We start from the raw sequence: 116552 nt of genomic DNA on the forward strand, positions 1-116552 counted from the left end.
TAATTGGTAAGTGGGTATACCATGATAAGACAGTGTGTCACGTGCTAATTTTGATGACCTTTGACCTTTTATGTAATGGTCAAAAATAGAATGTTTTGGATATTTTTGTTGTCCGGATAATAACTTGTCTTTAGACACAGCCCTTTAATATTTGGTATGTGGGTATATCATAATAAGACAGTGTGTCATGTGCCATTTTTGCTGACCTTGAACATTCATGTAAAGGTCAAATAATAGAATTTTTGGAGCATTTTTTTGGTGCAGACCATTTTTTTTTAATCTTTTGACATAGGCCTTTGATATTTGGTAAGTTGGCAAGTTTAAATTACTATCATATGTTCACAACACTGTTCCTTGTTTGAAGCTCATATGCATATAGGCAAATGTTAGGTACTACAAGTCTTAATTTTCCACTTTAAAGATGATCCCTAAATTTTTTTCTAAAAACTATTGAAAATAGATGGGGATCGAGACATCAGTTTTAGTGTGCTAAGACAAGTCTTCCTAGTTATTTATCAGATGATATCAAACGCGATTTACTGAATTAAATTACAAGGAATGAAAGTAATTTTTCCTCATTTTGTATGTTGGAACAGTTCACGCTATTTTATAGAAACACTTTGTGGTTTATGATACGTAAACTACCCCAGCTTACATCATATCGTAGAAAATGAGAAAAAATTACTACTGAAATATAGAAATGGAAATATAACTTGCATGTTTTATATATTTATACTAAATAGATGTACTCAAGTATTGGTCTATCGGGTTAAACGTTGGATTTTTAAACTCAGGTGACCTATTGCAATTGGTTATCGTCCGTCATCGTCCATTATGCGTTAACAATTAAACATTTTTAACTTCTTCATAATAACTACCAATCCAATTCTTTTCAAATTTGGTATGAAGCATCAATGGGTCAAGGGGGACATAAATTGTAAATTTCAGGACTCCAGCACCCCTGGGCCCCTATGGGCGGGGCAAAAACTGCCCAAAATTGACCAATTTTCAAAAATCTTCTCAAGAACCACACACATGTAAGAAAAACTAAATGCATAGTGATGTAGAGCAGGAAAGCCTCTACCAGAATTGTAAATTTCATGATCCCTGGGGTAGGGGTTCTGACCCCAGGGTGGGGCCAAACTTGGTATATAGTGGTTATGTGTAAAACACTGTAGATTAATCGATCCTCGTGTGATGTCATAGGTTTTTGCAAAAATCTTTATCAAATTAAACTTTGCGCATGATAGAAATATATCTTTCAGAGGAATTTTATTCACTGCATAAAATAAAAAAAATTGGTAAACTATTGATATTGAAAAAGTGTATATTTTCTATAGATAATCAATTCTTTATAATTAAAAATTTTTTGTCAAGGGCAATAACTCCTATGCTGGTATTTCTTCTGCTGCATACATGTCTATTATGCATGATTTCCCTAATATCCACAATAATTTATTAATTTATACATATTTATGATTTCAACAAGTTTTCATCTATTCTAATTATTCTGTACAACGAAAATGTGTGATTTTCTGATGTTAACATATACTTCCGTTTTTTATATGTCTGACATCTTTAAAAATGTGACAACATACACATTTTCTTTGGTTATTGATTAAATTTAACTATATTGAATGGAAATTAATACATTTTTTGCACTTTTAACCATTATTTTTGATAAGTCACATGAGGATCGATCCACCTTAAATAACATTTTCTTTAGTGTAGTTGATACTATATTGACACTAAATAGATATTTAGAAAGAGCAGGTAGTCCTTTACCAAAATTGTAAATTTTCAAAGAAGAGGGGCATATTGGTTTGCACCTGTTAGTCGGTCGGTTAGTAGACCACATGTCCGCTCAATATCTTGAGAACCATTCACTTGATGATAATGATATTTCATATGTGGGTTGGTTATGAGTAGAAGAGGACCCCTATTGTTTTTCAGGTCAAAAGGTCAAGGGTCAATCTAGTCTGGACATAGGAATATAATGTCCACTCAATATCTTGAGAACCCTTTGCTTGAAAGACATCAAACTTGGCACACTGGTACATCCTAAGGAGTAGATTACCCCTATTGATTTTTAGGTCACATGGTCAAAGGTCAAGGGTCAACCTGGACATTGGAATATACTGTCAGCTCAATATCTTGAGAACCCTTTGCTTGACAGACATCAAACTTAGTACAGTGGTGTATATTCAGGAGAAGATGACTCCCATTGATTTTGTGGTCACATGGTCGAAGGTCAAACTGGACATAGTAATATACTGTCCACTGAATATCCTGATAACCCTTTTGCTTGACAGACATCAAACTTAGTACACTGGTACATCTTCAGGAGAAGATGACCCCTATTGATTTTGAGGTCACATGGTCAAGGGTCAACCTGGACATTGGAATATACTGTCCGCTCAATATCTTGAGAACCCTTTGCTTGACAGACATCAAACTTAGTACAGTGGTGTATATTCAGGAGAAGATGACTCCTATTGATTTTGTGGTCACATGGTCAAAGGTCAAACTGGACATAGTAATATACTGTCCACTGAATATCCTGATAACCCTTTTGCTTGACAGACATCAAACTTAGTACACTGGTACATCTTCAGGAGAAGATGACCCATATTGATTTTGAGGTCAAAAGTCAATTGTTGAACTGGACATAGTAATATATTGTCTCCTATATTTTAAGAATTATTTGCTTGATTGACACCAAACTTGGTACACTGGTACAGCATAAGGAGTAGATGACCCCCATTGATTTTTAGGTCACATAGTCAATCCACTCTTGACATAGGAAGATATTGTCTGCTCAGTATTTTGAATTGATGATACTACTCTCAATTAAATGATGTGTGTGTATAACCCTTTTCAATTTTGCACCATAGGGGCGTATGTGTTTTACAAACATCTCTTGTTAACTTCTTGATAACTGTCATTCCAATTCTTTTCATATTTGGTATGAAGCATATTTGGAACAAGGGGGACATAAATTGTAAATTTCATGATCCCCGGGGTAGGGGTTCCGGTGGGGCCAAACTTGGTATATAGTGGTAAATGGATAGAGCAGGTAGTCTTTTACCAAACTTGTAAATTTGATTTATTTTCTCCAGAATAAGGGTTCTGACCCAGGGTGGGGCCAAACTTAGTACATGTATATAGTATGTATGTGTAAGTTTGCTGATACTGTATAAAATCTAAATGCATACTTAGGAATAGCAGAATTGGATGTACAAAAAAATGGTGAATTTCATAACCCAGGGTTATGACTTTAGGATGAGTCCAAATTAGTCGCATCTTTTGATGTTTTAATGTTAATACACCTATTATTTAAAGCCTTTTATCAGTGTATACACCTTTGAGGGCAGTGAAGTTTTTTAAAAGAACACATCTTGTTTATACTGTTTTCTAGATTTCATAATTCATGGAAGAAGTGATACTTTTTCACTAGTATTCAGTTGACCGATAAGGTCTGTGGGCCTCTTGTTTAAACTAATGGAACACTTGTCTTCTCTATCCTGTACAGAGTAAAAATATTGATTTACAATTAATCTAATTACAATGTACTAGTAATCATCCAATATCCACTATAATCAGTCCTACTAGGTGGAGAACCGGGAAAAGTCTCCAAAATAGAGAACATTTAAGGGGGAGGGGGTCATTGCATGTTACATTATCATTATATTATCTATAATGATGCATATTTACTAACCAAACTCATCCGTATACAGTGGCAAATTCAATTGGGGCATATAGCCCCCTCCCCCCCTAAAATGTTCAAAACCCTTAAAATTTGCGTCATTTTGTTAATTTCACCTTATTAAGAATGACAAAAAATAGTAAAAATTACTACATGCGAGACATACTTCAAGCCCTGTAAAATCCAGGGGCTGGGCCCCCATCAAAGCCCTGAACCCAAGAAGGCCACCAGACCCCCTGCCTCATAAAGTTGCGCACCCCTCCCCCTTAACCGGAATTCCTGGATCCGCCCCTGATTTATATTTACAATCACTGTATTGTTGGGGTTTTTTATTTGGTCGCCTAATTTCTATTGTAACCCACTGCTTGTCAAACTTTGAAAGCACGTTCTGTTTCAGTCTAGTTAGATCCGGTTTTAGTGCCGTCTGTCCGCGTGTGAATATGCACGTTCCACGACCTATTTCGCGGCATTGTTGAAATTGGTGGTAAATATATATATTCTTGTGTATTTGTAACATTTTATTTGAATATACATGTAGAATAAAAGAGACCACATACCAATATTACACGATGTTTTATTTCATGAGTTTATACTGGACTTGTTTTTCTTGGACTATTTATACCATCTTCCAAATATGGAAATCATTACCAAATATGGAAACAAATCAAGGTCGGATGATTTCCAACTGTTACGTTTTTAAAATATTGCAAAGATCGAATGGATACCGCGGTCATTATACTACGATGTACTCCCATACGTAATTTCTGAATGCGTAATTATTCAATCTAATTAAAATTAGATCCTATGATCCGCTCATCTACATCGCTACCTAGTGTAGCGATAGTAGATGAGCGGATCATAGGATCTAATTTTAATTAGATTGCGTAATTATTGTTTAGATAACCAGTTTTATTCATTGTAGTGGGAGAAACGCTCTCCTTTCCCCAACTGTTAATTTCTGTAATTTTGATCCCATTATGAAAAGTTTCTATGAATATAAAATGATGTAACGACGTTTAAAAGCTTGCAAATATCTCTGAAAAATTGCTTTGTTTAACAAGTTTTATTAACAATGTGTCATTAATATTTAAGATACATTCACATTTAGAATTCAAGGCTTATATTTTGCCATTTTAATGCCTGACCAATATGTGCAATTAATCAACATCACAAAAATTATCTTCATTGCGTGGAATGGAATATTTCACAGCTTGTGGAGCCAAGACCAGTCAGCATTTATAATTGTTTCATGGGATAAGAGCCTACTTTCAACCAATTTGCGTTACGAAAATCGAAAATGAAACTGTAACATCTGTCATCAATTATTGAACCATCTCCAAACCCAGTGTCCACGAGTGAATTAGCTTTGTTTCATATACCAGGCTAGACTTCATTAGCTGTAAGAGAAATTCTAATGTATATTGTATGTTATACATCACTTCACAAGCTTTTTTCAATCTTTTAAATTATTTATGTTCATAAGAATTGCAATATTGATTATTCAGCTGTAATCGGTTTACGTATAAAAGTGTGCTTTCACCTAGAGTATTACCTTCAGAAAACGTGATAATATGTCAGATTTATGAATATTTTTAGAATATTTTCAAGAAAGATCAAACCTGGTGCAACATCTTTGACCGCATCCAAATCGTTGCCAGGGTCGCGGTCCGGCCATGATTTAGCTTTCTTTCGATTCTTCTCGGATTTGGATCGCTTTCTTTCGATGGGTGGTAAGTTTTTCTTGTGTCTAGATTTGCTTCTTCTTTCAGGGGATTTCACTTCCGGTGTCTGACCATCTTGGCCATAGTTATCACGTGACGATAAGATCTCGTCTGCGAGATGTTTGGTGTGACCTCGCGGAGGTATACTGGCTTCACTGTATTTGTCGGGACTTGCTGGCAGTATATGTTTGTTCTTTATTTTAGCTCTTGATTTTCGGTGTATTGTGGTCCAATCATCTTGTGTTTGGTCAACTGAAAATTGAAATCAATGATAACAGATTGTAGATGACTGAAAATTTTATCAGATGAATGTCAATCATGTGTACATTGTATTTGAAATACTACATGTGAATAAAATTTGGAAAGAAAATAATACTAAAGCAATATATAATTATAACATATATAGAGAATTTAGTGAATAAATTAACAGCAATACCCTTTTATACTATCTAAAGCCATCTTTTATATTTAAAAAAAAATCAATTGCATATACATGTATAACACATGTATACATATAAAATAACAGGATGAAGACCCCCGAGAGACACCGAGGGTTCTTCCTATCTATAAACACTTCTATAGTACATGTACATGATTGAGATACATCGAGTTGTTGTTGTTGACCTTCCGTGTTGCTCAGTTACCTCGTTAATGGGATCGGACTATGGATAGACATTCGAACGGACACGGTTATCCTACAAAGCCTCACAAACTGATTCCTACAGAACCTCACAAACTGCCTAGGCTCTGTAGAAATCAGTTTGTGAGGCTCTGTAGAAATCAGTTTGTGAGGTTCTGTAGAAATCAGTTTGTGAGGCCTGTAGAAATCAATTTGTGAGGTTCTGTAGAAATCAGTTGTGAGGTTCTGTAGAAATCAGTTTGTGAGGTTCTGTTGAAATCAGTTTGTGAGGCTCTATAGAAATCAGTTTGTGAGGTTCTGTAGAAATCAGTTTGTGAGGCTCTGTAGAAATCAGTTTGTGAGGCTCTGTAGAAATCAGTTGTGAGGTTCTGTAGAAATCAGTTTGTGAGGTTCTGTTGAAATCAGTTTGTGAGGCTCTATAGAAATCAGTTTGTGAGGCTCTGTAGGAGTCATTTTTTTTTATCAGTTTGTGAGGCTCTAATCAATATGTGAGTTTCTGTACGTGTCAGTTTGTGAATCGTTTGTCGGTATCACAATGCAATAGAATACAACGGCATAGCTCCCCCTTGACTTCGCAATAATTTTGAATTCGTTATATGTGTATTTTACCGTAACGATTTTTTATGGGGAAGAGACAGAGAAACTTGATAATATCAGATAGTTTTTTGGTGAAGGGATTGAGGCACTAATGGATTCCTACCTAGATTGAGGCACTAATGGATACTTATCTGGATTGATGTACTAATGGATACCTACCTGGAGTACTCTCCTTGTCCGTGTCCTTTCTGAAGATATCCTGCTCCAGTCCGGAGTGCCCGAAGTCCCTCCAGAATTTATCCACATCCTCCTGAGTTTTTAGAACGCCTTTCCTCTTCAGATCATCCGAGAGTCGCACAACCTGTTATACGAACAAGTACTGCACATGTATTATGTATCATCATTATCATCATCATTATTATCACCATCATTATCATCATCATTATTATCATCATTATCTTCGTCATCATCGTCGTCTTCATCATCATCATTATAATTATATGCTGTGTACAATTTTTAATCATTTACATCGATGTTCCCAAGAAGGATTCCTAAAGTTTGAACAAGCCATCTCTAATACTCTAGAAAATGATTACATACTTACATACAGCCTAGTACCCGCAACATTATTCTAGACACGATAAGATAGTCTAACGATATAAACACAGTAGGATAGTCTAGAAGGATATAGACAAAATAGGATAGTCTAGAAGAATAAAGACAAAGTAAGATAGTCTAGCTGGATGTAGACAAAGTACGATAGTCTTGAGATATAGATAAAGTAGGGTAGTCTAGAAGGATAAAGACAAAATAGGATAGTCTAGAGATATAGACAAAGTAGGATAGTCTAGAGATATAGACAAAGTAGGATAGTGTAAAAGGATATAGACAAAGTTGGATAGTCTAGAAGGATAAAGACAAAGTAGGGCAGTCTAGAAGGATGTAGTCATTGTCACATAATAGGATGGTCTAAGGTTATAGGTAGAGTAGGATAGTCTAACAATATATGCACAATAAGATAGTCAAAAATATAAACATAGGAGAGTCCACAGAAATATACATGGTAAGTTTACATTATAGGATAATCTACATATATATGTGTGGTGGGATAATCTTAATATATACGTATAATAGAATAGTCTAAATATATACGTGTGGTAGGATAGTCTTAATATTTACGTGTGGTGGGATAGTCTAAATATATATGTATAATAGGATAGTCTAAATATATACGTGTGGTGGGATAGTCTTAATATTTACGTGTGGTGGGATAGTCTAAATAATACGTGTGGTGGGATAGTCTTAATATTTACGTGTTGTGAAATAGTCTAAATATATATGTATAATAGGATAGTCTAAATATATACGTGTGGTGGGATAGTCTTAAAATTTACGTATAATAGGATAGTCTAAATATATACGTGTGGTGGGATAGTCTTAATATATACGTGTGGTGGGATAGTCTTAATATATACGTATGATAGGATAGTCTAAATATATACGTGTGGTGGGATAGTCTTAATATTTACGTGTGGTGGGATAGTCTAAATATATACGTGTGGTGGGATAGTCTTAATATTTACGTGTGGTGGGATAGTCTAAATATATACGTGTGGTGGGATAGTCTTAATATTTACGTGTGGTGGGATAGTCTAAATATATACGTGTGGTGGGGTAGTCTTAATATTTACGTGTGGTGGGGTAGTCTTAATATATACGTGTGGTGGGATAGTCTTAATATATACGTGTGGTGGGATAGTCTAAATATATACGTGTGGTGGGGTAGTCTTAATATATACGTGTGGTGGAATAGTCTTAATATATACGTGTGGTGGGATAGTCTAAATATATACGTGTGGTGGGGTAGTCTTAATACTTACGTGTGGTGGGATAGTCTTAATATATACGTGTGGTGGGATAGTCTTAATATATACGTGTGGTGGGATAGTCTTAATATATACGTGTGGTGGGATAGTCTTAATATTTACGTGTGGTGGGATAGTCTAAAGAAAAATGTGATGGGGATTTTGTTTTTGATGAAAATTGTTTTAGCGAGGTTTATAGACCCACGATCTACAGCAAAAATAAACAGATTTACGATGTGTCAAACACCGTATCTCTCATCTTTCTTATATTGGACTCTATTTTTCAGTCTCACCTCCCTCATATCTTACCCTATATCTCACCTTTCTCATATCTTACCCTATATCTCACCTCTCTCATATCTTACCCTATATCTCACCTCTCTCATATCTTACCCTATATCTCACCTTTCTCATATCTTACCCTATATCTCACCTCTCTCATATCTTACCCTATATCTCACCTCTCTCATATCTTACCCTATATCTCACCTTTCTCATATCTTACCCTATATCTCACCTTTCTCATATCTTACGTATGTCTCACCTCTCTCATATCTTACGTATGTCTCACCTTTCTCATATCTTACCCTATATCTCACCTCTCTCATATCTTACCCTATATCTCACCTCTCTCATATCTTACCCTATATCTCACCTTTCTCATATCTTACCCTATATCTCACCTTTCTCATATCTTACCCTATATCTCACCTTTCTCATATCTTACCCTATATCTCACCTCTCTCATATCTTACGTATGTCTCACCTCTCTCATATCTTACCCTATATCTCACCTCTCTTATATCTTACGTATGTCTCACCTTTCTCATGTTGGACTTGGGAAGTTTTTTAACGTATGGTAAGTCATTGACAAACTCTTGCTTGGGGCGTTTCCGTATATTCGATTTTGATCGTTCCTTTAAAAAAAATAAAGAAAATTAAGAGTCTTAAAAGTATCAGTTTTTGTCTTTTTATGATATACATATGTATGTCAGGCACACACAACCAGGGAGGGGACAAAGAGTCTGCCCCCACCCCCTGATTTTGACAACATTTACTTTACGGTATTTTTACATGCAAAGTAAGATATATTGACTTATAGTATCGAGTGGTACTGTGAGATTGAACTGGACCCATGCAGTACAAGAGGAACGCCCTCTCCCATGATTTACAATACCGAAGTCAGGACAAAAGAACATGTTCCAGGTTTATTTCTTTAGTTTACTTCTATTTTATTTTCGCTTTTTAAGAATTTTGCACATTGTGAACTGAACTCCTCCTCCAGCTGAACCCCTCCCCACTTAGTAAAAACGATGCTACGTGCCTGTATTTGTCAAAACATGCCCGGCTATAATGGAAACTGATAAATAAAACACGAATGGCACGATCCTATACTCCGAAAAGAAACTGAGTGACTGACACGATAAAGAAAGACTTGCAATAAAACATAGATGTAGGACATTGGGAAAATCGGATTTAACATGACCTGCCCCTGGCGTTTTGTTGACCGTGAGATCCTCACCTCTTCCTCGCGGGCCTTCATCCGCCGGTTCAACTCTTCATCACTGATCTTTCTGTCCTCACGCTGTTTTTCAACCTTGTCCTGCAGCTTCTTGATGTATTTTTCGTACCTTTCCATCTGCTCCCGCGCCACAGCCTCGATCCGAATTGCTCGGTTCTGTAAAACAGTTTCAGAAATCTTGTTATTAAAGAATACAACGAACATAATTTTCAGTACACTTTATGAATAGAAATAATTATAGTACTTATGGTTTCCGTTTAATAAAGTGCAATATAGTACGTCCTATGTTCGATGAGCATACAGAGATAGATGGGGTCATTGTACCAAAACGAGATATATTCATTTGTGGAAAACAGGTCTGTGCTTTATTGATGGTTGTTTGTTTAATGTCCTTTCGAGAATTTTTCTCTCATATTGAGTCATCACCAGTCGTTGGTGAAGTACAACAAATTTAGACCTATGCTTAGCGCTTACATTATATATAATTTCGCATGTTTTATACTTTCTCAGTAATACCGTTAACTATATCTCTAAAATGTATCTCTATGAAAATACATGTATCTACATTCAAACTATCTGCAGCATACACTCTTCGATACTCAGATCTATATTTGTTGTACAAAGCCTGATTAACTTTCCATAATCTGTTTTCTAAAATCAAAACCAAAAACGTGAGGGGGGGAAACACTGCTATGGGGGAAGATCTACTATCTAGTAGACTTTCCCCCTAGGGGGAAAGGCTACTATATAGCCATTTTTCCGGGGGGGGGGTGTAAAGCTACTATGGGGGAAAGGCTGCTATACAACACCGGTATGCTTAGCGCTTGTAAACGTGTCAAAGCCAGGGCCGTAAATTAACCTTCAATTTGGAGGAGGCACACTGAACACGTTTCGTGCAAAATCCTTGATTCTAGGACCTTCTAAGATGTTACTTGACTAACTCATTCTAAAAGAAAGATTTGGAATGCTTTTTAAGGGAGGTATCATGTTCTTAGTTATTGGAAACAACATAAATTCTAATGAACTTTAAATTTTAATTTTTTTTGGCTCAAAAGTTGGAGGAGGCAGCTGCCTCCTCCGCCTCCATGTAATTTACGGCCCTGAAAGCCTGTCACGGCGCGGAACCTCCGTTAAGATGGTCATATCCGAAAGACCCGTGATACTTCGCCAAACCTCGGCATTTAGAAGTGAGAGTCACAGGTCTTTCGAGCATGACCTTGAAATCGGAGGTCACGTGTCTCGTGTCGCGGCAGGCATTAGCAAAATAAAGAACCCTCACTGCTACGGCTCTGGGCGCTAAGCATAGGTCTAAATTTGGAGTACTTCACTTACAGTTGATGACGTGTCAATGTGAGTGAATTTTTTTCGAGGGAACTTAAAACAAACAAAAGCGATATTCATGTAACTGTATTCATGTTAAACAATTTGACGGTTAATCCTACAGAAAGAATAGGGGCAGAGAATGAAAGTCCCCTTGCAGAGAGTGTTGGGTCATCCTAATCACAGTATTTAAAACAATGTCAAAATAACCCCTCCGCACAAATATCTGGGAACTTTCCTGGCGTCATTCATTACCAATACAGAGATAGAAGAGTTTCTCACCAGAAAATGGGAACCTCTTAAAATTGATGTTTCATTCACAACCAGGTAGTATAAAATATCCCAAACATACTGCACAGCATATATACATGTATAAATTATATATATGACACAATTACAATAATTGTCATTTCTGATAAATGAAATTAATTTTTGTTTTTCAGGAATGGGGAGTTGAAATAATTATTGAATATATGATATAAATATGTCCAAATAGTTGTGAATGACCAGTTTTGTTTGAATTATATTTTACGTGTATATATCAAAGAAATATATTATAAAAAGAAATTGAAACGAAATGACCAAATTTTAGATATAATCGCTATATTCAAACTGGAGAAAAAAGTACCGATCCCGATCAAAATTGATAGAAATTACTAAAATAATCATATTGTTGCTAATTGTATACACTGTTGATCATGAAATTAGTTTTCTTTATAAATTCGTTTAATTTGTAAACCATTTTACATCAAGGTAATGTAGTATTCTAATTACAATGTTCTCTATGGCTACTTTTTTGTTTTATAATTCCGATCGGGCTTGATTCAAATTAGAAAATTCATAATATAAATTTCTGAATATTTTTACCATTTCATTTCAATTTCTTTTAAAAATATATTTCTCTGATATATCGTTTTTCTAAATGACATGTTTTTTGAAGATTTTATCCGTAGATTTAAAAAATATTAGCAAAAAACGTTTTCAATTTTCATAAATATTTTTTTTATTTAAAAAATAGAATATAACTAACTGAGTCGTTTAGGCATGTTTTCTTAGATATTCATATTATGCATCAAATCATAGCGAAATTTGGACTCTAGAGTATCTTATTTGCAAACATAGTACCATTTTTATTATTCCGGGATAAATCACAAAAAATTTATATAAAATACTTTTGAGCTTGTATCACTTTTTTGATGGTGAAATCATGCTTCATAAGAGATGTTTTAACGAGGCATTAAATAAAAATTTGGTGTAATAAGCTGCCTTAAGAATGTTGTGTTATATCCCACGATTACCGTCATCGTATAAAACATGTCCTTTATGTGAGAAGTTTGGTGAAAAGGCCTACATAGAAAATGTGATAAAAAAATCCACTAGAACCTATAAATCAGGTGAACTTAATCCAAAATAGACGTATGCAAACTATATATATATATATATATATATATATACACACAAATGATTGGCATGTCAAAATAAATCTCAAGCTTATATAATTTGTGTTTATCCATAAAATATTCATAGACTTTGCAATATCAATTTTTCTTAAAATTTGCTGAAATTATTCCAGCGCATTTCCAACTTCATAACATACTACAAAGCATGATTATGAACAAATAGAACTTTAACAGGTTTAAAGTTTAAACGAATTTCAAAGGAAGATTTTTAGTTGGCCGTGTTTTCCAATATGCAATATCGTTATTCCGACAATTTATCTAAAAGATAATGCCATGGGTTTTCACAAATAATATCCAAGAGTAAATAGAGCTGCACTGTCATTTATCTGTAGGAGTTTGAATCTTTAAATTTGTTTCAATTCTCACGGCAAAATATTAAAAATGCTGTCACAATTTTTACAAAGTCATGGATCTATCTACATGTATATATTTGTATATTTAACCGAATGTCAACGATTAAATCATAATTGTTATATAGTGATCTCTCTTTGTTCTTAACAAATTATTTTCTTCTAAATTATATCTCTTTTTTTAATTAACCATGCCAGTTACATAGATTGAAAAAAGTGAACAGTATTCAGATAATATATATATATATATATATATATATATATATATATATATATATATATAATATATATAATATATATATATATATATATATATATATATATATATATATATATATATTCCTTGACAACGCCTTTAAACCACACGTGCTTATATATAATTCTACTGTTCTGTGAGTTTACAAACAGTCCCTCTCTATACACCACCACCAAAAGTCCATAATACACAGTCACCCCGCCCATACAGTCATCCTGCCCACATCCGGGTTACTTACCACATAGCCCTGTCTGTCCTGAGTCGGAGTAAAACCATCAGAGAGACGGTCGACGTTCCGGCGCTGCGGAACCATATACATGTGCATGACTAGTTACGTCAGGACAATCACGCTCAAGAGTCCTTTTCCATTAACATTGTCCTATATTTTAAATGTCTTTGTTCTAAATAAATGTTCAAATCATTTCTCCATATCAAAAACAATGGCGGTATTTCGGACGACAATCTAGCTTGACGGCGACAGTTTTACACCAATCTGCCAGCCTCCTCACTAAACCACACAATTTGAAGCTGACTGGAAAACACTGTTTGATATTCCAAATAATGAAAGACGAAATCAATGAAACCCTTTTCTGCAAATGTCCTCATAACAACAGGTCGTTTGTAATTTCTCTTTCATTATCACACATGATTTACAACCTATGTATAATTGAAAAAAGACCAACTGAATTTTGAGATAAGACAGGTCGGTAGAATTCATTTAAAGAGTATCCATTGTGTGGTAGGATTTTCGATAGACTCCAACACGCGATATAACGTCGTGTTATCACATATTTCCTATTTAAACAAACGACAACCACTCTCCCCGCCTCGGTGGTTCGTATATTATTTATTATGACGTATTTCGACGGGGGGTACAATTACAAGTGTTTGGTCTCTTGGGGGTAGGTCAACCGCAAAATATGCGAAAACATGACACCATGAGGTGCAGCATAGACCACATTGTTATCTTTTCATTTTTTTCTTTAAAGCCTTCATTGTTTTGGGGGTTTTTTCCCCCAGTTTATTTATGTATTTATTCATTTTATTTTTATTTATTTATTTTTGAAGATAAAAGAAGTATTTTCTAAAATTCAAAGATATCTAAAATTAACATTTGATCTATAATTAATGTAATAGTTCCATTTAATCATTGTTCTGGGATTTCGTAACATTTGATCTATAATTAATGGCATAGTTCCATTTAATCATTGTTCTGGGAATTCGTAACATTTGGACACTAGTTGAATAGGGCCCACATGTTTTATTCATTCCTTAAATAAAAAAAAAAGAATTGCTGATGTGCATGATGTACGAACAGGACTAAACACTAAATATTTTCTTCAATCTGCATCAATGTTTTTTTTACGTTCTGATATTGTGAATTTGATAGGAAGCATTGATTAATTGTACCGAGTGATTTTGGTATATACGTGTGGATGTATCGGATAAATTCATATAATATCGAGATGTCTTGGATAAAACTTAGTCCAAAATGTGAATACAATGACCTGTGTGGACGAGCCTGGGGCTGTAAGCAGGTTACACGTTTATTTATAGATAACCGCCCCACCTCTGTGTGGACGAGCCTGGGGCTGTAAGCAGGTTACACGTTTATGTATAGATAACCGCCCCACCTCTGTGGTTCTCCGGGACTCCGTGTTCAGGCTCTCCAGGGTGGCTCCTTTAGACCTAAGATTGCTGTCTGAGTATCGGATTCTGGTCCTCCTCTTCTTCTTTTTATCCTTCTTCTTTGGCTAAAAGAAAATGTCCCAATGAACATCAATATTCACAGTATAGTCAAGTGTAAAACACGGGGGAGGGGGGGGGGGGGGGAGTGGGGGAGGGGGGTGGGTTATTGTGACTCAAGATGAAAACACGGGGGGGGGGGGTTATTGTGAGTCAAGATTTTATTTTCTATCCAAAACGGGGTTGGATTGAGTTGCAGAACCCCCAATGGCAAATAATGCTGAAAGATTTCTATGAAAGAGGATGGGGAAGGTTAACCCAGCAACTTTCTAGAGATCCGCCACTGTGTTCATTACCATTAGTGTTTACATATATCCAATTTACACGTTAGACATTCCTCATTCGTAGTCTATTTCAGTTTAGATGCATGGTTAAGTGGTCTATCTAGACAGATACATAGATAGATAGATAGTCCAACAACAGTGTCGGATTCACAAAGCGGAAACAAAGTCAAATACGCATTAATTAAGATTAGGAAGGATACGAACAATTTAGATCTTCAAATTTCCAGGACGACCTGTCCCTTCCTTAGGTTTAAACATAAGTAAAATATGTACAAAAAACCTAGCACTAAATCCACAAACGTATATACACTGCAAATGACATATATGACATGAGAGAGAGAGAGAGAGAGAGAGAGAGAGAGAGAGAGAGAGAGAGAGAGAGAGAGAGATGATTTTCATTTTCATGGACTTTGTATGTCTCGTCTAGCGCAAATTAAGTTAATTGTTCTTTAAAAGTAAAAGCTGTAATCAGCCGCACGATTACTTCTGCTGTCTACTCACGGACTCCTCTTTAATTGGCTCCCTATAGAGACCGAGAATGCTGGGAAAACTGGACGAGGAGCGGATCTTGAAGCCGTACCGACTGAGGCGTGACATAGGAGTATCAGTGTTGGCCGTGTAATTGGAGTAAGTGTCCATCTGAGTGGACGTTGTGCTGAAGTTGTCGTCCGCATACTGCTCTTCTGAATCCGAATAAGGATTAGTCGTCGGTCCAGGAATCGCCTGCAATTAAAACAGGAAGTTAAACTTCAATATATCACAGGATATAAAACATTAATGGGAAGTGAAACATCAATGTAGCAGGATGCAAATGTTGTTGAACACAACAGGAAGTAAACACTAACTACAAGAGAAACAAGAAGTAAACACTAAATACAACAGAAAAAGGAAGTAAACACTAAATACAACAGAAACAGGAAGTAAACACTAAATACAACAGAAACAGAAAGTAAACATTAACTACAATAGAAACAGGAAGTAAACACTAACAACAGAAACAGAAAGTAAACACTAACTACCACAGAAACAGAAGGTAAACACTAAATACAACAGAAACAGGAAGTTAACACTAACTACCATGGAAACAAGAAGTAAACACTAACTACCACAGAAACAGGAAGTAAACACTAACTACAACAGAAACAGGAAGTAAACACTAACTACAACAGAAACAGGAAGTAAGCACTAAATACAACAGAAACAGGAAATAATCATCAAATACAACAGAATATGGAACCTTTCACAAAACAGGAATTAAAACATTAAGTACGGTAGGGTCCTAAACTAAATTACAGGATGTAAACATTATACACAATTTTCTGGCTTCATTCATGGGAGCCGCCATATTTTCATCACGTGCCCGTCCGCCATTATCGTCAGCTGACAGGGTTGGTAATGGTTAGTTGGTAATTTTATGTATAGAATATTTCACTCAAATGGAGACGTCACCATTGCCAGTGAAGGGCTGCAAAATGTTGGCCTATGCTAGGCGCTTACAGTCTTTGAGCAGGGAGGGATCTCTATCGTGCCACACCTGTTGTGATATGCATCGGGGTCTCGGTTCTTGCGGTCTCATCCGAAGGACCACCGGCCCATTTAGTTGACTCTTACGACAAGCGAGGGGTACTGAGGACCTATTCTAACCCGGATCCCTACAGACAGGGCAGGATACTTCTCTGTGCTAAGCATTGCCGCGTTCAAAATTTCTAATGTTTCTAAATAATGTTTTGTTACCATAATAAAGCTAATGAAGGAAATCAAGTAGATATGTGACGAGAAGCCTTAAGCCTTTGATTTCTTGTCATGTGGGTTTTTTGGGGGGAGGGGGGGGTGAATCATAAAACTCTGACTCGCACCACCTGCCAACCGAACTAATTTCTTCACAAAACAATGCAGATACATGTATATTAAAATCTAAAAACATGGATTTTCAGAGTATTCATAATTTCTGAGATAAAAAAAAAAAAAAAAAAAAAAAGGAAACGTATTCAAGGACAAAAGTAAATGTGTGTCCATGCATTGGGTCATTAATCTTATCAAAAATACTGACTATATCAACATTTGTTTATATTGAAATAGTTTTTGTTATTGAAATTTAAATATATGTTTTTAAGAAGTGAGTATTTCGTAAGTTTGTGAGTAGCTAGGGGTTAGGGTTAAGTTTTTATACAAGTAAAATAATTTAACGATCCTTGCACCATCTTTTAAAAATGTATTTTTGCAATTTTCACATGTTTCGTCGCCGAATTGCATCTAGTTAGAGTAGTACAGAATATAATATAAATAACAATACACATGTACGAAGGTATAGGTTATTCTATTTCCTGAGTTGATTTTTATGTCATAGATCAAATTTTCATCAATCTGTTTAGAACCAGAAGTTTGATCCGCTCTGATATTCTGGTGTCGCTAATATCTGTACATCGGAATATTGGAGAGGATCAAAGATCTTATTTTAATCAGATTGAATGTCAATCAAATCACAGATCATTTGGAAATAGTTTGTCTTGTCGGTATCGATTTTCAGTCCTTCATTTACCTATGTCGAAAACTTTAAGAAGCTTATTTTCGCAATAAAAAATCGGCGGTACATTTGTTGACAAATAGAAGTGGAAAAAATCACATTGCTTTTTATCATATATTGTATGATTTTGTGAGAGATAGCAATAGTGAAATCGATATAAGAGGTTTGGTATGAACAAGAGATATCGGTAATAAATAAAGCAGTCGGTCAAAAGTACGGAACAAAAGGAAACCTACATATTACAACGGGATTGATTTTACAATTTACAAACGATGTCAATTTTTTGAAATTCTTTGAGTTTCTAAAAACTCTAAATCTACTGCGGAAGTTGCGTTACTAAAGCCCCCCCCTCCAACACATACACACAACAATGTTACATGTAGTGATGTGATGGATAGTCGCCTTCATTGTATTCTTTGACTCCCCTTAGTCTGACGCATGAGAAAGCCTTCAGAATAAACAGGTGCCCCTGTCGTAGACAGTTTTCATGAATGACGATCAGTTTGAAAATGTATGAATAAATAAGAGGTCCACATGCCTCATCGGTCACCTGAGTATTAGTTAAAAGTATCACTAGTCCCACATGCCTCATCAATCACCTGAGTATTAGTTAAATGTATCATTGACCACAAGGGCTATGTAATCTATATCAATTTTCCTGTTCTGCATATATTTAAACTAAATTCTAATATTCAGAAGCAGTATTAAAGAAGATGTGTTCTTAATTAAAACACAAATGCCCCCTGAAAGCACCCATACATATGAAAGACTTTACATGATATATGTTAACACTATATGACTATTTGGAGCCACTCTAGATTCAAAATCCTGGGTTTGCGAAATCCATTTCTTTCTGCTCTTCCTTTTAAAATGTATTTAGATTTTATATAAATGAAGTATCAGCAAAATTAAAGAAAAAGTATTTCAAATGGTAAAGACATTAAATCACTTTGACCATTTTGGCCCCCTCCTCTAGGATCATGAAATTGGCAATTTTGGTAACCTTCTAGATATCCATTTCGTTTGAGGACAATCGTATGGATACAAGGACACATTGAAAGAATAGGGGGAGGAGGAGCATACAGCTGTACATTTGTTGTAAATAACTTAGCCGAGATTCGCATTGAAAAGTTAGGTATCAGGGGACAGTTTCGCACTATAGGCCCGGTCATTTGAAGTGATATTACATGTGTAAAAATGTATACAATAATTTTAGGATGCATGTCAAATGTAGCTGAGTGCTTAATAAAAATGTTGATATACAACATGTACGTGTCATCATGTTTCCTAGCACATAGATGGGTGCAAATACGAAACTAAGACACGTGGTTAGTTGCTGAAGAAATTCCGGTGAAAACATGCATGGTCCAGCAAAAGGTCTGTAGAGAGGGAAGGTGGATGGCCCCATATGAAAGGTAGGTTTTTGAGAAGGGCAGATAGGGTCCTTGATTGTGCACAGTGTCTAAATCCCCATGTTTGGTACTGTGATGGGGGGGGGGGGGGGGGGGGGGGGAGATTAACCCAAATGAGAGAAAATCAAAGCAAAAAAGGGGAACTTGCTCAGAGCATGTTTTGTGCACCAGCACCAGTGTTTATATATTATATGTAATTTAGGGTCATAATTTATTAACTACACCAATATGAAATACAGGTATTGACATAAAAGGGAAATATACGGAAGCCGGTAGGTGCCAGGGTATAGAATGAATATTTATTCAACTGGCGGCCGCCACTTAATTTATGTGGCGGCCGCCACTTATTATCTGTCGGTCGCCAGATAAATTAACTGGCGACCGCCACTTAATTTAAATCTTTTATATGGCTGTCGCCAATTATTCAGCTCCTCTCTCTTTATCTCTCTCTCTCATAAAATGAAAGGGGTGCAATTCCTCCCCAATGCTTAGTAATATGTATGTGATATATATACAATTTTAAGAGCATTGAATAAGTGTTTTTCGATTGTATTGTTAAATACGTAGAACCACGGGACTGACCCTCCATTTTATTTATTTATTTATTTTTTGACAACGCTCAATTTCTGTTATTTTCACATGCAAACTAAGTTATTTTCACATGTGAAATAAGATTAATTTGCGGATTGCCCCACTCCACCCCCCCCCACCCCCACCCCACTCTTTAGGTGGAAGTAATGAATGGTAAAAATGTAATAATGAATGAACTGATCAGTTGAAGGATGGACGCTCCGGAACCCCCTCCCTCCAATTTAGGAGTACGAAGTTTGGGCAAAAGAGACATTTTAGGTTCCTTTTCTGCTTGTCAACAATTGGAGAAGACCATTTTTCCTCCGACTGTCCCTATACACTTTGAAAAACGATGATGTGTGCTTTGCGTACTATTCTAAATCTTTCCAAAATAATCACTCAGCGATACGAATTACATTGTTTTTGCAATATGTCAGCTGCCATATATAAATTTTAAAGTGGCGGCCGCCATATAAAATAACTGGCGGCCGCCAGATAATAAGTGACGGCCGCCAGATAATAAGTGGCGGCCGCCAGTTAGATAAATATTAATTCTATACCCTGGCACCTATCGGTTTCCATACCTATCGGCTTCCGTAGAAATATGAATTTTCATTAGTCTGTCATAATCTGACTTTGATGTATGCCCCTATCCACATGTTTCAGAACCAAAGAAACTGTCCCCTGCCACCTTAGGACGATATGAAGTTGAAACTCTAATGATTTTTTTAACCGTGCAATCAAACTTCGCCGTTTTCAGATCATCGAGTCGCTATCGGATGTCTCTGTAACTTGTTGTTAGCTGAGTTAGTCTGAGTCGCTATCAGATGTCTCTGTAACCCTTTGTTAGCTGTTAGTCTGAGTCGCTATCAGATGTCTCTGTAACCCGTTGTTAGCTGAGTTAGTCTGAGTCGCTATCAGATGTCTCTGTAACCCGTTGTTAGCTGAGTTAGTCTGAGTCACTATCAGATGTCTCTGTAACCCGTTGTTAGCTGAGTTAGTCTGAGTCGCTATCAGATGTCTCTGTAACCCGTTGTTAGCTGAGTTAGATTTACATAACAACGTATCATTAAATTTAAAGCAGGTTAATCCGTACTTAGGGACGCAGTTTTAACCATTCTGTTTACAATGATCTGCTTGTACTTATGTACGGTGCAAGTTAAATAACAGTGTACAGCTAGATCATGCAGTGGACGATCCCCAACCGTCAACATAATCAAGAGTTGTTCAAAGAAATATTCTCTATATTCTTTCGTTAAATCTGTTTGTATTTTCCTATAGTATAGATTACCATTATTCTTGTTTCTCTGCTTAAAATAAGCATGAATGTTAATTTTATATGTAAAACAAAACCCTTTTTGCTTTACTGAAAGCCGCTGCCTATCAAAAGGGTCCAGCCGTCTGGTAAAGCCACTGGCTATCAAAAGGGCCCAGCCCTCTGGTAAAGCCACTGACTATCAAAAGGGCCCAGTCCTCTGGTAAAGCCACTGGCTATCAAAAGGACCCAGCCCTCTGGTAAAGCCACTGGCCATCAAAAGGGCCCAGTCCTCTGGTAAAGCCACTGGCTATCAAAAGGGCCCAGTCCTCTGGTAAAGCCACTGGCCATCAAAAGGGCCCAGTCCTCTGGTAAAGCCACTGGCTATCAAAAGGGCCCCGCCCTGATTGAGCTGAGTATGAACTTTAGTGATGTGATGTGGAGACTCAATACGGCAGCGCTGCATAAGTAAATCATGCGTACATGCTTATTTCACTAAAAGAATTCCACTATTGTATATTTCAAAGTTGACTTTGATTCAGCACGTTGAATACATTAACGTTGATCTACCGTTGAATAAGTTGTAGATAGACTTCGTTTGAAAAAGTTGAATATTACGATATCAAATATGATGGTAGTATTAATTGTTGTTTCAACAACAAATGTCGACGTTACATAGACATCAACTTGTTGATAGAAATTACTAAAATCTAAAGCAATCTGTATAGTTTGAAAGTCAGCAGTTCACACCCATGTCTGTGTGATAAGCTTTCTAAATAATTATAAAGTATATTCTAAATTAGAGTGTATATATCATAACTTTATTTACAGAAACAAGTGCATGTGGTCTGGGTAACGTTGACAGGAGCGGATCCGGAAAATTTTCGAAGGGAAAATGGGATGGGGTGGGGGAGGTTGCGATCCAAGTTTGTACATACCCCCCCCCCCCTTCCATCTAAAGAGGGATGCAGATAGGTTACCTTTGGTCAATATTTAATCATTAGTTAGACAATTGAACCAGCAGAATTTAAACAATGGCTAAACCACTGATGAATCTTAACCAAGGTTTGGAACAACCCAGAACTAGTGTTGTTAAAAATGTTCAAAGAAAGGGGTTACAACACCCATACCCCCTGGATCCGCCACTGCTTGATAATGTATGATAGAGATCTAGACAAAGCAAGGGTACGCAGACTTTCGGAGGACCTCTGTGATTTGAGTAGTACCCGAGAATGCCAGGCACCAGATAGGAACACGGGCACTTGTTTCTGTTAAGAAAGTTATGAAGTCTGCGAAATCTTCATAACTTTATTTACAAAAACAAGTGCGTGCAGATAAGAAGATGGAGAGTCCATTTGTTATAAGAGTGATCGTTTCTGTTAGTTTAATATGTACATATTGTGTACGATTATTTCAAAGATTTATAGATGACAACAAAAACTTTTAGGTTTACTTTTGAATGGAATATAAATTTTGTAAAATGGTAATACCGATTATTTTTTAAAAATAGAATTTGTAGATATTTCAACATTTACATTATGTTGAATTTTCAACTTGGTTTCAACGTGGAATAGAGTTCTGAATTCAGAGTGAAATAATGGGGATCTTCATGTTGTAAACTCGTTAACTGGGTTCAACACTGAAATGATTATGCGTCTTTGAACGCAAATTCAACAAGACAAAGCTTGCAAACGTTGAGATATACAAAATTTAATGATCTTTTGGTTTTTTTTCTTCTTTTTGTTAAACTCTCATCCCTTCCCCCACCCTACATATTGTAATATCATATATATATATATATATATATATATATATATATATATATAAAGAAGATAAAATGATAAACGGAAAACGAACGATGTGAAGAACCGTATAGAAGACTTACCGTACGCGCTACGGCAGTAGCCGACATCTTTGACGCAACACTTAATCAATATCCCAATCAAACTTTATACGGCTTCTTATCATCTTTATATCTGCCAAAGAATATTTTCAGCAGCATCGATACACATATATCAATATTTCTACCAACACACGCGCTGGAGATTATACCCAAAAGAGGGTTTGAATAGGAACTCTTTGTATAAAGATTACCCTTATGAACGAGGGAAATCGGTTTAAAGTGCCGAAACAACGGTGTAGTTTGTTTCGTTTGTGTTTTGTTCTAACCATGTTCAAGGGCTATGTTACTAGAATTATAAAGAAGGTTGTAAAGTATATCGATAATATTAAAACTCTTCACCAGCTGACTTTGTCATGCATTGGTTCAATGCTTTTAATTGTGAATAACAAGGTGTGTATTTCATGAAATCTATCAGATTTGATTAAATGTTTCTTTGTTTTATCGAATCTTAAAGGCCTCATCAGTGTTATAGGTGGGGGACTCGTCAAAGTCTTGTCAATTTTCTTGTTTTAAATGTCCACTTGTTTTGAGCAATTATAATTCTATTTATTCATATTGAAATTCACATGAACCATTCATTCAGTGCTGCCTTTAAGTTAGAAGCAAACATCTTTATTCTACAGGACACATGTTCAAAAGGTGTATGTATGGTGTATTAAAACTGATTATATATATATATATATATATAGAGAGAGAGAGAGAGAGAGAGAGAGAGAGAGAGAGACATCTTGACTCCTGCTAGACTCAAACCTGCTACCTACAGTTCAGCAGTCGGCTTGCTAACCTACTGAACTACTCGGCTAGGTATTTGAATTGAAAAGAAAAAGTCAAATATTACTGATATTGATGTTTTCATCCATGTTTTTAAAGGAAGTCAGTCATTATGACGATGTAGAGTACCTCCCTAACTAATCTTCTCTTGGAAGTGTTGGTAAACAAAAACAAAGCTACTTTCCGTATGTTTAAGTTTTGTTTTTCCACACTGGCGTAGAAAAGCAAAGAACTTCTAGACTTTTAAGCCTCCTCTTCCACTCACTCCTCTTATTGACAAGTTAACAGGAATTACAACTTTCATTGTTTCAATAAGATAATGTCAATGCTTAAATCAGTAAGTGAAATACATATTTCAATCATAGTAACTGTTGAGATAATAATTATTGAAATAGAAATACAAACTACTGTAACATTATACATCTGAGTACATACAAACTACACTGGCCTACTGTAACATCATGAGTACATATTCAACTCAACCTGAAACAAAACACTCTGCAGGGCCGTTCGACTTCCCACATGGAAGAAAAACAAACCCAGCAGGTAAAGCTGGGATAGCTGGGCTGGGCAGGGTCGTCACACCTGAAAGAAAGGTGAATTTTGAAGTAAATGTTGTATAGTTACAAACAGATGACACAAATTGTTTGTAATATACAGTACTGGATTTGCGTCAGAATCCAACATTTCTTGCTTGTACACTAAAATATGGGAATTTATAGGAATATAGGAATTTCACAGGAATATAGGAATTTCACAGGAATATAGGAATTTTTATGGAAGTATAGGAATTTATGGGAAACTTGACGCCCTGAAAACGTCAGCATGATCACAGAGTGGGGCGGCCCCAGGGTGATACTTTAATCTGTTGGAATTTAAATAAACGTGCGTATACAGCACGGATACTTGTTTCATACATTTATACCATTAGTTAGGAGGGGTGACCCAATTTATGAAACAAGCAGTGGCGGATTTAGAGGGGGCTAAAATTTTCAAATTTAAGGTAAATCGCGGTATCTTGTTTCGCAAAATATACTAAACGATAAAATTAAAAGAAGCAATAAGTTCTTCCACTCCCGGAGAAATAAATGACAAAATCTTTTGATTTCCTGAATTACTTTATTGGGAGAACTTAATTTTTTCCAAAAAACCCTTAAAATGTGGGTCATTTTATTAATTTCACCTTATTAAAATGATAGAAAATAGTACAAATGACTAAATAGGAGAAATATTTCAAGTCCCATAAAATCTGTAAAATCCAGGAGCTTCTTTGGGCGTCGCCCTCTGGACCCCCACCAGGACTTCGTCCTGGACCCACTGCCCCATAAAGTGGCGCCCCTGTAACCGCAATTCCTGGATCCGCCCCTGACAAGTGCCCGTAATATACAGCGGGTATTTTTTATAGGCCTATACAGGGACGGATTTAGGAATTGTGGTTATGGGGGGCGCCACTTTATGAGGCAGTGGGTGCAAAGCGAAGCCCTGGTGGGGGTCCAGAGGGCGAAGCTCCTGGATTTTACAGGTTTTATGGGGCTTGAAATAATTTTCCTATTAAGTCATTTGTACTATTTTCTATCATTATGATAAGGTGAAATTAATAAAATGACCCAAATTTTAAAGGGATTTTAGGAAAAAATTAAGTTCTCCCAATAAAGTAATTCAAGAAATCAAAGGATTTGTCATTTATTTCTCTGGGAGTGGAAGAAATTATTGATTCTTTTATCGTCTAGTACATTTTCCGAAACAAGATACCGCGATTTACCTTAAATTTGAAAATTTTAGGGGGGGGGGGGGGTCGCCGGCTGCGCCCCCCTCTAAATCCGCCACTGCTATACGTCGATGAATTAACAATGAAGAGTAATGTACAATAGTTTTGTAAGATTGACTTTTTATGAAGGAATAATTAGTTTACGTTGTCATAATGGCTGACTTCCTACAGAAACGTGAATGAAAATATAAACATCAGCAAAAACCTAAACACGTACGTACATGTATATCTATACATTCTTGTTAATTAAATCTAGCTGCGTCGCTCAGAAGTTGACGTGTCGACTGCTCATCTTTAACCAATTGGTTCGTGCGTTTTATGTATTCATTTTTATTTCAAAATTATACTTTCTACAAAAACTGCATTTTTTTTAAGTAGGCCTAAATGAGATAAATTTGATTTTTTCTCTAAGGGAATAGATATCTGAATATAATTTTTGGGGGTGGGGGTATGTCCTCATTCTGTCAGACGAGGAATTCAGTCCGATTCCGAATTAGGAAATGTGTTCCAATTCTGTTTGATTCATGGTTTTCTTTCCTTTCGTGTCTTTATGTCCCTGCTGCAAAATGGCCATGTAGTACCCCCCTATTCCTTTCTGTAGTTTACCAGACATGTTACTCAGTGGCGGATTTAAGGGGGGGGGGGGGGGGGGCAGGCGCCCCCCCCCCCCCCCCCCTAAAATTTTCAAATTTAAGGTAAATCATGCTATCTTGTTTAGAAAAATGTACTAAACGATAAAAGAAGCAATAATTTCTTCCACTCCCGGAGAGATAAATGACAAAATCTTTTGATTTCTTGAATTACTTTATTGGGAGAAGTTAATTTTTTTCGAAAAACCCTTAAAATTTGTTTCATTTTATTAATTTCACCTTATAAAAAATTTACTAAATAGGAGACATATTTCAAGCCCCATAAAATCTGTAAAATCCAGGAGCTTCCGGGGGCTTCGCCCCCTGGGCCCCCACCAGGGCTTCGCCTCAAGGCGGCCCCCTGCCTCATAAAGTGGCGCCCCCCGTAACTGCAATTCCTGGATCCGCCCCTGTTACTACCCTATTCCTTTCTGTAGTTTACCAGACATGTAGTACTACCCTATTCCTTTCTATAATTTACCAGAACAGATTATTTATCTATTCATGATTATTCATTTTCTAATTTTCAAATGTATATGATTTTATACGATGGATGACAAAAAAAGGGGGTGGGGTTCACTTAGATTGACATATACACATTCTTTAAGTATTTCATACGCGGGTCATTATCAAATTTCGCAGATTTTTCAGACTTAGAAGAGCTACAGTTCTGCAGCTATATTTTGGTCTGATGTTTAAAAAACTCAGTAATTCTATAATTTTAACTGACACAAAATGGTATATCTGAGACACTATTTTAAAAACCTTCCTCTCTTTTTAACATGATACCTGCATTATTACAAAATGACACAAAAATATTATTACAGGTTAAATAGATTCATTTAAATCTTATTTTAAGAAAAGTTTGATACTGATATATGACCATCTTTGTCTGCGATCAAGAAAATTGTTCATGTAACACCAATGACAAAATGTGTTTGACCACTGACAAGTAAATTACACCACTGACATAAAAAGAACAGAAGTGGACCCAAACACTTTAACAGTAAAGCTAAAAATGAATATCCTTTGAATAATTTCATACATTTACTTTAAATGAAAAAGAAATCGGACAAGAATATGTTTGCTTGTACGTACAAATGATGAAGGTGTGTGTTACACCACTTATATTGTCGTTACTCCACTGATCATAGTGTTTGGGTAAGTTACATATGCAATAATAAATTATGTCAAAGGTAATCACTAAAAGTGTCAACATACTTACACCAAATACAAATTTCAAATATATATCTTTATTAGGTCACCTGAGATACCAGGTGACCTATTGCTTTTGGTCTGTGTCTATTGTCATGCGTTGTACATTAACAATTGAACAATTTTAACTTCTTGATAACTACCATTCCAAATTCTGATGCATCCTTGGGACAAGGGGGAATAAATTGTAAATTTCAGGACACCTGCACCCCTGGGGCCTCAGGGGATGAGCAAAAATTGACCCAGTTTCAAAAATGTTCTTTAAAACCGCAAATCTGTAAGGAAAACTAAATTTCACGAAGAGCAGGAAGTCCTCTGCCACAATTGTACATTTCATGGTCCCTGGGGTATAAGACTAAGGTTCTGATTCAGTCAGACTCCATGGTGGGGAACAAACTTAGCATATATAGTGTGTATGTGTAAATCATTTAAGTAACATTTTCCTTAATGCTTAATTGGATACTTAAATTATAAGGAGCAGGTCTGTCTTTTACCAAAATTGGAAATGGGGTAAGGGTGTGGTATCAGGGTGGGGTCAAATGGTCATAGTGATTACATGTGTATGTTTAAGTGTGTCTTCTTTTCAATAACTACCTTTCCAATGGGATCCATTTTTCACATTGCAGCACGAGTTATCCCCCCAATACAGAGGGCGCACAGCACGTTGAGGTCACCAAGTGATTGCATCATTATAAGGAATATATAGAAAATTTACCATTTCTTATTGTAATTAAGTGCCAGTTGAGGAATTTTTATAGAAATTGTTTCCAGGTGTCTGTTATTATATTTTTACATATTACTCATGAAAGTTTTGGTATTAATTGTATCATAACTTGGACAGAATTAAACATCAAATACTGGAGATAGGTTTATAACCCTGGGCACCCCTTTCCCTTCTCTTCAATTTGATGAAAGGTATATTCTAAAAAGTGTTCTCTGTAAAATGAAGAAACTAGACCTTAATTATGATTTGTAATACCATTTTCTAATAAACTTCAAAACTTGTTATTTTGTCAATGGAAACACAATTTAATCATTGGTGTTACATAAAATATACAGCTAATTTCAATAGTCTAAGACAATTGTCAAATGGAATATGCATTGCAATGATCCCAAAAGTCGCAATTTCTATTAAAAACAAAAGAAAAATGTAGAAAGTTATAACATTAAGCATAAATCCATTGTCTTTTCTTGAGAAAATTGTAATGTCAATGGTATAACAAATTTAGTCAATAGTGTAACACTTGAAATATCTTATATCTAATATATTCATATGACGGCTTTAATTTGACCAAAATGACCTACCTGCAGATAATAATGTTAATTGTGACTAAGCTAAATCAATTGATTTATCATTGTTGGTTATTTAGAATTTTACCATATAATACAAACATGTCAGTGGTGTTACAATTTTCCTCAGTTGTGTAACATATTCTTTGTTACACAATTGACAATTACACCAATGATGTATTGAGGTTAAATATGTCGATGTAGCCTTAGGAGTTCATTAAATACAGATAGCAGCAAGCTACATCTGAATTAGATCTATAATGGGAACTATCGATGAACATCCCATGCTTCTATTTTGAAAATTATTTGTGAAATCAGTGTTACACCATTGACTTGTTTTAAACTGTACTCATTAAACCCAACTTACCAAATTTGAAAATATTTCACGATCACAAATCACACTGTTTCAAGCATTGTTTTTGGTGACAGGAAGTGATGTCACTAATGACAGGGGGTATTCACACTGTATTTTTAGATTTTACATCTCTGTTACACCACTTATCAGAAATTTTTGTACATGAGTATTTGACCTTCTCATGATATTTTGTCAAAACTTCAGAATCATAATTTCATGAAAAATTTCAAAAGAAAGTACACTATTACATGGTGCAAGTTTATTTTTAAAATGAAATATGAAATTTAATTATGGTTTTGTACCTGAAAGAGAAGATCGGGATTTATTGACAGCCTCAAAACGCCAATTTCCGTAGGTTGGGGTCAATTTTCTTCTTTAAATGTATGACAAAAATTAAAAATATGCATTGTAATATGACACCTTATTTATACTTGATTCGTGGATATTCATTTTTTTTTTCCATTTACATAGCTTATTAACAAGATTTTTTTAAAGTGACTGAAAAATCTGCGAAATTTGATAATGACCCACATGTATACATAACTCATAAGCAGTACTTGTTTCCTTACGGGTTCCAAGTGAAGTCGTTAAACTAGCACCCCACTGATTGGTGCTACAGACAACACACCAAATATCTAGCTTCCTAAATCAAAACATGGTAGAAAAAAGTCCGGAAAACAAAAAATGAGGAAGTTCATTCAACCATGATACTAAATCTTATAATTTTCGTCAGAATGGGTCAGCTGGAATAAAGGTGAAATACCTAGCAAATTTCACTTTCTTTATCAAAGCATGGCGACAAAAAGTCCGGAAAACTAATTAGTGACAGACAGACGGACAGCCAATCAATAGTCCCCCTTGACTACGTCGGTAGGGGCCTAATAGCAGTTTTCATGTTGGAAGTTACTTTTTAGATCGCATCACTTGATCTCTAGAAACGTAAAAATACCATCAATAATCGTATTGTCATTCATTTACAAAGATAAGAAGACGTGATATTTTGAGGAAAATTTCCTGTAGCTAACTTTATATATATTGATTCAAATGTCTGTTATGCATGAAATGAATAAGGTCAACATGTTGTAGACTTCAAACTAACCAGGTTTTGTTTTCAATATCTAGTTAATTTCCGTTCACATGAATCAAGGAATTCTAGGCTTGAATCTCATGTTGTACATAGTAGAGCTTGCCAGTCCTGATGCTGTACCTAGATGTTAGTTCTGTGTTCTTTGACGAACTCAGCGACCAATGATGTCCCAAATGTGCTTTTAAAATAAGGTTCAAATTTGGACTTAAAACTGAGCTATTGGTAAAAACGGTTCTAAGTATCCTTCCGCGTGCATTGTCCTCCCCAACAGGTCTGAACTGGTATATATCTACAGATAATTGAACGTCTCAATGACATATCTACATGTACTTCCATCATTCCAACTATCTATCACTGCTAATTTTTATATATATATATATATCTGTGTGTGTGTTGTAATCAAAGGTAGACTGAATTGCGATATATATACATACATGTGTGTGAGAGTGAGGGAAGTAGATCATTTTGACTTGTGAAGTTCTATTATCTTCAGTCTGCTACAGTAATCCCAGTTGCTGGGGTAGGCAACAGTTGGCGCGATGTTATGCCGGCTCTCCTGAGATTTCTGTCGTATCTTTCCAAACACGTCCTCCAGGATCTGTTCTACTGTGACCCGAGTTACGTTCTCTAGGACCTGTTCTACTGTGACCCGAGTTACATTCCCTAGGACCTGTTCTACTGTGACCCGAGTTACATCCTCCAGGACCTGTTCTACTGTGACCCGAGTTACGTTCCCTAGGATCTGCTTCACTGCAACCCGAGTTCTCTACGTTCTCTAGGACCTGTTCTACTGTGACCCGAGTTACGTTCCCTAGGACCTGTTCTACTGTGACCCGAGTTACGTTCCCTAGGACCTGTTCTACTGTGACCCGAGTTACGTTCCCTAGGATCTGTTCTACTGTGACCCGAGTTACGTTCCCTAGGACTTGTTCTACTGTGACCCGAGTTACATCCTCCAGGACCTGTTCTACTGTGACCCGAGTTACGTTCCCTAGGATCTGCTTCACTGCAACCCGAGTTCTCTAGGCACCTTACGTCGTTGATATATGTTCTACATATTGGGTCGTCAGCACAGAGGCGATCTCAAACTTAGCCAAAAACGAATCAAAAGGGGCTTTCGTCCTTTAATCTAGCTCCACTGATCATTGCCTTGTTTCAGTGGAGCTGTTGAAGGTCTGGCGCGTTTAGAGCACAGGGTCCCAGGCTGATGGAACACATGCCGGTGTAATAGGAAGGGAGAAAATGCAACGGACCAAGACCACCGGATCCCCTGAATCTCCAGTCAGGTGCCAACAGAGCTATCTGGCTTCTGACGATCGAACCCAGCTGACCGCTACATTCCTCCCTCCTTAAATGTCTTCACAATTAAAGACATCAATCCATAGGATCTTTATCCCCTGGCAGGCATTTTCACCTGTCAGTTCCAGGGGGCTTGTCTACGGCACCAAATGTGATAAGGGAGAAAATGCAACTGACCAGATCGGGATTCGAATCCAGCCCCCTGAATCTCTAGTCAGGTGCTCTACCAAATGACCTATCTATCGAACCCGGCTGACTGCTACACAGAGAATACTTTGCTATAGTAACTATTTTGGATTCAAATTCCAAATGTTTAGAATAAATCGTTAGTAATAATTTCTTTCAGGATGCACACGGGATCGATGGAGTTAGTCTGCCTTTAACTGTATCTTGTTCCCTTACATGAACGTATTCACAAAGTCCCTGCCATCCTGAGTACATCTCGGCTTTTTCAAAGCAACAACAATATAAATGAAGAAGTTCATTGATTTATTTACAAAATGTTGATGTTATTTTCAATATGTACAAATAAGACTAGTTTTTTTCTATGTTGACAGTAAATGAATAAATAATGAATATTAGAGTTGGGACAGAGTGATGCTAGTAATCAAACAAAAGAGATCAGTCATGTGACGTGAGTTAGAAAAATAAATATATTGCACATCTTACCTGTAAAAGTCTTGCAAAAATAAACTGACAATCTCTTAAAACCAAAAATAAACTGACCTGAGACACAAAGTGAAGATAAATACAATCAAAGGCAAGGTTTTGACCAAAAAAAAATAAAAATCGAAGAGGATAATACTTCATATGTTTGATCTTGAGCAGCCAACAAAAAAAATGTACAAGATTGTAAAAAATCTCATGCAACAAGAACACATATTCTGTCTAAAATAACATAGGAAATGCTACACAAATATCTCACTAGACAAACAACTTTGAACAACAGTTTAATATAACCTAGTCTTATTTCTTGCCATCTTTACTCTCAACAAAAACACAAGCATTCAGATTGTAAACTTTTTTCAACCAATCTATCTGAACATATTTCAAATGGACTTGGTGCTCTAAAAATGAAACTGCACCAGTGCTACCTCAGCAATGAAATAACTACACAACAATAAAAATCCCTGTATAGAAAATGCTTACCAGTCGAAAACAAAATGCAAGCAAAATTCCAAAAGGGATGTACATTCTAAAAATTCAAGAAACATTTTTTTAATCTAAAATTTATAAACCAGGGAAATAACATAGGCTTTGGTCGCCTTGTTAAAATTTTGTCTTTTAATAAAATCAAAATTTCAGTAACACAAATGCGTAAAAACACAAGAGGCTAAAAACATGAACAATAATTAAAAACAATAGAAAACAAAACATCTGTCACATATGAAAGCATCCTTTATTAAACAAATAATACTGTCCTATCCGCGATTTCTTTCTTAATTGGATGCAGAAAACACTAATCGCTGAACTCCGAACTCGAATGAAAACAAACATTTCTCGATTCAAAGATTCCGAGAAGGTTGGCACATCTTGAAGTTTCATATACACAGAAAACATACCCTTCCTTAACTTAGAGAAGATTTGAAGATCCCTCGATAGTTTTAGCAGTTCTTGGCCTGGATGTCTTGTTCAGGGAACATGATTCCTAAACAGAGTCGATGCTGTTTATTGCTGAAGGAGTTATCTTTCCTTGATGTCTCTACCATAGCCCCTCATATCAGCTCTCTACCACGGCCACTCCCGTGATGCTCGGGACATGGATTTGCTTCTTCTGACCCTGGTAATGACGATAGGGGAGGGTTTGTCTTCTACGAAAGGGAAGGTAAATTCTTCCGGTCTCTGCCAAAAGAAAAAAGAAAACATATGTCCTGAGAATGCTTATTAAAAATCTGTCAGTCTGTGTCTTTCTTGTTAAGCTGGCATCACAAAATTGATTGTCATAAACCTACCTCTCTGAGGACTGAGCGGGGCTTGATGGGCGTGTTTCTGGGGGAGTGTTGAGAGTGTCAGAGACTTACCTGTCTGAGGACTGAGCTAATAGACTTACCTGTCTAAGAACTGAGTGGGGCTTGATGGGCGTGTTTCTGGGGGAGTGTTGAGATAGTCGGAGACTTACCTGTCTATGGAGTGAGTGGGGCTTGATGGGCGTGTTTCTGGGGGAGTGGTGAGAGTTTCAAAGACTTACCTGTCTGAGGACTGAGCGGGGCTTGATGGGCGTGTTTCTGGGGGAGTGGTGATTAAGAGTGTCATCCTCCAGCTCGGGATTCCAGATGATACGACTAGCATGCTTTGGAGCTGAAACAAGATGAAAATATCTTACTGACAATTAAGAAATAAAATTTTCAAAAATACATGTGCACGATGGCATGAGCTATGATGCTTTATGGCAACACACAACGAGTATCCTGAAAAGTATGCTGGCATGAAGTGTTGAATGTATTTTCAAAATTGAAATTGACTTTTTATATTTAAATTTTACTTTCATTTCTGACAGAATATTCTCAGCCATCAAAATAGTCGTACTACATTTATCAGGATTCATAAGCACATTGTTCACATGCATGAGGAAATGACAAAGATATCAAAGGTAAAAACAATGGAAATGTCAATATTCAATCACATCAGCAGTCACGTAAACTTTACTTGTTACATTAAGAAATCACATCAGCAGTCACATAAACAAACCTTTACTTGTTACATTCAGAAATCACATCAGCAGGCCTGACACATAAACAAACCTTTACTTGTTACATTCAGAAATAAATAGAATTCGTTTGAAAATATATCCTTTCATTTCATGTTTTGTCAATCAGTATGGGTGTTTCTGCTTTGTTCTGTGAACCGTTATCTGAATATCATTCTCTGTTTTGTGCTTAATGTAGAGAAAATAAGAAATGTAAGTCACAGCACTTTTCAAGCAATTGCATGCATTAGAAACAAACTATCTGAAAACTTACGAGGAAAGTGAACCATGGGTGATTCGGACATGTTGAGGTACTGGACGATTCGCTGACCATTACAGATAGTGTGTAGCTTTGTTATAGTATCCACCTCTTGTTCGCTCTGGGAAAAAAAAGAAGAATCACAAACATGAGATACGGACTGTCATTAACCTTGGCTAAGATTCGGCTGGATATATCCCGTGAACAGTAGATATAGGCAGACTTTCACTAATCTCAGCTGTCCTTCCTAATTCATGTCTGGAAATTTGCATTCAGCTTCAGCCAGTTCTAGCCATTAATGTGCACTTTATAGGTGAAACTGCTGTTTGCTTCAAATAAGTCATTTGACTGTTAAACTTTCACTATTGATTTTGTAAGTCATTTGACTGTTAAACTTTCATTATTGATTTTGTAAGTCATTTGACTGTTAAACTTTCATTATTGATTTAGTAAGTCATTTGACTGTTAAACTTTCATTATTGATTTAGTAAGTCATTTGACTGTTAAACTTTCATTATTGATTTAGTAAGTCATTTGACTGTTAAACTTTCACTATTGATTTTGTAAGTCATTTGACTGTTAAACTTTCATTATTGATTTTGTAAGTGATTTCAATGTTAAACTTAACTCTTTCACTATTGATTTTGTAAGTGATTTCACTGTTAAACTAACTCTTTCACTATTGATTTTGTAAGTGATTTGACTGTTAAACTTAACTCTTTCACTATTGATTTTGTAAGTGATTTGACTGTTAAACTCAACTCTTTCACTATTGATTTTGTAAGTGATTTGACTGTTAAACTTAACTCTTTCACTATTGATTTTGTAAGTGATTTCACTGTTAAACTTAACTCTTTCACTATTGATTTTGTAAGTGATTTCACTGTTAAACTAACTCTTTCACTATTGATTTAGTAAGTGATTTCACTGTTAAACTTAACTCTTTCACTATTGATTTTGTATTAAAGTGATTTGACTGTTAAACTAACTCTTTCACTATTGATTTTGTAAGTGATTTGACTGTTAAACTTAACTCTTTCACTATTGATTTTGTAAGTGATTTGACTGTTAAACTTACCTCTTTCACTATTGATTTAGTAAGTGATTTCACTGTTAAACTTAACTCTTTCACTATTGATTTTGCATTGTTTACCTTCTACAGGTATGTATGAAAATCCCAAAATAGAAACAGACTCAATTTTCTGTTCAAATGAGGATTCCCTTGAAGGAATTGTTTATCTCCTCAAATTGAAGAGTTCCTATACTAGTTGTTTATTTTTTTATTATTATTAGTGACATGTAGTAACTGCCCATATCTGCTGTATATCATTAATGAAGAAAAACCAGGTATTAACAGGCACAAGAAAACACCAAACTTGCATCAGAAAAGTCACTTTAAAAGTGTTAGGTGCATAATCATAACAAAAAATTCGCACATTTCCTAAATTTTTCTTCTTCTATTTTTTCTAAATTGAACTAACATTTAGATTTTACCAAAATGACGTTTAAATTTTATCATTGAACTGATGTTTAAACTTGATCAAACTGCTGTTTAGATTTGACTACACTAATGACAGTATCCACGTATATCCACATCAATGTCAACTCACCAGTTTTGGGACTGGTCTGTCCTCACAGCATATCTTGACTCCACCATGGTTGGCCGCTTTACGACGCTCAGCTCGGGGCATCACAGTTTTTGTCTTGCTCACTTTGGCTGAAAAAAAAAGAGAAAAGAAGTTCAGTCAGTCTCACTACAGTCGATTTTATTTGAATAAAGTTCAAAAACAAATTTGCTGCAGTAATTCTTTGTATGGAATAGTTGATGGGATGATTTTAATGTTACACACGATCCCTGTCGCACGACAGACACAGCAGACCAAAAGCTATATAGCAAAAAAAAAAAATAATAATAAAAAACTTTAAACCCCTTTCTTCTTCAGTCGTGTTTATTAAGTGTGGCGACGTAATGCAAGACTGCAGTCATATGTTATGTCTAACATTATATTGCTATGCCAAATAAAAACAGCTGAAGACTGGCAATGCAGTTGAAATATTTAACAAAAGTGTTGTTTTTTTTCTTGTTTTACTGGTCCACTTTGTTTACTTTGTCTTTTTTCAGTTCTTGCTAAGAAACTTACAGTGTAAGAGTTCATTTTTACAGCTTGCTTAATGAGGAAACTTATCGTGTATGAGTTCATTTTTACAGAGCTTAATAAGGAATCTTACCATGTAAGAGTTGATTTAATAAGGAGTTGAATATTACCATGTACAAGTTGAGTCTTACCCGCTATACGGTATTGATTAGCAAGCCAAAAAACAAAATATACATGTAATTTGCAGTATCTATACACATGCATATATTTGTAGATTTAGTGCTAGTTTTTGGTTTTAAATCTAATTATTTGTGTCCTTGGTAAATGGTCACATACAATATAAGCACTTTATATAATTTTTGTATCTGACCTTGCATCCACTTTGTGGCTGTAACACTAGTGATGGGCAATCTGACCAAAAACCATAATCGATCATCATCGGAATCGTCATTTAAGTGGGTTTTTCTCAATATAGTTAACAGAATTATTAAACATATGGAAACCAAAATTTGAATTCTTCTTTGTTCCTTTTGTTCACAGGTAAATAAATCAGAATTTCAACATATCAAGTAATGGAATTTATCTATAATCACAATGTCTAAAACTTATAAGAGTCGGACTCCTCTATCTCATCTGAATATTGAATGTCGTTATTAATTCTCTTGCCATTTAGTTTGCTTGTTTTTTGATCGAGTTTGAAACACAGAAAAGGAAATCTGAACATTATTTTGGGGGTCAACGATGTCGGCGACTTTTATTTTGTAATTGATGTGTAGCACCATAGAGCTCTAAATGATCGACAATCGATCATTGGCGACAATCATTTCATCACTTTGCAACACTATTAGGCACTTTAGCTGATTTAACAAGTACTGATCAATTACTATATTATACTGATAAATTACTATAATATATATAATGATTATAGTTACAGGGGACATACCACTTGTTATTTTGCGGGTATGGGCCTCCGAAGCCTTGGCAGGGATGTATACAGCTGTTGAAAAGTCATCCAAGTTGGTTTCCAGGGTATGAGGAAGGCAAGTCGAGTCACCAGAGGATGATGATGAAGAGGAATCATGACCTTCAAAGGAGTTGTCGAGGCAGGAGGAGGAGAGGGAACTGTCACTATCCTCCTCACCAAAGTAGATCCCGATGATCTCCTGGCACAGTGCCTGTTTACTGACTTCAGGCTTGTCCTTCAGGAGAGGAGCACAGTCGTCTGGATCACTGTTGTACCGATTGTTGCTAACCCAGTAAGCTGTGTTCTGCATGGACAGCTGGACATCGGCCGGTGACTTAGAAGAATCTGAAGGGAGATCTGGAATCATACGGGCTGCGGCATTCTCCAGGACTTCTCGATTCAGACTCCGGTTTCGGACTTGAAGGATGGGACTGCGAAGTTTGGACCTGCTCTGTCTTTCACTCTCACTCCTGCGGAGTTTGGGAACAGGCTTTGGAACGACATCTGGCTCGCAGTATGAGATTCTGTTCCTTGGAAGAGAATCATTTGATGCAGTACTCCTACTGGAATTCAGAGAGTCCATGGAATCACTACCGGTGTGGAAAGATTTGAAAGCACCATCACGGTTTGAAGAAAAGTTAGATGATCCCACTTTAACTGTGGAATTTGGTTGGCCATGGCTCCTGGCATAGGTCGGCAAAGGAGTGACAAGCTGGCGATGAGGCGTTTTCCTGATGACACTCCCATTGGTCTTGATGCGGTTTCCCTTATTTACAGAATTTGTATATACAATTGGATTCCTGGACTTTAGAGAAGCAGCAGGAAGAAAGCACTTGTCCTGGGTAAAGAAACTAGAGCACTCATCAAGATCACTGTCGGAGTCTGTGGAGGTACTGCGTTGGGATGTTGGAGTAATTGTCCTGGATGTTGATTCCAAGTCTGAATCCGAACCAGAGGAATAATTTGCTTGCACACGATCTTCCAGCTCAGAATCACTGGAAGAACCATTACAGGAATCACAACTGCAGGAATCACTAAGTGTGTGGAAGGAGGACGCTGAATTGTCCTGTCTGGAGTTCTCACTTTCCACATCAGCAGAAGCCGCATTATCGTCTGCATTGCCACCTGGATCCTCCAACAGTGAGTCATCCTCCGGGGAAGCTATCGGGGCACGACCCCGGGACTCCTCCCGGATAACGTCTGGAATGTCCGACACTACTCGAGACATGAGACTGGATGATGAGGTGGTGGTGGAGCCTAGTCCACTGTCCAGAGAACTCAGGCTGCTACGAATGGATAGATTGTCTCCCTTGGAATCACCGCTGATCAGCGAATCGCTGTCACGGCCTGAGTCAGTGTCTTTAGGAACATCGCCAGGAGTTAGAGGAGTGCTGTCTTCTCGGAACAACTTGATGTTCTTCTTGCGGAAGCTGGGAATGAAAAGGAGGGTGCGGCGCTTGGTAAGTTTCTTCATCTTGCGCACCTCCTGTTCGGAGAAGGCTTCTGGGTCATTGGACTTCATTGGCTGGTACTCCTCCGTTGGCTGGTACTCCTCCGTGCTGAAACACAAAATCAGTAGAGCTTACTCATCCTGTTTACTGATTACCAAAGAATTTACATTTTTAACATTGTTATTGCAACAAGCCCTTGCTTGGTCTGTAAATCCAGATTAATTTTTTTTTTAAAAAGTTCTTAATTTGGCACTAGGTTTCATAACATGCAAAAAAAAATGTAAACATTGCACTTCACAAAACGCTGCACGTAACATGCAAAACTTTACATACATCTACACTAAACATGTTTTTCCAACAGACAATATGACTGTTCCTAAAACTTTCAAGTACAAGCTACTGTTATTTTAACATTTTATCAGTTTTAGAATCAACATCTAGATAAATTTAGTCCTGTAGACTATACTTAGCTTCAGGCTGGACATTGTAGTGGCCATACAAACTAATTAAGGGCCTGCTGCTATATATAGACAAACAAATGTTGCTAAACAACCCACACAATGAAGACAGGTTAATAACGTGTACAGGTTTCTTGTTATAACATTTATCATCATTTCCCTTTCCTCTGTCTGCTCATCTTAATAGTCACATAATCTCATGGACTAAAGTGGACATTTATCATGTTTATTGGGCGACATTCTATAAATTATAGACGAAATAGAAATCTGCAAGAATCATAATTTGTTTATCATTGTTCCAAGTCTGCAAACTTGAGCAACAGATTTTTCATGGTCGGTAGCTTCAGTTTCCTTTCTGTTTTTATACTCCCATGTACAATGTACTCTACTTGCTTTAATATCGAAATTTGAAAGAAATATATTCATCAGATTAAAGTTCCATCACTGCTTGTTTTGGTACCTCAATTATTCTCTCTCTCTTGTCCTGACTTGATGTCCTGAAAAACCTGCAGTATTCCCTTTTTACAACATCTCTACAAATACCCATTTGTTCAATGTACCTGCAAGGTTCTTCTTAACAAGCACTTGCACTTTGTCTATCAACAGTTTTTGCACCAAGTAAACCCCAGGGCAGTCAATACAACATGCAAAATCGTCTACATACAAACATAGCTCTACATGAAGTAAAAGTGAGTGTAACATTCTTAATTTCTACTTATCAAGGATCAGACAGAAAGAAATATATATATACTTGTACAATGTTCAAGCTTATTAATTCACTGATACATTTTCAATATCCATGCAATAATTATCAGATTAGAGGGTCATTTTTTCAATCTGATTAAAAATAGCTCTATAAGCTCCTTAGACAGGTCAGATGTTGTTAGAAGCATAGCGGATTAAAAACAGCTAATTAAAATTAGATTGTAATTTTTATAGATTATTTTGAGATTATTGTAAATTGATTTTAATGATCCATCATAAAAATGGATGAAAATAATTTTCACTATCATAAACTTAAGCTGAATAGCTGTAAGCAAATTACATGTAGTTCTAAGCTCTGCCTTATTGTCTTTATGTAAATTGAAAAGATCAAAGTAAATTAGAATAATAAACATACAAAACAAAGAGTGTAACCTACCCTATCAAAAAGTCATAAAACCATCAAAATGTATTTCCTATCTATAAAATATTCCAATCTATAAAAACAAGACTGCCCATAAAACAGTAAGCTTTCTCCTGGTCAAACCTCCACTTTTATCTATATCTGACATACTATGCTTAAGAAAATTGGAAACTGGTATGAATGACTCCCCCCATGGGTCTGTCATATTTCCCCACCCCCTGTGGAGAGAATCTGTATATTGGGGTGGGAACAGAAAAGATAAGATTTCCCCACCCCCTGTGGAGAGAATCTGTATATTGGGGTGGGAACAGAAAAGATCAGATTATTTTTGTATTTTTGTAAATCTTATTTATATGTTATGTATATATTTTGATATAGCATCTTAATGGGTTAAAATAGAATGAATTCATACTCTTATCTACACAAAGGGATAAATATTGTAATAACACTGGTTGATTTTAAGAGCCCCCTCCCCCTCCTCTATACTATACTATATAAAGTGCCTGTCATGACGAATTTTGTGTCTTCACTTCAATATTGAACCTACAGTGTCCTACAGATAAATTGTCCTGTTATAAACAACCTCATATAAGTACCAGTGCCATCAGTAGATCCTAATTTCAAACACTGTCACTCTCAACACTACAACCTTCCTGCAAATAATCTGACTTGAAATGAAATGGCAGCCGATCCCTTGTGGGTCTATGACAGTTCCCTATTGATACAGGGTCTGCAGGTATGAGGAGATTATGGGGTGTGAACAAAACCCTTGAGATCACAGCATTTTAAAAGTAAATTTTCAATGCCCTTAGAAAATAATTTGTCAAAGTCACAATTACTTTTAAAACTCCCAGGTTTTTACTTGAATTTTTCTGAAAACTGAAGGAGAGATACTTCTACATATATTTAATTTTGATAATATGAATGTTTTTAATCAATTATGGCATATGAATTATAAATTCTGTCTGAATCAATCCTAGACCTGTCTCAGTCACGTAACAACCAGTCAGAGCTGAAGTTCTTCATCAATTCTTTAAAGCAGGTATTGAGAAATATAAAGCCGATTTTGAAACCATCTGAGGATACCATTAACTTTTATATCCGATTCACTCTATTTTAAAATGAATTTGATCCTAAAAAGGAAGATGTTTCATCTTCTTAAAAGGCAAGTCAATTATTTGCGACATCTTCCATGTACAACTACACATAACCTTAATGGAAATTGACCTTTGACCACAATATATTGGGAAGCATGAATATTCAAAAACTCATTTTTCATGTATTCAAAAATGTTGATTTTTCCCACACCAATAGGTGAAAAATACTCATTTACTGTTCAAATAGACACATTAGTACAACACTGCTCTACATACAAAAACAGGGTACACATTACATATACATGTATAATCGTGGAAAGACTATCCTAAACTACATGTTAATATAATTATTTCATACAATGCCATGACACATGACACCCTGTTTCAGGACCATGACACAATGAAGCACATCCATCCATCTTAGCAGTTAATATATAAAATATAAAATAATAATTTTTACCTTAGGGAAGCCCCACCTTTCACCTCAGAAATAGCAATTTGCCCTTTCTCATGCTCACCCTCTCTCCTAGTTACTTTCCCTGTCATTAATCCCCCCTTCTTTTTCTGTTTGGACTTGTGGCCACTTGATTTTTTATCATCCATACTTTGTATGACTTTGTTGTAATGGCAGACTTCACATGTACACATTATATAAGAAGATCAATCTAAGTATTATTCAGAACTCAAAGAGTAATCATATAGGCACTAAATTAACATTTAATTAGTTAATGCAGTACTTACAAACACAGGGGGAGCCTGTCCAGTATAAACTTCATTATTAACAACCAATTAAAACACCATCCCACACTTTTTGACACTTTGAATATAATCAATTAGCAGTTAAAACTGATGTACAGGGGGACTGGTTGACACTTGAAAGGGGATTCATTTGGACCAACCAGAAGCTGTGATTTTGCTACTACCCCTCAGATAGACCAATCAGGGACTGTGTATCCCCATTTACCTGTACAGGGGAATGTTGTTTTAACAATTAGCAATCCAGAGCTCCCCATTAATACCCTAACTTCTGTATAGATTGATTGGAGGGGCCTACTGCCACAAGTATCCAGGTATACAGTTCCCCACAGGTAAAACAAGAATACTCCAGATATAAATTAATATTTTCAAATTCAATGACACAAATACTTGTGATGAATACATAAACTGCTTAATTATAGAATTAGGATGGTAGTTGTTAATGATATCAATAACAAATTTATAAAACTATGATGAAAGAGGACTGATTGGAGTATTGGTATCAAGTCATATTACACATGATATAATGGTTATAAGGCCAAGTAAAATTAATTAGTAGATTATCATTCAAACTTCACAAAAAAATGGTGGGAGATCTTATTTTTTATTATTTATTTTTCGCCATGGTATTCTTGACCTCGAAAATGCCTTCTCTCATTGAGAAAAGGCTTTATAAATCATAATTACATGTGTATTTGGGTTTCTAAAAGGCAAAGTGAAACAAAGTACGTTTACGATACCGAACCGGACATAAAAATATCCGGAAATCGTAATTTTGAAAAATAAAAAAAAATCGGGGCGGGGCGATTTTCGAGGGGCGGGCGGGAATGATAATCTACTAATTAATTTTACTTGGCCTAACCAATAATAATCTACACATTTCTATACTTTTAAATTTAATTGTGTTTTCATTGTATACATATTACTTATATGTACTAATTTATCATTTAATGTCTAAAGTTTGAATCTTTCAAATTTATAATTATAATTAATTAATTATATAATTAATGTAAACTATTTGTAGATGTGACTTGATATAAATAATAAGAGATCTTTATATTGGTAAACTGTTTGCTCTTTCTTACATAGATCTCTAGTTTACATATTATCCTAGTTATGGTGTACCTACAGAAGCCTGCCCCCCTGGGGATTAATGTACCTGTTTATTCCAGGTACACAGGGTGACACCTGTTCCATTAAGGTAAAATAGGTGTCAATCTTACACCTATTGACTACCTTACACATGTAATTAGAAATCTCTTATACTAACAATCAAATTGACATGTTGATTAGTGTTTAAACACAAAAATAACATGATCATGAATTAGAAAAATAGGAGTGACTAACATCATGCAAAACAGGTTCCCTTTATTCTGCTGCTCCAGACAGTATAATATTAGTCATCATTGATGGGGAATGAGGAACCAGTTTTCACTACCAGGTTCATTTGTTTAATATATCAGGTGGGGACAAGAAACATTGGTGCACGCACCAAAGTTATGGGCCGAACAAATTTCCAAGAGAGTATCATTGTTTCCATAAACTAAAACTGTCTCGTAAACATATTGATTGGACAAGTGTCCAAATTCGACCCATTAACATACAAAATGAACAGTAATCTTTTACTCCTTAAAGATCTGTGAACTACGTGTATGTCCAGTAGGCAAAGGTTCTCCAGTGGACTTTTTTAAAGAGCAGTCTGAACCTTAACCTTAAACCATTGTGACCTCAGAATAATGTGTTTATATGCTGCTTTACGTCTCATTCTCGAATTTTTCACTCTTATAGAGACGTCACCTTCGGGCGAATTGAGCAGTGAGGGTTCTTTATCGTGCTAACGCCTATCGTGACACAGGACCATGGCTTACAAGCCTCATCTGAATGACCTAAAAATAATAGATATGGGTTATTCTGCTCCTTGGATGTTATAAGTTTGATGAATATTTACAATGTTCATTATTGGAAAATATTGAGCTTTTATCACTTGAATATATTAAGCAAACATTTTCTAATGTGCAAAATAATTCAACCAATGACTGTTGCATGAATACTGCATTAATTTAATTTCACACTTTCCATATTAAAACTGTGACATTTAATTTGGGTTATCCAAATATCATAACCTTTCGCTATGAAATAAATCAGATTTATTCAAGATTGAAAATTTTATTGGCACAACCTGTGACAATATTTAACAAAATAGTATAATGCAATAATCAAAACATTCTTTAGCACCCTTGGAATTATGCATTTTTCAAAACAAAACAAAAATGACGCCACCTCTATAAATAGGTCAGCAGATAAGCGCACGTGACCTGTGTGTTACACAAAAAAAACAACAACAACAACAACAAAAAAACCAAAAAACAAATGTTTAAAAAACACCACCGAATTACTTTACATACAAAATGAAAACGTATCATGATAATCAGTAATCCAACTTAAAAAAAAAATACACACTCATCCCGCAGAAACTCATACGCTTCTCAAATTCTTATTTCATAGAATGGGCCGGCTTGTGCCGGCCCATAATGAAATTCTGGCAAGAAAAGTTCTCTGTTAAATTCTTATCAGGGGTCTATGAAAAAATTTGGCCCTTGTCAAAATAAAGATTATTTTTAAACATAATACTTTTCCTAAAGGCTTACATTTTGTGATTTTATTATCATATTGTATAAAATAGACTGTTTACGACGAAGGGGGGGGGGGGGGTATTGTACTATATCTTCATTGGGGATTATGTACTGCACTAGACACAAATAATATTGCACTATATCTTCATTGGACTAGATAGTAAGACTGAAACAATTCACAGAAATATTGATACTGTTCTCAATATAAACGTTCAATTTCAATGTTTTATTCATTCTGACTCAATTTTCTGTTCATCAGGCTCAGCCGTACTTATTATTTTTACCCGGATAGGGAACAAAATAGTGTCAAATAACGTTCAGACTGTTGTTTACCTTGAGTCTGATGAAAATAATAATGCACTTTATTGGTTTGAACTACAGAGCCAACACGTATCTTATCATTTGGCAGTTTGGAAACATTTTGCTTTTTGATAAGATTTTGAATGTGAATCTTGGTAATTAAATTTTTCTTCAATGTTAATATTGGTTTCTTCTGTAAATTGTATTGTATTGAGAGTATTGAATTGTGGCATTTAAGTATTACAATACGTATTGTATCATGAAGGAGGCGTATCGTTTCAGCCCTACTAGATGGAGATAATATAATTAATAAATGTGCACAGAAATTTATATCAATCATGCCTATAGATCACTCACTAACACATTTATTTAGCATACAACCTGATAGTGAAAGTTGATAACAAGTGTTTAATCAAGCAAAGAGAGCATTTCCTGCTTAAGCAGATTAGATGGGAGATTTCTGTAGTTGTCAACTCAGCATGCATTGTTATTATAACTTACAATTATAGACCTACAGGATTTAAATATTTTTTATGGATACAACTGTCACGAAATTGTCAAAGTTCATACAATATAAATACATCAGCAAGTTCTCCACAGAGGGAACAGCACCCCACCCCCCTTTTTTTTAATCTGGTGCCCAAAGCCCATTTAGCAATCCATTTGATGCTCTGCCCCCAACCAAGTTTCGCCTTGACATATCTGTGAAATAAAATGGTGATATGTCTGTGTTTCAGTATGGTGACCAGTTCTATAGATCTCTATTGTTTAATCAGTACTCCAGTGCACTGCTTCACCACACACCACTGGTCAACAGGAGAAAACAAAGTGGTCTTTCACAGGAACTGTTCATAAACAGCAATTATTTTGAAGAGTTTTTTTGTCCTTCTTCCAAGGTAAAATAACTGTCTATCAATTACCTTAATGGACAATTAAACTATCACAGAGAACATTTAATATGTAAACATGATTGCTGTAATCATCTCATGTTTGTTTTGGAATATTTTCTTTATAAACTGTGTCATTATGATGTATTTTATTGATGAGCTGTATAGCTTAAAGTTAATGAAGAATTGAGTATCTAAAAGACCCTAAAAAATATTCTATATTCTGTAAACATAAGAGATTTTCAAGTCTAATATATCGCCTTAGGCATATAATGTGCTGTGCATAGAAAAATCACAAGAGTGACCACTCTAGGTCTGTACATGTCATAATATAGAATGGAAATGAATTACAAATTCAAATCATTGAGACAAAATAAAAATCTTTTAAAGAGTGTAATTTTTAGTCTAAATCATTTTTTCCATTGATATGTATACATAATATAGGGATTAGTTAGCAGCTACAAATGTTCATCTCCAGAACTGTTCTGTGGATATTTTAGTAGACATTCACAATGTTCATCTCCAGAACTGTTCTGTGGATATTTTAACAGACATTCACAAATGTCTATATAATATTGTACATACTGTAGAAGATTTCCAATTTTTTTAACACTGTAAGTATATATGATAATGAATATTCAATAATTTTATAATAATGATGACTCAACAATATTGTACATGCTATTAGTCTTTATAGTATTATAGCTATTCAAAGAAGAAAAAGTAACCAACGTCAAGTGTGAATTTCTTGTATGATAATGAGAGGAAACGAATGTCTTTCCAAGATTAAATGGTTAAATTTCTTTTGATCATGTTAATGTAAATTAGACCACAGACATACTATTTGAAATAGGAAGGGGGTCTTTGGGAGTCATTACTTTTGTCTCGCGCCTTTACAAACGCTACTGATGATAATCATAATGGCTGTGTTAAAAATAATTCCGAGATTTTCATTAAACATTGATAAATGTAATGACTAAATTAGCCTATTTGACGCATCTTTTCACTGTCTCAACCAAAATATAAAAGATCATAAAAATCATAATTTTCGGTTAGATTCTATACATTGCAAACAGCAGCCCTAGATTTACAAATCAGTAACCCCCAGTAGCTAGGTGGTAGTGAATGTCGCACAGTAGCCCGAGTAGGCTAGACGATTGTTACAATCAACAATGTACATCACATCACACATACAGCACTAATATTTATATTGTGTATACTTTATATAAATAAAACAACATGTGGAAATACTTCATAAAACATATTTTCAATTTATTTATCTTTTACTGCAGTGCATATATCGCATCATCAGCTCGCTAAAGCATCATGTAGTTGAACCCTTTGTTTTACCACGTGCTAACATTCCCGATTTAATGTGTATGACCTTGATACAAATGAAAATATATGAAGTAATGATAAAAAAGGATGGTATATCTAAGTAAAATTATGTTCTTACCGTATAAATTCATTCTGGAAGTCCGCGGTTTTCTTTCGAGAAATGTTTGTTTTCTTTCGGAGCCATTCAAATTTCGCGTCCATACCCACAATGCATCAGCACTAATCTACGGGCGGTAACCGTGCCTTTGTTCGCATGTATAATTTTAAGATAATCTCGCTGATCAAATAAATGATTGCACAATCAATTGTCGAACACAGTACTTTTGATGTTCTTTTACATGAATGACTTATCACTACGCACTGGGGGAAAAACAACAACTTTGATTTCAATGGTGTTTTTCTAGTCACTGCTAACGTCAGGGCCGTAAATTACATGGAGGCGGAGGAGGCAGCTGCCTCCTCCAACTTTTGAGCCAAAAAAAATTAAAATTTAAAGTTCATTTGAATTTATGTTGTTTCCAATAACTAAGAACATGATACCTCCCTTAAAAAGCATTCCAAATCTTTCTTTTAGAATGAGTTAGTCAAGTAACATCTTAGAAGGCCCTAGAATCAAGGATTTTGCACGAAACGTGTTCAGTGTGCACAAAATGTGCTCAGCGTCTGGGGGCCTGGGCGGCCCCCAGACCCCCGCCTAATTTCCTGCCTCCTCCAAATTGAAGGTTAATTTACGGCCCTGAACGTCGAATTAAAACAAACACCTAGGCTAGTAATTAAATGCAGTAAGAAATTCAATAAATGAATACTAATATAAAGCTGGTACATGTGCCTTTAAAAAACTTTAAAAATTAAAGAAATTCGATTATCTTCGTGAAAAAATTCATTGGACATGTAGGCTACATCAAAATCTGCTTTACGTCTATGCTCAAAATGTCAGTATATTACAATTAGTTACTGTCACCATTTGATCATTTTCTTTCTTTCTTTTCTTTTTTGTCCCCCCCCCCCTACTTGTCGCCACTGATTCGTTAGACTAGAAATTTTAACTTTATACCGCAAGAGTTTTAAACTATTTCTTTTGTATCGATAAATGTCAAAATATTGAACAGGTTCGTTACTGCCAATTAAATATATGAAAAAATATACGCATCCATTGTTTGAAATCCTCTACGAATATATGAGCCCACTTGCTGCCATCGAGAATTAGGTACTAGTACCGTTCATAGATACATGTACTCCCCGTTTAATCTAGATAGGTATTCACGGACGGATCAGCCACAAATGCAATAAAAAACGGAAGGGCTGGTATATACATCCAATATCCAAATGGAGAGCGACAATCTGAAGCAATACCAACAGGCTTGCATTGTTCCAACTACAAAGCTGAAGAAAAAGCCATCAGACATGCTGCACATACCATCACAGACAAAGTCAATATCACAATTCCAGTTGTTTTCCTTACAGATGCTCTTGTCTGTATTACAGGGCTTGACAAACAACAAGCTACCATCACTAGAACAGGCGCTATTTAACATTCAAAGTCGCATAACAGTGCTACAATGGATCCCTTCGCACTGTGGAGTCTATGGTAATGAACAAGCTGACATTCTCGCAAAACAAGGTGCTGGACAACAACAGGAGGAAACCCCAGTCTGCCTTGCAGAGATGAAAACCATAATCAAATCTCTGTACAGAAAATCCAAACATCAAGACAGTTACCACCATCTGTCGAGACCTGAACAAACCGTCATATTCAGACTGAGGACAGGACACAATAGACTAAACAAACATCTGAACAGAGTGATGAAAGTGGTACCATCCCGAATGTGTCCCTGTGGTGAGGCAGAACAAGATACAACACATATTCTACAGACATGCAAGAACCATCAGACATTGAGATAAAGGATATGGCCATTACCAACAACCATCCAGGAAAAGCTATTTGGAACAGTGGAGGACTTACAGAAGATCACCAGATTCGTAGAGGAAGCAGAAATCCAAGTGTAGAGACGAACGACAAGAAGATCTCGATATGGAAACTTGGGGAATGATTGTATTATTATTTCTATGCAGCCATTTATGATTACAATTTGTCCAATTTTTTTGAAATTCTAAAACTTAGGCCTAGTTTTCGTTCTAATTTATAACATTGTTAAGGGTGTTACACGTTGATTTTTGTGTTAGTATGCAAAGCAAAATAAGATTCACGTATTTGTAGAAATGAATTGTTACTATGTTCAACTTGTATCTATAGACATTTTGTATGATATCTAATTTGGTACATAATAATTCAGTATCTGCAGGGTGACGGGGAGGGTGACAGAGTGACGGGGGGGGGGGGTGATAGGTGACGGGGAGGATGAAGGGGTGATGGGGAGGTGAAAAGGATAGTGATGGAGGTTGCCCCCTCCTTTAACTGAACATTTAAAAAACAAAAAAATGTCATTTTGCAGTTTACAATCACCCTTTGGGCAATACCGAGTCTTAACACGTATGCCAGAGCCCCCCTTCTCTCACTTTCTCTCTCTCTCTCTCTCTTTCTCGATCTCCCTCCCCCAAACCTACTAAGTGATGACGTCCTCACAATGTGTAGAAGAGAATACACACATATTATTCTAAAGGCAAAAAAGTACTATGTTAGGTATAGCTATAGGGATACCTATATAAGTTTATATAATACTCTCTTTCGAATTATGAAAAAGGGTTTTTGAGAAAGAATATTAGTAAGGACATGTCCTCACATCACTTGTCCTCACTAAGCTAATATTTTGTATCTACATCTTTCACATGTTGTAGATCACATTTAATGAGGGCGTAATTGTGAGGACATTTTTTTTGTCACAGTGCAATTTTGTCCTCCCCTCTCTCTCTCTCTCTCTCTCTCTCTCTCTCCAACAAAACCTGTTACGTGAGGACGTCCTCACAATGTCTAAGAGAGAATATACCCATATCTTATTGTAAAAGCAAAATAAGAAATGTCCCTATTTCAGAATTATGATGTTCCTATATGGTGTACTTCTGTCCTAGGGACGCAGGCTAAATGGTCAAGGAAATACATATAATTATATCAATTTCTTCTTTAATTGTATCATTTCTAAATTCATAAAACATCATATTATAATTATAGATATTGTCACACAACAAACAATGAGAATAACTTTTACATATACAAATACACACACTTTGTAATCGTTATTTACAGATTTCTTAGAAGAAGCATTGCACGTGATATCTAATCATCTACAACATCGGAATGTCTCTGGCTTCAACTCTCAAACTTTCGGGTAACTCCCTCCTTCTTCGTTCTCTTTCTCGCTCAATCGCCTCGTGATAATAGCCGTAATATTGCCCTCGGTCGGACCTCTCCAGTGGGACAAAAGCATCGGCTTTGGGCCAGGAGATGTCCTGGAGCTCTCGCGGGGGCATACTGGGAAGGTCACGTGTGTAACCGAAGAGACGGCATTCTGGTACCCCGGACTGTAATACACCGATATCCTTGTGATAGTAACCTAAAATAAAGCAACCAATGACTGTGTGTAGGGCTTAGATGTAGCTCTTTAAATAGGCAAATATTGGGATATACCAGAGAGCTTATTTTGCTGTATTCTTGCATCGCCGTCTCAAAAGTTTATTTTTAAAAAAAATCAAATTATAGGTACAAATAGGCCTATACGTTTCAAAATACAAATGTAATTATATCCCCATGCGAAATGAAGTGAAAATTCACAGCTTCATATAATTTCGTTGCAATGTGTTCCTAATAAAATGTATCGTAATTGATACGCTTTGGTTTGAGGCCAGAAATATCTAATGGTAACTGAAATGAAATACTACTAATGCTAAGTTCTTGGTAAACCTGACACCCTTCTAATCCGACTGTTTCATTCAGTCCGGCAGCTGTTCGGTTTAGAGAAGTTTCACTGCATTGGCAGAATGGCTTTCAAATATTTTCCCATTTTTATAGAAGTAAGATTTTGTCATTGTAAATATTGCAATAAGATTGATTGATTGAATATTGTTTAACGTCCCTCTCAAGAATATTTCGCTCATATGGAAACGTCACCAATGCCGGTCAAGGCCTAGGGTTGCAAAATTTAGGCCTATGCTCGGCGCTTATTATCGTGCCACACCTGCTGTGATACGGGGCCTCGGTTTTTGCGGTCTCATCCGAAGGACCGCCCCATTTAGTCGCCTCTTACGAGGACCCATTTTAACCCGGATCCCTACGGGATATTGCAAAACAGTTTTGAATATATCGCGATACGTAAATTGATAGCATTACCTGGCTCTAATCGTGAACATTCATTTAAGACCTGAAAATACTCTACAATCATTTAAACCATGTTTGTATGCATCATCATGATTTATCATATACAGCCCCTCTTAAATATGTAGATATATATGACGGTAACCTCTGCAGGACCCCTATAAATCCCAGCTTAATACATCATCAAAGTTTCTCCCAAGCTAAATCACTATTCGCTAGTTATCAGATTGAACTTTCAGTACATATAAAACCTTTTCCATAATCCTTTAACACGCAGTCAAACACACAAAACAATTGGAAGTTTTCCAATGATTAAAACAGGAAATTACAGAATTTTATAGATTAATAATTTGGGTGCACATCGTTGTATTCCAATTTCACCCCCCATGTATTTATCGTCTCTTTTCCCCTGCCTGCTTCATGAACACCACAACATCATTCAGCTCCCACCCCTAACTTTAATCAATGTAACCCCTATCTCCCGCCCTTTACATTTTGACCCTCCCTATTTACCAGAGGGCGTGTCTCTCTTTTTCAATAAAATCCTCCCTATTTACCAGAGGGCGTGTCTCTCTGTCTCAATAAGACCCTCCCTATTTACCAGAGGGCGTGTCTCTCTGCCTCATGAAGTTCACCCACTCATCCTCGCTCTGCATCTCCTTGGCGTCTCGTTTAGTGTCTCTAGGCAACGATCGGTACTGGTGATGACCTATCCAGCTCCTCTCGGAGGGTACGTAGTGGGCAGGGCCATTCCAGATGAGTGACTTGCCATCCCCACTGAGATAGTTGTGCATGGGGGTAGCGTTGTGGGGCCCTCGGTCAAATAGTCTTGCACCGGCACTTGTTGCATATTCCGGGTGTTGCATGGTGAATCTATATGCATTGAAGCAAACTCATGTTTGGTTATTTGAAATAGAAATAGACATATTAGTATGTACTTAACTTGATCTATATATACTAGCCAGTTTGTAGGAAATCTGTGATAGATCGGGACCGTAGGAAGCAATTTCAAAGTGGATATGTAGGAGGCAACCCACTCAACAGTGTTGATCATAAAAAGGTCACCTGATTATCACACTGTCCTCTAAAGAGAATATCACACAAGTACACGTAGCCATGAGCAACATATTAAATGTTGATGAATGGTCGATCACTGAAACTTGACTCAATGGTAACCGAAACTTGATTGAATGGTTACCGGTTACTGAAATGTCCCTTCCATTCAGTGAACTCAAAGGCGACTTGAAAGTACTTTATCAGTGATGAGTAAGTTATCATTCAGTCATTAGTATAATGGTAATTTCTATCATTTTAGTACATCACATCACATCACAGGGTGAAATCTAACCTTTCAGTGACCTTTCCGTGACCTTTCCGTTCAGTGTTCGATTTCACCTTGTGATGCACGAGGACATTTTCTAAACTCTTTGAACTGGATGGTATCAATTTTATTCTTGATCATTCCCATTCCTTGTAATATTGTAACAGACACTGTAGAGTTTCTGCTGACAATCGAGCGCGGTACCTCCGGCACGACAGTCTAGTGTTCTTCTGACTGAGCTGAAGGGTTAACACATTAGCCAGAGGTAATTAATAGAAAGATTCTTATCTCCAACAAAACACTGTCTTAAAATAATTAATAAGACTAATTGACAAACAGATACAAAAAGATACAATTAATGATTTTTCAGGAAACATTTCTTCTTAGTTTTTCACATTATAAAAGAAGTGGATCAAAGGAAGTGTAGATCAATGTGATGTCAGGTGCCTGTGATTTGTGTTGATATTTAAGCTAATTCCTTTGGATGGGATGGTCAACGAGACTGTTTATTTATACTTGTAAATATACACTACATCTCCCAAGTCTAGAATGATGCATGTGTATAGACACACCCCCACCCCCGTCCCCGCACGCACTCTGTCTCGGTGTGTGTACAGGAAGAGTTACCGATCTTTACACGTGACACAAATGCATTTAACAGACCTGGCACATCGTTTTCAAAGCAGGGAGGGTGGATGGAGGGGAGGGGGGCGGGGCGGAAGAGAAAAGATTAAAGAATTTACATATGTGTGTAGTTGTACATACCTATTCTGACCAATGAATCAGACGTAAATTACAATGCATGTTGTAAAGAAACGAAAATTCTGTACATAATTGTCTTATATCTACTAATTAATATTGTCAACGAAAATTCTGTATATAATTGTTGTCCTATATCAACTAATATTGTCAACGAGACTAAGGACAGCAACGTCCGTTTAAAATTCTTACCTGGAACAGGTGTAAATGTAAACACAGGGGATATTGATCCGGTTACTAAGTATGTATTGCAATGTAAACATCCGGTTGTGACTTGTCCGTAATGCGATATTAGGAGCTAGAACACCCAGACAAGCCATTTAAGACGGTGAATATGCCTCATTTTGTCTTATCACACAGTAACTATTTAATTAATGGATTCTCTATCTTATGTTAAATCTTGTATGTACGTAAGACGACACAGCCATAAAATACACACACCAAGTATAAAAGAAGGGGGGGGGGTGTACTACATATATAATGTATGGAGTATATAATTGAACTATACACTCTGGAAAATACCGGATAATGTGGATATGGCACATACATGTACAGTATATACAGTATGCAAAGAGATTAAAGTCCGATGGAAGTAAAATTTGCAGATATTGAGCATGCAGCCCCATAAGAATGAAGGTGGGCGTACCCCTCCCTTCGGAATAAATATGAAATTCATATATGGATATCAGTAAAATGTTCAAGAGTATATGCCCTCTACATGAACACTTTGAAATGCCTTGGCCTGTTGTATTACATTAATTATAAAGGTCTTATACCGATTAACTAGGCACTGCACGGTCAATTATTCTAGAGATTAAATTTGTGTTAAGATAGTTACATATGTACGTCTTTGAATCGTTTCTTTTTGATAGACATCTGAGATATAACAATGGGTATTTGGCATGCACAACTAGTCTGATATGTGACTTTCGTTTAATACAGCCTTATGCATGCCCTTTTGACAGTAATAAAAATAATAGGATCATGCACGTGCATATTCATGTACGTTTCTAGAACTAAACTCGGTATATTTGGAGGATTTTCAATTAGGGGAGGGGTGTAAATTAGATCCCCTGTACTTATATACTTATGTTTGGCTTCTACATCTTTACATTTATGCATCTTAAAAGTAGCATTTAAAATGGATAAGTAAGGGTACCTTTAATACAAGCACAAGTACTGGATCCTCCACTCTAAAGTCTAGATAGTTTGTCGCAACTAATGAAATGCGTAAACATTCAGATGAAGATTTCACATTTATTCCAAAGCGCTTTCGCTCTACAGTACTTTGAGCAGTGGGATTTGACAATCGCTGTTGCTTTTCAAATTCCACTATAAGAGCCGTAGAGCGAAAGCACTTTGGAATAAATGTGAAATCTTCATCTGAATTTATATACATATTTACTGTTACCTTTCCTTAGCCGCCATGCAACGACCCGAGTACGCGACAAGTGCGGGAATAAACATAAGACTCAGAGGACCACACAATGCCACGCCCCTTCACAACTATCTGTCAGGTGACGGGAAGTCTCACGTGTATATGGGTCCCGCCTACTATGTTCCCTCAGAAAACCGGTGGATAAAGTTCCATGAATACCGCTCAATTCCCCGGGAATCAAAGAGAGATGCGATTCTGATGGAGTCGGAAGACCAGTGGGTAGCCTTCCAAAGGAAGAGGGATGCCGAAAGTCATCCAGGAGGTAAGGCTATCAACAATCTAATCAAAATTAATTAAAACAAATGTAGCAATCAAAGGATCTAATTTTAATTAGATTGGGTTTCTGTCAGAGGAATTTTCATGAAAATGACACGATGTCCAATTTTCTCAGTGTATACTGAGAATGAGGCATATATCGTGCAAATCTTTCTTTTAGTGCTTCAATTCATGAAAATAAATGTATGTACTGAAGGTAAATAACTAAAACAATAATATCTGTAACATAAATACTATTGTACTATTTTTACATAATCTCTAGCTGAAAATGTCATCATTGGTATACATGTAATAGTGTAAAGGCTGTTAACGGGGGGGGGGGGTAATAGGGGGTATACATGATTGATGAGATGGTAGTGGTCAATTAACAGGGAGTATGTGGGGGTATACATGATTGATGGGATGATTGTGGTCAATTAACAGGGGGTGTGGGGGTATACATGATTGGTGGGATGGTGTTAACAGGGGGTGTGGGGGTATACATGATTGGTGGGATGGTTGTAGTCAATTAACAGGAGGTGTGGGGGTATACATGATTGGTGGGATGGTATTAACAGGGGGTGTGGGGGTATACATGATTGATGGGATGGTGTAGTCAATTAACAGGGGTGTGGGGGTATACATGATTGGTGGGATGGTGTTAACAGGGGGTGTGGGGGTATACATGATTGATGGGATGCTGTAGTCAATTAACAGGGGTGTGGGGGTATACATGATTGGTGGGATGGTGTTAACAGGGGGTGTGGGAGTATACATGATTGGTGGGATGGTTGTAGTCAATTAACAGGGGGTGTGGGGGTATACATGATTGATGGGATGGTTGTAGTGAATTAACAGGAGGTGTGGGGGTATACATGATTGATGGGATGGTTGTAGTGAATTAACAGGAGGTGTGGGGTATACATGATTGATGGGATGGTTGTAGTGAATTAACAGGGGGTGTGGGGGTATACATGATTGGTGGGATGGTTGTGGTCAATTAACAGGGGGTGTGGGGGTATACATGATTGGTGGGATGGTATTAACAGGGGGTGTGGGGGTATACATGATTGGTGGGATGGTGTTAACAGGGGGTGTGGGAGTATACATGATTGATGGGATGGTGTAGTCAATTAACAGGGGGTGTGGGGGTATACATGATTGGTGGGATGGTGTTAACAGGGAGTGTGGGGGTATACATGATTGATGGGATGGTGTAGTCAATTAACAGGGGGTGTGGGGGTATACATGATTGGTGGGATGGTGTTAACAGGGGGTGTGGGGGTATACATGATTGGTGGGATGGTTGTAGTCAATTAACAGGAGGTGTGGGGGTATACATGATTAGTGGGATGGTGTTAACAGGGGGTGTGGGGGTATACATGATTGATGGGATGGTTGTGGTCAATTAACAGGGGTGTGGGGGTATACATGATTGATGGGATGGTGTAGTAAATTAACAGGGGGTGTGGGGGTATACATGATTGGTGGGATGGTGTTAACAGGGGGTGTGGGAGTATACATGATTGATGGGATGGTGTAGTCAATTAACAGGGGGTGTGGGGGTATACATGATTGGTGGGATGGTGTTAACAGGGAGTGTGGGGGTATACATGATTGATGGGATGGTGTAGTCAATTAACAGGGGGTGTGGGGGTATACATGATTGGTGGGATGGTGTTAACAGGGGGTGTGGGGGTATACATGATTGGTGGGATGGTTGTAGTCAATTAACAGGAGGTGTGGGGGTATACATGATTGATGGGATGGTTGTGGTCAATTAACAGGGGGTGTGGGGGTATACATGATTGGTGGGATGGTGTTAACAGGGGGTGTGGGAGTATACATGATTGATGGGATGGTGTAGTCAATTAACAGGGGGTGTGGGGGTATACATGATTGGTGGGATGGTGTTAACAGGGAGTGTGGGGGTATACATGATTGATGGGATGGTGTAGTCAATTAACAGGGGGTGTGGGGGTATACATGATTGGTGGGATGGTGTTAACAGGGGGTGTGGGGGTATACATGATTGGTGGGATGGTTGTAGTCAATTAACAGGAGGTGTGGGGGTATACATGATTGATGGGATGGTTGTGGTCAATTAACAGGGGGTGTGGGAGTATACATGATTGATGGGATGGTGTAGTCAATTAACAGGGGTGTGGGGGTATACATGATTGGTGGGATGGTGTTAACAGGGAGTGTGGGGGTATACATGATTGATGGGATGGTGTAGTCAATTAACAGGGGGTGTGGGGGTATACATGATTGGTGGGATGGTGTTAACAGGGGGTGTGGGGGTATACATGATTGGTGGGATGGTTGTAGTCAATTAACAGGAGGTGTGGGGGTATGCATGATTAGTGGGATGGTGTTAACAGGGGGTGTGGGGGTATACATGATTGATGGGATGGTTGTGGTCAATTAACAGGGGTGTGGGGGTATACATGATTGATGGGATGGTGTAGTCAATTAACAGGGGGTGTGGGGGTATACATGATTGGTGGGATGGTGTTAACAGGGGGTGTGGGAGTATACATGATTGATGGGATGGTGTAGTCAATTAACAGGGGGTGTGGGGGTATACATGATTGGTGGGATGGTGTTAACAGGGGTGTGGGGATATACATGATTGGTGGGATGGTTGTAGTCAATTAACAGGAGGTGTGGGGGTATACATGATTGATGGGATGGTGTTAACAGGGAGTGTGGGGGTATACATGATTGATGGGATGGTGTAGTCAATTAACAGGGGGTGTGGGGGTATACATGATTGGTGGGATGGTGTTAACAGGGGGTGTGGGGGTATACATGATTGGTGGGATGGTTGTAGTCAATTAACAGGAGGTGTGGGGGTATACATGATTGATGGGATGGTTGTGGTCAATTAACAGGGGGTGTGGGGGTATACATGATTGATGGGATGGTGTAGTCAATTAACAGGGGGTGTGGGGGTATACATGATTGGTGGGATGGTGTTAACAGGGAGTGTGGGGGTATACATGATTGATGGGATGGTGTAGTCAATTAACAGGGGGTGTGGGGGTATACATGATTGGTGGGATGGTGTTAACAGGGGGTGTGGGGGTATACATGATTGGTGGGATGGTTGTAGTCAATTAACAGGAGGTGTGGGGGTATACATGATTGGTGGGATGGTGTTAACAGGGGGTGTGGGGGTATACATGATTGGTGGGATGGTTGTAGTCAATTAACAGGAGGTGTGGGGGTATACATGATTAGTGGGATGGTGTTAACAGGGGGTATGTGGGGTATACATGATTGATGGGATGGTTGTAGTCAGTTAACAGGGGTGTGGGGGTATACATGATTGATGGGATGGTTGTAGTAAATTAACAGGGGGTGTGGGGGTATACATGATTGATGGGATGGTTGTGGTCAATTAACAGGGGGTGTGGGGGTATACATGATTGGTGGGATGGTGTTAACAGGGGGTGTGGGGGTATACATGATTGGTGGGATGGTTGTAGTCAATTAACAGGAGGTGTGGGGGTATACATGATTAGTGGGATGGTATTAACAGGGGGTGTGGGGGTATACATGATTGATGGGATGGTGTAGTCAATTAACAGGGGGTGTGGGGGTATACATGATTGATGGGATGGTTGTGGTCAATTAACAGGGGGTGTGGGGGTATACATGATTGATGGGATGGTGTAGTCAATTAACAGGGGGTGTGGGGGTATACATGATTGATGGGATGGTTGTGGTCAATTAACAGGGGATGTGGGGGCATACATGATTGGTGGGATAGTTGTAGTGAATTTAATGCGATTTGACACTTATCTTTCCGTTGTTTTCTTTTCCTGAAATGTTTGTTTGTAGAATAAACACAATTCTGACAGAATTTATCAGATAAAATGAAAGTAAGCAGCTTCCTTAACGTGTACCTCTCTCTTTCAAACGTTTGGTAGCGGATTAAGAGGGGGGACACACCCCTTCCCTTTTGTGACAAAAACAAACTGTAGTGTGATTTGACATTATACATACAAACAAGTGCATGAACACAAACAAATCAATTATTTGTTATTTATTATATATAAAGTATAACTAAAAATAACACATGAAAGTAGCCTAAAAACCCTGTAGCCACCACCCACTTTAATAAATCCTGGATCTGCCACTGTATTACATGCATGTATGAGTGTGTGCATGCATCTGAAGTTGAACCTTCTCATGTGTACACGGTGATTGAAATGCAATTATATACAGATATATATTACATATCATACAATACACGCACCCTGTTTTTCATGCATACATGTATTTTTATTGTCAGAAGATATAGGTGCTGTATGTGCGGTAATGTAATATCTTATGGAGATTGGTTAGTGACCTTCATTTTACCTACAGATTTTTACAAACATTTTTGAGTTTGAACGTAATTGGTTTCCTTTTGTAGGAATCACGATGTCCGGTAAACCAGAAGCTTTCACCGGAGTTCCGGTCCCTACGTTACTTCCATGGCGGAAAGATGCCTGGACCAAAAATTGGACAGGTTCCGGATACTTTTTGCCATCAGGAAACAAATGGTTCCATGATCAGGACTCGCCAGCTATACCCAGAGAATCTCTGATGTTCTATAACGAGGAGGACTGGATCAAATTTAAATACATGACAGAGAACCAATCACTAGCCAATAATTAAGTGATCATGTGACTTGATTATAAATTTCCAGAATAACTGTTAATCTTCAGCAACTGGTTACCCTACTGAGGTTCAATTGTCTGTCTTTCATATTATAGTCAATGATATAAATCTATTAATTTCTTTATTGAATTTTTTCAGTATTTAATGTTTATCTAAAAAATGATAAAATATGGTTTATATCAAGTGCTTTCCTTATAAATGTTCATATGCTTTCCCTCTGTACCTTCACACAGCTAAAATAGCACACAACAGCTAAAATAGCACACAACAGCTATTTAAAGTAGCACACAGCCAGAGTACCATACACCTGAAGTAGCACACAGCCAGAGTACCATACACCTGAAGTAGCACACAGACAGAGTACCATACACCTGAAGTAGCACACAGACAGAGTACCATACACCTAAAGTAGCACACAGACAGAGTATCATACACCTGAAGTAGCACACAGACAGAGTATCATACACCTGAAGTAGCACACAGCCAGAGTACCATACACCTAAAGTAGCACACAGCCAGAGTATTATACACCTGAAGTAGCACACAGACAGAGTATCATACACCTAAAGTAGCACACAGCCAGAGTACCATACACCTAAAGTAGCACACAGAGTACCATACACCTGAAGTAGCACACAGACAGAGTATTATACACCTGAAGTAGCACACAGACAGAGTACCATACACCTGAAGTAGCACACAGACAGAGTATTATACACCTGAAGTAGCACACAGACAGAGTATTATACACCTAAAGTAGCACACAGACAGAGTATTATACAACTGAAGTAGCACACAGACAGAGTACCATACACCTGAAGTAGCACACAGAGTACCATACACCTGAAGTAGCACACAGCTAGAGTATTATACACCTGAAGTAGCACACAGCCAGAGTATCATACACCTGAAGTAGCACACACACAACTGAAGTAAGCATGGTAGAAGGTGTCCATGACTGCAAGCAGCTAATTTAATCTAATATGATAATAATATAATTCCACTAATCTCACAGACAGTGTCAATAAATAGTTCACGATTTCACTCATCTCACAGACAGTATGTCGATATACTAGTATAGCTCACGATTCCACTCATCTCACAGACAATGTAAATGAATATGATTGTACCAGCATGAACAGAATATCTCACGAATCCACGCCATCAACTTGTCTCACAGAGAGTGTCCATAATTAAATGGCCTAGTTCGATCATCAACTTTAGTAACTATTGTTGAACAGAATATGATTGAACTGCCTTTGGCCGGAACCAGAGTGTCACTGCACATGTCTGGTCTACCACACATCAACCTATGCATAGAGAATGTTCAACTTTAGTAACCAAACATGCGCACTAAAGGCCCGGAAGCAAACTAGGCATGCGCAATGAAGTCAACTAGACAACTATATGTACTATGGTTGATGATCGAACTACGCCAATAAGACTGTACCATCATGATCAGAATTAGCCTACTGAAACGAAACAGATTGTATAACCGAACTCTTTTAATTATAATATTTAAAAATGGTATCTTAGGCCCCTGTGAAAGTTACCACATATAAATAAAATTCCCCTCCCCTTTGATGTAGGCGGATCCAACGCCGGCGACCCCACCCCTCGTTTAGTGTGTTTCCCCACACCTGTAACCCTCCGTTCTGAAATTTATGGATCCGAAACTAATTGCACATGGTATTTAATCATCTTCGGATATGTACATGTACTTTGTGCTTATTCACAACCCCCTTCCAACTTTTAAAACTTTGTATCAGTCAAGCCGAATGCCTACATCAAAGGGGAGGCGAATTCTATTTATATGTGGTAACTTTCACAGGGACCTAAGATACCATTTTCAATTATTATAATTAAAAGAGTTGTTATACAATCTGTTTCGTTTCGGTAGATTTCGTTTCGTACTTTACAGGTACCCGTCTTTTAAAGGGGCATGGACACAATTTAAGCTTAAAATTTTCAAATTTTATTTTTTTCATTTTTAATGTTTAGAATGCTTAATTAAGGCATTTCTAATGGTCAGCAAAAATTTGAATGTCAGTTGTCAAAGTATATGGGAGATACAGAGCTCGCAAGTCTTTGTCATGTGAACAGGCCTCGTGGGGTACTACTGAACAGAGTACGTTAGAGTACGATAGAGTACTTTATAGTACGCTAGTAAAATTTCAATATTTAATGCAATTCAATTGTTTATTTGTATGTATACCACTTAAATAAAGATGATTATAAAATAATAGTGCAATATTTGTCAAAAGTATTTGGTATTTTAGCGATATTTTGACCAGAAAACATTAAATGTATTGAAGATTTACGGCATCCCGATCCCGATTATTGTTTTGTTTTGAAAAAGTATTAAATTTGATCGGGATCGGAATCAAACGGTAAACTTTAACTTACAATAATTCCTAAAATAATGAAAACAAACACAATATATTTCAGATGTACATTTATTAGGTTAAACTAAAGTAAGAACATCTACGAAAAGCAGTTAAATTGCATTAAATTATGAAATTTTACTAGCGTACTCTAAAGTACTCTATCGTACTCTGTTTAGTAGGACCGGGCCTCGTGCCATGTTTTTGTTTACATATGTTAAATATACTAGTAAAGGTTCGTTTAAAGCAGATTTGTCAATTTACAATTTTGAAAGCAGTTTCTAGTTTTTAGCACAAATCATTTTGTTTTACAAATGCTATTTTCTATTAAGCAATCCATATGTAAATTTAAAAAAAATGGCACGAGCCTTGTTTACATAACAAAGAATTGCGAGTGCTGCATCTCACTTGTAAAAGAATTTCCAGCTCAATCGTGTCTATGCCCCTTTAAGACCTTACAAACAATGCAAATAACAATCATTTTTATGTCCCTGGGCATATTGCTTTGCACCTTTCAGTCCGTCGGTAGACCACGTTCGCTCAATATCTTGAAAACCATTCACTTGATTTTCCAAGTCAAAAGGTCAATCCACTCTGGACATAGGAAGACATTGTCCGCTCAATATCTTGAGAACCATTTTGCTTGAGAGACATCAAACTTGGTACATCCTAAGTAGATGACCCCCTATTGATTTTGAGGTCACATGGTCCAAGGTCAAACTGGACTTAGGAATATACTGTCCGCTCAATATTGAGAACCCTTTGCTTGACAGACATCAAACTTGATACACTGGTATATCTTCAGAAGAAGATGACCTCTATTGATTTGAAGTCACATGGTCAAGGGTCAAACTGGACATAGGAATATACTGTCCACTCAATATCGAGAACCCTTTGCTTGACAGAAATCAAACTTGGTACACTGGTACATCTTAAGGAGTAGATGACCCTATTTGATTTTGAAGTCACCTGGTCAAAAGTCAACCTGGACATAGTAATATAATGTCTCCTATATTTTAAGAATCATTTCCTTGATTGACACCACACTTGGTACACTGGTACAACATAGGGAGTAGATGACCTCTATTGATTTTGAGGTCACATGGTTAATCCATTCTGGAGATATTGTCCACTCAATATTTTGAAATGATTTGGCACTACTATCAATCTATTAAATTAACATACTAGTGTTGAATACATTTATTTATTTCATATCTGAATTCATGCATCAATCACAATGACTATCACATCCTTTACAATCAACAAGCAAAATCACTATACGCTGCTGAAAATATCATTATGATGATTGTTGAAATTATTAAAATTGTGACCTTTAGTGACCTGACTAATGAGTAAAATACCTGTTATCTGTATTCATAACAAAAGATAATCATTGTACAAAAAATACTGTATAAAATCTTAATTAAAAAGAACAATCAATTTGTGACTGATTTTACATTTGAAAAACGGATCACAATTACTGAAATCACAATATTTCAGGTTAACTTCTACATACAAGAGAGCAAATGCAAACTGCAGATTTATTCTGAGAGTTCTAGCATTCCCAAGATTCATTCACAACGGTCAGGATGTGCCCACTGGTCAAGTGACTTCCCAATCTTTTTCTTTACAGCCTCTGTGGCATCTGTCAACTCGTGGACAACCTTCTGCAAAGTGTTCAGTAAAACAGATAGTCAAAACAGGTTCATTATAATGACATTAATATCACAACATGTCTATCTGTAATTCTGACCTTGTTCATCAACATGTCTGTAAGTCTATCTGTAACTCTGACCTTGTTCATCAACATGTCTGTAAGTCTATCTGTAACTGTAACCTTGTTCATCAACGTGTCTGTAAGTCTATCTGTAACTCTGACCTTCTTCATAACATATCTGTAAGTCTATCTGTAACTCTGACCTTGTTATCAACATGTCTGTAAGTCTATCTGTAACTGTAACCTTGTTCATCAACATGTCTGTAAGTCTATCTGTAACTGTAACCTTGTTCATCAACATGTCTGTAAGTCTATCTGTAACTGTGACCTTGTTCATCAACATGTCTGTAAGTCTATCTGTAACTGTGACCTTGTTCATCAACATGTCTGTAAGTCTATCTGTAACTGTGACCTTGTTCATCAACATGTCTGTAAGTCTATCTGTAACTGTGACCTTGTTCATCAACATGTCTGTAAGTCTATCTGTAACTGTGACCTTGTTCATCAACATGTCTGTAAGTCTATCTGTAACTGTGACCTTGTTCATCAACATATCTGTAAGTCTATCTGTAACTGTGACCTTGTTCATCAACATGTCTGTAAGTCTATCTGTAACTGTGACCTTGTTCATCAACATGTCTGTAAGTCTATCTGTAACTGTGACCTTGTTCATCAACATGTCTGTAAGTCTATCTGTAACTGTGACCTTGTTCATCAACATATCTGTAAGTCTATCTGTAACTGTAACCTTGTTCATCAACATGTCTGTAAGTCTATCTGTAACTGTAACCTTGTTCATCAACATGTCTGTAAGTCTATCTGTAACTGATCTTGTTCATCAACATGTCTGTAAGTCTATCTGTAACTCTGACCTTGTTCATCAACATGTCTGTAAGTCTATCTGTAACTCTGACCTTGTTCATCAACATGTCTGTAAGTCTATCTGTAACTGTGACCTTGTTCATCAACATATCTGTAAGTCTATCTGTAACTCTGACCTTGTTCATCAATATGTCTGTAAGTCTATCTGTAACTGTGACCTTGTTCATCAACATATCTGTAAGTCTATCTGTATCTTTAACCATGTTCATCAATAAACGAAATGTGTTTGTGAAACACAAATGCCACCGATAATGGCCAATTCCAAAGATGGCCAATGTCACATGGACAAATTAATATCTTGGTACCAGTAGAAAGATCTTCTCACAAGAAATGCTCAGGTGCAATATGAAAGCTCTAATATTTACCATTTAGAAGTTATGACCAATGTTAAATCTTTTTAAAAGTAGGTTAGACTCCAAGGTCAAAGGGTAAAAAATGATGGTACCCACGGAAAGGTCTTGTCACAAGGAATACTCATGTGAAATATCAAAGCTCTAGCACTTACTGCTCATACTATTTCATGTATAATTTGTTGTTGTATATACTTTATACCAGGTCCTATGAACTGAATGGTTCTTGGTCAATAAACAATAAAATACAATACAATACCTGAGGAAGGTGTATAATTAGCCTGAGTTTACCCGAGAAAGGTGTATAATTAGCCTGAGTTTACCCGAGGAAGGTGTATAATTAGCCTGAGTTTACCTGAGGGAGGTCTATAATTGAGTCCGAGTTTACCTGAGAGAGGTCTATAATTATCCCGAGTTTACCCGAGGGAGGTCTATAATTAGCCTGAGTTTACCTGAGGAAGGTGTATAATTAGCCTGAGGAAGGTATATAATTAGCCCGAATTTACCTAAGGGAGGTCTATAATTGAGTCCGAGTTTACCTGAGGGAGGTCTATAACTAGTCAGAGTTTACCTGAGGAAGGTATATAATTAGCCCGAGTTTACCTGAGAGAGGTCTATAATTATCCCGAGTTTACCTGAGGGAGGTCTATAATTAGCCTGAGTTTACCTGAGGAAGGTGTATAATTAGCCTGAGTTTACCTGAGGAAGGTGTATAATTAGCCTGAGTTTACCTGAGGAAGGTCTATAATTTCACAGTTCTCCACCATTTGCTCCGGTGTTCTAGCGCCCACTATGGCCACTGGTACATTAGGCTGGTTCACCAACCACGACAACGCTGCCTTCGCCATGGGAACATTGGCCTTTTTGCATATATCACTCATCTTGGTAATTGCCTGGAATTGTTTGTAAATCTCAATGTATTTCTAGATCATTATGAACATGGAACTTTCCTTACAGACACCTGCTTCCATTGAAACAATTATTCCAAATGCACTGTTATATATACAGTTGAACTTAGGTATTTTGAACATCGATATCTCAAATACCATGAATATTTTGTAGTGAGTTGGAAGTACCAACTACATTTTCTGTTTACATTTTATCCTCAATATCGTGAACCCTTACATATCTCGAAGTTTTTTCTCAGCCCCATTGAGTTTGAGATAACGAGGCTCGACTGTATCTTTAAACTAGCTGTCCAGATTTAGTGTTACAGTTGCTGTGTAAAGGTTTAATCACTTGTTGCACAATGTGAAATGCTTGAAATTTTACATCTGTATCGAGTCCCGTGGGGATCCGGGTTAGAGTAGGTCCTCAGTACCCCTTGCTTGCTATAAGAGATGACTAAATGGGGCAGTCCTTCGGGTGAGACCGCAAAAACTGAGGTCCTGTGTCACAGCAGGTGTGGCACGATAAAGATCTCTCCCTGCTCAATGGCCATATGTGCCAAGCATAGGCCTAAATTTTGTAGCTCTTCATCGGCAGTGGTGACATTCTCCATATGAATGAAATATTCTTGAGAGGGACATCAAACAATATTCAATCAATCTGTATCGAGTGCTAATTCAAAGTGAACAGGCCAATTCCAATCAAGCCAAATCTGACTATAAACAGGTAAAGGCCTGTATATATAAGTCGGATTATACAGGTATCGCTGTATATGTTGCAATATAAAGGTTTCAATATATATGTCAGATTACCAAGTTTCATCGTACATGTCAAATTAGCAAGGTTTCATTGTATATGTCAGATTAGACAGGTTTGACTGTACATGTTGGATTAGACAGGTGTCACTGTCGACTATACATGTTTCACTATATATGTCGGATTATACAGGTTTCACTGTGTATGTCGAATTATAAAGGTTTCACTGTATATGTCAGATTATACAAATTTCATTATATATGTTATATTATACAGGTTTCACTATATATGTCGGATTATACAGATTTCACTGTATATGTTGGATTATACAGGTTTTACTGTATGTTGGATTATACAGGTTTCACTGTACTTTGGGCTATTTCTGAAGCCTCTTTGACTAAGAAATCAAAAGGTATTTCTTCTCTCCCATCTATAATCTCCATGGAAAGAGAAGATGAACAATCGAATGGTACTCTCTTTATTCAGATCACAGATACAGGATAATATTGTTTCATCTGGTTGATTGAATACTGTGACCTTGACTCAGAAATCTATAAGGACCTCTTTTCCCCACCAAATTGCAATGCATGTACCGAGAATGAGGTAGCAAGATCAAATGATATCTCTTTCCATTGTATTGTTGATATATGATCTATTGACCTGGGGATCAATATGCGAGTATGTTGAGGTAGCTAGGTTATAAAAAATTTTGCGAGGATAAAATCTGCGAAACAGTGATGTCATAGTTGAAATAAATATAGGTATATCACTAAGTATATATCTTTAATTCTGATTTTATTTTCATGCAAGATTTATTCAAACATAAAATAAACCATGCAGCTACTAACATCGAAAGAAATATAAAATGTTATACTGATGTTGTGTAATTTGTGTCTGATCAGTATGATAGTAAACTGATGGCGTCATAACTATACATCAATTGTATCTCGCTTAACGTCTCTCTTGAGAATCTTTTACTCATATGGAGACGTCACCAAGACCGGCGAAGGGCTTCAAATTTAGGCCTTTGCTCGGTGCTTATGGCCATTGAACAGTAATTGTTCTTTAGCGTAACACACCTACTGTAACACGAGACATCCGTTGTTAAGATCATCTCCGAGGACCTGTGACATTCACACCTGATGCTGAGCATCTGGTGATGGAACTGCCACTACCTGTTTTAACGACTTAAAGTCTGTCGCGGCAGGGATTCGAACCCCGTACTTCTGCATGCGGGGAACTATACATCGAGTGATATTGACACATGTAAAGATTTTGTTAACTGTGACATGTAAATATCAACAAAATATGGAGGATTTGAAATATATGCAATGGAGTATACATGTATAATGTGAAACACTGAGAATTTATTGATATTATATAGGTATGTTTTCATTCTGTTCAACAGAAAAAGATTCTGTACTTCATCTGATGTTCCTGTCACATACTGAAATAAAACTGCAAAAGTATAACACTGTGCTACATACTTTTAGAGCCTTTTTATACACCGTGTGAAAGATAAAAAAAAAATAACAAACATGACAATTGCTGCTAGAATCATCTGATAAGAAAAATTTCAAAGAAAACTAATTTCGTGTTTAAATATTCAATAATCATTTCTTACTGAAAGCGGTAGGATTCTAGCAGCACTTTTGATATACTATGGGTGTTTTACCGTCATCATTGCCAGTTAGATCAATGTTTAAATCCTGGGGTAGTATGTTACTTTTCCATTTTCTATTAATGTACATTCGTGATCTATTTATAACAGTCATACAATGACGTCATACAAAAGCACATATTTGTCATGTTGTTATGATACAAAATGTTCTCATGTGAACAACCACAATAGTTTTATAGTGTTAATAGCTCCTTCCCTCTGTGTAGGACATTATTTAAAGACTGTATAATTTACGTGCATAAATGGAGTATGACCTGCCTTAACATACCCCGCATTAAAGGCAGCTTTTCCCTCTTACCTCTGTTACAATCATGGGACTAAAACATGAAATGATACTCTATAGGGGGGCCTGCAGTACTTATGAATGGTCCCGTTACTCTATAGGGGGGCCTGCGGTACTTATTAATGGTCCCGTTACTCTATAGGGGGGCCTGCAGTACTTATTAATGGTCCCGTTACTCTATAGGGGGGCCTGAAGTACTTATTAATGGTCCCGTTACTCTATAGGGGGGCCTGCGGTACTTATGAATTTCTATACTCCCTGTCACAATGAATTATGAGAGGATATCAACAGTATCTGAAAATTTGATGATTATATACAATATTTTTTTTTGGATTTACATGCATGTACATTTTATTTTAAATGGCCTATGAATACCTCAAACACTTCTTTTTCTGCACCCTCTTGCCCATGCCTTGCTAAATGACAGCTGAAACAAGAAAAATATACCATTGTTGCTCAGATATTTAATAATTTTGGTGTTGCATAAAATAACTTTAATTAACACTGTGCTTAATTTTAACACACACACACACAGAAAGAGAGAGATAGAGAGAGAGAGAGAGCGATACTATATAAAGTATTATGCCACAAAACAGAAGAAATAGGCCAGTATTAAGGTCACCAACTAAATCTACCTCTCTGGAGAGAAGAGTTTCCCACGTCTTCTGCCCATAGGTATATCATCCACCTTCAGGAACCTCCCTGACAGAAGACCCTGCTGTAGCGGTGAGTAGGCAAGGATGCTGACTCCATACTTCTCACACACAGGTATAACTTCATGTTCCACCGACCGCCACAGTAAATTATAGCCAATCTACAATCAGTCAGGGGCATAAATACGTCAATATAATACTGACACAGACCGCCACAGTAAATTATAGCCAATCTACAATCAGTCAGGGGCATAAATACGTCAATATAATACTGACACAGACCGCCACAGTAAATTATAGCCAATCTACAATCAGTCAGGGACATAAATACGTCAATATAATACTGACACAGACCGCCACAGTAAATTATAGCCAATCTACAATCAGTCAGGGGCATAAATACGTCAATATAATACTGACACAGACCTCCACAGTAAATTATAGCCAATCTACAATCAGTCAGGGGCATAAATACGTCAATATAATACTGACACAGACCGCCACAGTAAATTATAGCCAATCTACAATCAGTCAGGGGCATAAATACGTCAATATAATACTGACACAGACCGCCACAGTAAATTATAGCCAATCTACAATCAGTCTGGGACATAAATACGTCAATATAATACTGACACAGACCGCCACAGTAAATTATAGCCAATCTACAATCAGTCAGGGGCATAAATACGTCAATATAATACTGACACAGACCGCCACAGTAAATTATAGCCAATCTACAATCAGTCAGGGGCATAAATACGTCAATATAATACTGACACAGACCGCCACAGTAAATTATAGCCAATCTACAATCAGTCAGGGGCATAAATACGTCAATATAATACTGACACAGACCGCCACAGTAAATTATAGCCAATCTACAATCAGTCTGGGACATAAATACGTCAATATAATACTGACACAGACCGCCACAGTAAATTATAGCCAATCTACAATCAGTCAGGGGCATAAATACGTCAATATAATACTGACACAGACCGCCACAGTAAATTATAGCCAATCTACAATCAGTCAGGGGCATAAATACGTCAATATAATACTGACACAGACCGCCACAGTAAATTATAGCCAATCTACAATCAGTCAGGGGCATAAATACAATATAATACTGACACAGACCGCCACAGTAAATTATAGCCAATCTACAATCAGTCAGGGGCATAAATACGTCAATATAATACTGACACAGACCGCCACAGTAAATTATAGCCAATCTATAATCAGTCAGGGGCATAAATACAATATAATACTGACACAGACCGCCACAGTAAATTATAGCCAATCTATAATCAGTCAGGGACATAAATACGTCAATATAATACTGACACAGACCTCCACAGTAAATTATAGCCAATCTATAATCAGTCAGGGACATAAATACGTCAATATAATACTGACACAGACCGCCACAGTAAATTATAGCCAATCTATAATCAGTCTGGGACATAAATACAATATAATACTGACACAAACCTCCACAGTAAATTATAGCCAATCTACAATCTACAGGGGCATAAGAGAATAATCATAACAATACACAAAGTGGGGCATCCCCTCAGCAATTAGTCAGAGACAAAGGAAAAAGATCATAATCCAACATAATATGTACAAACAAGAGCTTCTCAAAATGGAGAATCCCCTCGACAATCAGTCAGGTGCATAAAAGCATAATCATAATATAATCCGTAAAGCGGGGAATCCCCTCAGCAATCAGTAAATGTAAGTTTATTTTAATATGAAGTTCCACCTTGACCTTTCACTTTATAATCAATAGGGTTCCAACTAACAAAGCTAAATGTGAAATATCAAATCAACTGAGCAAAAATATGGCCTGAGTGTCTACAACCTAAATGTTACACACAATTTGTACTGTTTTTCAATTGGGGGAGGGGCTAATTTTCAACAACAAAAATTTGTCCGACTCCGGTATTACACTTCTTGTTTACATTTCCGGTATAGGAACGTGAAAAGTCACATGAAGAAAATAGATTTATATGGTTTTCTTAATTTCTCGCGTTCTTACAGACGTAAATCTTGAAGAAGTTAGGTACATGTATATTTCTGTTATATCCTTAAAGGGACTGATTCACGATTTTACCCAAAATTTAGTTTTTCACTTTTAATGATCAAAATCTACTGTCTAATGTGTTTGAAAGATTTCACATGAAAATTAAGGTTATACATCATCACAGAAGCTCAGTTTAGAGAGTTTATTATTTGTTTTGTAAATAAAGATTGCAGTATGCTATTGTTTACAAAATTTTCAAAAGAAATGGATATCGATCTAAGTATTATTATATCTTTCACATTTCAAGCATTTTTGGGGTGAAATGTGTCATCTAAAAGTTAAAATTTGTTACTATGCAAAATTAAGATGCATTATATTGCAAAATTAATATTTCACTTGTTTGTTTGTTTACATAAAAAGACTCGAGTCTTTGTTTACATAACACATATTTAAGGCTAAAATATTACTTTTATTCTTGCATTCAGAAGGTCAAAATTTTGGCTCTCAACATTAAATGAGCTATATTTCTAATGTTTAACATCAAAAATGAAAAATATTTTTATCAAAAATCGTGAACCAGTCCCTTTAAGTTAAAGCTTAACCTGGAATTAGTGTATGAAAATAGCAAAGATTGATATCCATCTGCCATTAAATGATGTGGATCTGTTGGGAAAAAAAACCTCGTTTGTCTTTAAAGGGACTGGTTCACGATTTTTGAAAAAAATATTTTTCATATTTGATGTCAAACATTAAAAAATATAACTGATTAAATGATGACAGCCAAAATTTTGAACTTCTGAACGCAAGAAAAAAAGCAATATTTTAGCCTTAAATCTGTGTTATGTAAACAAAGACTCGAGTCTTTTCATGTATACAAACAAACCAGTGAAATGTTAATTTTGTAATATAAAGCATTCTAATTTTGCAAAGTTGCAAATTTTAACTTTTAGATGACACATTTTACCCGAAAAATGCTTGAAATGTGAAAGATATAATAAACTTAGATCGATATCCATTTCTTTTGAAAATTTCGTAAACATAACATACCGCAATCTTTGTTTACAAAACAATTAGACTCTCTAAAATGAGCTTCTGTAATGATGTATAACCTTGATTTTTATGTGAAGTCTTTTAAATACATTAGACAATAGATTTTGATCATTAAAAGTGAAAAACAAAATTTTGGGCGAAATCGTGAATCAGTTCCTTTAATATTTTTCTCAGAAAATAAAAATTAAAATCCTCCCATCCACTCCATACTTTTTGCTGACCCTGGATGATAATCTACTAATTAAGTTGAATTGGCCTAAGGATGATTTTTTTAAGGGGGGGGGGCTCATTTTCATAATTTGCTTAGTACTAGGGACATCCATACAAATTTTCATAATTTTCTTTGGAGTTAATTTAGAACACACAAAGAAATTAGAATTTTCTGTGAACAAAAGATTACAGTTCTGAAGACATCTACCAAAGATGGATAACTCATCCAGCACAAAATCAAGATCTCGTGAACAATGCTTTTTTTCAAATCCCTCAACTTCATTCAACTAAAATAAGTGATTTTACAGAACATTGTTAAAGTATTTGTCAAAATTGTGTAAAATTTGAACTTTTCTTTTTCATGACAAGGTGCACAAAAGATATTATCATTGATGTTTTGATAAATAAAAACTTCAAAATATCATTTAATCTGTCTTCAAGCATCTATAAAAACTATATTCTATATTTTTGGAAACTTGCCATTAATGGATATAAAATTTGCAAATATTGCATGAATTACATGTAGATGAAAAGCAACAGCATTAGATTTGAGTTTGTTGATTATTTTTGAAAATGATAACAATCATCAAAATACAATATAGTATAGTAACTGATTGATCAGCTCAGGGTTGGAAATTGAGCTAGATGAAAGTCAGCCATTTCGATTTAAGCAGATATTCCCTGTAATCTCAAACAGAATGAGAGAATTTTACCTGGTTTGAGACAGGTTTAACTCCCTGTAACCTCAAACAGAATGAGAGAATTTTACCTGGTTTGAGACAGGTTTACCGCCGGCATCCACAAAGTTCTTCATGTTGACTGGTCCAAAGTTCGAGACTCCATAGTATTTGATCCGTCCCAGAGAAACCTGTCGATTCAGCTCCTTCACGGAGTCTTCCATATTGTCCAAAAAGATGGGAAAGTGTACCTGTAAATAATCAGGCTATTCCATTTGAATCTACCCACGGGGGTGGAGAGAGGATGTCACTGACGGTGGTGGGGGAGATTGTAAAATATTGAAAGGGAGGGAAGGGACAGATTAAATTTTTTATGGGGGTGGGGGTGTTTCAGCCAATGAATATGAGTTTATACAATGTTTGCAATGAACTTTGTCCTTTTACAGGTGACTTGATTTACTATTATACATGCCCCAAACAGCTTCAGAACTAAAGTTCTTTTAGAGGGGAGGGGGGTGGAGACATATCACAAATCTCTGTTCCAATGGCATTCATTTTTGTAGTTACTGCCCTTACACCAGAAGTAGGGTGCAGTGCTTACCGATAGGGTCCAAAGATTCTGATGAAATAGTAGTAACAAATAGGATATTATAAAGCGTACGGTGCCAAAATCTTTATTATGGGCTGAGTTTTTACAGGTTAATGTTTCATTTCTCTTATATAATAACAAAGTTTATTCGATTTTACGAAGAACACTTTTTAGAATATACACTTCGTTAAATTGAATTGATGGAAAGTGAGGAGTACTATAGACCTATACCCAGTAGGCCTATCTGGTGCTTAATTCTGTCCAAGTAATGGTACTATTAATACCAACACTTTATGAGTAATCGGCCGTTAAAAACTAATACTAAATAACAGACATATGGAAACAAAAGTAGGATGAAAACATAATTATCAATATACTTATAAATTAACTATTTTTGCCAATACGCTCTGAAACGCTTAGTCCAGTGTTACTGTTTGCACCTTTGTTCATATGTGAGGTGAAGTCCATCGTAAGCTAGAATAGAATCTCACTTGATTAATAAATATCATAAAATGAATTAAAAAACCACTTTCATTTTTGATAAACTGCCCTGAAATAGCAAAAATGAAAGTAAAGTGGCGGATCTAAGCCAGTTTTCTTCCTTTTTTTAATGACAACTTAAGATAATAAGATATGAAGTTAATCCGTTGTTTATCGATGCTTGATTTTGATCTTACAGAAGAAATAAGATTTGATAATTGTTGAATGAATAAAATATGCCTGTTCGTTTCTTCAATCCATGATTTTAGTCTTGAATCAGCCTTACGGAAATTTCCAGAACAAAGTGAGGCAACGTCGTACCAATCGCACATGCTTGGGCCTTTCCGGCAAGCCTAGGCCCATATTTATTTTATGAAGATTTATAATCATTTATAATCTTAGACCAAGCCTGCTACATTTGATGTCATAATTAGCCCCTTTTGAAAAATCTAAATACTGTACAAGTATGAGATACAATTTATATGATTGTAAGCTTATCCACAATACAATGCTTCAATGTTGTTTTTGATCATTTTTGCATACACTTGTATACAATGTATTGAGAGGTTTTCAGTAAGATAAAAATACTAGGCATGAAAAGAACGCAAATTACATCAAGACAAAATCAGATCTCGGATCCACTCCCGAGTTTGTTATGTTGCTAAGCTTCCTTCACAAGCTACACATACTGTAACTATACACCAGATTCCAGGGAATGGAATCAAAGATATTATTTCAATCAAATTGTCCAAAATGGAAACAGAATTCACTTCCATACTCTATCTTTTGCAACACATTATAATGCATGTATCTCAAAGTTCACCTGCAACAGGTCGACGTACGAAGTCTTGAGCTTATTGAGACTCGTAGTGACAGCTTCATCGATCTGCTGGGCCGTGTAGGGTGGGGTGATGGGCCCCTCACGGAATCCAAACTTAGTGGCAATAACTGCGTCCTGTCTCCTGCCCTCCAGGGCAGCCCCCAAAACCTCCTCAGACCCTGCATAACCCTGAGTATAAAAATAACATCTTACATGCCAAATTCTGGATGTTCAACAAAATTTGCCATTGTCTTTTAAAATTTAAGATTCCATATTCAAGAAATTTTATGCACAATTCATAGAAATATCTATCATCAAAAATTAACAATTTTCAGTATACTTTTCAGAATTGCAAAATACTATAAAAGTTGCCTCCCTTTTCAAAAAAATGTTTCTGTTTTCCCTCAAAATCCTTTGTAACTTATGAAATAATAAATATTAACACAATCTACCTTATCAGGGAAATAATTAATATTAACACAATCTACTTTATCAAGGAAATAATTAATATTAACACAATCTACCTTATCAGGGAAATAACTAATATTAACACAATCTACCTTATCAGGGAAATAATTAATATTAACACAATTTAACCTACCTTATCAGGGAAATAATTAATATTAGCACAATCTAACTTATCAGGGAAATAATTCATATTAACACAATCTAACTTATCAGGGAAATAATTAATATTAACACAATCTAACTTATCAGGGAAATAATTCATATTAACACAATCTACCTTATCAGGGAAATAATTAATATTAACACAAATATCTACCTTATCAGGGAAATAATTAATATTAACACAATCTACTTTATCAAGGAAATAATTAATATTAACACAATCTACCTTATCAGGGAAATAACTAATATTAACACAATCTACCTTATCAGGGAAATAATTAATATTAACACAATTTAACCTACCTTATCAGGGAAATAATTAATATTAGCACAATCTAACTTATCAGGGAAATAATTCATATTAACACAATCTAACTTATCAGGGAAATAATTAATATTAACACAATCTACCTTATCAGGGAAATAATTAATATTAACACAAATATCTACCTTATCAGGGAAATAATTAATAACACAATCTACCTTATCAGGGAAATAATTCATATTAACACAATCTACCTTATCAGGGAAATAATTCATATTAACAGAAATATCTACCTTATCAGGAAAATAATTAACATGAACACAATCTACCCTATCAGGGAAATAATTAATATTAACACAATCTACCTTATCAGGGAAATAATTAATATTAACACAATCTAACTTATCAGGGAAATAATTAATATTAACAAAAATATCTACCTTATCAGGGAAATAATTAATATTAACACAATCTACCTTATCAGGGAAATAATTAATATTAACACAATCTACCTTATCAGGGAAATAATTCATATTAACACAAATATCTACCTTATCAGGAAAATAATTAACATTAACAGAATCTACCTTATCAGGGAAATAATTAATATTAACACAATCATCCTTATCAGGGAAATAATTAATATTAACACAATCTAACTTATCAGGGAAATAATTAATATCAACAAAAATATCTACCTTATCAGGGAAATAATTAATATTAACACAATCTACCTTATCAGGGAAATAATTCATATTAACACAATCTACCTTATCAGGGAAATAATTCATATTAACACAATCTACCTTATCAGGGAAATAATTAATATTAACACAATCTACCTTATCAGGGAAATAATTCATATTAACACAAATATCTACCTCATTAGGAAAATAATTAACATTAACAGAATCTACCTTATCAGGGAAATAATTAATATTAACACAATCTAACTTATCAGGGAAATAATTAATATCAACAAAAATATCTACCTTATCAGGGAAATAATTAATATTAACACAATCTACCTTATCAGGGAAATAATTAATATTAACACAATCTACCTTATCAGGGAAATAATTAATATTAACACAATCTACCTTATCAGGGAAATAATTAATATTAACACAAATATCTTCCTTATCAGGGAAATAATTCATATTAACACAAATATCTACCTTATTAGGAAAATAATTAACATTAACAGAATCTACCTTATCAGGGAAATAATTAATATCAACACAATCTACCTTATCAGGGAAATAATTAATATTAACACAATCTAACTTATCAGGGAAATAATTCATATTAACACAAATATCTACCATATCAGGGAAATAATTAATATTAACACAATATACCTTATCAAGGAAATAATTAATATTAACACAATCTACCTTATCAGGGAAATAATTCATATTAACACAAATATCTTCCTTATCAGGGAAATAATTAACATTAACACAATCTACCTTATCAGGGAAATAATTCATATTAACACAATCTACCTTATCAGGGAAATAATTAATATTAACACAATCTACCTTATCAGGGAAATAATTCATATTAACACAATCTACCTTATCAGGGAAATAATTCATATTAACACAATCTACCATATCAGGGAAATAATTAATATTAACACAATATACCTTATCAAGGAAATAATTAATATTAACACAATCTACCTTATCAGGGAAATAATTCATATTAACACAAATATCTTCCTTATCAGGGAAATAATTAACATTAACACAATCTACCTTATCAGGAAAATAATTCATATTAACACAATCTACCTTATCAGGGAAATAATTAATATTAACACAATCTACCTTATCAGGGAAATAATTCATATTAACACAATCTACCTTATCAGGGAAATAATTCATATTAATACAAATATCTACCTTAGGGAAATAATTAATATTAACACAATCTACCTTATCAGGGAAATAATTAATATTAACACAATCTAATTTATCAGGGAAATAATTAATACAATCAACCTATATTTTTTCCCCCCAGATTTAATTGATAAAACTTCAGACTCCTGTGCTTTGGCTTGATCTTTAAACAGAATAAAAGTATGCCTACCATTTAATTATCCCGAACAGTCGGAAAAACTATGAGATAATGGGAAAACAGTGACATATAATGATGGACCTCAGCTTGACCAAGCAAAGGGAAATAACTTCTACGAATATACCACTCGACTATAGATGATTGTGCTGTAACTAAGTTTTACATCTTGCAATATGATACTACAGTTGCACACACAAACTTTCCCAATGGAAACCATAAATCAAGGAAGTTTGTCCACAAATATTCCACTATGGGAAGTTTGTCCACTTATTATGAGAAGTTTGTCCACTTATTCCACTATGGTGTGATATACAAAAAAAAAGAAACAACAATTACAGAAAGATGTCTTACCTCTGCGGTGTCGAAGAAATTAACACCAATCTCAAAACATTTGTCAACTATTGCTTTAGATTCCTGAAAAATAGAAAACATGCACCATGATAAAGAAGAGCATAGCCTGAGACGTACTGATGTAACATAGCAAACCAGAGGCCCACAGGCCTTACCAGTCACCCGAGTATTACTGATGTAACATAGTAAACCAGAGGCCCACAGGCCTTACCAGTCACCCGAGTATTACTGATGTAACATAGTAAACCAGAGGCCCATAGGCCTTATCAGTCACCTGAGTATTAGTTAAAAGTATCACTAGTCCCACAGGCCTTATCAGTCACCTGAGTATTAGTTAAAAGTATCACTAGTCCCACAGGCCTTATTAGTCACCTGAGTATTAGTTAAAAGTATCACTAGTCCCACAGGCCTTATCAGTCACCTGAGTATTAGTTAAAAGTATCACTAGTCCCACAGGCCTTATTAGTCACCTGAGTATTAGTTAAAAGTATCACTAGTCCACACGCCTTATCAGTCACCTGAGTATTAGTTAAAAGTATCACTAGTCCCACAGGCCTTATCAGTCACCTGAGTATTAGTTAAAAGTATCACTAGTCCACAGGCCTTATCAGTCATCTGAGTATTAGTTAAAAGTATCACTAGTCCCACAGGCCTTATCAGTCACCTGAGTATTAGTTAAAAGTATCACTAGTCCACACGCCTTATCAGTCACCTGAGTATTAGTTAAAAGTATCACTAGTCCCACACGCCTTATTAGTCACCTGAGTATTAGTTAAAAGTATCACTAGTCCACACGCCTTATCAGTCACCTGAGTATTAAAAGTATCACTAGTCCACAGGCCTTATTAGTCACCTGAGTATTAGTTAAAAGTATCACTAGTCCACACGCCTTATCAGTCACCTGAGTATTAGTTAAAAGTATCACTAGTCCCACAGGCCTTATCAGTCACCTGAGTATTAGTTAAAAGTATCACTAGTCCCACAGGCCTTATCAGTCACCTGAGTATTAATTAAAAGTATCACTAGTCCACAGGCCTTATCAGTCACCTGAGTATTAGTTAAAAGTATCACTAGTCCACACGCCTTATTAGTCACCTGAGTATTAAAAGTATCACTAGTCCACAGGCCTTATCAGTCACCTGAGTATTAGTAAAATACGTATCACTAGTCCCACAGGCCATATCAGTCACCTGAGTATTAGTTAAAAGTATCACTAGTCCCACAGGCCTTATCAGTCACCTGAGTACAGGGCTCGAAATTAGCGAAAAATACTCGCAAAATGCAAGTACATTTGAAAAATAGCGAGTAAAAATAGTGGGCACTCGAAAATCTTAGCGAGTGGTGATTTACAAACTATGATCGTATCGTATCCGTTTTATACGGTGATGCGCTATTCGCTTGTCTAAAACTTGCACTCTGAATCATACAAACGCACATGAACGACATATTTGAACAACCGTTTCTATCCGGATTTTTCTTTTATGATTTTTTAAAGAAAATCGGAGTCAAATAAATGCTTTACAGGTCGGACATCGTGCATCACATTATGATGAAAAATATAGACATGTGCCACGAGTCCTGTTCACCTATAGGGGTCATTAAATTGAATTCCAAGTATGAGGTTTTTCTTTTTCGTTTATCTTTTTAAAAAAATCGGAGTCTATGTTTTACCAAGTCTTCCGGTAGTTATTTTTATCAGAATCATGAGAATGTCCTATCTAAATTAATTTATTCTCATATTGAGGTCGGGTTGTAGTGATGACATGGGTGCACTGCTCACTGCGTAGATGATTATCAAAAAAGTTCATGGGGCTCGTGACCACGAGTTCAGGATTCGCTTTGAAAAATCACTAGTGACAACCTTGATGTGGCATGAAATTGCGGTAAATAGGTTGTGGATTAGAGGTGCGATAATCAAGAGACCTAAATATTGCACCATATGACTCGCGTAACTTAGTGTCTTGTCCAAATGATGCCTGTTGACCCACTAGGCTCAGTAATGATGGGGAAAATCATTGAATTAAAAAAAAACATGAAAAAAGAGCACTGCTTTATTATTTTAATTTAGCTTGTAGGTTTTAATTTTAGCCTGTCGATTTTTTACCCACAGGCTAAAATTAGCCTGTGGTAGAAAAAGTTACAGACCCTGAAACGTGCTACTACACCAGTTGCACGGTACGGTTCGGTACGCTTTATGAACGGTACGGTTCGTTTTCTGAACGGTACGGTTCGTTTCTTGAACGGTACGGTTCGTTTCTTGCACGGTACGGTACGCTTCTTGAACGGTACGGTTCGCTTCTTGCACGGTACGGTTTGCTAAAAATAGCTGCACGCTTTGTGAACGGTTTGCACGTTTTATTAATGAGGTGGGAGTGGCCTGAACGCTTTGACTTCGTATACATTGTACGTTTCGATAGTTTGTTTTCACTCGATCGGTCTTATTCGGCTCTTTGATTATCGGTTGCAGGATTTGTGGTTGTGTTAGAATGTGCACATGGGGAAATGAGACGTTATTTTTTATTGCTTCGATGGAATAATTCCATATTGATAACGTACATAAAAGTTATGAATAAAAGTTTTTAGAATTTGCTTAAGTCTAAGTCTTAATGGTTGTTATTACGTTTCAATTTGTTTTTCATTTCTCATCAGACATTTATTAATTTACGATTTTATAAAAAGTTGTTACATGAACTGCTCCCCGACATGGGCGTGCGTAAGTGTAAAAACAAAGCGTATTAAGTTTCCGGATATAAATTACAGTGCCTAAATTGGAAAAGTTTTTAAGAAGAAGTGAATTTTGTTTTGAATACACTAAAGTCGCAAATGACACAATGATTATTTTCTGCACTTCACATTTATCACATTCATCGGCATTATGAAAGATCCAGGATATCTGCACGTGAAGTTTGTACGTCCTTTTTTGTCAGCATTCAGTCATTCATAATTAATAATGTTAGATATCTGTTGCATTTGTCTTTGAATCAAATAAAATGATGATAATACATATATATTCCTATCCTTTATCACGCGAAGTCCGATTTTCATTTCCCTGACTTTATTTTTGATCACTGAAAATTGAATTTAAAAAAATTAACAGAAAAGTAAGGCAAGTGTATAGTTTGCAATAAAAATGTTTCATATACCTTTTCTATATATTGTTGAAATACTTGAAAATGCTGAAATGAATAATTTTTTGCGGCCGATTTGATGCTTTGCATCAATTTAACTTGTTTACATTCTTTTACACATGTATGTATCTATTTATTTCTCTGTCGATGTAATTAAAAATTGTTTATTAGTGTATATAATAAATCCGCCAATCTACATCTATCTATATGGGTCCGTTATCAATGTAGAAGAGAAAAAGATATGTCAAAATTATTGCTAATAAAGTAATGAAAATATTACAGTGTAGAACGTGACAATTTTTCTAATCGGTTTAGAAATTTCTCATATGATTCAGACACTGTACGTAGGAAAGTACATATTGAATACATTAACGCTACAAATATCAATTTCATCTTCTTACGGCAAGCCCTGTGCCATACGTGTAGTAGCATTATCAGGGACGTCGACGTCCCTGATTATATGAAGAAATTAAATATGCTACTTGTAAGTACTATTACAGTATTGTAGTTAACTTCACCCTTGAATTTAAAAGAATTGATTGAAACAGAAATTCCGTTAAAACAACGAAATGCCCCTTGGTTCACTCTTTAAAAGTCTGCAAGTGAAATATACATCCACAGTACACAGGACTGGCTGCAGAAGCATGCATGCAAAATCCGTGCAGTGATCTGACGTCTATTTCTGTTAACAGTTCACAGTATAAAACGAATTTTTATGCATAATTCAGTCAAAACTTGGGTACTTGTTGATAACATACATACACATATATGCACTGAAACAATGTGACATTTACGGAAAGTAATTTAAAAAAAAAAGAATATCAAAGATGTTTTAAGCATCTCGGTGATTTTCACAGTTGATAACCCAGATGTTTGAGGATAATGCTTCGAATAGCCAGCGATAGTCTACAACCTCCTTTCCCATCGGGCGCCATTGTGAAAATAATATACTGTGGCTGAAAAAGTGGGTCACGTGACATAAATTGCACGCTTTCTGCACGGTACGGTACGCTTTCGGGCTTTTGGGGGCGGGGTTTGCATAATATTATCCTGCACGCTTTCTGAACGGTACGGTTCGTTTCTTGAACGGTACGGTTCGTTTCTTGCACGGTACGGTACGCTTCTTGAACGGTACGGTTCGTTTTTTGCACGGTACGGTACGTTTTTTGAACGGTACGGTTCGTTTCTTGCACGGAACGGTTCGGTTCGTTTTTAAGGCGTAGTAGCACGTTTCAGGGTCTGTAATTTCGACCCCTGGAATATTAGTTAAAAGTGTCACTATAGTCCCACAGGCCTTATCAGTCACCTGATTATTAGTTAAAAGTATCACTTTAGACCCACAGGCCTTATCAGTCACCTGATTATTAAAAGTATCACTAGTCCAAAGGCCTTATCTGTCACCTGAGTACTAGTTACATGTAATAGTATTACCAGCCCCACAAGCCTTATTGGTCACCTGAGTATTAAAAGTATCACATGTCCCTGGGTCAAGCCTTATCAGTTAACTGAGTATTAAAAATATTACTAGTCCCACAGAGTATATTCTTTTCTGCTTTTTCTAAATATGCATTTAGTTTTTATACTGCATCAGCAAACTTAAAGATTTTTGAAAATTTGTCAACTTTTGACAGTTTTTGCCCCACTCCTAAGGGTCTAGGTGTGCAGGAGAACTGAAATTTACAATTTATGTCCGCCTTATCTTAAAGATGCTTCATACCAAATTTGAAAAGAATTGGATGTTAGTTATATAATCATATAAGTGAAAATTACAGTGAAGAGCTAGTTTTGTTCAGAAAGACAAGACAGAATGCATAGCTTTAATTTAAAAAAAATCACTTAAGTCCCTCAAGTAAATCAAATAAAAGGAAGAACGGAGGGCATAGCTTTAAACAATTTTCCAAATTATAAAGGAACCCGTCCTTGTACAAAACAGTGCTGGTCCACGAACCGGACTCAATCCTTAGGCCAGCTATGGCTAATTTCAAAGACTGTACATGTATTTACCCGATAAATGACAGTAATAATATCCAGCTGCACCTTAACTGAAGTTAAACATCCCTATAAGTGTGGACCATTAGAAGCACTCATTCAGTACCAGACCTATAAGTGTGGACCATTAGAAACACTCTTTCAGTACCTGACCTATAAGTGTGAACCATTAGAAGCACTCATTCAGTAAGTGTGGACCATTAGAAACAGCCATTCAGTACCTGACCTATAAGTGTGAACCATTAGAAGCACTCATTCAGTACCAGACCTGAGCTGAACCCTTTCTGACCTCCATATATGTACAATTGGGTGTAAACCCCTCATACCTGTACAGGTACATACACTTTACAGAGGTGGTAAATTTCAGTAACTGTCTCTAAACACATGCAGAAATAAAAGTAGATTAGACAGGTTTAGATTTTAAATGTAAATATGTCCTGTGAGTATGGGAATCCTGTGAGTGTGAGTATCCTGTGAGTGTGAGTATCCTGTGAGTGTGAGTATCCTGTGAGTGTGGGAATACTGTGAATGTGAGTATCCTGTGAGTGTGAGTATCCTGTGAGTGTGGGAATCCTGTGAGTGTGAGTATCCTGTGAGTGTGGGAATCCTGTGAGTGTGACAATCCTGTGAGTGTGAGTATCCTGTGAGTGTGAGTATCCTTTTATCCTGTGAGTGTGAGTATCCTGTGAGTGTGGGAATCCTGTGAGTGTGGGAATCCTGTGAGTGTGAGTATCCTGTGAGTGTGAGTATCCTGTGAATGTGAGTATCCTGTGAGTGTGAGAATCCTGTGAGTGTGACAATCCTGTGAGTGTGAGTATCCTGGGAGTGTGAGAATCCTGTGAGTGTGAGTATCCTGTGAGTGTGAGTATCCTGTGAGTGTGAGTATCCTGTGAGTGTGGGAATACTGTGAATGTGAATATCCTGTGAGTGAGAATACTGTGAATGTGAGTATCCTGTGAGTGTGAGTATCCTGTGAGTATCCTGTGAGTGTGAGTATCCTGTGAGTGTGAGTATCCTGTGAGTGTGAGAATCCTGTGAGTATCCTGTGAGTGTGAATATCCTGTGAGTGTGAGTATCCTGTGAGTGTGAGAATACTGTGAATGTGAGTATCCTGTGAGTGTGAGTATCCTGTGAGTGTGAGAATCCTGTGAGTGTGAGAATCCTGTGAGTGTGAGTATCCTGTGAGTGTGAGTATCCTGTGAGTGTGAGTATCCTGTGAGTATCCTGTGAGTGTGAGAATCCTGTGAGTGTGAGTATCCTGTAAGTGTGAGTATCCTGTGAGTGTGAGTATCCTGTGAGTGTGAGTATCCTGTGAGTATCCTGTGAGTGTGAGTATCCTGTGAGTGTGAGTATCCTGTGAGTGTGAGAATCCTGTGAGTGTGAGTATCCTGTGAGTGTGAGTATCCTGTGTCAGTGTGAGTATCCTGTGAGTGTGAGAATCCTGTGAGCGTGGGAATACCGTGAGTGTGAGTATCCTGTGAGTATCCTGTGAGTGTGAGTATCCTGTGAGTGTGAGAATCCTGTGAGTATCCTGTGAGTGTGAATATCCTGTGAGTGTGAGTATCCTGTGAGTGTGAGAATACTGTGAATGTGAGTATCCTATGAGTGTGAGTATCCTGTGAGTATCCTGTGAGTGTGAGTATCCTGTGAGTGTGAGAATCCTGTGAGTATCCTGTGAGTGTGAGTATCCTGTGAGTGTGAGTATCCTGTGAGTGTGGGTATCTCTTAACACCTGTTGTATTATCTCATCAGTCTTAGTTTACAGGTTCCCCTACCTTTAAATGTCTTCATGCAAATTTAAAGTACAAATGTGAAGCTTTCATAGATGTTGTAGATTAAATATAATCATAATGCTGTTGACTCTGATGTGTTTTGCATAATAAACATGTTATAAGAAAATGTGTTTAGTTCCTACCAACTTTCTAAGCACATGTGTTACATGTAGTTTATTATTATTTTTTATTTTAAAACACTCTAAACGTTTAGATCAACTACTATTCATATTACATGTATGCAATACTACTTGCTGTGAATTTCATTATTTCAAATTGAATAACTAATATGACCTTGAAATTTTAAAAGTTCTGCTGATTTTACATTTCCTATCTCTCTCTGATTCCGCTATCTCGATCTGTCTGAGAGCTGTCTGATTTCGCTATCTCTCTCTTGGGGGGTTTTATGAATGACATTACCATATGTCTACACAGACCAAACAATGACCTACTTTGATATGAAAGATGTGCTTTCCAGGTCAACTATCATGAGGCCCAGCCATGGGAACTCATGAAAATATTCTATAACTATTAAATAATAATCCCCGAGTTGTTGCAATAAAATAATGCTCTTGTTGACAGAAGACTTTAGAATTTATGTGATTTATCATAATTACATGAAGACTAGATCTACATTAAAAAAAGATGCATAAGCAGCCTTGAATTCAGACTAGTAGAATTTCAGTTTATCTAGACTAAAAATATGGGGTTTTATGAATTTTTCTTTATTTCGAAATCTATTTGAAATGAAATATATACATGTAGTTGATGGTTTTTTTGCTGAATTTTCAAATCTTCACTTTAAATATCATGAACAATTGAATATGGAATTTTTTTTTTTTTTGAAATAGTTTCCAATGTCAACCATGCCATTATGAAAATTCATTAAACACATCTTATACTTTCACCCAAAATTAATTTCTTTCATGTATCCTCAATTTCTCCTTGATCTAGACTATTGAACACATATTGAAAGGGGGTCTTTTCTCTCCGTCCTCTCACCCTTTATAGTCTGATAGCCCCCTTAACTTTCCTCTCTACCTCCCAACCCTCTCCCTTAACTTGTCTTTTCAGTTTTCGGGGACTAATCTCGACTAAATTCACTATCAAAATTTGGCATATATATTTCTCCTAGAAAAAAGTTCTACCAAATTCCTTTTCCTTATCAATGAGTGAAATAGTCCCAATCAGGCTTAAAAAGAGGTAGAGACAATGTTTTTATAGGTCTTTTCAATGACACTTCCTTTATTTTGCTCCAGATGCAAGATTTTTGTTAAAAGCAATTTCTGAAAATCCATATGGGTGAAATAAAAATTCTAAAATATTTTATTTTACCTGAGACTTTGACCCCCTGAACCTACTAGCAGGGTACCTGACAGTCCAAGAATTCAAACTTATTTTTCCTAATTCCTCAGAATGGGTAGTTTTCCTAAAACCTGGATCAGTCCCTGCCTTTGTTAATACTGTATGATGTACATCATATTACTTATTTAGAAGTATAATATGATGTACATCTGATACAGACCAGGAAGGCCCTGTGATATGCGTACAGACTTTCAATATCAAACCTATCTGTGGTTAATGTAAGGTTAAATGTAACTGTAAACACTGTAACAGAGATTGTCGTGTAACCCATGAAAATTTACCATGAAAAAATTAATATTTCTCCCTGTTTGTTGTATGTCATATTGCATGTAGATGTTGGTCGTTGGACAGAGAGGCGCTTGCCACCTGATCTCCGGCTAGGATCTATATGAAATACCAGATTGCATGAATCTTAAATATTGCTGCATGTTGTTTTATTATTTTAATGTTGATGTATATGTTTTATATTCGGTAAAAAGCTCTATAGAGCTTATGTTATTTGTGTTTTATACATGCCGAATTGAAATAAAGTTTTCTTATCTTATATCTTATCTTATTACCCTTGGTGAACCTCATTGTTCATGATTCAGTTGTATGTTCACTTTGCGACCTATATACTTTTTTATAAAACAAGTACTTGCTGAAATAACACCTACCTCTGGAGTTTGAGCATCCCAATTTACAGTATCTTCACCCCCATTAAACTGCCAACATCCTAGGCAAATTCGTGAGACTTTTAAATCGGTCCCTGGTAAAGTGATGCGTGTAGCAGCCATGTCGAACTCAAAGTGAAAGTAAAACCGGAAGGGGTGGGTGTAAATGTAGTCCGGGACATATGTCCCGCGATGTCCGATATTGATGTTTGCCGATTTATCGTTATACATTAGTTTTTCTTCAATTATCTTACTGAATGTACTTTAAGACGATCACCAAGAGTCTTCATTGTGAATTTGGTGTGTGGAAATTGCCTAATTATTTAATAAATGGCTTTTATTTTTTCTTCAGGGTGTAAAGGTAGTCCCGAAGATTTTACGAAGAAAACACATTTCCGGTTTTTGTTTTTGCCTTGTTAATAATTGAAGTAAAACCTTTTCTGTGTTTTATGTTGCTTTTGCTCTTGTTTAGATATTGTTTGATATCATGATAAAAAGATTTACGAAATATTCAGCATGTTATATGAGACCAAAAAAAAATAATATGTTTGTTTCAGGTCGCCTCCGATTTCAAAAAAGGGTCGGTAGGTAGGCTTTTTTTTTTTTTTTCAATGTATTTTTTTTTTTTTCAAATAAATATGTGCCTTCAATGAAAATTTGATAGTTAAAGTAGTTTAATGGATAAAAAATTGGTTCAGAGCACAATGTTTAATTGACAATATGCACAATATATGATTGAGTTTTGATATACATTTACAATAAATGTCTTAGCATATTAAAATTGTAAGACATCATATATGGAGCAGAAACCGTACGCATTTTTAAAGGTGGTACATATTATGATAAATAGTTTATTATTCATAAACATTGTCATTTGTTTGTAATCAATGTGTCAGCTACTTCTACCCAAAACACAATATTCAACCACATACACAATACATTTGACAAAACACATTGTATAGTATATAGTTCATACAATGTTTATTAGGCTAAAGACTACCCTTGCACTTGGTTTGAGTGACTTTGTACATGTACATATTCTCGTGGAAGTCCTATACTTCCACCAAATAGTTCTTTATGATTACTTACATGCTTTGACATACTACAAGTAATATATAAACATAGTTTAGGCGTTCAATTAATTTCGTTTTTGAATAAATAATTCGTGGCTTTGAACACTCTGTACAAGTTACCAGTGAAGGGATTTTTTTACCCCTTGAATCCAGGGGCCAGGGCCTTCAAGTTTGGGAAAAATAGCAATATTTGATTGAAATTGGGAAAGTTTTATACAAATGAATAAGAAAAACAAGCAAAAAGTTAACCATTTGATATTTTATTATCAATGTGGCTGGCTTAAACAAGCTTTCATTTCCGGTCTTTAGCAAAGAAAAAACTGTCACAAATGTTTTGCAACAGAGTGACACTGAGGTTGGATGGCCCCTCGTGGTATATTCTCATCAAACCATCCAATTTGGGAATTTTTTGGCATCATTTTAGGAAAAACATCTACTTTTCAGCATTGTCCATGATTAGGAATGGGGCCAAATTTCGGCACTCTACCAGGGATTTATCAGCCTATTTTGGGAAACGCCATTTTTTCATTATTGGGAAAATTTAATCGACAACTTGCTGAAATTGGGAAAATATATTAAATTCCAAAATAACCTTTAATTTTCACAGAAACACAACACAGTGTTAACATGGTCAGACCGCATCAGCAAATTCTAATAATACTGTCCAAAGATATGTGTTTACAAGTCTATTAAAATGCATGGAGTGCAAATAATACTCATTGAGGAAAAGCCTCTCACTACAGAGGCAGTAGAGACATGAACAATGCAAAGAAGTTCCAGGAAACAGAATGCACGATTTTCGATTTAAAAACAACACAATTTTTTAAAAATTTTATTTTTGGGAAGTTTTACCCGCAAATTGGGAAAATTTGAGCCTACTTTCGATTGGGAATGGGGCCGAATATCGGCCCCTGAGAAGGTACTGATAAATCCTTGTCTACAGACCCTAAAAAATCCCCGCAGTGCACGGGCGTTTTGGGTTGAAAAGAGTGAAGGATCATTAAATTTTCTTCATATGTCGCAGGAACTGCTACTGGATCCAAGTGTGAGATAAAGAATAAAAATGTTCGACTACGAACGGGGTCTCGTTTGGTGCAAGCCCTCACTTCACGTCCGCACGACTGTCCACCTTAAAATCTGCGCCTTGAATAGGTCGCTTAATATCGATTTGTGCAAGACAGTTGTCATAATATAATTGGGGTTCTGATACTGGCATTTAGGTAACTTTATTGCCGACACCGAAGCAGCTTCTAATAGACGTGCCGCCATTGTTGTCGTCGGTATTGTTAACTCGTACCAAAATGATTTCGGGTAATAGTTCGTACATCGATAAATTGAAATCGGAAAATTGAGAAAAAAAAAAATATAGGGTCGGTGGATATATTTAGGGTCGGTCGGGCGACCGGAAACAAACATATTTTTTATTTTGGCCTGAATGCTCGTCCTTCTTTTTATGGGACATCGCTTCGGTGGTTGACTCGACACGAAGAGTGTAAAATTAAAACCGGAATAAGGTGACAGTTTCAACCCGTATTATGAATAGCTATACAAGTGATTTTAAGTGTAATATATTTAGTAAGGAAAATTAATTACAACTGATATAAAGTACCATAAATAATAAGATTTGGTATCAATATATTTTGTTATGTTATTCCTACAGTCACTTATTTTTTAATTGTTAAATTATAACTGAATAGTGCTATAGATTATGCCGGGTTTAAATTTGTTATTTTAAATTTACAATCATGACATTCTGTGATATTTTATACCTGAATAGAAATACATGTAAATATATAAAAACTGCCCTCTCTATGGAATATCTACAGTTAATGTAGGTGTTGCAGTTTGTAATGAACAGGGACGGATCCAGGAATTGTGGCTACGGGGGGGGGGGGGGGGGGGGCACTTTATGAGGCAGGGGATCTGGATTTTATAGGACTTGATTGCAATCTACCTGACATCTTTGACAATATGACATCATGCGACATCTGTGAAAGGTTGTACCACAATCGTTGCGTGAATTTTCAAGGCGATTATTCACAAAGCTTCTCATGGTGTTGCGGATGTTGTTCTTAGTGCTTATACATGTAGCATTAGCAGTAGACCTACTGTAGTATTTATTTTTAGTGTGTATGATAGTGCTAAAGAAATTTTAAATTAAAACAGGCAGAACATAAATAATTTCATTCTAAAATACAAATTTTTTTCCACTTTTAATGATCAAAATTTTCTTGCTTTTTCAAATTTTAAGATGCTTTAAATTACAAAATTAACATCTCACTGGTTTGTTTATAAACATAAGAAAACTCTTTAATTACATTGCCGAAATTAAAAATCTAGATATTTCATTTTGAAAATAAAATACAAGAAAAAAGTAAATATATGATTCGGTGCAGATTTAGCAAACTATCAAATAAATAATATATATATTTCATTTTTAAAATAAAGTATCAGAAAAAAGTAAATATAAGATTCCGTGCAGATTTAGCAAAATATCAAATTAATAAAACTATGACTCTTTAGAGGGGTGGCCTCCACGTGGCAAGAGCTGGGCATACTTTACATGTTTAATTAACTTACGGCTGACAACCCCAATATCAATTTTATTGATCTTTCCACGATATTGTATATGAATTACAATTACATTGAATTTAATCGTCTAACATTGCTTTTGGATAGTAATAATAATAATAATAATAATAAATTAGTCTTTAGATGAACTCGGATTTAATGTTTTCATATCAGTCCGATTCTCTCATTAGTATCTCATTTAACTGCGATGTCCCGAGAAAAAAAGGATATAAAAACCCGTTAAATGTATTGATTAGTGAGATTATTTCAAATAACCAGATAAAATAGCCTATTATGATTATCAATTGGACACAATATTTAAAGATTATAAGTGCTTTGTACTTAAACAAGGCAAAAACAAAAACCGGAAATGCATTTTCTTCGTAAAATCTTCGGGACTACCTTTACACCCTGAAGAAAAAATAAAAGCCATTTATTAAATAATTAGGCAATTTCCATACACCAAATTCACAATGAAGACTCTTGGTGATCGTCTTAAAACACATTCAGTAAGATAATTGAAGAAAAACTAACGTATAACGATAAATCGGCAAACATCAATATCGGACATCGCGGGACATATGTCCCGGGACATATGTCCCGGACTACATTTACACCCACCCAACCGGAAGCCGACGTAAATGTTAACTCAATCCAAACGTATTCTCCGGAATAGGCCGAGTGATGTTCCGATTGTCCAAACCTTGCTTATATTATGGGACTTTCCTTATGAGGTAGGCTCTCCAATTTTTGTGAGGTGTAAATTCAAGTACTGTGTTTGAAATTTTGTGAGTAAAAAACACGAAAGAAGGATTTAAATATTTTTTTGAATTGGGTGATTTGGCTTTTGACCAGCTGATTTTGCACGTGCTTGACTTCGATGTAAACAAACTCACGCCTTGCTGGATGGGTATGTATTTTTGATGTGAAAGTAAAACTTCTGAGACGTTTACTTTAAGGAAGCAGGGTCGGTTCAAAGGTGAGTAATTTTGGTAAGAACATATAAGCAGAATTAATAGAGCGGTGCAATCAATATAACACTCCTCGATTCGCTCCCTCCCCCTTTTTATCGTCGCTACACGAGCTGGAGGAGCAATAAAAAAGAAAAAGAGGTGCAGATCGAGGAGCTGATTTTAATCAGATTGCTATATACAATGGCATGAGAAGAAGAGGTCCATGGGCCACAATGCTCACCTGAGTAACATTGTCAGATCCTCAGTTTCATATAAGAGTCCCACAGACACCCCACGTTTTCGGTGGGCGGTAAATCTAGTACTGCCGACTCCCGATGGTCCCGGATTGCGATGTTTTATAGATAATATTAAAACCGGCGAACAGAATTACTTCATTCTTTTCGGGAACAATCTTTATGTCCAAATTGATTCACACAATTAAAAAAAACCAAACCAAAATGATAAGTAGAAATTCTTAAACTTGAAATGTCACCTACTCAAAAGCGGTAAATCTAGTACTGTGTTATAAATACAAAAACCGAAAACGGACACTTTTCATTCAATACATAAATTTTATAAAGATACTTTTAAAAAAAACTTTTTAAAAAAACCGATGTTGAATAAATCTTTATGTTTAACTGGAAGTATTTCTTCTTTTTCATAGTTTTAATGATTCCAAAATATACATGTAGGCCTATATAGTGTACTGCCGACTCCCGACTCCCGATGGTCCTGGTTTGCGATCGATGATTTATAGATAATATCAAAACCGAAGAACAGAACAACTTCATTCTTATCGGGAACAATCTTTATGTCCAAATTGATCCACACAATAATATATATATATATATATATATATATATATATATATATATATATATATATATATATATATTCTTAAACTTGAAATGTCGCCTACTCTAAAGTGGTCATTTATAACCAATTTTCCACTTCGGATGAAAGTGAAAACCTTTACATAGCAAATTAGTTTAATTACCATCTAATGCACGGCAAGCCACATTGCCTTTAAATTTTGAACGAAAAAAGTCTAGGTGTAAATTAAAATTTCCGGGGGGTGGGGGTGGGGGTGTTAATGGGGGCAAATCAATAAAAAAAAAAAAAGACATTTCGAAATTCCAAGTGGGTGTTCTATTATTTAAGACAAAATCCATTAACAATTTTTGTTGTTGAATATTATATATTTGAATTTAAAATCATATATTTTTAGTATATTTTCTAAAATCGGGTTTGAATTTTCTTTCTTCTAATAAGAAATTTGAAGGACCAATTTTACATGTATACAAAAAGAAATCAATTTATCTTGATTTTCTAATGATTAAAATTTACACATATTAAAGCTCAGAATTTGTTATACATAACTGTTAATTAAATAATCAAAACATTGTTAAAAATTATATATCAACAAAACCACATACATTTTGAATATTTTCTGTTATTATAAAAAAAAAAATTAAATACCGTATCTTTTATTTTTATTCTTAAATAGAATTATTTTTTGCGATAAATAAACGTATGCACATTGAACCAAAACAGAACACATTATGATTTAGTACGTTTGACTAAAAAACCATAACAAATCGGGCTATATGTAAAATGGAATATTTCTTCAAGTAATAAATGTGTAATTAAAATTCATCAAATTAAATTTAATTTGTAATGAAGGCTTTCCGGTAGGACTACATCCACGTCGTAGAATCGGGGAATTTAAAACACATAGTTCATGTGGCTAAGAGTTCTGTCATAATTTAGAAACACAAAGAATGCCTAATAATGGTAAATTTTATTAATTTTTAAAAGTAATTTGTTTCCATTTTAATGGTATATTTTTCTTTGGAGCACATTGTGTTATGAGCTATGTTTGTTAACCGTACCTGTATCGGTGTCCGTTTTCGGTTTTTGTATTTATAACACAGTACTAGATTTACCGCTTTTGAGTAGGCGACATTTTAAGTTTAAGAATTTCTACTTATTATTATTGGTTTTTTTTAATTGTGTGAATCAATTTGGACATAAAGGTTCGCCGGTTTTAATATTATCTTTAAAACATCGCAATCCGGGACCGTCGGGAGTCGGCAGTTCTAGATTTACCGCCCACCCACGTTTTCTATAAAAATGTAGTATATCTACCGGACAGAGTCCCACTGAATTCCAACCCAGGTGCGTATTGGCTCTCAGTTTTCAGTGTAATTCCAAAATAACAAGCAAGAAACACAGTTTATAATTTATTAAATGAAAACATGCATTTAGAAGTTTTTCTAACTAAACATAATTCCTAGATAGATTGATTGATTGTTTGTTGTTTTCCGTCCAACTCAACAATTTTTCAGTTATCTGGTGGTGCCCAGTTTTTATTGGTGAAAGAGAGAACCCAGATACAATGTACCTGGGAAGAGACCAACGACCTTCCGAAAGTAAACTTGGAACTTTCTTACTTTCGCGCGAACGGGGTTCGAACCCGCGCCGACCAGAGGTGAGAGGCTGTGTGATTTTGAGCGCGATGCTCTAACTACTCGGCCACGGAGGCCCTTTAATCCCTAGAAGTAGTGTATTTAACAGAAATGAATGAAGAAAAAATAATACCTTGAAATGGCCAAGAAGGGAAAGCTCGATCCACAGACCAACAAAGAAAGGGCCCTGAGTTTTAGTAAATGGTCGAATTCATATAAAACAACCCGGAAAAATATTCAGTTTACTACATTTCCCTCATCATAAGATCAATTATAATGATTTGTTATTTATATATAAACAAACATGATAAAATATCGTATACACATGATTACATTTTATATCACAAAATATAAAGTTCATGAATCACAATGTTCCAATTCATATTGTCCAACTAAATTTAATACTGTCTTTACACAATATCACAAAAATTCATACAGCGTTCAGATTAGAATTTCCAAAAAATGTAACCACTGTCTTCCCTAGATATTCACAATACATCCACCATTTCTCATGTTACGGTGCTCTGTAGGTACATTGGATTTACTTGAATTTCCTTCAAAAGTCGTCTTCTTCCTGTTCATTACGTCGTTGTGGAGTAAGTTCAGGAATGAGTATGGCCTTCGGTTATATATATATATATATATATATATATATATATATATATATATATATATATCTGTTGATTTTCCCCCAAAATGACTGTAAACTAGCAATGATGGCATCTCTATCTAGTTTTATAGGGCGATCGTGGATATTAGCTACTGGAACGGAGACTGTTTTATTTTCTGGTTTTACTATTGATTTAATTGTTCATTTTGTGGTGCTTTTGATGGTTCTAGAAAACCTTTGCCATCCCGGTATTCACTGTCAATATAACCTGGAATAAACATTTCAGAGTTAGGAGATACATGTACGGAAACATACTCAGACACTCTAACTCTGGCACACGAATATATAAAGAATGGAAATAATATTGTATGTTATTGACAATATGATGCATATTCTGTAACCATAAGACAGCTGTGGCGTTCCATAAATAAACACGGCTCTTATGGGCATAGATGGACAGAATCCTTGCCTATCTTGAGTTTACGACTTTTTGTTATCAGGACTGCAGACTTCTGACTTAAAAAATCCATTCCCAAGATACCCTTGAGTCGACCATCAAGTCTACCAACGACCATTTGATGATTGTACCCTGTTAGATACAGAAGTCAGATTTTCCTAAAACAACTAGTTCAGTTTCCCCGGCCGAGGTCAGCGTAATTTCAACACTTCGTAGCTAGGGTTTCCTGACTCCTAACTGATTGAAACATTTCTCAGATATCAAAGTGATGGGAGATCCTGTATCAACTACTAAACTGCATTGTAGCGCACCGTGCGAGATGATGCCTTTATTTATTTTGAGTACATATACACCACAAACAACACGTGATATAAAGCAATCATAAGCATTGTTTGACAAAACACACACTCGTGATACTTATATCATTCCAAAATACTATAAATGTGCTTCCCTCGCCGCCCAGGAAAAACCATAGATAACAAGAGCAACGCCAACGTGGCATAATACGCCCGTAGATTTTGCTCAAGGAAAACATATTTTAGTGGGATTCATATTTTAGTGAAGTTAGCACTGTCCTATGTGAGCTAATTCATTATTATGCTTGTAGAAGTGGATAGGGTTAGGGTCTTTATTGTTATGATGGAGAACATGCATCATCTGGGATAGTCAAGGCTGTGAACTGTATGATCAAATCTGAAATAGAACTTCTAACTGCTCAATTGAATTTAGGTGTCCCATACAGAAATAAAACACTTACACAAAACAGTCTTCATTAGTGAAAAATATTTCATAACAAATCAACATTCATAGCCAAGTAGGCTTCTATACATTTTCATCGAGGCAGGTGTTTATCATCACATGACTGTCGAGGCAGGTGTTTATCATCACATGACTGTCAAGTGAAAGTTTTTTTTAGAAACAATGAAAATGATTGTAATAATCGCAGAAGTGGAACAATATCGGTTATGTTTAGGTCAATCCTTTTCATATTGAAAAGAAGTCTTAGAAGCAAGTTCTCCGATAAAAGGGAGTTTGAAATGCATCTAATGCAGCATACTTTTTAATTTTCGAGAGTACACAAAAATTATGAGATGTGGGAAGGGGTTTCTTTTTTGTCAGAAATAACTCACAGCACTTATCTGATATATCAAAGTAACAAAATATACATTTTTTATATAAAGCCTTAACTTATGGTTTACCATCCTCTTTAATGAGGCCTATATTTTATTGACTATTATCCTGTTGAAATGGGAAGAAAAAGACAAATAAGACATTCACATGTGTAAACGAGTGACAACTAATTGGTGCAATAATACATTTACTACAAAATGACAAGCTGAATGAATATACAAACATTTTATAGTACTGCAAAAAATCTTAAGGGTGCAAACTGGATTTTCTTTAAAAATATATGGTCTAAAAATGCACTAAGTTTCAAAAATTTAAACACTACTTTTGCACAGTTCTTATGAATACAGTTATTATCCAGAAGAGTCTTGCATCCTTAAGACTAAAGCAAGCATGATCTTTTAGCCAGACTCATTGCTACCACACAATGAATATGCATAGGAAGTATATGAATGGTAATAATTCTTACAAATGACTGATATTAATGATGTGATCACATATATAAAAGTGTATGTTACAAAGCAACATCTATTAAGCTGATGAAAGAAAGGAAAAGCTTTTTCAGACAGTTCACTACAGCTACAATAGCAATGGCTGTTTCTAGTGCCACCACGGAGAGGATCCTCATTACACACTTGTAGCCGTAAAATGTATAATGAAGACAGATCATGCAGAATGATACTCCATACAATTTGATTTCATGTGTTTATTTCAGTAATTAGTTTCAGTTTGAAATGGTAAAAAATATTGAACATAACTATTTTTGTAGAGGCAGATCACCAGTTTTTTTGCAGGAGAATTTCAAATTATATAGAAATATCTCTTCAATAAAGTATAACTTGGATGTTCACAAGCTATACTTGGCACCAAATTATCAAGTGAAGCATGCCATTTAACAGTCTTGACCTTTTAAACTTGAAAAAGAAAAGTAATGGCATTCCTAGCCACAACAGTTTTGTTTGTATCCTGCTACAACCACCTTGACCTTTGACCTTGAGAAACAATAGGCTTCCTCCACTTGGAATAAGGTGTATGCGTATTAAATTTGACACTCCTAGCACCAACGGTTCGGTCTGTATACCTACAAGGTTTTCCTACTAAGTAAACCTATGACCCTGACCTTTGACCTCTGACCTTGAATAAAATAGGCATCTTCTTCTCATCATGGTGATCAAATATACCAAGTTATAATTTCCAGGAGCTTACGGTTCGGTTTGTATCCTGCCCACAAGGTTTTCCTAATAAGTGATACTACGACCTTGACCTTGAAAAACAATAGGCATCTTCCTCTCATCATGGTGATCAAATATACCAAGTTATAATATCCTGGAGCTTACGGTTCGGTTTGTATTCTGCCCACAAGGTTTTCCTAATAAATGATACTACGACCTTGACCCTTGACCTTGAAAAACTATAGGCATCTTCTTCTCATCGTGGTGATCAAATGTACCAAGTTGTAAAGTCCTAAGGCTTATGGTTCAGTCTGTATCCTGCCCACAAGGTCCGGACAGACGGACAGACAGACGGACGACGCCATTCCATCTTTTTCTTCGACGTCTTCGACAGGCGTATAAAAACCACAACGTTTGTGAAAAACTATGGAAGCCTGTGTGTCCGCGGCAAAAAACAGTGCGAGGTAACAAAATAAATGGCGGACCCTCATTTTTACAAAAACGAAATTGCTTTTTCAATTCAAATATAACTAACATAAAAAAAATTGACTTGCTCTAGAAAAGCGTACGCTAAAAAGTGACAATACAGCCCCGATATTCTCAATCGAACACTAATAATAATATACTGAAATCTCATTGGTCATTGCTATGTAAACTTTTCAAAATAACCCCACGACACTTCCGCTATTGAAATTCTAACATGTCGTTAGGACAAATATTTCTCGCTATACTATTGTAACGCGAGAAATTACAAGTCCACACTTCACGATTATACACCTAATAATAAAATGAAAAGACAAACAATTGACTAAACTGCATTGTAGCGCACTGTGCGAAATGACCTAGAAAAGCACCAAAGAAAGGAAGTGATTAAAAGAAAAATGTGCACGTACGAATGAATAAATAAAACTAAAGACCTAGCTTCTTTGACACTTGTAAACGATTTTCATTAGAATCTTTAACATAAATGTTTTTTTATTTTGTCTAGCCGTGTAACTGAGTTTTTTATTTTTACATATAAACTTTGCGTTGCCAGGCGACCTGAAAATAGGTTTGAAAATAAAATGATCAGAAGACAAATCAATCTTTGCTTCAGACACAAAACGTAAAAACATGCTATAAGGACAGCTGCAAGTAAAAGCCTTCGATACAAGTATTTCAGAACCTGAAGCTCATCTGTTTTAGATCGATGAATAATGATTTTTAAATAATCTGCTTCAACTGTAACTTAGGACTAGTAAACTTCAGTGAGAGATACATTCCAAATCTGGCAACTGAGACGGTTGACAAAGAAGAACTCAACATTTGTTTGGGGAGAAAAACAGAAGCGGAGTTTTGAACTTTTCGCAACTGGAAAGGGGGTAAGTGACCCAGACCAGAAGAAAGCATTGTTGTTACATTGTGCTGGGCCAGACGTGCAAGACGTTTACTTCACGTTAACAGAAGTTGATAGTGAACATAGTGACACAGTATACACAGTGGCGGTAAAACGTTGGACAAGCATTTCGAGAACAAAGTAAATGTGTCGTATGAACGATATGTGTTCCGGAAAATTACGCAAACTGACAAGGAAACTGTGGAGCAGTTTATTATAAGACTGAGACAACAAGCAGTGTTCTGTGACTTTACTAATGTTGACGAACATATTCGGGATCAAGTTATTGAAAAATTCCGATCTCATATAATTTGAGAGAGGGAAAAATTTAACGTTAACACAGTTGTGAACAGAATTCATGGAGCCGGAGCTAAGCCAAAATGCATAGGTGAGACTGTGATAAACATGATAAAAAGTGTTTCCGATGTGGAAAACAAGGACACTTTGCAAAGGATTTGTCATGTTCCGCAAGAGATCAGAACTGTAAAAAATGTGGCAAAATCGGACATTTTATGAAATGATGTATGACCAAATCGAAGTCAGGTAGACGTAAAGCAGACATACGAGGGAAAGTTCAGATGCTAAATTATGGATTACAAGATGACAATGTGAGAGATGTGTATGCATTTAGTGTTGGTATATCTGGGAAATCCAGTGACAGAGCCAAGGTCTGTGTTGGAGGTCACCCAGTTGAATTTATTATTGACAGCGGTGCATCAATGAATATAATTGACAAAGAACAGTGGGAAGATCTGAAAAAGAAAAAAATGTCATTCAGAAAAATGTGTGAAAAAAATGTATGCGTATGGTGCAACAGAACCATTAAACTTGTTAGGAAAATTCCATGCACAGATTTCTATTTCTGACACAGACAACTGGAGTGAAGCTGAAATCTTTGTGCTAAATGGAGGAGGACCAGCATTGTTGGGAAAAGATACTGGAATGAAGTTAGGCATTTTGAAACTTGAAGTTAATACTCTGACATCAGATAACATCATTCGTGAATTTCATGACGGTTTTGATGGCATTGAAAAGTTGAAAGACTTTAAGTTAAAACTGCATATTGATAAACGTGTGAAACCTGTTGCACAAGTGATGTACCGTATTCCGTATAGTTTGAGGAACAAAGTAGGTCAGCAACTAGAAGGACATGAATCACAGGATATAATTGAGAGAGTCAATGATCAAACACCATGGGTTAGTCCAGTCATTGTTGTACCAAAACCGAATGGTGACATTAGGTTGTGCCTGGACATGAGACAAGTCAATGCTGCGATTGTTTCTGAAAGGCACCCTATACCCACAGTGTATGAAATTCTGTATAACGTCAATGGAAGCGAAATATTTAGTAAACTTGACCTCAGGAATGGTTACTATCAAATCGAGTTAGAAGAATCATCGAGGGAGATCACTACTTTTGTGACATACAAAGGCTTATACCGATACAAAAGACTAATGTTTGGTATATCATCTGCTCCTGAAAAGTATCAACAAGTGATTTCTCAAGTATTTCATGACTGTGAAGGAGTACAGAACATTTCAGATGACAATGTCGCAATGAACAAGAACACGTCGAAAGACTGCTTGTTGTGTTACAGAGACTAAAAGACAAAGGACTGACTCTTAATCGTAACAAGTGCGAGTTCAAAATGAACAAGATCACATTTATGGGGCATGTGTTATCAAAGAATGGTATTGGACCTACAGGTGAGAGAATCAAGTCGTCACTTGATGCTAAGGAGCTGACAAGTGTGTCCGAAGTGAAACGTTTCTGAGGACTTGTAAACTTCAGTGTGAGATACATTCCAAATCTGGTAACCGTGGCCGAACCAATGAGACGGTTGACAAAGAAGAACTCAACATTTGTTTGGGGAGAAAAACAGAAGCGGAGTTTACAAACACTAAAAAACTGTTTGAGTTATGTGAAAGCATTAGGAAACTTCCGGCTGGATGCAAAGAAAACACAATTAGTGTCTGGTGCGAGTAATGTTGGGCTTGGTGCAGTGTTACTTCAGGAGTACAGGGGTAAAGCTCGAGCGATCAGTTACGCCAGTAGAACATTGACATCAGCCGAACGAAATTATTCGACGAAGAAAAAGAAACCTTAACTGTTGTTTGGGCTTGTGAGAAGTTTCACATTTACTTGTATGGTGTGGAGTTTCAACTGGTGACTGACCATAAACCATTGGAAGTTCTCTATGGAAGGAAATCTCGACCCAACACGAGAATTGAACGATGGATGTTGAAACTCATGACTTACAACTTCAAAGTGAAATACATGTATGCACCTGGTCGTCAGAACATTGTAGGTGCGTTGTCACGTTTGGTAGACAAATCACATTCTGGAAGCAAAGATTCACAGGAATCTGAGGACTATGTGAAATTTGTGGCAAGGGAAACAACTCCCAGGTCAATATCTACACGTGAAGTCGAAGAAGCTTCAAAGAAGGATGAGGAACTTATTCAAGTTCGAAAATTCATCTGAAAGAAAACAGATGGGAAAAATTCTGTAGTCATTATTCACCATTTCGCAATGAATTGTGCTGTATAGGATATCTAGTGTTACGTGGATCAAGAATTGTGATTCCTGAAAGTCTACGAAAACGGTGTGTACAGCTCGCTCACCAAGGGTACCTAGGAATTGTGGGTACTAAGCAGCAGTTGAGAACAAAGGTTTGGTGGCCTGGTATGGACAAAGACGTTGAGAAATATGTAAAATCATGTAATGGATGTCAGATTATTAGTGCATTTCCAAAACCTGAGCCCATCAAACCCACAGCATTACCAACAGGACCATAGCAAGATTTGTCTATCGATCTACTAGGACCGGGAACATCAGGACAATATGTTTTTGTTGTGGTGGATTACTTCAGCCGATACTACGAAATTGAAATAACAAAGGACATAACCAGTGGAAAACTTATCGACAGTCTTGAAGGGATGTTTTGTCGGAACGGATTACCAGTGTCTATTACATCAGATAATGGGCCTCAGTTCAAATCTGAAACATTTGCTAACTACATGGCAGAAAATGGAATAAAACACAGAGCAGTGACCCCGTTACACCCCGCAGCAAATGGGGAAATGGAACGACAAAACAGGTCGTTGATGAAGAGAAATCGAATCGCGCAAGCGGAATCTAAAGATTGGAGAAAGGAAGTTAGAAAATACATATTTGCGTATCGAACAACACCACACAGCACGACTGGAGTTTCGCCAGCGGAATTGATGTTTCGACGTACGTTAAGCGAACGAAATTGCCAGAATTAGAGACTTCAAAAAATGGTTTTGATGAAGAAGCGTGCGAACATGATGCATATTCCAAGAACAGAAATAAGGTGTATGTCGACAACAGACGCGGTGCGGTACGGTAGAGAGTGATGTGGAACCAGGATATTCCGTTCTTGTGAAAAAGACAAGTAAGCAAAAGATGGATACACCGTATCAGTTTAACAGAAATGAATGAAGAAAAAGTAATACCTTGAAATGACTAAGAAGGGAAAGCTCGGTCCGCAGACCAACGAAGAAGAAAGGGCCCTGAGTTTTAGTAAACTGCCGAATTTGTAGGGCTCAGAATAATAGAATTTAAATTACAATAGAAGATACTTGCGATAAAATAAGAATGACTTGGGTAGGCATAAAACAACCCGGAAAACTGTTCAGTTTACTACATCTATCTATAATAAAATCAAAGGCCTGAAGGGCCTGAGAGACGACTCGCTCTTCATTGTCAACAGGAATTGGTAATCTTGAAGGAGCAAGATAGTACATGTAGTAAACAAAGATGACGAACATCGTGTGTGTGAGTTCGCATATGCACGCTTCTTCTAGCAGGATTTATACTTTAATGCATCATGCCTGTGTAAAGTGACTAAATTTGACTAAGTTATGACCACTGCCATTTGAATTACATGTACATATCCAACATGGTATCCCGTGGGGATCTGGGTTAGAATGAGTCCCCAGTACCCCTTGCTTGTCGTAAGAGGCGACTAAATGGGGCCGGATGAGACCGCTAAAACCGAGGTCCCGTGTCAAAGCAGGTGTGGCACGATAAAGATCCCTCCCTGCTCAAAGACCATAAGCGCCGAGCATAGGCCTAAATTTGCAGCCCTTCACCGGCAGTGGTGATGTCTCCATATGAGTGAAATATTCTCGAGAGCCCTCTTTAACCAATCAAAATCAATAGGGGTCATCTACTTCTTAAGATGTGGTGTTTATATATCTCAACTGATTCGATATGCAAGAGCTTGTTCTGCGTATAGTAAGTTTTTAAATCGAGGTAAGCTACTAACAAACAAGTTGATGGTACAGGGGTTTCAAGAGTCTCGATTGAAGTCAGCATTTCGCAAATTCTATGGTCGTTATATCGATCTAGTTCGTCAATACAAACTCGCATTGGGTCAAATGCTGTCTGGCGTGTTTCATACCGATTGTTAAGCCGTTCTTGGCACACTAATTTTGACTGCGGATAACTCCGTTTTCCTGATCAGGATATAGGGCTCACGGCGGGTATGACCGGTCAACAGGGGATACTTACTCCTCCTAGGCACCTGATCCCACCTCTGGTGTGTCCAGGGGTCCGTGTTTGCCCAACTATCTATTTTGTATTGCTTATGAGATTGGTCGCTGTTCGTTATCTTCACTTTGCATGTACATGTACCAGTATTCCAAGTTTGATGTCCGTCAAGCAAAGCGTTCTCGAGATATTGCGTGGATAGTATATTCCTATGTCTATTTTGACCCTTGACCTTTAACCATGTGACCTTAGAATCATTAGTGGTAATTTACCCCTTAGGATGTACCAGTGTACCAAGTTTGATGTCTGTCAAGCAAAGGGTCCTCAAGATATTGAGCGGACAGTATATTTCTATGTCCAGAGTGGACTGACTCTTCACCTTTTCACCTAAAAGGATTTATTTGCTGTCGATGTAAAAATAAACAAGAAAGTTTGTGAGCCGCGATAAATCCGCACGAAGTTGACGGCAAGGAGCCTTCGCGAGCCGACTCAAAATGGTCTTCCTATAAACAAAATATTCAAAAGGTATATCATGCCGCCATATCTTGGTTTCTTTTTTTTTACCAGCTACAACGATTGCAATTTTCGACTATAAGTTTGGTATAAAATGATAATTAGACCCCTACCGTTTAAAAGCAACTCTGTCAAGACCTTACCCCTCGCATCGTCATGGTGAACAAGAAATAATGTCAACTTCCGTCCTCGTATTAGCGACTTGTCGTATATGAGAAGCAGTAGACGATGTTTGACAGTTGATTTTAACGGATAGATGGACTTTATTTCTAGATCACTATGACGATGCGAGAGGTAAGACCTTGACAGAGTTGCTTCTACCTGGTAAATGGGAGGGGTCTAATTATCATTTCGCCGAAAATTGCAATCGATGTAGCTGGTAAAAAGGGAAACCAAGATGGCGGCGTGATATACCTTGTAAATATTTTGTTTATAGGAGGACCAGTTTTATTTTATTATAGATATATAAAACGTCGAGTGCCTGTGTGTTTGACGTCCCTCTCGAGAATGTTTCATTCATATTGCCGGTGAAGGACTGAAAAATTTAGGTCTATGTTCGGTGCTTACGGCCTTTGAGCAGGTTTTGTGGTTTGTCCGACGGATTGCCCTATTTAAATCTCCTCTTACAAGCAAGGGGTACCGATTCTAACCCGGATCCCCACGGGACTGGGAAGCGACATTAAATTTTTAAGCATCCATTCAGTTGACATGGATCAATAAAACTGGTTAGACGACCTGTATTTCGATCTTTGTCGGACCCGAAGTGTTGTCCCAAGCAGTTAGGCTACGATTTTTTTCTTTTCATCACATTCTATTCCAATTAAAAATATGACATCGATTGATAAAAAGGAAGTACTCTGTCAAATGATTTCAAATCCTTCCACTGCAGTTTTTGTCCAATTTCCACGATACTAGGTACAAAAGAAAACTATATACATTATAAGTACAACATTCTTTTTTATTAGTTGTAGAAATACTTTGATTCAAGATGCTACTGCTTTACTAGATTTCGTTTGATTTGATTGAGTCCATGTATGAATTAGGAATACGGTTATCACCACCGAAATAAAACATTTGACTATTATTTTTTTCTCTGATTGTGTGTGTGTGTGTGCGTGCGTGTGTGTGTGTCTGCGCATGTTTTCTCCGATCTGTAGAGCTCTAAGTACAGTTTCCGCAGAGCATGGTCCAACATAGATTTATTGGCCCGCAATAACATTATTCAGAGCAAACATTTGGAATTCTTAGACTTATCGACAATAAAATGCATGCTCTAATACACGTTGTTCTTCTGAATTTCCGAGACGTCATAAAATGGCACTTCTTTTCCCGTTGTTTCCCACAAGAAATTCCGGTACACCTGAATAGGGGGGAATCCTGGAAGACCACGTTGTATTGGTCTCTTTACTCCGTCACGTGACAGGAAGTTACCACGTACATCTCTCATCATTGCAAGGGCATGATAAGCCTAGAAAGATAAGCCTAGAAAGTCACATATAGACCATAATCGAATGTAAAGACATGCTAAACAAGTCCTAATATTCTACTGATACAATTAATAGCATTTAAACCTACCTCATAATTATCATTTTGAAAGAAGTATCTACATTTGTATGTAACAAAAGAGATGTTTTGAAGGAGATGATCAAAATGGAACTACCATGTTCAATTATTCCTAAGGAGGTATGCTACACCAGAGTTTGATAAGGATAAAAAGTGGAGGATACGTACAACAATACTTTGAAATTGAAAACTTTCAAATTCATTTTATTTAGTCAAAAAATGCAGTGTTAGTAGAAAACAATCTGAACAAATTTAAAACCCCTGCTGGACTCAAACACACGATCTACAGTTCAGCAGGCGACGTGCTAACCTACTGAGCTACTCAGCTAGGAGATACTTTTTTTTAATGAATAGATAAATATTGCTGATATTCATATTTTCATCCAAGTTTTTAAAAAGGAAGTTAGACATTATGCATGCCAAAACTGAAGTTTTCATCTATATAGGCTAGTGGCGTAGCAAGGCAAAATTATATGGGTGCTTTTCTGAAAGCAGGTGGTCTGATGGCCGCTTTGAGGTCCCCAGCGGATCCAGGGCAGCGTCCTACACTGTATGTCTGGTGGGGCCCAGGGGGTGAAGCTCCGCGAATATTGGCAATTTAAGCGTGTAAAATGGAGTCTCCGAAAGTGAATTTACGTACATGTATTACTATCTTAAAGAACTAAAATATTTCTGTCCAGAAGACTTTTTTCTATGAAAAATACTAAAAAAGAATAAAAGTTCTTGGCAGAAGTTGAAAGTTGCATCTCAGGGAATAAATGATTTGTAGCCAAGTGACAAGACTTTTGTCCGTTTCCTTATTTTATTATTTGCCAAAAGGCAGCAGTGATCTAAAAAGAACAAGTACAAACTAGTGATCCTAATTGTTCGTCAACAATTAGAGGGCTTTCCACCCTCTATGATTTATTAAAAAAAAAAGAATGTTGTATGTGATGTAAAAAAATTTCTAGGGGACTGAAATGTAGTGTTTTGTAAAGGTAGAGTTAATTTCTTAACTTTGCACCCTCAGAATTTCTATCGAAAAATTAAAAACTATTGATGACCTTGACCTAAAATTCAATATCATTGATTTAAGAGTGCAAATCACTGCAAGTTGAAACATTCCCTGATTATTTTAAATAGCATCCAAGATAATAAAGTTGATACATTTCAAAGGATCACAAAGGGGATGTAAATGTGTCGAAAAGGTTCTAAAGGTCCATATAAGATCAAATAACATTTACTGTATTTGAAAATACTCTAAAAGACATTGAAAATGAAAAAAAAATCATGATGACTTTGACCTTTGACCTTATTTTGAAAGACAAAGGTCATGGGCCTTACTGCAAGTGGTCCCATATGTCTCTATCTATATTAATGTAAAAGTTTTAGGCTTAAATAATGATATTCGGGACTTTCAGGGGAAATAACTACATTTAAGGGTCGTTGGATCCCTACGATTAGTCTCCCACTGCAAGAGTGTTTTAATGTGAATTCATCAGCGAAGGTTTTGTGTCTCTAAGACTTTTGGTTTAGAAGGAGTAATGCTAACAAGCTTTTTAACTTGAGCCATTGTCATTCAGAGAATGTAAAAATCTTTCGATAAGTCTTAAGACAATTTTTTTAACGGCAGGAAAATAATAATAAACAGAACAATAACAATAGGACTTTCCACAGAAAGGTGGATCCACCACCGTTGTTTTAACATAAACTAATGTAATTTGTTTGAAATTATCCAAAGGTAAGGGGAAAAAAATCTTTCAAAAAATAAAAATAAAACTTCTGGCAAATAAGACCTGGAAAATATATGAATTCCTGTCGAAAATTTCTTAACAAGGGAGGCGCGTGCCAGACCTACCGACCTTAGACCTGTCGTTGAATTCTTACCGCCCGTGAAACCTTTATAGGGCATCTCATCATTATCCATTGGACTGTTTCAAAGCAGGGAGGCGTGGTAAGGGATCCCCGATAGGTGTAAAATCCGCCATCGTACGGCAGAGCGTCTTCCGGCGTGACGCCTTCCGGAACTTGTAGGTACCTCATTTCTCCTACATAAAACATATATTATTATTAACATTGGTGAAGACAATGTGCCTTAGGTTATGACGTTTACTGAGGCTAATGGTACATGGACATTATTTATCAATTCTGTAATTGGTCTCCCCAGTACTTCGCTATAAGCGTGTTTTACTGTAATTGTTTGTCCCCAGCACTTCGCTATAAGCGTGTTTTACTGTAATTTTTCGTCCCCCATCACTTCGCTATAAGCGTGTGCTACTGTAGGTGAATCATTGCTATTGCCGTCATTACTGTGATAATAACAAGGCCCCGCTCTCTTGAAAGCCTTCACTGTATATCTACAAGGATGAGCGTAAGTTGTGTACAGTAAATGTGTAATACAGCTCGGTGTGAAGCGTATGGTGTAAACAGTAAATGTGTAATACAGCTCGGTGTAAAGCGTATGGTGTAAACAGTAAATGTGTAATACAGCTCGGTGTAAAGCGTATGGTGTAAACAGTAAATGTGTAATACAGCTCGGTGTAAAGCGTAAGGTATAAACAGTAAATGTGTAATACAGCTCGGTGTAAAACGTATGGTGTAAACAGTAAATGTGTAATACAGCTCGGTGTAAAGCGTATGGTGTAAACAGTAAATGTGTAATACAGCTCGGTGTAAAGCGTAATAGGGTGTAAACAGTAAATGTGTAATACAGCTCGGTGTAAAGCGTAATAGGGTGTAAACAGTAAATGTGTAATACAGCTCGGTGTAAAGCGTAATAGGGTGTAAACAGTAAATGTGTAATACAGCTCGGTGTAAAGCGTAATAGGGTGTAAACAGTAAATGTGTAATACAGCTTGGTGTAAAGCGTAATAGGGTGTAAACAGTAAATGTGTAATACAGCTTGGTGTAAAGCGTAGTAGGGTGTAAACAGTAAATGTGTAATACGGCTCAGTGTGAAGCGTAAGGTGTAAACAGTAAATGTGTAATACCTCGGTGTGAAGCATGTTTTTCCGGGAACTCAATCAGTGGAAAATACTTTTCTGCAAGTTGACTAAACTTGTGTGCATACCGCACTCTACAAGTGTGTGGTTTACCACAATAAGGAACACGTCCCAGTGAGCGACATTTGCCTCCAAATGGGCAATCCTTGTCACTTGAACACCTGCACAGGCCCAGCTGTCGGCACACGTGGCCGTAGAAAAAGTCATTCGTGCAAGTGCATTTGTTGTATATGTGTTGAGGAGGCAGTGGGTTATACTGAAAATAGACGTCTATGTCTTAGTACTCACACACGTGTACAAATGAACACAATAATAGTAAAAATATACCATGGGTGAAACTACCCTATCTACTTCTCCCGTCAATATTGACTCATTTATCAATGCAATATTTATAGGTTATAGACTTTGTATGGAAAAATATGACGACCGAGTTTTTTTGGCGCGTAGATAATTATTATTATTATATACTTTCAATTTAATCTCCTCTTTTTTCTTTAAAAGCTTGCGGGCATATATCACACGATATATGCCCGGAAACATTCCGGCTCGCAAACATTACGTCACAATCAATACACAAGCAAATTACTACGTCGTTAATTTTCAATTTTTTCGTGTTTTTCATCTTTTACTCAGTTAAACCAATAAAGAAATTGATAAAAATAAATTATTGTTGGTTTCTAAATGAAATTGAAAGTATATAATAAAAAGGTTATAGACTTTGTATGGGAAAATATGACGACCTTGTTTTTTCTCGCGGACGGACATCGCAAGCTCGTTCCGTCTACGCGCCAAAAAACTCGGTCGTCATATTTTCCTATACAAAGTCTATAACCTTTAAGTACAGCTGTGGGATTAGCACATCACACGGATAGACTGCTTGGTGTCTAGGACGAAAGTTTGCTCGACAAGGAATCTTGTTCTGAATGTAGAATTCTATCTCACACGAGTAAATATGGGATATCATTTCTTTTTTCATATTCTAATACAGATACTTGTAGGAAAATGCGGAAAAATAACCGTTCTTATTCCCTTGTGTAAAATAGGGGCAGAGAAAATAAGTGTTTTTATTCACTTGTGTAAGATAGGGGCAGGGAAAATAACTGTTTTTATTCACTTGTGTAGGATAGAGGCAGGGAAAATAAGTGGTTTTTTCATTTGTGCAGGATAGGGACAGGAAAAGTAACTGTTCTTATTCACTTGTGTAGGATAGGGACAGGAAAAAATCACTGTTTTTATTCACTTGTGTAGGATAGGGACACGATTCATTGTCTATGACGGTGAAATCTCCCTGGCGCACAGTCACACATATCTACAATTCTATTTGTATATCTTCGTTCACGCCTGCTTTTGATTACCTTCTCTTGTTCTTCAACATAAATGTCATCTGCTGGATCACCAACCTGTGTGAAAGAAGGAAATAATACAGTAAAACACCGGTACAACGAACACGCGTATAATGAATTCACGCTTACAGAGGAGTAGTATTAAAAATTGTTCGTCCCCAGCAGTTCGCTCTAAGTGTGTTTTACTGTAATTGTTTGTCCCCGGCAGTTCGCTCTAAGCGTGTTTTACTGTAATTGTTTGTCCCTGGCAGTTCGTTATAAATATGTTTTACTGTAATTGTTTGTCCCCGGCAGTTCGCTATAAGCGTGTTTTACTGTAATTGTTTGTCCCCGGTAGTTCTCTATAAGCGTGTTTTACTATAATTGTTTGTCCCCGGCAGTTCGCTATAAGCGTGTTTTACTGTGATTGTTTGTCCCCAGCAGTTCGCTATAAGCTTGTTGTACAGTAGATGCAGGTCGAAGAGATGATTCGTCATAAATTTTCTTCTACTGAGATCCAGAGATTAGCAATCTATGCGAGCACCATCCAGCATGTAGAGATCGGTCATGCGAGCACCACCCAGCATGTAGAGATCGGGGTCATGCGAGCACCACCCAGCATGTAGAGATCGGGGTCATGCGAGCACCACCCAGCATGTAGAGATCGGGGTCATGCGAGCACCACCCAGCATGTAGAGACTAGTCATGGTGGCCTAGTGGTCAGGGTGTTTGTTTTGTAAAGGAGAGGCCTGGTCGGGTTCGAATCTATATAACGATGCCAAGTCAAACTTACAACGGACTTCGCCAAGCGCCCGGCATTAGAATTTTTAAAAAGTCATGGGTCTTCCGAATATGACCTTGAGGAAAAACCGGAGGGGGTTAAGGGGTGTTATGGTGAATGTTGACACGATAAAGCATTGTTCCCGAGCTCTATGCAGAGGTCACAATTTGTTGCATTTCATTTACAGCTGGTGACGTATCTTAGACTACTTCCTGTCAACATGGGATGCTTGCTTCTCCTAGGTACCCGACTTACCTCAGATGTGTCCAGGGGTCAGCGTTGTCCTACTGTTAATTTTGTATTCTTTAAAGGATTTATAAGATTGATCACTGTTCGTTATCTTCATTTGTTCATTTGTAGGTTCAAGGATGAATCATAGATGTTTCGTATTGCTTTATTCTTTGTAGTTATTTGCAATGAATGGGTAATTATACAGTAGACATAGCAGTGCTTATGGCGAGTAATGTCAGTACACATGCACTGCATAGATAAGATACACACATTACTTTTATAGCGTGCAAAGTATATACATAAACATAAACCGTAGATATATGTGTATGATGAAGCAGTCCTAGTTAACTGGTGGTATGGGCGTTGATTTCACAAACGAGAGATCATGATTCGATCCCGGAACTCCTCGCCGCGCAAACTTAAAAAGACGTATAACGTAGGCAGTTACTGTTTCTCCACTAAGCGGCCGGCATTGGAATTAAAAGTCACAGTTCTCTCGGACAAGACCTTAGAAACGACGATCCTGTGTCACGTTGAAAACCCTCACTGACACGGTCGTAAGCGCCATGTGTCAAAATCTGTAGCGCTTTACCTAATGCGGGTGACGGCGTAAAAAATTCTCGAATAGGAAGTATACAAAACAAACAAACGTATAGGAATGGTTGCTTGACACACAGTGCATACAGTTTCTCGTAAAATATAATCACAGAGTATACCAACCTGCTTACATATTGCATAGTTATTAGTGTGTGTGGTTATACCTTATTTACCTCTACATTTACACCGTTACATTGTAAATACTTACCTCTACATTTACACCGTTACATTGTAAATACTTACCTCTACATTTACACCAATAACTGCTAGTGTAAATACTTACCTCTACATTTACACCAATAACTGCTAGTGTAAATACTTACCTCTACATTTACACCAATAACTGCTAGTGTAAATACTTACCTCTACATTTACACCAATAACTGCTAGTGTTACATTGTAAATACTTACCTCTACATTTACACCAATAACTGCTAGTGTTACAGTGTAAATACTTACCTCTACATTTACACCAATAACTGCTAGTGTTACAGTGTAAATACTTACCTCTACATTTACACCAATACCTGCTAGTGTTACAGTGTAAATACTTACCTCTACATTTACACCAATAACTGCTAGTGTTACAGTGTAAATACTTACCTCTACATTTACACCAATAACTGCTAGTGTAAATACTTACCTCTACATTTACACCAATAACTGCTAGTGTAAATACTTACCTCTACATTTACACCAATAACTGCTAGTGTAAATACTTACCTCTACATTTACACCAATAACTGCTAGTGTAAATACTTACCTCTACATTTACACCAATAACTGCTAGTGTTACAGTGTAAATACTTACCTCTATATTTACACCAATAACTGCTAGTGTAAATACTTACCTCTACATTTACACCAATAACTGCTAGTGTAAATACTTACCTCTACATTTACACCAATAACTGCTAGTGTTACATTATAAATACTTACCTCTACATTTACACCAATAACTGCTAGTGTTACAGTGTAAATACTTACCTCTACATTTACACCAATAACTGCTAGTGTTACAGTGTAAATACTTACCTCTATATTTACACCAATAACTGCTAGTGTAAATACTTACCTCTACATTTAAACCAATAACTGCTAGTGTTACAGTGTAAATACTTACCTCTATATTTACACCAATAACTGCTAGTGTAAATACTTACCTCTACATTTAAACCAATAACTGCTAGTGTTACATTATAAATACCTACCTCTACATTTACACCAATAACTGCTAGTCCCCTGGGCTTTGATTTAGCGTGTACTATATCCCGGTAATTGGAGTTCCAGAATACCATATGAATCTAAACAAGAAACACGTGCATGGGTATTATTAGAGATAAAATGTTTAATCAGTTGATATTTATGCATTCCCTGCCCAAATATTCTATATGAGTACATCCAATTGTACATGTAACATTGCGCTTTTGAATTAAACATATTCAAACAGTCTTGTCCTATATATTCCTTCGCAAAACTTTAAATCCCTAACACCAGTTTGAGGTCAGTATTCAAATAAACTTGAATATTCATTTTTTATGGAGGTTTTTAAGCAAGTTATGGAAGTTTGATTCCGTGCTTCCTGAGAAGTACGATATTGTCACTATCACTTAACACACGTGCATGTTTCTCCTCGTGCGCATGTACCGGGATTTACTTCGGGTTATATTCCATTCGCTCTGAGGCTTCGGGTACATGTAACCCGCGCTAAATCCTCGTACACGGAGAACTCAGGTAACCCGCGGTAAATCCTCGTACACTGAGACCTCAGGTAACCCGCTGTAAATCCTCGTACACTGAGACCTCGTAACCCGCGGTAAATCCAAACACCCTTGATTGGACCTTAACAACAATTTCTTTCTTATGTCAACAAATGATTACCATAAGCATACGATACATTTATATCAATTTACTCATAAGGTTGTTCTTAAAGACGACAAGCTTGGTTAAAAAGCTATACTTGTATTACACGTACATGTAATATTTAGTTTGGAATTTAATAAGGAAAAAGAAGTTTGAGCCTGCGGTCTAATTAATCTATTTTATTTGATTGAAATTTATACCAGTATTCTTTGATTCGTCTGAGTAATAGTTTGAAATTGTGGAATTTTATTTACTTACTTTATTTGCACAGAATCTTTATTATTATTTTTTTTTTTGACGTATAGATATACACATTGTATTTTGACGTCACTATGAAATCAACGCCGACTAGTTAACCAATCAGAAATTGCTTAACAAAGGGAATAAAAACAACTATCCAATTTGCAATTAGTTCTAGTCTGATTGATTTGTCATTTCTTAAACAGAAAAAGTAGAACATATTGGGTCGTTTCAAACCAGCTGACATAATTCGAATGAAAAAGCTTATTTCAACATTCATGTCAAGTTAGTAAATACCAAAAAGTATTGTTTGCGACAAAGTTAGTAACGCAAATACCAATTACTTTTGACTGATAACACGTCAGATGTACGCTGTTTTTGGCTATACTAGCTCTAAAACTTCACTATTATTTCGAATTTCAAACATTTCGGTTGAGCATCACTGAAGAGACATTATTTGTCGAAATGCGCATCTGGTGCATCAAAATTGGTACCGTATAAGTTTTACATTTGTAAGACATTGTGAGGCATGACGATGTTTTATCTCTCAAGATCATCACATTTCTTCTCGCACAAACAGCTTATAGCTCTCCTGCCTTAGCTAAATGTCACGTGAGATTAACTGAATGTCATATGAGGTTTTCTTAATGTCACGTAAGATTTTCTGGATGTTAAGTGATATTTTCTGAATGTCAATATGAGATGTTCTGAAAGTCACGCGAGATTCTAAATGTCATTTGAGATTTTCTGAATATTAAGTAAGATTTTCTGAATGTCGATATGAGATTTTTTGAATGTCAGAAAAAAGAAAAAGAAATGGTCTACGGTGGAATGACTTTGAAAACAGAAGTAAACAGTACAGTATTTTGCAGATATCAACGAAGCATGCCATCATGCCATACAAGAAACCGAGTGTCTACAATATTGTAAACAATTATCGCATTTCTTATTTGATCGTTTATATTGAAAGCTGCTGGTGTTCCTTTAAAGTAATTCCACCCTCCTGTGATGTCATCAGATTTTGCAAAATCAATGATTTATTTAGATTTATGCATGATAGGAACATAAATTTTGTTGGAGTCTTTTCCTATAGTTATTGTAAAAAAATCTTGTTAAAAATAAAATATTTAAAAAATCTAAGTTATAGATGAATAATCAATGATACGTTTTAAAATGTTGAATCCAAGGACAATAACTCTGTTTCTTTTGATTTCTTTATTTGTCTATTATGCGATATATTTCTTTATTTTTTACAGACATTTTGTATATTTTTGTGAAGATACAGTTTCATAAAATTGTTATGAATGTTACTATATCTTCATAACCAGTTTGTATGGAATTTTGATAACGGAAAATTGCAATTTTCTGACGGTGCTATATGATTCTGTTTATGTACGTCGCATATCTTAAAAAGTGTGATGACCTATGTATTTTATTTGATAATTTGTTATTTTTAACTCTAATGAATGGAAATAAATACACATTTTAAACTTGTATAGTAATAATAATAATAAAAATAATAATATTTATTTATATAGCGCCCTATATGACTATAAATAACCACTCTAAAGCGCTGCACACAATAAAAATGATACAGCATGTTATAAACGTAGTAAAAGGAAATTATAACAGCATTAAGACAAATAATATCAAAACAATGCTAGAAAAACATCAATAATGTGAAGTAAAATTATTAAAATCTAAAACATGATATGCATGTATATGCATATACATGTATCAGATAAAACTGCGAGTATAGAGTTACCTTAAGAGCAGCAATCTTGGGTAAGCTAAAAATCAGTTTAAGGTCAAAAATAGAATCCATTGATGCCTTTAATGTAAATAACTTGAACCTGTCAGAACATCCTGATATAAACGTACATTCAATTACGTAGGTTCGATCTAGTACTTCATTTTACCCAATCTCATTAAGACTATCACGTTTAAGGAGGAATGATACACATTGTCATGATGACTTCCTTTTGAAGCATGAATGAAAATAAGGTAATTTTTTTTTTATATATTACTAGTACTTTCTCCGAAAACTGTTATTTCTAAAAACTGAATACGGTTATGTTTTAGTTTTTAATTTCAAAATGTTATTGCACATACATGTATCCTTCATTTTCCACCTGTATCAGATTTCTCCGATGTGTTATTCCTCCTTAATTTGCGTTGTGCATGCTCACCTCCAT

General features: G+C 36.2%; 8 protein-coding genes across 10 annotated transcripts in view; 2 read left to right on the forward strand and 6 right to left on the reverse strand.

Moving 5' to 3' along the window:
* Window positions 1–4754: 4754 nt before the first annotated feature.
* Window positions 4755–23334, reverse strand: LOC125665860 (DNA ligase 1-like). Of its 2 annotated transcripts, XM_048898769.2 has the most exons (8): window positions 23054–23334; window positions 15909–16130; window positions 15012–15131; window positions 9992–10147; window positions 9291–9386; window positions 6824–6965; window positions 5326–5679; window positions 4755–5103 (listed from the first exon to the last, which is right to left on the reverse strand). In XM_048898769.2, exons 1-8 carry the CDS (start codon window positions 23078–23080, stop codon window positions 5090–5092), a joined length of 1131 nt encoding a protein of 376 aa, XP_048754726.2. In that variant the 5' UTR covers window positions 23081–23334; the 3' UTR covers window positions 4755–5089. The 2 variants fall into 2 exon arrangements, with proteins under 2 accessions (XP_048754726.2, XP_048754727.2); XM_048898770.2 differs by lacking the exon at window positions 9291–9386 and having other exon boundaries at window positions 23054–23217.
* Window positions 23335–31957: 8623 nt separating this feature from the next.
* Window positions 31958–47764, reverse strand: LOC125665862 (clumping factor A-like). The gene is made up of 6 exons (XM_048898771.2): window positions 47655–47764; window positions 37470–39049; window positions 36041–36147; window positions 34446–34551; window positions 33674–33783; window positions 31958–33327 (listed from the first exon to the last, which is right to left on the reverse strand). The coding sequence occupies exons 1-6, from the start codon at window positions 47735–47737 to the stop codon at window positions 33214–33216; spliced, it is 2100 nt and encodes a 699-aa protein (XP_048754728.2). The 5' UTR covers window positions 47738–47764; the 3' UTR covers window positions 31958–33213.
* A 1098-nt stretch (window positions 47765–48862) lies between these two features.
* On the forward strand, window positions 48863–49438 carry LOC125665371 (uncharacterized). Its single transcript, XM_056150932.1, has one exon. It carries the CDS (start codon window positions 48863–48865, stop codon window positions 49436–49438), a length of 576 nt encoding a protein of 191 aa, XP_056006907.1.
* A 1160-nt stretch (window positions 49439–50598) lies between these two features.
* Window positions 50599–54143, reverse strand: LOC125665863 (uncharacterized). 2 transcript variants are annotated; one of them, XM_048898772.2, is made up of 3 exons: window positions 54076–54143; window positions 52405–52676; window positions 50599–51045 (listed from the first exon to the last, which is right to left on the reverse strand). In XM_048898772.2, the coding sequence occupies exons 2-3, from the start codon at window positions 52667–52669 to the stop codon at window positions 50777–50779; spliced, it is 534 nt and encodes a 177-aa protein (XP_048754729.2). In that variant the 5' UTR covers window positions 52670–52676; window positions 54076–54143; the 3' UTR covers window positions 50599–50776. The 2 variants fall into 2 exon arrangements, with proteins under 2 accessions (XP_048754729.2, XP_048754730.1); XM_048898773.2 differs by having other exon boundaries at window positions 53890–54082.
* LOC125665864 (uncharacterized) lies at window positions 54121–60374 on the forward strand. Its single transcript, XM_048898774.2, has 3 exons — window positions 54121–54211; window positions 55305–55583; window positions 60003–60374. The coding sequence occupies exons 2-3, from the start codon at window positions 55310–55312 to the stop codon at window positions 60245–60247; spliced, it is 519 nt and encodes a 172-aa protein (XP_048754731.1). The 5' UTR covers window positions 54121–54211; window positions 55305–55309; the 3' UTR covers window positions 60248–60374.
* Window positions 60375–63819: 3445 nt separating this feature from the next.
* LOC125665865 (1-deoxyxylulose-5-phosphate synthase YajO-like) lies at window positions 63820–88097 on the reverse strand. The gene is made up of 8 exons (XM_048898775.2): window positions 87944–88097; window positions 79034–79096; window positions 75706–75891; window positions 73906–74064; window positions 69827–70005; window positions 69567–69618; window positions 66315–66476; window positions 63820–64301 (listed from the first exon to the last, which is right to left on the reverse strand). Exons 1-8 carry the CDS (start codon window positions 88061–88063, stop codon window positions 64206–64208), a joined length of 1017 nt encoding a protein of 338 aa, XP_048754732.2. The 5' UTR covers window positions 88064–88097; the 3' UTR covers window positions 63820–64205.
* On the reverse strand, window positions 64255–66307 carry LOC130050743 (uncharacterized). The gene is made up of 2 exons (XM_056151067.1): window positions 66090–66307; window positions 64255–65971 (listed from the first exon to the last, which is right to left on the reverse strand). Exon 2 carries the CDS (start codon window positions 65154–65156, stop codon window positions 64497–64499), a length of 660 nt encoding a protein of 219 aa, XP_056007042.1. The 5' UTR covers window positions 65157–65971; window positions 66090–66307; the 3' UTR covers window positions 64255–64496.
* A 17630-nt stretch (window positions 88098–105727) lies between the features above and the next one.
* Window positions 105728–116552, reverse strand: part of LOC125666447 (nacrein-like protein) — a 12772-nt gene continuing 1947 nt past the window's right edge. Inside the window, exons 2-7 of the mRNA XM_048899610.2 lie at window positions 116547–116552; window positions 113466–113558; window positions 110679–110723; window positions 109312–109579; window positions 108209–108369; window positions 105728–106247 (exon numbers count right to left, since the gene is read on the reverse strand). The exon at window positions 116547–116552 is cut by the window's right edge and continues 158 nt beyond it. Coding sequence (XP_048755567.2) covers window positions 106053–106247; window positions 108209–108369; window positions 109312–109579; window positions 110679–110723; window positions 113466–113558; window positions 116547–116552 — 768 coding nt within the window. The 3' untranslated portion in view covers window positions 105728–106052. The remainder of the gene's footprint in view (window positions 106248–108208; window positions 108370–109311; window positions 109580–110678; window positions 110724–113465; window positions 113559–116546) is intronic.

The sequence above is a fragment of the Ostrea edulis genome, chromosome 10 (assembly GCF_947568905.1).
Source record: "Ostrea edulis chromosome 10, xbOstEdul1.1, whole genome shotgun sequence".
NCBI classification, from domain to species: Eukaryota; Metazoa; Mollusca; class Bivalvia; order Ostreida; family Ostreidae; genus Ostrea; species Ostrea edulis.

Excerpts from the sequence above, each read along its gene's own strand:
- LOC125665860 (XM_048898769.2), bottom strand. The coding sequence starts at position 23,080 with ATGTCGGCTACTGCCGTAGCGCGTACG. Across the intron at positions 10,148-15,011 it reads AGTCCCGGAGAACCACAGAG|AACCGAGCAATTCGGATCGA; the intron begins GTGGGGCGGTTA and ends ACTGTTTTACAG. Across the intron at positions 6,966-9,290 it reads CCAAGTCCAACATGAGAAAG|GTTGTGCGACTCTCGGATGA; the intron begins GTGAGACATACG and ends TTCGTATAACAG.
- LOC125665862 (XM_048898771.2), bottom strand. The coding sequence starts at position 47,737 with ATGGACGCGAAATTTGAATGGCTCCGAAAGAAAACAAACATTTCTCGA. Across the intron at positions 34,552-36,040 it reads ACAGACCAGTCCCAAAACTG|AGCGAACAAGAGGTGGATAC; the intron begins GTGAGTTGACAT and ends TTTTTTTCCCAG. Across the intron at positions 33,328-33,673 it reads CCCGCTCAGTCCTCAGACAG|AGACCGGAAGAATTTACCTT; the intron begins GTAAGTCTTTGA and ends TTCTTTTGGCAG.
- LOC125665371 (XM_056150932.1), top strand. The coding sequence starts at position 48,863 with ATGGAGAGCGACAATCTGAAGCAATACCAACAGGCTTGCATTGTTCCA.
- LOC125665863 (XM_048898772.2), bottom strand. The coding sequence starts at position 52,669 with ATGCAACACCCGGAATATGCAACAAGTGCCGGTGCAAGACTATTTGAC. Across the intron at positions 51,046-52,404 it reads GCAGAGAGACACGCCCTCTG|GTTACTATCACAAGGATATC; the intron begins GTAAATAGGGAG and ends GCTTTATTTTAG.
- LOC125665864 (XM_048898774.2), top strand. The coding sequence starts at position 55,310 with ATGCAACGACCCGAGTACGCGACAAGTGCGGGAATAAACATAAGACTC. Across the intron at positions 55,584-60,002 it reads TGCCGAAAGTCATCCAGGAG|GAATCACGATGTCCGGTAAA; the intron begins GTAAGGCTATCA and ends TTCCTTTTGTAG.
- LOC130050743 (XM_056151067.1), bottom strand. The coding sequence starts at position 65,156 with ATGTTGATGAACAAGGTTACAGTTACAGATAGACTTACAGACATGTTG.
- LOC125665865 (XM_048898775.2), bottom strand. The coding sequence starts at position 88,063 with ATGGCTGCTACACGCATCACTTTACCAGGGACCGATTTAAAAGTCTCA. Across the intron at positions 70,006-73,905 it reads GTAAACCTGTCTCAAACCAG|ATTGGCTATAATTTACTGTG; the intron begins GTAAAATTCTCT and ends GACTGATTGTAG. Across the intron at positions 69,619-69,826 it reads AAACTCTTCTCTCCAGAGAG|CTGTCATTTAGCAAGGCATG; the intron begins GTAGATTTAGTT and ends TTCTTGTTTCAG.